This window comes from Cajanus cajan, chromosome 10 (genome assembly GCF_000230855.2).
Source record: "Cajanus cajan strain Asha chromosome 10, NIPB_CcT2T_4, whole genome shotgun sequence".
In the NCBI taxonomy this organism is placed as follows: Eukaryota; Viridiplantae; Streptophyta; class Magnoliopsida; order Fabales; family Fabaceae; genus Cajanus; species Cajanus cajan.
The window spans coordinates 35,109,519-35,253,697 of NC_138526.1; the positions used below are offsets into that span (position 1 = coordinate 35,109,519).

The 144,179-nt window shown below is 31.3% G+C and overlaps 6 protein-coding genes, 1 long non-coding RNA gene and 4 pseudogenes across 19 annotated transcripts; 3 read left to right on the forward strand and 8 right to left on the reverse strand.

Moving 5' to 3' along the window:
* Positions 1-23,883: 23,883 nt before the first annotated feature.
* On the forward strand, positions 23,884-28,619 carry LOC109807872 (mitogen-activated protein kinase 19). Its single transcript, XM_020370562.3, has 10 exons — positions 23,884-24,230; positions 24,909-25,317; positions 25,428-25,555; positions 25,687-25,746; positions 26,513-26,662; positions 26,788-26,943; positions 27,088-27,299; positions 27,417-27,518; positions 27,651-27,814; positions 28,012-28,619. The coding sequence occupies exons 1-10, from the start codon at positions 24,207-24,209 to the stop codon at positions 28,425-28,427; spliced, it is 1,821 nt and encodes a 606-aa protein (XP_020226151.1). The 5' UTR covers positions 23,884-24,206; the 3' UTR covers positions 28,428-28,619.
* A 3,390-nt stretch (positions 28,620-32,009) lies between these two features.
* Positions 32,010-34,926, reverse strand: LOC109808726 (protein SRG1-like; annotated as a pseudogene). Its single transcript, XR_014430265.1, has 4 exons — positions 34,598-34,926; positions 34,142-34,389; positions 33,508-33,840; positions 32,010-32,473 (listed from the first exon to the last, which is right to left on the reverse strand). The product of XR_014430265.1 is annotated as a protein SRG1-like (transcript).
* Positions 34,927-42,692: 7,766 nt separating this feature from the next.
* Positions 42,693-48,201, reverse strand: LOC109808961 (protein SRG1-like; annotated as a pseudogene). The gene is made up of 4 exons (XR_014430314.1): positions 46,827-48,201; positions 46,253-46,500; positions 45,698-46,022; positions 42,693-43,423 (listed from the first exon to the last, which is right to left on the reverse strand). The product of XR_014430314.1 is annotated as a protein SRG1-like (transcript).
* A 4,106-nt stretch (positions 48,202-52,307) lies between these two features.
* Positions 52,308-56,865, forward strand: LOC145952459 (uncharacterized). The gene is made up of 7 exons (XM_083064822.1): positions 52,308-52,332; positions 54,092-54,182; positions 54,282-54,415; positions 54,563-54,664; positions 54,834-55,175; positions 55,248-55,922; positions 56,015-56,865. The coding sequence occupies exons 1-7, from the start codon at positions 52,308-52,310 to the stop codon at positions 56,863-56,865; spliced, it is 2,220 nt and encodes a 739-aa protein (XP_082920948.1).
* Positions 56,866-63,730: 6,865 nt separating this feature from the next.
* Positions 63,731-67,259, reverse strand: LOC109809800 (protein SRG1). The gene is made up of 5 exons (XM_083064591.1): positions 67,002-67,259; positions 66,472-66,662; positions 66,002-66,058; positions 65,029-65,353; positions 63,731-64,269 (listed from the first exon to the last, which is right to left on the reverse strand). The coding sequence occupies exons 1-5, from the start codon at positions 67,257-67,259 to the stop codon at positions 64,027-64,029; spliced, it is 1,074 nt and encodes a 357-aa protein (XP_082920717.1). The 3' UTR covers positions 63,731-64,026.
* Positions 67,260-67,806: 547 nt separating this feature from the next.
* LOC109808278 (uncharacterized) lies at positions 67,807-74,149 on the forward strand. 6 transcript variants are annotated; one of them, XR_014429950.1, is made up of 9 exons: positions 67,807-68,122; positions 68,209-68,292; positions 68,891-68,974; positions 69,063-69,154; positions 69,368-69,547; positions 70,162-70,352; positions 70,654-70,704; positions 71,639-73,619; positions 73,714-74,149. It is a non-coding gene; the product is annotated as an uncharacterized LOC109808278 (long non-coding RNA). The 6 variants fall into 6 exon arrangements; XR_003805112.2 differs by lacking the exon at positions 71,639-73,619 and having other exon boundaries at positions 67,925-68,122; positions 73,714-74,016; XR_014429949.1 differs by lacking the exons at positions 70,654-70,704; positions 71,639-73,619; positions 73,714-74,149 and having other exon boundaries at positions 67,846-67,861; positions 68,017-68,122; positions 70,162-70,581.
* Positions 74,150-78,368: 4,219 nt separating this feature from the next.
* LOC109808277 (protein SRG1) lies at positions 78,369-81,131 on the reverse strand. 2 transcript variants are annotated; one of them, XM_020371194.3, is made up of 5 exons: positions 80,975-81,131; positions 80,404-80,739; positions 79,816-80,063; positions 79,170-79,494; positions 78,369-78,759 (listed from the first exon to the last, which is right to left on the reverse strand). In XM_020371194.3, the coding sequence occupies exons 2-5, from the start codon at positions 80,656-80,658 to the stop codon at positions 78,517-78,519; spliced, it is 1,071 nt and encodes a 356-aa protein (XP_020226783.1). In that variant the 5' UTR covers positions 80,659-80,739; positions 80,975-81,131; the 3' UTR covers positions 78,369-78,516. The 2 variants fall into 2 exon arrangements, with proteins under 2 accessions (XP_020226783.1, XP_029129021.1); XM_029273188.2 differs by lacking the exon at positions 80,975-81,131 and having other exon boundaries at positions 80,404-80,804.
* A 5,486-nt stretch (positions 81,132-86,617) lies between these two features.
* On the reverse strand, positions 86,618-91,213 carry LOC109808155 (protein NEOXANTHIN-DEFICIENT 1). 5 transcript variants are annotated; one of them, XM_020371026.3, is made up of 10 exons: positions 90,929-91,211; positions 90,752-90,835; positions 90,103-90,166; positions 89,905-89,951; positions 88,966-89,020; positions 88,629-88,667; positions 88,065-88,239; positions 87,199-87,265; positions 87,048-87,104; positions 86,618-86,969 (listed from the first exon to the last, which is right to left on the reverse strand). In XM_020371026.3, exons 1-10 carry the CDS (start codon positions 90,991-90,993, stop codon positions 86,705-86,707), a joined length of 918 nt encoding a protein of 305 aa, XP_020226615.1. In that variant the 5' UTR covers positions 90,994-91,211; the 3' UTR covers positions 86,618-86,704. The 5 variants fall into 5 exon arrangements, with proteins under 5 accessions (XP_020226615.1, XP_020226616.1, XP_029129457.1 ...); XM_020371027.3 differs by having other exon boundaries at positions 87,199-87,262; positions 90,929-91,210; XM_020371025.3 differs by having other exon boundaries at positions 86,763-86,969; positions 87,048-87,058; positions 87,199-87,262; positions 90,929-91,213.
* A 1,505-nt stretch (positions 91,214-92,718) lies between these two features.
* On the reverse strand, positions 92,719-102,724 carry LOC109807662 (kunitz type trypsin inhibitor 106-like; annotated as a pseudogene).
* Positions 102,725-114,278: 11,554 nt separating this feature from the next.
* On the reverse strand, positions 114,279-115,215 carry LOC109809094 (kunitz type trypsin inhibitor 106). Its single transcript, XM_020372318.3, has one exon. The coding sequence runs from the start codon at positions 115,108-115,110 to the stop codon at positions 114,514-114,516; it is 597 nt and encodes a 198-aa protein (XP_020227907.1). The 5' UTR covers positions 115,111-115,215; the 3' UTR covers positions 114,279-114,513.
* Positions 115,216-140,583: 25,368 nt separating this feature from the next.
* On the reverse strand, positions 140,584-141,520 carry LOC145952812 (kunitz type trypsin inhibitor 106 pseudogene; annotated as a pseudogene).
* Positions 141,521-144,179: the final 2,659 nt, after the last annotated feature.

Here is a 144,179-nt window from a genome sequence, read left to right on the forward strand (position 1 = left end):
TTCTTTGTGCTTACAAGCTTGGAGAGTAGATCGGCCCGCGAATTTTGCTCTCGTGGTACATGGTTGAGTGTGAACTCTCGAAAATTTTCTGATAGGAGTTTTACCTTTTCCAAGTACTTGGCTAATTGAGGATCTTTCGCTTGGAAGGTTCCAGCCACTTGTCCGGTGATCAACTAGGAATCGCTTCTAGCCGACAAGCTCGTCGCCCCCATCTCCTTTGCCAAAGCCATTCCTGCCAACAGTGCTTCATACTCTGCCTGATTATTGCTCGCTCGGAACTCGAAGCGTAGTGACTGTTCCAACAGTATGCCCCCCGGACCTTCCAAGACAATTCTGGCTCCGCTTCCTCCTAGGTTCAAAGCGCCATCCACTGATAGAATCCATTGTGTTTCTCTGACTCCCCTCTCCTCAACAGGAGGGGTCAGTTCCATCAGAAAGTTAGCTAATGCTTGAGCCTTGATTGCTCCTCTCGCCTCATACTTGATGGAGAACTCTGATAGCTCGACCGACCACTTCATCATTCGGCCTGCCAGGTCGGGTTTCTGCAAGACTTGCCGAATCGGATGATCAGTGCGAATTACCACCTCGTAACTTTGGAAATAGTGTCTCAACTTCCTCGCGGTGACCAGTATCGCAAGCGCCAGCTTTTCGATCTTCTGGTACCTCGTCTCGGCTCCTTGTAAGACCCTAATCACAAAGTAGATAGGAACTTGAGAAGCTTCTTGCTCTTGCACAAGGACCGAGCTGACTGCTCGGTCGGATGCCAATATGTATACCAGCAAGGGGAGGTTCATCCGTGGCTTTGTCAGAATCGGCGGCGATGACAGAGACCTCTTGAGTTCCAAGAAAGCTTCTTCACACTCGGTGGTCCAAGTGAAGCGGTCGTTCTTCTTCAGACATTGGAAGAGTGGTAACGCCTTATCAGCTGCCCTTGATAGAAAACGAGACAGGGATGCCATCTTTCCCGCTAGTTGTTGAACTTCCTTCACCGTAGATGGGCTCCTCATATTGATGATGGGTTTGCCTCGATGCCTCGATGAGTTAGCAGAAAACCCAGGAATTTTTCTGCTTGGACCCCGGACGAACACTTTTCGGGATTTAACTTTAGTTGGAACTTTCCGATAGTGTCAAACAATTTCTGCAAGTCGTCGAAATACCGATCAATGCTCGCCGACTTCACCACCATGTCGTCTACATAAGCTTCCACATTTCGACCCAGCTGATCCACTAAGACCTTATCCATTAACCGTTGATAAGTCACCCTCGCGTTCTTTAGGCCGAACGGCATAACCCTGTAACAAAAATTGGCCTGATCTGCTATGAAAGCTGTCTTGTCTTCATCTGCCGGGTGCATGCGGATCTGGTTGTACCCCGAGTAGGCATCCATGAAACTCAACAGCTCGTACCCCGACGCTCCATCGACCAAACAGTCTATGTTGGGCAGCGGGTACGAATCCTTCGGGCAAGCCTTATTAAGATCGATGAAATTCGTACACGTCCTCCACTTCCCATTACTCTTACGGACCATCACCACATTCGCCAACCATGTCGGATACTGGATCTCTCGGACGTGTCCTGCCAGTACTAACTTCTTCGTCTCTTCTGCGATGGCCCTTCGTTTCTCCTCTCCAAACTTCCTCCTCTTTTGGATTACTGCCTTGGAATTAGGGTCTATAGCTAGTCTGTGACACATGAAGTCGGGGTCGATGCCCGGCATATCGCTGGAGTGCCATGCAAACGCCGACGCATTTTTCTGTAGAACCTTGATCAACCTTTCCTCATTTTCAGGGGTTAACGAGGTATCAATCTTCACCGTTCTTCCTTCCATCACTACTACTTCCTTGACGTCTTCCGTAGGGGCCGGTCTGTGATCAAACTGTCCCATCCTAGGGTCCAGTTCGATGGAATGAACGTGTCTTTCAGCAGGTGCGGTGTATAAACGCCTTCTTGCTTTCAAACTATCCGCATAACACCTCCGGGCGACCTCCTGGTCCACCTTAAGGACTCCGACCTCTCCACTCGGCAACAGATACTTCACTTTCAGATGCGCAGTTGACACGACGGCCCCCAGTTTGTTCAACGTCGGCCTACCGATGAGTATATTGTAGGACGACTGAGCATTCACTACTAAATACCGAATGGTCATAGTCTTCATGTGTGAGCCCTGACCAAAGGTCATTTCTAGATCGGCGTATCCCTTAGCTATAACTTGATCTCCTGCAAAACCCACTAGGGTTCCCGCGTAAGGCACCAGTCGGTCGTTAGGGATCTTCATTCCCACGAAAGCTTCCCAAAAGAGGATGTCGGTCGAACTTCCCTGGTCGACCAGAACGCGCTTCACATTATAGCCCATCACTATCGTCAAAATGACGATAGGATCATCCTCGTGAGGAGCTACCCCTTCATAGTCGGCGTCCGAGAAAGAGATTGTGGGTTGGGGTGGTCTTCGGATTTCCGACACGGATAGGATAGAGCGTGTGTACCTTTTTCGAGCAGCCGAGGTGACTCCTCCTCCTGCAAATCCTCCTGCCACTGTGTTGAAATCCCCATGAATTGTTTGCTGGTGGACCTCCGAAGACCTTGTTGGGGTGTCCTTGGGGGGAGTTCTCTCCCTATGCCTATCCCTTCTGGTGTCGTCCTGTGCACGCCTGTGTCGCCTATCCGGCGAACCTTCTCCCTGTTTCCTTGCCACAAACTTTTTTAGACGTCCCTCCTTGATCAAACGCTCAATTTGTCTTCCAAGGACGAAACAATTTTCTGTGGAATGCCCATGAGTCCTATGAAACTCGCACCAGTCGGTCTTGAATGGACCTAACTGGCGCTCCGTCGCCGCCGAGAATTCGAATAGTGACGCACTGTTGACATCGTGGAGTATCTGTCTCCTGGGGACGTTGAGTGGAGTAAACTTCTCTTCGTCATTGTTGCGTGTCCACTCGCCCCTTGGCCGACCAACATGATCGGCCTGCCGGTAGTTGCCCTCCTTCATGTTATAACGATCGCGTCGCTTACTCCAATCCGATCGCGGTCGGAGATGCTTGTTGCCCTCCTTATTGTTGCCCCCTGCTTCTCGGCTCTCCGCTGCTCTCTTGCTGATCTGCCCTTCCTCCGTCTTAATGTGACTCAGCGTGAAGGCTCTCACCTCCGACATCGTCTGGCAATTTGCTCTTTCCAGCGCGATGTCGAAAGCTCCAGACCTCAGGCCCTTCTGGAATGCGATGACAGCCATCCTTTCATCCAAAGATCATATCCTCAAGGCGACCTCATTGAATCTTGCAGAAAGTCCTTCAACGACTCTTCCCGCTGCTGCTTGAGATCGAACAAATCCGACATGATCGGCGGCTTCTTCTTGTTAGCGGCAAACTGTGCCATGAAGAGCCGGCTGAAGACGTCGAAGTCAGTGATGGATCGGTCAGGGAGACCGCTAAACCAATCAAGGGCGGCTTTTTTTAGCGTTCCCATGAACAGCTTACAGCGGACTTCCATGCTCCCGCCGCAAATCAGCATTTGTGCCCGGAAATCCGTCAAGTGTTGACTAGGGTCCTGGGTTCCATCAAAAGGCTCGACTTGGGGTATCCGATGATCCCTGGGGATGATCTCGGCCTCTATGGCTTCCGAGAAAGGTCGAAAATCCCTAGGGACTTCCATCATGACATCTTCCTCCACCGTCCTGGTACTAGCTGCTATTCTAGCCTGCATCTCATCCGCTCGCCTCCTGATCTCCTCGTTTTCTCGTTGGATGGCCTCCTCTCTCTCCCTAGATCGCGCATTCTCCTCCCTTAAGCCATTGATCATGGCCATCATCTCCTCCATGGTAGGGGGTTGTGAGTTGTTGTTGTTATTGCCGCCTCTCGCCATGGTAAAGTGCTAGTTCTTCTATGTGACTTGGGGCGTAGGAAGAGTTTTACCATAGCCCCACGGTGGGCGCCAAAATGTTCCGGCCAAAGGGTAGACTAGGATTTTTTTTTCTAGGTCAAGCCTCAGAGCCAGAGCATTCAAAAGTGTAATCTGCCGTCTCAACTTTAGGGTTTTAGGTTTTATACTTTCTTATTCCTGGGCCTCTTAGGCCCGTGAACGTAGGGATTTCCTTAACCGTTTTTTATGTGGAAGATATTTGATAATCGTGGGGATGCTAGATCGGCCCCCGGCCGACCGGATTCATGCCGAGGAAAACAAATCAGAATTTGGCCGAGTGGGATCCTATAAGCTAGGGGATCGGTATAAGGCCGATCTAACTTACTTAGAAATGCCGGCTCGGATATAGACCGAGTGTAGCCCCTGGAGAGGGGATCGATTGGAGTCCTGGCTGGCCTATCGTAGGTGTACAATCAAGGTCGGATTCCGACCAGGATGGTACAAAAATGTTTGTCTAGCATTTTCTTTTCTAGATTTTAGTTATAAAAAAAAAAAAAAAAAAAAAAACACGAAGAAAGTCCAGCAGGCCCAACCATCTGCGCATCACATGAATAAAAGCAGATGTAGCCCGACACCCATCCACAAAGCCACCTTCTGAATGCGGCGTTCCTGTATTTGTTGGGAGTTTTTAAAAAATATGTATATATATATTTTTATTTTATTTTTATTGATATTCAGGAAAAAAAAGTTATCAATTTTTATTTTTACTTTTAACTACGAAGTTTAATTTCCTTTTACCGATCGTTAGTTATAAGATAAAGTATTATCTTCAATGATAATTTGATGTCTGAGACAAAAATGGAATTCTATCTTTAATTAAAGAATAGGTTAGATTTTATATATGGCTCTATATAATATTTATTCGTAATTTTTATTCTTTAATTTTTAATTATGTAATTTTAATCTTTTAATTTTGTAAGGAGATTGAATGTATAATTTAACCTAAAAAATACAAGTATATGTTGAATGACTTATACTAACAACACTTTTAATTTTGATTTATTATTATTTTCATGGTAGGAGTCGGATATACCATTGTTGTCGCGTGATCATATATTACTTCCCTTAGAAATAAAAAATGAAAAGTTATCATATTGACTTAATAACTTCCAACAACTTTCATTCCCACCCTTATTTCTTTTTATTATATAAATTTTAAAAATATTCCCTTGGATACTTAATTCTTATCAAACACAATTTTAATTTTCCTCCAAGTACGTGGAGTAACATTATTGGTGATAATATTTTTGTAAGTGAATTTCATACTTTCAATTTAAATTCCCCCATCTGGGCTATACGGTCCAATTTCTTCCATTAAGCATTTAGACATGGGCTTGGGCTTTCTAGAAGTAAACATTTTCGAGAATAATCATTTTATTTTAAGTTTAACTACTAAATGTGATAAGTTTTTAACTATAAGTATTATGAAATCATAATTACAAAAATGGTAATTAATACAATGTGATATATTCTGCAGTAGGGTACCTGCATACCTAACTCCAATGTGTGAAATGATACGTTGTTATGTTGTTATCTGAACAAATATAAAGGTTGTGATGTGAACAGCGAAGCATGTTGTGCACCACATAATAGAACAAAACCAAGTGGTCCATAGAATCACCATAATCATATATATAATGCTTTGCATAAATAGAAAATAGAGATATATATAATAATAATATATCCATAGAACCCAAGTCGTGAGGTAGTGAGAGATGGCAAATGAGTTGTGATGAGAAGCACAAGTGCACAAAGGAAATGACTACGAAAGCCCTAATATGATATCAATTGATTGGGAAATTGAAAGGTTCATGAAAGGGACAGTTGGTTGCCCTTTCATTTCCAACCATAGAGAATAATTTTATTCTCAACACCTTCATATTTTATGTCTTGATGATCATATTCTATTCAAATAAATTCCCAAGTAGAGAGAGAAATGAGCTCTTGTGGAATCACATCCTAAACTTAGTTCCATGGAAATAATATTCCCAAACTTCGTTTCCTTTCTTTAGTTTTTTTTCTTTTAATCATTTTTCATAAATGTTATGAATTATGTTATCATGATGAATCTTTAAAATTTGGTATAATTCATATATAAATAAATAATTAAATATTCAAATTCTTTATGTTAACTACTAGAGAAGAGCTACTTCATATATATTTCTATTAAAAAAAATAAAATAAAAGGTAAAATAAATAGGTAGTTACATTTTTTTAAGGACATTATATTCTTTATTGTTTAAGGATATAATTGTCTCCAACAAAGTGAAAACAAAAAAATCAAAAGAAGTAGATATATGTGTGTCCCTTTTATAATAGTTATAAATTAAAATGATAAAATATAAATATGTTGACAATGATTGAATTTTTGACTGAATGAATAGAAAATATATATATTTTCATTATATATATATATATATATATATATAAACACTTTTATAGCTTAAAGAAATTATTCTTAACTATAAATATTCAAAAATATATATATATTTTTTTTTGAAAAAGATAAAATTCACAAAACACTTTCTTAGTATTTATTTGATGCAAGATTTTTCTCACATTGAGATAAAAATATTTTTTCATGTATAGGCAACAAAATTTAAACTTGGATTGACCTTTTGGAAACTGTCCAAACTTTCATCATTAGACTAGTTTTAATAGGGAGAGAAAATAACATTTTATATGTTACGATATAATTGATACATAATTATGTCTCTTAAGTATGTGGTCAAAATTTTGATTATCAAGTTTGTATATATATATATAAAAAAATTGATGAAAGATGTTAACTTTTTAATGAATCTCAATACTTCGAAAAATTAGTTTCTAGTTCTCGATTAGGAGATGTATCAAATTAAAAAAAAAAAAAATTATCAAAATTCAAGAAAGAACCATTTCCTCCGAATAGTTAAGACACTGGGTCATGGGCATAGAAATAAAATTTCATTCACCACTAGATTGGGAGATTTTGTAACTCACCATTTAGAATATTAGTCCATCTAGCTCATTGCACCTTACCTAATAGCACACAATAAAGCATTTTGACAAATTTTCCTTGGCACATGATTTTCTTGTAGGTCTTGATTGTGATTAAAATAAAAAAAAAATAAAAAAAAACAAAAAAAAACTAGCCATTTACAATGAGGCAATAAATGACCTTAAATGGAGGGAAGCGATGCAAATCAGGATAATGTAAGCATTTGAGAAGAGTGGAACATGGACCATTACTCATTCACCTCCAAGAAAGAAACACTTGGACGTAAATGTGTTTACAAAATTAATAATAGTGATTTAAGCCCCCTTAATCATTATTGACAATCACCTAATTGAAAGAATAAATTAGAACGAGATATTTACTCTTATTACTAAAATGGTGATTATGCGAATTTGTATTGGAAGTAGTTGCAACAAAAAGTTAGGAGTTATGTCAAATGGATTTTTTTAATAGGTGTCTTCAAGAAGTTTTTATGAAATCATTTATTTCTTAGTTTCTATGCCACACAACCTCCAACGATATGAAGACTCCATAAATCTATGTTTTGTCTTAAACAAGTCCCACAATGTTGGTTTGTAAAGTTGCCTATTGCACTCAAAGCATTTGGATCCAATCAGACATTTTATGATTATTCTTTATTTGAGTTGCAACAACTAGATCTTTTTCTAGTGGTATTAATTAATGTTTATGATCTTATTATTTTTTTAGAATGATCATACTGTTATTTCACTATTAAAAACAAACTTGTACATTTGTTTATTGCGTTGAGGCAATCTTTTACAATTTATGGATGGTGCGACATAGTCTAGGCCTGAGCATCGGTCGGCAACGGTCGCTTTCAGACCAAAATTCTTAAAATCATCTAAAACTGATTAAGAAAAATCAGGGGCTATCTTCGACCGACGAAGAACTCGGGTTTTAACGGGTTCAATCAGTGCGGATTACGGGTTTATCGGATGAGTTCATCGGTTTGAGAAGCTTCCTCTAGCGTCTCGTGCTGCCATCCATCGTCATCCTTTGTCGGTCTCCGTCACTGGTTCATTTGGGAAAAATCGCGGAGTTTCAGATCTCCGCATCACCACCTTCGTCAACCAGAGCAGGGAACAGGGAGCTTCTCAGCGGCGGTGGCCATGGCAGGGAAAGGTTGAAGAGAAGAGGATGTTTACGGAGTGAAGAAAAAGAAGAAAGAATATGGAGTGAAGAATAAGAAGAAAGAAGCAAAAGAAAGAAGAAGAAGAAAGAAGACAGAGTGAAGAAGAAGAAGAAAGAAGACGAAGTAAAAGACGATAAACGGTAAAGAGGGAGAAGATAAACAGTGAAGACAAAGAAGATAAACGGTCGGATTCGGGTACATTGGATGAGAAAATTCTAACATTGAATCCGACCGTTCAAACCTGTTTGAACCCGAATTTTGCTTCCGAAAAAATTTGAAATACTTGAGAATCAATTCGCTTCACCCAATCTGACCGTCGATCTGGTCGGTTTCGGATCGGCCGAAAATTTTTGCCCGGGCCTAACATAGCCTAGACTAATTGTACTTTGACTCGATGATCACTTTATAAAGTGGTTTATTATTCTTGATCATTCATCCGTCTTGTTCTTACATTGAAGTTGAGTAACAATTTATAATTACCACCACTTTATGAGCTAAAATGGCTTAGAGGTCTTCTCTCTAATCAAACACATTCAAGTCACTTTCAAACACATTCAAGTCACTTGGTTCTATATGACATGTTTAGAGGGCACATTTATCCTTAATATTTACCTACTTGTATATAATTGACGACATTTTTTCCAAGAAATTTGGCCTTCCTTAATTTCTCTCATTATTAAGCAAGTTGAACATTCATAATCTTCATCCACCAACTTAAGGGAAAGGAGGAGTAATGAGAAAATCATAGAAGAAACAGATTAATTTTTAGTTTCAATATTTTAAATCTCTAATTTTATAAAACTTATAATTTTGGTGTTGTTAATTGTCTATCCACTGATTATTAAAGTTGTAATGTTAATCATAACCTAATATTAAATAAAATACATGATAATTAATATTTAATAATATTAAGTCAAATTAAACTTTTAACTCCTATTTTATCTCATAAAAATAACAAAATGAGATGCAAATGAGATAAAAATGATATAACTAAAAATATAATTTAATTTAAATTTTATTAGATATTAATTATCATATCACATATTTAATGTAAAGTTATGTGAAATTTTAATAGTAAATGGATAAGTATTTTGTGATGACAACAAAATTATATATTTTATAAAATAGAAGGACTAAAATTACAAAATTAACTATATTTAAGAAATTAAAATTATAGATTAAATATTATAGTGAGCAAATTGTGATTTGAAAAAAAAATATAGAACTATAATTAGTAAAATATAGTTTCCTCTAACTTATTTTTACCCTAATTAAGATATTTTAAAGGCAGGATGACTTTAAAGAGAAGTACTACCATTTTTAGTGCGTGTTTGGTTTGGATTATTAAACTTAAGTTTTCCTTCTCTTTTCACGTCCAATTCTAAATTTACATAGAAGTAACTATTTTCTACTTCAGCCTAAACGTGAAAAATCACGTCTCACAGCTGATACAAACACGCTATTATACTTTTCCAACCACGTTTATATGATGGAAATATTGTTTTCTTCACTTCCTTAATGCGAATGGTTTCGGCGGGAGATTCTTATAGAAGAAGACAAATTAATATATATATAAAGATAAAGTGAGTTTTAAACTATATGCTTTTAGTAGCTTTATTTGGAGTGATACTATAATATTTGATATAAAGGAAAAATGGATTTATATCTTTCCATAATGGGTCTAATAAATAAATATATGGAATAGCATTGTCATACAACCTAAAAAGTAAAGGAGTTATAACTTTAAAATGAAAGAAAGTAAAAGTTACTTAAATTACCAAATTTAAAATAGTAAAGTATAAATACACACAAACATATCGTTTTAATTCCTTGAAAAATATCATGTAAAAAATTATTTTTTATCGGTAAAAAATTGAATCTAAACTTTTATATATTCATTCATAATTAAAGGTAAATTTTTTAAGTAAATAAATTATTTTTTATAATTGATGATATAAAATATTTTCAATATAATGATGAAATATAATATCCACTATATTTTTTTTCCCTAAAATTAGAAGGCAACTAATATTTTAATTTATACAACGTATATGTTTATTTCATATAATAAAAATTTATAATAGATATATTTTGTAATATATAAATTATTATAATTAAAATTTATAATAAATATATATTTTTGAATATATAAATTATATTTTTAATATTTTTTAGCTATAAATAATTTCTCTTAAAAAGTTGAAATTAAATTTTAAAAATATGAAAATAGTAAATTGAAAGAAATTAGAAATTAAAAACATATCATAAAAGACGTTAAAAAAAATCTTAAAACACTATTGTTAAATAATAAATCCTAAAACCATCCTCATTCAAAATTACATTTTTATTTTATATTTAAATGGTAGAAGATATAAATTAACATTAGTGCAAGACAATTTAGTGTTTTATAAAATATACTCTCAGAGTGTAAAAAGATTATATAAGTCATGTTATACCTAATAAGACTTTCTTAGTTTGAGAGGCAAAATTCAATAAATTATTTTATGTTGTGGATTAATATTTAATTTTGATATTGATATAGTCAGCCAAAAAGATCGTGTTGTTATTGATTTTGTAGGGTCAAATCACTTAGACTACTCACTAGTGTCATAAAAGATCTCTTAGTTGAAAAGTCAGCCAAAAAGATCGTGTTGTTATTGATTTTGTAGGGTCAAATCACTTAGACTGCTCACTAGTGTCATAAAAAATCTCTTAGTTGAAATACATGAAAATGCATAGTTTTGTTGTATTGTTAAGTTGTTGTGTTGCTAAGTTGTTATGTTGTTAATATGTTGTGTTGATAAGTTGTGTTATTCATATACTAAGTTGATATGATTATGTTGTAAGTTGAAAAGTTATCAAGTTGTAAAGTTGTGTTGATATGTGTTGCTATGTTGATCTGTGTTGCTAAATTAGACCTTGGGTTATTGTTGTATTGGGTTGACAATGTTGTTTGAATAGATAGTTTATTTCTCCTATACTATATTATTTTCTTGATTACGAGCTTACACTTGTTTTTTCTTGTTTTTAGACCGTGATGATCATATTATTATGAGAGCGGGAAAAAATTAGATTAGAGGACAAGCGTGTTGTGGTGCCATACTAAATATGACATTGTTTTGGATGGTGTTGTTCTGAGGTAATATATGTATAATTGTTGCATGACTGAAAACCTATAACTTTAATGTTTTGCAATCTAATATTTGTATGTATATATACATGTGTGTGTGCAATATTTATTTATAAGAGAGGGATTTTATATATGTTTTTCACACAAAGAGAGAGAGAGATGAGGGATCTACTTACTTCACTCAATAATTCATATTTTACATCAAATTTCAATAATTCAATCATTTAATCAAAAGTTCTTAATGCATAAATCAAGTTTACAAATTTTCAAAAATTTTAAAATTATTTAATATTTTGCTTCATTATCTCAAATTAACAAATAATTATAAAAATATTTTATACGTTAATTTAAATTAATAAAACAAAATATTAAATAATTTTTATTTTTATTTTTAAATTTTACAAACTTGTTTTATAGATTAAGAATTTCTAATTTAATGATTAGATCGTTAAAATTTGATGTAAAACATAAGTTATTATAAGGTAAATCTAGATAAATTTATTATTAAAATAAGTGAATATATATATATATATATATATATATATATATATATATATATATAACTTCTTCTACTAATAAAATATAATAACATAGTAGAAGTTACTTAAAACTTGCAATTGGAAATTGTTTAAACGTCCTCTCAAAATAAATAAATAAATAAATTGTTTAAACGGCTGATTTCATCCGAATGGAACGGATTTGCCTATCTAACTGTACAGTCTGTACTAGATTGCAACATTAATGGAAAGACCAATTATATTCTGAAATGAAAGGAAACTTTATGTAAATAGATTATACATTATCTTCTCTGTTTTTTTCTTTTTTCATTTTTAGTGCCTATAAGAAAATTTTAAAAATGATTGAAAATTAACTTTTTTCCTTCTTAATGATTGAAAATTTTGAAAATGAGAATTCAACGGTTGAGGAAGCTTGGTTGAAGCTGGTTCGTGATTTTTTTTATTTAAAATTACAAAAGGTTTATACGCCGTTCCTTCGCAACTCCAACTCCAAGGTTCATTTTGTCTTCTTCCACCCTTTCAATCTAAAAAGACAAAACCCTAGCTTAGATATGATACTAATAAAATTACAATATCTAATCATAATATATAACATGTTTAATACATTAATAGATCTATGAGTTTTAAAAAGAATAATTAGATTTTTAACTTTAAAAAATTATAATTAGATACTTAGTCCTTTATAATTTGTGTTTTCGGGCTTCAAAGGTACTAAAGTCACCACAAATTAATATTATTTTTATATAAATTTTAAGCAGTTGTAGTCAACTTAGTGAACTCAATTATAGGACTCTTGTAAAATTAAAGAGAGAATTAAAAAAATTTAAATTTAGAAATCTAATTAAGAATTCTAAGAGAGTCCAAAAACCTATATAAAATAATTATCTTCCCTTTAAAATATTGTTTGAGGTTTTAGATTGTACTAATCCATATTCGTTGTAGAATTTAGTTTTTTTTAACTAATGTATAATTTAGTTTAAATACACTAATAGTGTAAATTTTTGTATTATTATTTAATTATATTTTAATGCATAGTAAGAATATTTTTATTTTATAATAATTAAGATATATATTTGATTTACAATATAAAAATATATTAACAAAGTATCAAAATTATTCTTCTTAATATATACTCAATGTGATTTTAAAACTAAATCACACTAAACTAGCGTGCAATTTAACTATTTTTTGGCAGAAAATTTTGTTATCTTTAATAATTTTGTGCTTAATTAATCGTTTCTAAATATTTTACCGCCAAAAATGCATGAAAATTTGAATAGAGAATAAAAGAATAAAATCACAAAGCATAGAGAATGTAAACTTTACGTGTTGTTTTCTCTACTTGGCTGTTTATGTTTGGAATTTAGTATAAGTGTATATTGATTGATGGCAAGACTTAAATTTATTTTCTTAACTTATAATAATAATAAATAAAAAAAAAGATTGTATCACATCCTTAATCATATTATTCATTGTAACAAATATCATGCAAAAGTAGTGAAAGCATATGGTGCTGTTGATATTGAAAGTTAGGTGCTGTACATGCATTAATATTAACATTATAATAATGGTAATGGATCATGAGTAAAGAGTCATGGCAACCACATTTTACTATATTATAGTACTAATTCTTTGACACCCCATCTTCCACTAATGTCTAATGTCTAATATATGTAGCCTTAGTGGCTTAGGATGTCACCTATGACTTCGGAACTTCCCAAATTGATATCGTCATCAACACGTATACGTCATCAGCATATGGAAATTCGATTTTTTTTCCTAGACTAATAATATATAAATACTCTTATTTATCAAATACAATGATTTTATTAATCTAGTTCTGTCAATTTAATTTTTTGTTTTTCTCTTTTTATCGCATTATAATATTCTCTATACATACTTTCTCTCTCTTTTTATTTTCTTTCCAAGTGTTAATTAACATCTAAGAATCTACAAATTATTTTCTTCCTATACTATAAATATGCTTCAATATCCTTTCTCTTTAAGTCAAAACTTTATATATATATATATATATATATATATATATATATATATATATATATATATATATATATAAGAGTTATAATAACATCGGTGTAATTTTTGTTAAATATTACACTGCTCAATAACTTTATATTAAATATGAATTTTTTAAAATTTATCATTAGACTGAAAGTTCCTTATTTCTAAATTATATACACAAAATTTTAAATTAATTCAAGATGATTTGATTACTTTAAAAATTTGTGTATATAATTTAAGAGTAAAGAACTTTCAATTTAACGATCAATTTTAAAAAAGTTCACATTTAATATAAAATTATTGAATAATGTAATAGTTGATAAAGTTATACCAGTGTCGTTTAAACCATCCTCTCCTTCCCTCTCTCTCTATATATATATATGTACATTGAACATGTGATAATAACATGACATAATGATTTGTAACATGTGAAAATTAGAGAATGTACAAAATTAGATCTCTTAACCATTTAAACTAGTGAGTTTCTTTTAATATATAAATAACGTTATACTTAATGGTGTCGGTCAGATTGCATAAGACAACAACATCAACAACCTCATTCAGTGGTTGCATGCGACAAAGTGTTGCAACATCATTGATTCATTAGTTTCTTCACAAATGACTACGTGAGTAAGAAAAGATGATGTTCAAAGATGGTGTTTGAAGTTGCAACAATAGAAATTGTGATGGTATGCATATGGAGTTGGAGAGGGGAAGAATTGCATGGGACAAAAGGAAATATTGTTTGAGAAGTGTATTGAATAGGTCCCAAATTCTCATGCCGAGCATTTACCAGTTCTCGACCTTACATCAAGGATACATCTGCACATGACAAATTTGATAGTGTTTGTTAAGACCAAACATAATATTTCCATAGGTTGAGGAGTGATTGGCTTGTTGGTCACATTCCTCTATGATCAAGCCTTGTAGAAAGTAACGTTTGAACGTTAAATGACAATAAAATATCTTGAATACACTTAAATGGCTGAATTTTTAACAATAGCATTTTTTCATCTATATATACCTGTATTTCACTCTCAGAAGGTATGTGTTTACTTTGAAAGATACAAGAATACTTGGAACACCTGCTAACTTAGGCATTAAAGTGTTTTTTACAAGTACAATCACCATTTGCAATCTTAAGGACTAAGGACTGGAGACTTTGGATTGAAGATTTTGGATGAATACTTCTCAACAAGTACAAGAAGAAAAGAAGTCACATGACGAATGAAATTTGATGTAAAGTTTTTAGAGTTATAAAGTGTGATGTAATTAGTAGACTGGAACGGGTCGTTCCTAATCTAGAACGGGTCGTTCCAAACTACTAAATGAGCTTATAAATCCTAGTTGAGAACGGGGCGTTCCCAAACTGGAATAGGGTGTTCCCAATCTAGAACGGGTCGTTCTAAAAGTGGTCGTTGTGAGTAAAACTCAACTCCAAAATGGGTCGTTCTGGTTTAACAACGGGCCGTTCTAGATGTGAAGTTTTACACATGATGAGTGAGTGCAGAACGGGCCATTCCGGATCCAAAACGGGCCATTCTGGCCACTCTTGAACTTCTATAAATAGGCTTGTGTGCAGCTGAGGAGAAAGAGAGGTTTTATAGAGAAGTTCTAGAGAGAAGGACTTTGGGTCTGTGAGCTCTTTTTTCTCTCAAATTTTTCTATATGATTCTTCTTCTCCTCTAGATCACTAATGTCTTCTTTCTTCTCTTGAATTTCAGACTAGAAAGCTTGTTTTTGGAGGATTGAAGTTCAAGAGTCAAGCTTTGGAGGATATTTCTTCTTCTTCTTCTTCTTCTTCTTCTTCTTCTTCTCAGATTCTTGGCTTTTTAGAGCCAATCTTCAGGTGAGGGAAACTACAATGTAGGTTGTTTAATTTCAGGGGACTTTAGGAACTCCATTGATGTATGAATTTTGAGAAGTGGTTGAATTAAAGAAATTCCTCATTTTTTGGGTTTTTGGGAAAAATGGGGTTTTTGATGATTATGATGTGTTGATTCGTTGCTTGTTGAATCTGAGTTCATTTTTTGAGTTCTATGAAGCTTATATGTTGCGTAATTGATGGAATTAAGTTGTTTACATGTTGTTAAAGTTATTAAAGTTGTATAGTTGTATAGTTGAATAGAAAGTTGTCAAGCTGGTATGTAATGTCTATTGTTGAAAGTTGTTTTTAAGTTGTAAGTTGCCTATTGTTGTAAGATGCCAATTGTTGTATTGTTGTAAGTTGCCTATTGTTGTAAGATGCCTATTGTTGCATTATTGTAAAGTTAAAAAGTTGGGAACATATGGTGAAGATATATGTCCTATATTGAGATACATAGTACTAAGGTGATAAGTTGAAAGTTATTTTAAAGTTGAACCCCTTAGTACTGTGTGGACGATGTGGAAGTAGTCAATCCATGTCATGGTTGAATGACCAAATTGAGTAAGGTATCTAGTTAGAGATGTAGTCTTTGACTAGGTACTGGAGGGTGTGTGGTACTTGGAGGGCAGTGGGTGGACTAACCCCATATGTGGATTGGTTATGCAGACCAAGGTCGTGGTAGGTTCATACCCAAACCCTTCTGCCCTGACAGTAGTACTGGACCTCCGAGTCTAAGTGACATACTTGAGCAATCTCCTATTGTTGTCTATACCTGGTTCTCTTCGGAGTTCCTATCGATGTCTTATACCTAACCTGGTTAAGATAGGTCAAATGTTGGATTCGATAGGGTTTATGCCACCTAGACTGCTTAACCTCAGTTGTTGGAGATCTCCTAGTTGTATATGTGTCGCATTAAATTTTAAGTTGTATATTGTTGTTGTTATTGTATTAAAGTTGCTTCTAAGTTGTATGAATGAGTTGAGTTTTTATGTTGAACTGTGTGGTTGTATTGTGATGATGATTGGATGAATGAGTAGTATAATATTTTTCTGTACTTGTATGGTTGTTTATTGAACTCTAGCTTACCCTTCTATTTCCATGTGGATGGACTGCTACGATCATACTGTGTATGGGAGCAGATCAGGGATAGGTTGGAGCTGTTGGATGTATCTGCTGCTAGAAGTGGAATTTTTGGTTCCTAGTGTCAGAGTTACCACCTTGGGTAACAGTTGTTGTGCTTGATCGACACTAGGAGATATTAGTTTTGGATAACTGTATAAATACCTTATATTTAAAAACTCAATTATTCTTATATATTTTCCATGTTTTTATATTTATGAGTTATCCAATTTTATTATTTATCTTAGTTTACTATTAGTAATGCGATTTCACTAGGTGTAGGGACCACAACGGGTCGTTACATAAAGTTAAATCCATTGATGCCATTAAGTTCTAAAATTAAATTATGGTAAAAAAGAAAATAATAATTAAAAAAATTCACATGTGTGACTACCAACTTATAAGTTTTTTTTTTACCTAAGGTATTTTATCTCAGGTTTGATATTGTAGATATGTGATTACAATCATGCAACAAAGGGTAGTGGGGACAAGGACGTGCAAATGAGGAGGAAGATGTAATAATGATTATGAATGATGTGGAAGGAGTTTTCTATCATATGAGTTTATCGTTCCAAAATTTTGACAATTACCTTACAACAAAGGGCAATGGAAGATGATATTGTGTTGATGATGTGCAAGACACAAAAGCTTCTAAACAATCAAAAAATGTTTTATTGTGAGTTTGACATTCCAAATCTTCAACCACAATCGTGCAACAAAGGGCACTAGAGGACAACAATATGCCTATGAGAAGAAAGAGAGGAATTATCAAGAAATAAAAAATAAAAAGAAAAGTGTTTGGAGGAGAGGATTTAAGTAGATTTAAGAAAATATTGTGGTGGAGCCCACATGTGCAACACCCTCTACCCCAACATTAATACACAATAAATGTAAACTATAATTTTCTGAGTAAATAAAATCTTTCGTAGTTGATAACATCTTTCATGGATAAAACAAGTGTCTCAAATATCATAAGGTAGAAGATTCACACTCATAACTCATAAATCATAACTCCAATGTAGAAATTACAAAAGAAAATAAACTAAGGTTTTCAAAAAAGTTTAATGGAAACAACATCCTAGGCTAGTCCTAATTACACCCCGATGTCACATGTTCTATTAGAGCACGCCTAAAAGAAGCCTAAACTTTATCACCAACATCCTCGTGCTGATGGTCACCTACAACACAATAAAATACATACATAGAGCAACTAGAGGTGTGAGAAACATCTCACTCAGGTTGAGGTGTAGAAATAAATATTAGACAACACACACAACAAACATAATACAAGTCACAAGCACAAATCACATATAAATAATACACATACGCAAATAGTATCACATGCACATTCATTATCATGCAATGATGTCATGGACTCGACTCATAAATGCATGCATGTGGCGCTAATCACGTGTCTTATAATTACATATAACGTGGTATGCTACCCGAGCAACATACCTGGAGTAGTCTAGGAGTACATGCTGACTCAACCGCGCACTTACAACTAGAAGGATGTACTGCTAGGGTCTCTTTGGGATAACGAAGCCACATAAGACACATCCCATGCACACAAATGGGCAGAACTGGATCTTCCAAACCACGCTATTCTCTAGGACTCCTCCGAGATGTTTCACACGAAGGGTCTTCCCTAATGGTATACTTCATATCGTACCCCGTCATATAGATGCATATGATGCATGTCGCACATTCACATGTTCATGGACTCAACATTTCACTTGGCATATCTCATCATGTCACTTATTCTCACATCACATTATCATATTCATAGTCACAAGGTCACATATAAGAGATTCTCATCCTCATCATGCTCATAGAAACACATCACTTGCATTAACACAATAATAAAGCAGTTCTCACACCATTAGCACCTTCAAATATGGCTTAAAACTTTTTTGTTTTCGAAATTAAACACATTCACACTCAGCAAACATCAAGGAACACAATAGAAAATTTAAACATCAAAACAGAAAATATTTATATTTTACATGTTTTTTATAGAGTTTCCTGTAGGAACCCATAGAGCACTCTAATCCCTATGAAAACATATCCAAACTCAAAATTAAACATACATTCATGCTCAATAATCATTAGGGAACACAATAGAAAACTCAGAAGTCAAAATAGAAAATATTCAAAATTTGCCTATTTCTCATACGTTCCCGTAGGAACCCATAAAGTACTCTAATCCATATCAAAACATATCCAAACTCCAAACTAAACATACATTCATGCTTTGTAATCATTAGACAACACAACAGAAAATTTAGAAGCCAAAACAGAAAACATACAAAATTTGTCTGTTTCTCACAAGGTTTCCTGCAAGAACCCATAGAGCACTCTAATCCATATCAAAACTTATCTATTCTTGAAATTGAACACATATTCACACTTAGAATTACACAAAGAACACAACAGAACAATCAGAAAGAAAATAGAAAACTTTTACAAAGTATCTGTTCCTATAAGCATATATCAGACAAAGGATTAAGGGTCAATCCTGCTACCTAATAGTTATTTTCACACCCCCGAGTAAGGTTTCTCACTCTCCCCTTACCTTGTTGAGTAGAAAAAGATGAACGATCAACTCCAGGTGGTTTCCTCCTCTTTAACCCTTTAGTAAAAATACTTCAACCATGATTATCTATTTTTTACCCCTCAAATATTAAAATTTATAATTAAATAACATATCAAATAAACATATTTCTTCTAATCCAAATAATTATAATAAAATATAATATTTAATAATTAACAAATATATAGTATATAAAATATATTTATTTCTTCCAACACAATTATAATTAAAATAAAATATATAAATAATTACAATAAAACACATAATTTTTTTCCAAATACTTATTACAACAAACTATCATAAGAATACATAGTTCTCTAATAAATATTATACAAAATAAATTTTTATTATTTAATTAAAATACTCATAATTATCTCTAAAATATTTTATAAAACCCATTTAATTAATTAAAATAATTATAAAAAATAATCTCAATAAATATAAAAATAAATAATAATTAAACTATTATATTAATAGAAAATTCGGGATGTTATAACATGAATTTAATTTCATTCTCTTATAGGTGAACTAGTGTGTTTTTTTTTAAATGTTTGGAGAAAACTACCCCTACCTCATTGTTTAAATATATATTTGAAAATAATTAGTAAAAGATAAAAATGTAGTTGTTTAAATAATTTATTTTTATATAAAAATCTAACTATATAAAATATAATTTTAAAATAACAAATTTTCTCTATTTCTTACATAATTTCACTCGTAACTACAAATTTCACATGATTTTCTATCAAATGTATTCTCTCACCTATATTCTTCCATTCCATTCAATTCTTCTCTCTCTCCAAAATAAAGTATAAAATCTCCCTCCTCCTTTGAACCAAACGAATACTCAAGGAACTTAATATTTTTTTATAAAATAAAATTTTATTTAGTAAACTTACTGTGTTCACTACTCAAATAATTAATTATAAAAATAAAATAATAATGTATATAACTAAACTTACTTCACATTCACATAGTTTGTATTATATATAACTCGTTTTTTTAGGGTAGATAATAGATATACATAACTGTCAAAAAGAATTGAATTCTGAATGATTATTTAATATCACACTTTTATGAAAGGAAAATTTATTCAACACAAAATTACATAATAAAAATGTTTATCTTTTAAAAAATTTGAGATGTATTTTTAAAATGAGTATATGTTAAAATAAAAAAAAACTGCACATAATATTAAATAATGAAACCATATTTTAATAAATTACACACTTAAAAAATTTAACTAATATTGTTTTAATGAATTTTTTTCAAGATAAAATAGTTATTCTCGTTTTCTTTTTTCTTCTTCTGAATTATGTCTCCAAAGAAAATTATATTACAAAAAAAATTATTATATAATAACACATATTTTATAGTGATATAATATTTATTATTAAAAAATATTTTTATCTACATTATAAATATAATATATATTAATATATTATTAAGTTTTATTCAAAATTAACATATTAAAATTATATATAATTATATATTAAATAAATTTATATCTTTTTTTATATTATTATTTTTATTATATTGATGAATATAAGTATATAGAGTTGGACCCGCAACTTATAGGAAGTAGTGGCTACTAAGGTCTAACAATTTATTGGAATAGCATTTTAAATAAGGGCAAGCTAGGTGAGGTAGCTGACCTACACGTGTTTACAAACTCAGAAGATAACCACAAATTGTCACGAGAGTGGATTTAGCTAATGTCAACATTATTATTAGTTACGTTATCAAAAAATAAAAATAAAAAAAGTTATTACTAGCTACTAGCTACTTCTAATTTCAATTATTTGGATGGTGACTAGGTGAGTTACCTTGCATTTAGGTAACTTGCACGAGTATCTTAGTATATTCTTAACACACACAAAAGTGAAATTCATTGCACCATATAATACATTCATTAAATGTAATATATACTCCACGTAGTCTATATTATTCAATACTATATATTTATTTGTGTCAAAAAATATATTATATATTTGTTATATCTATTATAATAAATGTTAACCTAACAATGAGTTTGATGTAAAATAAAATTTAAGATTTTTTTAAAAATTTTAAATGAAAGAGTTATATGTTTAGCCTTTTTATAAATATGTGTGATTTTTTTAACTTTATAAAAATTAGTAGTAATTTTTTTTTATTAAGTAGGTTTAATGTTTGAGAATTAATAGTCTTATCTTTAGGTTGACTCTAATTTTCACCAATATATAGAAGGAAAATCTTACTCGATTAAGTAATAAAAAATAAAGTAAATTGTTATGTGAACAAGTCTTTAATTTATTTTTAGTTTTTGTGTGTAAAAGCTCTGATAATATCGTTTGGATATTTGTGTTTTAATTGTATTAATACATTTTGATTTTATAAAGTTTTTTTATATGCATTTAAATTTTATATTCTCACCATTCGAGTTATTCTTTTTATAAGGATATTTGAGAAAATATGAAAAAATGCAGTATTAAAAAAATACTTGAATTTTCTAGTCTCAAGTTGAGATTACTTGTTATATAACCTAATTAAATTTAAAACATACTCAATGTTAGTTTTCATTATATTAAAAATCTTTTAGAGATTAAAACAACTAGACATGAGTTTAAGTTAAAGTAAACTGATATAAATATGTATGTGTTATCTCTCATTCTTATACTTCATGTTTTTCATCTTGAACGATATTTTTCTATGATTAAATGTTTGAAAAAATCTTGATTTATTTTCAAAGATCACTAACACACAATTTAACCAATTTATTGTGTGTATTTTTCTTTTTGTTTATCTAGCTCACTATTTATTACTTATGGTTCAATTACCACATAATCAAATCAATATTTAGATGTTTTATTAAAGTGTCCTAAATGAAAGTTGTTTAACAATAAAATACCATTTTAATATGTCATATCTGTTTTTTTGATTGTTTTAAATTTTGAAAAATTTATATAAACAATAATATTTGTGGATTACATAACATTTGTATGTGCATGTAGGATAAATAATATAAGATGTTTATGAGAGAAAAAAGATATTGTGAGTTAAATAAATTTTTGATAGAAACTCCTATTAGAATAAAAATTAAGTAAATTATTTAAAATTAAGGTAGTAAATATAAATTTACTTCAAAAAATAAAGTGAGTTTCTTATTTGAAGAGCATTAAGAGTGTTCTTAAGTCGTTTTTTTATTTTTTATTTTTTAAATATAATTATATATTTACTTTATTTTTCTATTAAATTAAAAATAACATAATTAAAATTAATTATTTATTGAATTTTATCTCAATATTTAAATTGTGAATTAAAAAATAATATTATTTTAACACAACTTACTATTCATAACGAACTCCATTAAAATTATTTAGATCTTATTTATTTATTTATTTTTTTTCTGATGCTTGGATGTATAATTTATGATTGAAATTATAAAAATTATTACCTATTATTTATGTAAAAAATATTTTAATTATTGATAAAAACATTTCTCAAAGTAAAAATATTGTGATATTTCAAATATTTTTCGAGAGTGTATACTTTACGATTTGAAAAGCAAATAAAATAATAAATATGACAAATAATTTGACAAAAATTTGAGTATAAAATGAATGTAAACTTTAAATCTTGATAAAAAAAATATAAAATAAAATTATTATATAAAATTCTTTTACACTTTTAATAATTAAACTATTTTTTTCCTGTAAAAAAAAAAAATTTAAACTATTTTCTCAATAATTTATAGAGAATTTCTACGGTACCCTCTGTAAAAGAAAGGTACCGGTACAGTCGATGACGTGTCGATGATTTGTCACTTACGTGTAAATTTAAATTATTTATAATTTTTTTAATTATTTAAAATCTACATCGACGTCAGTTATATGAAATTTTATTGTTAATGTTAAACGTATGCATTGATTTCCTTACGAGATTTTCTCTCAGTAGTTCCTTTCTTCCGTAACAATTTTCCCTCAGAATGAAGAAGAAGAAGAAACCTTCACCGTCCCACCAATGACACCAACCTTCACTCTCCTCTTCTCCCTCTCTGCCATTCTCCTCATAACCGCCGTCACTGCCCTCGGCTCCGCCTCCACCATCGCCGTCACCTACGCCACCGCCACCGTCTGCGGCATAGGAAGAAGGTAATATTATATGAAATTTATGTTTTTTAATTTTTTTTTTGGAATGTTTGATTCATGTTTCTTCCTCATTTTTTTTATTTAAAAGGCTGACATGACATTTAAATGATATGTACATATACATTATCGACACGTCATCGACAGTACCAGTACCCCTCATTTATCAGGGTACAGTAGCGAGCCCCTAATTTATATACGCGTGAGACCTTTAAAGTTTAAATACGCGTGAGGTTGTTATGAATATACGCGGTTTACTATACAGTTACTAAAAGTATAATAATAATAATAATATTATTATTATTATTATTATATTATACATTTATACTTCCATTTTTTATTTTAATTTTGATAAACTATACTACAGTTCCATTTATTTAGACAGATAAAGACGAATAAATAAATATGTAATTAAATTAAATATATATATAGAATTAGAGCATTTATTTGACCCACCTTCATCTCAATTGTCTTTCTCTGCGTCTTTGGATCTCTCTCTGCCTCTCCTCTGAGCTCAGATCCTCTGCAGTGAAGCCATTCTGCTTCCGCTGCACCCTCAGCATCTCCTTCTTCTCGCTTAGGGTTTTCATTTCCATTTTTGAACCGCTTCAATTTTTGAGTTTTCCTGCTGAATTTTGATGCTGGAGCTTGATCTTCATCTCGGAGTTTCCCTTTTGGTTGGTGAGTGAAGTGACCGACACGGTAGGTAGCCGGTGACGTTGGATCTGTTTCCAGAAAGAAAAAAAAAAGAAGAAGGAACAAAAAAGAAGATGCAGCAAGATCAGCTCAAGAAGGTTGTTTCTTTCTCCATGGTTGCCCCTTTTGCGTGCAGGGTTTGTTATGGTGCTTGAGCTGACGTGGCAGTAAAAAAATTGAAAATTGGAAACTGGGGTGGCTGGAAATGGAAAAATAAGACAAAAATTCTGTTAAAAAATGGATTTTTGTACATAATAACGGTCCAAAACCGAGTGTGCTGAGGCGTTTGTTGTAAAAATTTTCCTTTTTGTTCTTATTGTGGTTTCTAGATGTGAAGAAGAGGTTTTTCTTGTAGGGGTTGGTGGATCTTGTCTGGGTTTAGTTTGGAGGCTTCAATTTTGAATGGGCATCACTGTTGGATTGATCTTGATTCGGCCGAATTTTTTTGATTAATGGTGGATGTTGTGACTGAATGTTGTTCAGTATTTATAAGAGATTTTACATGTTTTGGAGTCCATTTTTATTCAATAAGCATTTTATTCAATGGTGTGGTGTCTTTGCTTGGAGTGATGATTTGTGGAATAGTAATTGTCAAATTGCGTTGTGTCTTGGTTTGTAAATCTAAATGATTTTGTTAACCCAGAATATTTTTATGTGGTTTGATTTGGTTCCTTTGTAAATGTTCTCAATTTGATTCTGCTGATTTTCAATTAGTGCCTTAGTGGTAATGATTTGTATTGAGTATAAGATTTTTTTTGGAATTTATTAATGTGCAGGATATTAAGGAGTTGGAGTTTTTCACTGAGTATGGGGATGCCAACAGATACAAGATTCTTGAAGTTGTTGGGAAGGGTAGCTATGGAGTTGTTTGTTCAGCAATTGATACACACACTGGGGGGAAGGTTGCAATAAAAAAGATTCATGATGTTTTTGAACATATCTCTGATGCCATTAGAATCCTCAGGGAAGTAAAGTTACTAAGACTTTTAAGACACCCTGATATTGTTGAGATTAAGCGGATCATGTTACCGCCTTCCAAGAGGGAGTTTAAAGATATTTATGTGGTCTTTGAGCTCATGGAGTCTGATCTCCATCAGGTCATCAAAGCTAATGACGACTTGACCCGTGAACACCATCAGTTTTTTCTTTATCAGATGCTACGTGCATTGAAGTATATGCACACAGGTATTTTTCCCTTTCATTTTTTGGCCTTGATATGATTTCCTGTTATGCTGTTATAATTTCCTAAATTATTGCACCAAATTGCTTCTAAATGATCTTATGTATGGTTTCAGCTAGTGTATATCACAGAGACCTTAAGCCCAAGAATATACTGGCAAATGCAAACTGCAAACTCAAAGTTTGTGATTTTGGATTGGCAAGAGTTGCATTCAATGATACCCCCACAACAACTTTTTGGACGGTACTGTACTTTTTTAATTTCATTTTTTTAAATTTGAATTGCAAATAAAGCATATGGAAGTTATGACTGATTCTGTTCATCCAATCAGTAGCACTGATGTTTTTATTTCTTTCGTTTGGTGCGTATTGCAGGATTATGTTGCTACAAGATGGTACAGAGCCCCAGAACTGTGTGGCTCCTTCTTTTCAAAGGTATAGTTTGGCTAAAATTTATGTATTTAGGCCATCTATCTGCTATGGGGGTATCTATGCTTATTTTTTCTACAAGATACTTTATTGTTAATATGTGTGTGGATAAAATTTTCTGGACATCATCGTCGCATATAATAATCTTACTTTGTGTGATTTTGATTCAACTGTGACTCCCCTGTAAATTTTTAATCTGAAGGAGAAAATCTCATTGCATGTTGCCGTTTGAGAGTAAGGTAGAGCTAGAGCTAGAGCTATGGAGTTGAGTAATCATGTCCATGTTGGATGTCTAGCATGGAATATTAAAGTTAAGTTATTGTTGATGATGGGAAATTTAGTAGAGTTTTCCAAGAAAACCTTTTTAGGACTCGAGTTCTAAGTCCTGACTCCTAGGCAGGCATGTGGAGGAAATTGCACTTATCCTGCCAGGCATAGAATGGTTTGAAAGTTCATATCATTTTATGTTAGTAATATTTACTTTTTATCATTTTTTCTCCAAGATAGGAGAAATTGGAAATGTAGTTTGTTTGCCTGACTTGATGTTGCCATTATTTCTGTATGAAATGCTTTGTGTGTTTTATAGTAAACAGTAATGCCTAGATTATAATAATTCTTGTTCAGGGAGGACTATTGATCTCTCCTGGAAGTTGATTTTATCTGTCCTTCAGGTAACTGTGTTAGTTTGTCTGTTTCTCTGAAGTGGTTTGGTTGGGATGTGTAGTTGCCCTTCTCTTTTAGTATTCTGATTTTGTTGGAATCTTTTTTGCAGTATACACCAGCAATTGATATATGGAGCATTGGATGCATTTTTGCAGAGGTGTTGACAGGAAAGCCACTGTTTCCTGGTAAAAGTGTAGTGCATCAATTAGATTTGATTACTGATCTTCTTGGGACACCATCACCTGAAACTGTTGCAGGAGTAAGGACCACTCTTTTTCTTTTTCTTTCACTTATTCATATACTTGCGTGCTTGTTATTATTGTTTCTTTCATAAAAAGCTATTTTTAAAGTATTTGGGAATTGACTTTATTTAAATATATGCAGGTTCGAAATGACAAGGCAAGAAAGTACTTGATGGAAATGCGGAGGAAATCTCCTGTTCCATTTGAGCAGAAATTTCCTAATGCTGATCCATCGGCACTTCGTCTATTGCAAAGGCTTTTAGCATTTGATCCAAAGGATCGACCGACGGCTCAAGAGGTATGTGTTATTTCATGATTTTATATGTTATGCCCCATTTAAGGAGTGTCTAGTAGAATGTGTATCTGAGGATATCTGTATGGGAAGTTGTCTTTTTTTATTAAATGCAAACCTGATATAAACCATTTGCATGTTTGGTTGCAGGCACTAGCTGATCCCTTCTTTAAGGGTTTGGCCAAAGTTGAAAGAGAACCTTCTTGTCAGCCAATTTCAAAATTGGAATTCGAGTTTGAGAGGAGACGAGTAACGAAGGAAGATGTTAGAGAACTAATATATAGGGAAATACTAGAATATCATCCTCAGTTGCTTAAAGATTACATGAATGGAACTGAAGGCACTCACTTCCTTTACCCTAGGTCAAACTGTAATACCTGTTCACTTCCTTTTTTTTTTTACTGATGTAAACATAAGTACACATATAATGTATACATTATATGCAATGCTCATTATTTGTAGAAATATGTTCCTTGCAGTGCAATAGATCAATTCAGAAAGCAATTTGCTTATCTCGAGGAAAATCATGGTAAAAATGGCCCAGTGATTCCTCCGGAAAGGAAGCATGTCTCCCTTCCAAGGTAAGACTAACCATGGAGTGCTTTGTAATTACTGTATTTAATTTGCTCCTAGTGGTTCACTTGTTGAGTTTAGTTGTCATCAATATTTTCTGATAGATATGCTATATAATCATTCCAATTTAATTTTTGAAGGTCCACTGTTCACTCTAGCACAATTCCTCCTACTACACAGCCACCTTTTGCTTCATATGATAACAAGCAAATGGCGCAAGAGGCATCAAAGATTTCGAGATCAGTAGACCCAAATTCTGGAAGTCAATTAAGGAGTTCGCGACCTCCACCTAGAGTACCAGCAGGTAAAAACTAAATAAATAGTGTGGTGCTAACCTTAACTTTTGTATTGAAGTTATTAGTACTCAGAATTAAGAATATAGGAGGACAACAGAAAAGAAACAAAATTGAATAACACTAGTTCAGGAAAGCTAAAAAATCCATATGACTAATGTGAAGCTGAATATGAACTTGGACTAATGATTTTCTTTCCTTGCCACAGCGAAACCAGGTCGAATTGTAGGGCCAGTTCTGCACTATGACAATGGTAGAACCATAAAAGATGCTTATGACCAAAGGATCTTCTTCCGAAACACTCTTCCTCAAGCCATCTCTCCACACTGTTTCCATAGGGTGCAACCCTCTAACCAAAAAACTACATCAGAAACATACAAGGATGCTTCACAAGGCAAACATCAACTCCCATCACAGCAGTGTAACATGCCAGCCAGACCAGCTATTGATCTTAATACCAACCCATACTACCAACAAAGGAAGAGTGACCACTTAAATGATCCTGTTGCTTCTATTGATGCAAAACTGCTGCAGGCACAATCTCAATTTGGTGCAGTTGGTGCTGCAGCAGTGGCTGTTGCTGCTCATAGGCATTCAGGTAGCTTTCAGTACGGGTTGTCATAGGTTGGGAGGTTTTAAGAGAGATACATACTATAAGTAGTATGCTCTATGCCTGGGGTTGGAAGAAAGGAAGTTGATCAAATTTTAGATGGTTTAGGTCTGGTAAGGTTTCCCACTTTTTCTTTCAGATTACCATCCTTGTAATTATGTGTACATCATTTAATTGATTAATAAAAAAATTTGATTGTTTCTTTCCTTCGTGAAGCAAATGTTCTTAGAATAAAAAAAGATCTTGAAATCGTAAATGATTTCTATAATGATAATGTTTGGTCTACAAATTTTGCAAGGGAGTGTTAAAAAGTTATAGCCACGCACACAATCTTGTGCTGTAAACGAGATAACTTGGCAATTGGTAGCAGAATTGTAAAAATCTAACAAGTTAGCTAATTACAAAGCAGCAAAATTTTGGCATGCCTCTTGTTTCATAATGGGTACACCAGAGAATCCTGTTACAGCATCTGATCTCAAATAGCATTAAGCCATGGATAAACAATATGTTCCAGTGAGACAGAACAAACCATGTAGAGTCAAGTGAGACAGAACAAACCATGTAGAGTCAAGGGCATGTTGATTTCTTTATACTAATCCAATCAGATGTAAGAATTTACAAATAATCTAATCATGCCTTTTAAGTTGCATGGTGTATGTAAGAATTTACAACTAATCCAATAATGTCTTTTAAATTTCATGTTGCTTTTATCACATTGTTTCAAATGGTGTTTTATCGTAACATTTCTTTTGAATCTAGTATGTAATTAATTCAATTATATAATCATGAATAATCATTGATTCAAATTTCAATCGATGCATGATGATCAATTCTTTTGGGTTTGGGTTTTTCTTCTATTTATAAAGAGAAAAGTATTTTTAAAGTATTCAACACATGCTGAAAGAACCTGCTTTCTTTACCTGCTTCCTTCTCCCAAGTCACAAAATAAGAAGAGGTGTCGTTGTGTGAGCAACTACTGTTGAAACATCAACTTTCAAGTACCATGACCCATATAAACTTCCCCTCATGATTTCTCTTACCTTTTCATACACTTTGGTATATTTGTGTAAGTTGAAGTCATATCCATACACCCTTTCTCAAAGCAAGGGTATTCAGGTGACTATAGGAATGACTTTGCTTTGAAGCCATTTTGTGGATACACTGCAGCTAAGGTGTCCATGTTGCCACTTGGCCTTGGAGTATCTATATCTAAAACCTCACATTTTTACACTAGACCTTGGTCTTAATGAACAAAGAAATATACTAATAATTATTGGCTGCTAAATTGTTCAGAAATCGAATTGATTCCCTGTCTAAAATTAATCGAGTTTAAACAATTTTAGCTGGAAGCTTTTGTGGTAGATCAATAATTTTATATTAAATTTTATTACTAACTTGCTTTTATAGTAAAAACTCAAACATAAATCACATCATAATGTAGATGCTTTCATAGGCTTTCTTCGAGTCTCTAGAGTTTGTGGCTTCCAAAACTCTCTACAGAACTTCTTCTCGTAGCTGTTAAAACGAAAATAATGGTAAAAAGTTGCATAGAAGTATCGTAAAACTCTATATTATAATAGCCTTTAAATAATGTATAGCTCGCCACTCAAAACGTGACGCAATGTCTTCAACATCCACACTACAGAAGAATAACCATCAAAGTATTATATATGTTCTAAATAACCATACAAATACCATATTACTCATAAACTTATTTAGTCTACATTCCAGAAGTAATTTTAGAATAATGGTGCAGTATACACATTGATAACTAGAATTGCATGTCATTTTTTTTATTATCATTCTTGCAAGCCATAAATTTAACGTCGCTTAAATCATCCGTAAGACCCTATCAAAAAATTACGCCATTGATAACTTTAGCATATTATTAATATTTACGTAGATCATAAATTTCACTTTTTTTGTTGTATTTTTTTAACTCACTTTTAAATTCCTTCAAAAACTCCTCCATATTAGGATCTTTTAATGTACATTCACTTGTTTTATAGTTGAAGAATGTTCGCAAGCTATGCAATTAATGTATTTTATGATAATCTTAGTTGTAACATACTTCAACTATAACATAAGCGTGATTAAAAAAATTATAAAATAAGTGAGTGTATATATGTTAAAAAACTCTACAAACACTTATTAATGTACACTTAATTATTTTTAGAAAAATATGTTAACAAGCTACATCATGTATTTTATTTAAGATAATCTTTATTTAAAATTTGTTCACAGTTTTATTAAAAATCATGTGCATGTGAACAAATATCACTCTCTCTCTCATATATATATATATATATATATATATATATATAGGGAGCATATCAAGTGAGAGAAAATTTATTATGAGAGATGAGAGAGTTAAAATATAATCCTTAGATTAATTTTCTCTCACTTGATTTATTTAAGGGTTATATTTTAACCCTCTCATCTCTCATAATAAATTTTCTCTCACTTGATATGCTTTCTCTCTCTTTATATATATAGATAGATAGATAGATAGATAAATAGAAAGATAGATAGATAGAGAGAGAGGAGATTCATATTTATTCTAAGAGTAAGTTTAAAAGTAAGTTTTGGTAGACTTATTTCATTCAATAATTCATGTTCTACATCAAATTTTAACAATCTAATCGTTAAATTAAAAGTTCATAATGTATAAATCAAATCTATTTTAAAAAATTAGAAAATTATTCGATATTTTGTTTTATTAACTCAAATAAATAGATTATCATAAAAATATTTTATACATTGATTTAAATTTATATAACAAACTATTCTATCGTTTTCAAAATTTTAAAAAAAAATTGACTTAATTTATACATTAAGAACTTTTGGTTAGATAATTAAAATTTGATGTAAAACATAAATTATTAATTAAAATAAGTCTATTAATATTTACCCTTAGGATAAGTGAACCTCCCTTCATATATATGTGCGTGACACCATCTTCCCTACACATAACAATAAGTATAATAATAAAATATTTTAACAAAAATTGAGTTCATGCATAAATAACTAATTAAATGAACAACAAAAATTCTATAATAACCATTTTTATAGATTTAATACACTCTATGGATAATAGAAGAATACATTGAGTTGAACACAATAAAATAAACAATTAAAATATTTCATTTTCGTTAAAATTGTTCCTTTAAAAATCTCTAGAGAAGTTAATCTTAGGCTCTTCTTTCCATGAAATTAACAATGAAACCGTTATACTCATTACTAAACTTATTAAACAGATAAAATAAAACAAAAACAAATTTGATCAGAAGTTGAATCAATCATCTTAACAACTGCACATGTAAAAGATACCAATGATATGTACCAAAACTCAATTTCTTTTTACCAAATATCATGAAACTCTAGAACAAATACCTTTTAATATCACCATATTTTTCGACCTCAATTTTTGCCGCATCTTTTATGAATACTTTCAATGTGACATTATTTAGTATTATTACCAGGATGTGCTTCTTCAAGTCAATTTAAATGCCACAAAAAAATACCATCATCTAAAATTACAAAAATATTTTATCCTTTCTCCACACAGTAAGTTCACATTTTAGTAGTAGCAATACTAGCTTCTTAAGGTCTCTATAGATCAACTAACAAAATAAACTTCAACAAAAGAGTAGTTTTCCCTTTACAGTCATACAGTGATATAATGAACTACACACATAACTCGCATAAACTTATTTTAGGTCATCAACATATATAACTTTCTATTGTTCACATGATCAACCCAACTAGTGCAAATATTTTTTTTTTCTTCTACTTATTTTTAACTTTAATCATGATGCTCTATTCTCAAGGCATCTCTGTAAGCCTTTCCTTCAAGTTTACGTGCGAAAAAATTCTTGAAGTACTCCATTGTTTGAATTCTTTTGAATTGTGGTGGTGTTTGTTTAGTGATCAAACTTGGCCAAGGACCTATCACAGCATCATGTCTTGGGCTATAGAATGTTGCAATCGAAACTCTTTCCTTCTCAGAGTTCACTGTTGCTCGATGTTCAATACTTCGGTATATACCATTAGTAATAATCTGTCATGTAAAACATAAAATAAATGTCAGTAAATGAAATTAAGATAGAGCACACAGACAAAGAAAAAGAAAATCATTTCAGCAATCTATATAAATAAAAATAATATTTTGTCCTTGGACTTTAAATTTAGTGACCAAAGTTTATTAGTTCTCAAATTATTTTTTGGTTCAACCACGGGTATACTCCATTCTGTTGAACCAAGATTAATCATTACAATGGTATTTTAATTGTTTCTAGCATATCGAGTTTTATATCCGACAAGAATCAAATAATAATTAATAGTGTGTTTAAATGAAAAATTTAAATAAAGTAATTTATTTTTTAAAAAATTTAAATATTTTTAAATAAAATATTTTATTTAAATAGAGAATTTATAAAGAATTTTAAATCTAAGCATGTGTAAAATTCTTTAAAATAGTAAAATTTTAATTTTTCTAAAAAAATATAAATTTAATATTTTTAATTTTTTCTTAATATATATTTTTTTATTAGTCTTTTCTATCTCTTAATTATTAAATATTCAAAAATATTTTTTAGATTATCAAATATTAATTTAAAACTATTAAATATATAAAAAATGAATAAAATTTATTGTTTTAAAATTTAATCTTAAAATCTCTCTCTCTCTATATATATATATATTTAAAATCAAATTTATCCATGATAAAAATTAAATTATCATATCTAAAATAAGAATTTAAAATTAAAAAATTGAATTAACTTATCTAAATAAAATATTTTAAAAAAATAATAAAAATTAAAATCAAAGTAATTCAAATTTTAAAAATTTTAATTTCTTTAAATTATTAAAATTCTTTATTCAAACACATTATAAAAGTTTTTTTTTATTATATATATCATCCGCATGAAGTTTGAGTTCATGATGCTTAACTACTAAAATCCAACAGGTTATGTCTCCCATTGTTTGTTTATAATTAAATGTATTTATAAAAATTATCTTAATTGTACGATTTTTTTAAAAGTCTATTGTCCAAAAAATAAATTATTAAACAACATGAATGACATTATTTACCTCCAAGATGTCCCCAACATTAACAACAAAAGCGTTAGGCAAGGGAATAACAGGGACCCACATGCCATCCTTCTTTATCTGGAGCCCTTCTACTTCATTAATTTGTAATAGTATAGTTATAACTGATGCATCTGAATGATTTGTGAGGCCAATGACCTTTTCTGGTTGAGGAGATGGAGGGTACGTAATAGTTCATCCTCATAGTTTGTAGCCCATCTTCACATAATTCTCTTATTTCAGTTTCTTCTATATATCTTCAATGCTTTTGCAATATGGGCAATAATATCCATGGCTAGATTTTTCATCTTTTGTGAATAAAGCTCTAGAGTGTCTCTGCATGCCAGAGAGCAATTAAGGAATAATCATGCAAGATCTTTGAGACATGGATATGTAGATATATAAATATTAACAATACATACTCTTAATATTTTTCTAATACTTTCTTTATTTTTAATTAAAAATCACAGATTTTAAGAGATCTTATATCAATAACATTCAGAACTAACAAAATTTATAATTTTTAATAAATTTTAACCAATAATAAAAAAAAGTATAAATGTTAAAAAGAGTGTTGCTATCTCTACATACATATAAGCATACACATGTAAGCCGTTTTTAAGTATAGAAATATAACCTAAATGGAAGAGGGAATTGTGGAAATAAGTGGGGCATTCTTGAGTGCTGTGGAAGGGTGGTCATAAAGAACATATCACTCCAATCTAGGTTTTGTTCTTCACTCATAACAAATGCTTGTCCAAATCCCTCCATATGTTGTGGGGTTTGCCAAAATTTTTTCTTCTCTGACATTGGAAGGTTGAAGAAGTCTTCAATCTCCAACTTTAATTTGTCTAGAAAGGATGAACTTACTCCATGGTTTATCAACTGCAAAAGAATATTAAAATTCCAATCAATTATTTAAATATTTAACATTCCAATTGAGAATACATCATGTAATTAACTGATCTGCTTCTTTATAACCAAATTTTAGATTACAGATTGTGGAGGAAAAAACATATCTTATCAAGGTTTAATGAGGTTTTTGTGAGACATTCCAAACACTCTGAGTATAACAAGAAGAAATTAGAAAGACCTGGAAGAATCCCCATTCTTTGCAAGCAAGGTGAAACTTATCCAATTCTGAACTTCCAAATTCTTGAGAAAGCAATTTGTGCATGTCAATAACTGGAATCTCGAGATCACCATTAACTTCTTTAGAGATGACCACAATTTCTTCATGTTGTTGAGGTTGGATGTATCTTTGTGGAACCTTAGACAAGTTGTGTTTAGCCAACTCTTGAACCGATGGTACCAAAAGAGAAGTTCCTGAAGGGTTGAAGAACTCTTCCATGACTTCACACTTCAAGCCAATAATTGTCTGAATTCCAAACTGTACACTTCTATGATATCTCTCCTACGCTTGTGGTCTAAAATAATTCAACTGGCTGAGATAAATATTTGTGACATTTTGAATTAATTTTGATAATAAAGTAAATCTTGATGGAAGAATTTGGTGTAATTTATAAAGAAACTGCTGAAACTCCGATCCTTAATATGTTAATGATGGATTTAATTTTTTTTAATATAAATAAATTAGTATATTTTGTTCTAAATTATCAAAATAGCTTTTTTTAATAAATTATACACATTATGTAAGTCGACTTTATATGTCATCTTTATTTTTCATTTAAAATTTAATAAACATCATAAAAAAATTTTAATTACCAGAAACTAACTCTACAAAACTAATGTCAAATTTTATCAAAAGAATATAACTCAGTTATTAGAATAAAGTGCATAAGTTGTTATTTACTCAATACTATTGAGTTAGATTCCAGAAAATAAAGGATAGAGATAAAATAAATAAAAAAGGATTTTGATCCTTATTATTTATTAGTGAAATCCCATGAGTCTTGTCCATTCAATTTATTTTATTACATAATAAATTAATACTAGTAATTTAAGTTGGAGAATGTATACCATAATTATTTATTTTACATAACTAAATTAATTTATAATAAATAATTATTTTTAATATATAAATTATAATTAAATTCAAGTTAAATAAATATTTTGTACATATAAATTTTATTTTAAATTTATGATAAATAATTAGATAGAAGTTATTTTAAATTTATTTTTAGTTCCTCTGAAAAAATTAATAAATCTTTAGTCTACTAATTTTTTTTTTATTAAACTAGTCGTTATAAAAATAAAACACGATGAGGTATGTTCTTATTTACTAAAAAATATGTGCAAGACCAATTCCTCTAAGAGTGTGTTTGAATGAAGAATTTAAATGGAGTAATTCATTTATTTGAAGAATTTTAAATTACTTGAGATGAAATATTTTGTTTGAATGAAGAATTTACAAAGAATTTGAAATTCAAGCATTCGTGAAATTTCTTGAAATAGTAAAACTTCAAATTCTCCCAAAAAGTAAGAATTTGAAATTTCTCATATTTTTTTTCTTATTTCACTTATATATTTTATCTTATCTCTTATCTCTTTATTTTTTTAATTATTAAATATTTAAAAATATTTTAAAATTATTGAATATTATCTAATATTAATTTTTAAAATTATTAAATATTTAAAAATTGACTAATATTTATTTTTATAAAATTTAATTTAAAAATCTCAACATACAATTATATTTTTAAAATCAATTTTATCATGGTAGGATCAAATTACCATATCCAAACTAACAATTTAAAATTCAAGAAATTTGAATTGACTTATTTAAACAAAACATTTTAATAATAATAGAAATTGAAATCAAAATAATTCAAATACCAAGAATTTTAAATTCTTTAAATTTTTAAAATTTCTCATCCAAACACACCATAAAAGTACAAGTAAGGATTATTGTCAACATATTTTATTTTTCAAAAGATTAATTTAATAAAAAAAATTAGAGAACTAAATTAATTTGAAAGATTTAATAGGTATTAAAAGTAACTTTTACTCTAAACAATATACAAAATTATATTTGTCTATTGATATGTTAGAAAATTACACCCAAGGAGCATGCCCAAGGCTCATGAAGCATGACCATGTTGGTGCTCACAGGAAGCACACCTATGCTGTTGACTAATTCACAAATTCCATTCCACAACCTCACCTCCCCCAACTGAGCTATATTAACAAAATCACCAATCAGAATTATAGTACCCTAAGGAACCAAATTTATAATGGCAGCATCAAACCATCGTGTCAATTATGCTACAAATTCAAGTAGAACAATTGAAATCACAATTGAGTCTTTGCTTCAGATTTTCAACATGATAGATCACATTAGAATGAAAGTTATCAATTATAATTTTAATATTTTGAACATAATTTTTGTTCTGGATAACATTTTGGAGATAATACATACGAAAATATAGAAGAAGAAAAAAATAACTTGTAAAGGCAAAAATATTTTCCACTAACAAAAAGAAATGGAGAAAGTTGAACAACAGATGTATGTTCTGAGGCTCACATTGTACACGTGTCTTAAATTGGCACAACAGTGCGGTTGCAGAACTTACAGTGTTTAAATTGCATCACATGTTATGTAAAAGTCCATGCGTGAAAAAAGAACAAGAAACAAAGCCAAAATTATACTTGAATAGCTTTCTCCCACATTTTAAACTATAAAAAATATACTTAAAAAAATTAACATTAAACACTTAAAAAATAGAAAAAACTATAAATATGTAAATTAATTTTTTAAACTTAATTAAAAAAATAATAAAAATTAAAAATATCCATCTTATACTATACCAACTAAAATAAAGTTATTAAAACTACATTGACTATAAAAATATTTAATAAAAATGAACACAGCAAGTTTAAGTCTTGAAATATCTTGCACGCGTCTGATGCAACTGCAAGCTGTCTTGCACCACCAAATGTGCAGTGCAGACAACGAATATATAAATATAAAAAAAGAAAAGTTAATTATTTATATACTGTTAATATAAATTTTTTTTATATTGATAATTAATTATATATTTTAATTGTGTTATGTTATTATTAAATGTGTTTATAGTAATATATTATAATTAAAAAATATAGTTAATTATTAGTATAATTTTTTTTATATTAATAATATATAAGTGATTAATTTTAAAAAAAATACAAAAATATTTTTATAGAATGCATAAGTTTACTAAACTAATTAATAAATAAGTTATTAAATAATTTTATAGCATTGTGATTTTTGCTGCAAGAACAGTCGCAGCAGACGTGATCTTGATTTCTTTAAAGTTGATTTGGTTGCTATAGTTTTGTTAATGTTTAATAAGAATTTTTTTTTCCAAGTGAATTTGGGGTACATAACTAACATACTCAAACCAAAAGGAGAGTATGTTACCAACTCCTTTAATAAAATGTCCACAGGAAAGAAAAATCAGAATTTCAAAAATAACATCCTCTCAAAATGACTTTTCACTTCAATAACCTCTTCTCTAGAAAATCTTGTGTTGGTTATGAAAATGTATTATTTTTTGGCCTATTTATTAAAATAAAAAAGGAAAACACTAATAGTTCTAAGTTGCATTTAAATTTTGTTAAAATTTCAAATAATAAAAGTAAGGAATTTTTTTATTATTATTTTTTTAAAATTAATAACTTATTGATTTTTTTTATTTTTATCCTTAATAATAATTGTATGTTTACTGAACAATGTGTCTATTTATTTATAATATACTACTTATTTCTTCTTCAATCACTTATGTGAAGTTAATTTTGCATTTATGAGAGTAATATATTTCCAACAATATTATTCATTCATGGATTTTTTTTTTTCTTTCTCCAATATTCATTCAGGAATTAGGATACCCAAAAGACATAATTTATTTAAATGTGTGATTAAATGGAACAGATTACAGTTTACGTGTGTATTATAATAATCAATGCATTAATTCTTGGACTTCTCAAAAAGCGCATAACAACAATAAGTGTTCATAAATTAATAATCTCAAGACTTGAATGTAAAAAGAAAAAATAAAAAGAAAAAAATAAAAAATATAACAGAAAAATAAGTAATAAATATTTTTTAAAACTAAAATATCAATCATTTCATTAAGTCTTGTGAAAAACTTTAAAATAGAGGAAGTAATTTTAGGATGGGTTTTGAGTTAAAAAGAAAGAAAAATGGATGATTGAAAAATTATATTGGATTTAAAATATTAATACATTGTTGTATTTAAATTTAATGTTATTTATTCACAAAAGATGAAAAATCTGGCCATGGTTATTATTGCTCATATGGGAAAAGTATTAAAGATAGAATAATCTGAAATAAGAGAATTATTTGAAGATGGGATACAACAGATGAGGATGAACTATTACTTTCCATCTCCTCAACCAGAAAAGGTCATGGGTCTCAAATCACTCAGATGCAGTAGCTCTAACTATTACTTTTCGTCACAAAATCCGTCACAAACTCTAAAAATAAGTAGTCCGTCACAAAAATAAAATTTTCGTCACAAAAGTCGTCACTATTAGTGACGACATTTTATCCGTCACAAATTTTTATCACAAATTTTAATTTTTTTAGTAGTGCAAATTAATGAAGTAGAAGGGCTCCAGATAGGGAAAGATGGCATGTGGGTCCCTGTGACGCCCTTGCCTCATGCTTTTGTTGTTAATGTTGGAGACATCTTGGAGGTAAATATTATTCATGGTGGTTTTTTTTTTTTTGGAGATAAATAGATTTTAAAAATTGTACAACTAAGATCATTAATTTATATAAATACATTTAATTATAAGTAAACAATGTGAGAACTAACTTGATGGATTGGCACGAATTACACACCTGAAATTTACACCATATCATAATTCAAAGATTTCAGTTGATATACTTATCTATTATTCAACATGTTTTTGTTAAATTTTATCTTAAAATTAATTGGTATTGAAGTTTTTTAATACATAATAAATTATATTTAAAAAATTGAGATGGACGATGTGTAACTTCTCAACACCTCCGTTCACAGATGCTGCTAAACCAAGTGATACTTCTTATATTAGAATAGGCAAATCAAGAATATAAATTCTAGACTTTTATATTATGTTAAGTTTCAATTAAAATCAATTGACATTTAGTGAATGTCTAACAGATATATATCCGGCACCTAAATGTGAGACTTCTCAACATATTTAACTTTATCCTATTCATAGTTTAACTCCATCAATCATGCCAACAATAACAATACCACGATAATGATTTGTGCTTGGTCCAATAGAGTGGAGTATACACGTGGTAGAACAAAAAAAAATATTATTTGAAATAAACTTTGGTCACTAAGTTTAATATATCATGTAAAAGATATTATAAGTAAATTTAAAGTCATAAGGATAAAATAGTTTTTTATTTATATATTCTCAAAAATATTTTTCTTTTTCTATGTGCTCTATCTTAATGACATTTACTTTTTTTTTTTGGTATGTTTTACATGACAGATTATTAGCAATGGTATATACCGAAGTATTGAACATTGAGCAACAGTGAACTCTGAGAAGGAAAGAGTTTCGATCGATTGCAACATTCTATAGCCCAAGACATGATGGTGTGATAGGTCCTTGGCCAAGCTTGATCACTAAACAAACACCACCAAATTCAAAAGAATTCAAACAAAGGACTACTTCAAGAATTTTATCGCACGTAAACTTGAAGGAAAGTCTTACAGAGATGCCTTGAGAATAGAGCATCATAATTGAAGTTAAAAATTAGTAGAAGAGAAAGATATTGATGACCTAAAATCAGTCTATGTTAATGATGTGTCTAGTTCAATATATGACTGCAAAGGTGAAACTACTCTTTGTTGAAGTTTATTTTGTTAGTTGATCTATTGAGACCTTAAGAAGCTAGTTGCTACTTCTAAAATGTGAACGTATTATGTGGAGAAAGGACAAAATATTTTTTTATGTAATTTTAGATGGTGTTTGTTTTTTTTTTTTTTTTTTTGGCATTTAAATTGACTTGAAGAAGCACATCCTTGTGATAATACTAAATAATGTCAGATTGAAAATATTCATAAAAAATGCGGCAAAATTTGAGGTTGAAAAATGAAAAGTATAGTGATATTAAAAGGTATTTGTTCTAGAATTTCATGGTAATATTTGGTAAAAAAAAATTAAAAAATTTGAGTTTTGGTACACATCATCAGTATCTTTTACATGTGGCAGTTGTTAAGATGATTGATTCAAGTTTTGATAAAAAAAATAATAATAAAAAAAAACTGTTTTTATTTTATTTTATCTCTTCAATGAAAATAGGGTTCTATTGTTTTCATGGAAAGAAGAACCTATGATTAATTTTTCTAGAGATTAATTTTCATACGAACAATTTTAATGAAAACGAAATCTTTCAATTGTTTATTTTATTATATTGAACTGAATTAGTAGAGTATATTGAATCTATTAAAATGGTTATAATAGAGTTTCACGCTCAATAATAAAGGATTATAGTTCCTAAAGAATCTCTTAAATACTAAAATTAATTATATATGCATTGGATTAGGAATTTTGTAACCATAATGCAAAACATGCTTATGATCTCTAACGAGGATCATTTAACAAAATAGGCTAGTCTCTTCGAACATAGTAAATTAAGGTTTTGAATTCTATTAAAAAAATTGCATATTAATTAGCACCATCCAAATATGAATAATCTATACTTATAAAAATGATATATTTTGATAATTATTTTTTTAATTTTTATTTTTTAATAGATCATTGTATCTTTTAAATGTAAAAAAATAATAATAATTTATATCATTTTCAAATAATTATCCATAATTTCTAATATTTATTTATATCTAATTAGTAGAGACACGAAGTGTTTCAACCCCTCTAATAATAATAATACCAATATAAATAATAATACTCACAGATGTAATATACAACTATATAATAAAGGTATTAATTAAAACAATAAATAATTAAAAAAATACATGTGTTAAAGGATAAAATAAGTGTTTTTATTAAATTTTTAATATAGTATTATTATTTTTTCATTTATACTCCTATTTAGTGTTATAAAAACTAGATCAGATTGTCTGATTTTTCAACCAAGAACTTGACCAAAACAATTAGGTTTTTGGATTGAAGATGTATTCGAACCGAATTAAACCGGTTCAAACCGTCCAGTTTGTTAATTAATATCAGCTGGTAGAAACTTAATTAATTTTTAAAATAATAAAAAAAATTAAAACATGCATTTTGTTACATGGTATAGGACTCAAAACATGTCCTCCCAAATTAAGGTACATCACATTTATCATCAAGGGATTCGAACCTTATCCTCCCAAAGTACAGTACAACACACTTATCACCAAGTCAAGCAGTTACAACATGTTAAATATACAATTTTAACATAATAGAAATTAATAACAAAAACTTTGTTTCCGGTGGAATTTGAGTCTTACACCTTCAAGTTAACATGTGTGTTGATTTACCACTAAGCTTAGCACATATTGAATGTTACATATTACAAATATATAATACACATACAGTTTATTCCTATTTTTATATTAAATTATATATTATTTTTAATATAAATCGAGTCTCTGATTTAATTATTAAACCATTAAATCGCTGTTGAGATTGATTTGATGGTTTGTTTAACTTTTACATTGTTTTTAGTAAAAAAAAAATTAATCATAAATTTAATTTTGTAAAATTATATTTCTCTTTCATATATTTATTAGCTTTTCTTGTAATTTTTTAAAAAAATAAATATCGAGTCCTTATGAAAATATAGTTCTTTTGAAATGTGAGGAATTTACTTTCTATAGGTTATTTAATATAGCTAAACATGTTATTTTTTTAACTTCAAAGCAAAAATATCCCAAATTGTAATGTTGTTAACTAGGTGCGATGATCTTCTATTTGGTTGGTAACATTATGATCAATTTGGCTTGTAATGAAGCAATTTTCTCTCTAAAAAATTATAGATTTTGAGGATATGGTGGATTTAATTAAGCTGAGATCTTGAAACTGATTAAGGGCTAAAGATTTAGCTTTTCAATACCCATTTGCTCTTTGGTCTAATAACCTATTTTTTTTTCTTAAATTTCTACTGATATGAGTCCTTCCTGTCATACTTTATAAGTGCTGATTATTGTTTCTTATAATTGTCATTGAAGAGTTGATGCTATTTTATTCTCGTTGTTACTATCATAATTTATTATATAAAATGCTACTGTCATTGATTTCGCTATTTGGTATTTAGTTTTGAGAGTTATCAATGTCCTACAAAAACTATCCAAACATGTAATGCATTTATTGGATATATGGTATTAATTGCTAGTTTCATAATTCTATTTGTAAAATTTTGAAGCTAATTTTTGTATTATGAATTAGAGTACCCTTGTACTTTTTATATATATATATATATATATAAAGACAGTAGAATACCATTATTTTTAGAGAAGGATATATGATGTAATTTCCACTGATAAAACAAAATCAGCAAAGAAAAAGTGACTACTTTGGCTCGACCTTTATTTCCTTGTGGATGACAACAAGTCTTCAATCTATTCATAAATGCACGCATCAAATTTGGCTACAATCTAGCAATGACATATGGTGACAATGCTGTAAAGATAGTAGCTAATTTTATCACTTCAATTGCGATGCTATATATTAGAGAATATAATTACTAATTATATTCTCTAATACTATTATATTCTTATGGTATCTAAGTAAGACTTTCCATCAAGTTTACGAGAAAATAGGCCCCTAAGTATTCCTCAATTCTAATTCTTTTGAACTTTGCTGGTGTTTGTTCTGTGATTAAGCTAGCCGCGGGACCTACTTCAACGTCTTGTTTAGGGCTATGGAATGTTGCAATTGAAAGCCTTTCTATTTCTGAGTTCACTGTTGCCCTGTGCTCAATACTTTGGTATATCCCATTCGTTATCATCTGCCATATAAAAACATGCATGCAAACAAAATCGAAGGTGTCACGTGAATGTTAATTGGCATAAAGAAAATAGCAATTGTTTACGGTGGATTTCGTTTTATGGATCCTTTTTATTCGAACTAGCACGATTTCACGTTTCAATTTATGCGTGTTCGTGACATGACAGAATTGAAGACTTTCAGTGAAAAAATAAAATCGTACAAGTAAGAAATAGAGTTTTCATTAAATGGTAATAGAATTACAATTCGTAAGGGTAACGAAACGTGTTTAGAATGACTACACTACACTAGACTAGATTATGCTATGCTACGCTATGTTATGCTACTCCTAAAAAAGGAAAAAGAAAGGTGGTCGAGAAATCGTACCCAAAGCTGTCTCGTACGCACAGTATGCCTTATGCACAGGCTGCGGAGTGCATGTGAGGTATTGTGGGAATTAGATTTTCGACCCCCTGCTACGAGCATGGCTCGTTTAATTTATAGACAAAGATTTGGTAAAGGTAACTGTTTCTGACGTGCCCCGGAAGTGCATAACCGTTCTAAACTTCCACCTCGACCTCGTGGCTTATTCCCGGGCACGTCTTTGGATAACTCTTGGAACTGCTCATTAACTTCCCCAAACCGTTCTGTAGCCTTTGACACTTATCCCATGATTTACTTCAACCGCTATTACATCGTGTCTCCTTTAAGTTCTTCATTCTGAGAGGTTGCGAAGTGTGTTCGTGTATGTCCGGATTCTTGGGATTTCGAGTAACCAACGAAAAATATACTACTCGAGTGTTTCCTGATTTTTCTTGTACTTTGAGAGGTTGCGAGGCTGTGAGCCTTTCTCTTGAGCAGCGTCCTTCCTAGTTCAATAATTTCGAGAGTTTCTCGAAAAGTGTCTTCGTGTCCTTCCTGGTACAATGATTTCGAGAGTTTCTCAAAAAGTGTCTTCGTGTCCTTCCTGGTACAATGATTTCGAGAGTTTCTCAAAAAGTGTCTTCGTGTCCTTCCTGGTACAATGATTTCGAGAGTTTCACGAAAAGTGTCTTCGTGTCCTTCCTCAGAAACTTCTTTACCATTTTCTGATCACCTAGGATTTAAAGCACCTCTGTATTTCGAGTGCCTCCGAATTCATTTTCCGGTACCAACAGCAATATAATAAATAAATAAAAAACAATCTCAACGATACAATTTCTAATACACTTTTTAATATCGATTTAAACTTGTACATAACTCGTGAAATAAGAAGACACAACTTTGTTGTCTTCCAAAATAGTAAAATAGCTCATTAATTAATAATAATTAAAAATGTATCCAGAGTTTTAAATTACTGTCGATAATCACAATGCGACTGCAACATAAAGAATTTTAAATTCACTGCAATTGCATCGTATCACTTACGATTTCTCTAATTTTCTACAACATTAAAGATTATAGTACTACATCTACAATTATTACTGCAACCATAATTTAAAATTATATGAAAAAGGATTTCACTTATAAAAAAAATGATATCAATATCAAATACACTACAACAAAAAAAGTTTTTTTAAGTAATATTTAAAAATAATCTAATTATTTATAAATATTATTAATTTACTTTTACGAGATATTATTAAATGTTATCAAAATGATATTTTTGTAATATTTTAATAATGTCAAGTTTTAATTAATTTTATAAAATAATAATTAATTTTAATATAATATTTTTATCAATTATACTTTATAATTGTCAATTTCCTGCAGTATATTAAAAATTAAAGTTTATTTATCTTAAATATAATTCTATATAAATATATATTTTTATCTGTCATTTATTTATTTGATATAAAATTTTAATTTTAAAAAATAATTAAAGATTGAAGATGTGTATTTTTTATGTGATTTTTTTTCTCGATATGAGATTTTAATTTTGAAAATAATTATTAAAAAATAATATTAAAATAAAAAATATTATTTTATTTATAGTAACATTTTTTAAAAAATGTTACAAAATAATATATTTATTTAATTTATAGTAACATTTTAATAAATGTAAGTAAATGTTTCTTAAAAAAAAAGTAAAAAATGTAGTAGTCATATACATATAAAAATATATATATACTTTTTCCCTCATCCTTTGAATTTACTAGTCGCATACTATTCAACTATTTAACCAAGAGTTTGGCTCTCACATTTAATGTCATGCCAAAACTCAGTTGGAGTTATTTTATTCAACTTCAACAATGCAAGTGGAATTCAAAGAGTTGGTATTATAGTAAGATGAATGGTGGTTATATAATTATATTACCTCTAGAATTTCTCCAATGTTGATAATGAAGGCATTAGGTAGGGGCTTGATAGGAACCCACATGCCATTTTTCTTTATTTGGAGTCCTTCTACTTCATTGACTTGTAGGAGGATAGTGAGACCAACTCCATCTGAATGGGGTGTGAGGCCAATAACCTTCTCTGGTTCAGGACATGGAGGGTAATAGTTCATCCTCACTGCCTGTCTCAAGTTTTTAAACAACTTTATCATTTCCATTTCTTCCACTTCAAGAGCTTTTTCCATATGTGCAATAATAACCATGGCTAGATTTTTTATTTCTTGTGAGTAAAGCTCTAAAGAGTCTCTGCATCACAAAATGTAGTGATTAAACATGTAAAGTCATCCACAAATTTAAAATATATTTTGAAAGAATTTTCTTTCTTTAAATGAAAAAAGTGCATAGTAGTTATTTTTTGAGTATATAAAGTTTTTTTTTTGTTAATAAATACATACAAATTTCTAATTTATAAAACCTAATAACAACAAATATATTTTTGTTAGCCAACTTAAAACTTAAATATGGAAATAGAGAACCTGAATGGAAGAGGTAGTTGTGGAAATAAATGAGGCATTCTTGAGTGTGTTGGAAGGGTAGTCATATAAAACATATCAGCCCAATCAAGCTTTTGATCATCACTCACAACAAATGCTTGTCCAAAACCCTCCATATATTGTGGACTCTGCCAAAAAAATTTCTTCTCCGACATTGGAAGTTTGAAAAACTCCTGAATCTCTAACTTCACTTTCTCCACCAAGGAAGAGCTAACACCATGGTTTATCAGCTACAAGAAGATTAACAACTAAGTGCTTGTTTGGATTATTATTTAAAATGATGTAAACAGAAATTTTCTCATTCCAAAACAGAAAAATGAGAAGTAAAATTTGTTACTTTCACGTTCAACAGCCGTTTAAGAATTTTTCATGATAAACCAAACACATTATAAATCAATTTGTAATCAATTCAGATTAAATTTAGATTTAATAAATACAGTTTTGTCTTTTTAAGTGATTTTTTTTTATATATATCTAGAATGTCTCAAGCCTAGAATCAAACAGAAAGATGTGTTGATGTTAAAAAGAAATTAAAGGATAAAGAGAGAAAAGAGACCTGAAAGAATCCCCATTCCTTGCATGCAAGGTGAAGCTTGGTCAATTCGGAACTACCAGATTCCACAGAGAGCAAGCATTGCATATCAATAATTGGGATCTCAAGGATACTATTAGCTTCAGAGAAGATCACAACGTTATCATGTTGAGGTTGAATGTATCTTTGTGGAACGCTAGATGTATTTTCTTTAGCTAATTCTTGAACCGATGGTACCAAAAGAGAAGTCCCAAATGGTTTCGTGATCTCTGCCATAGCCTTTGGTACCTCTGATGTTCTTCTCGAATCTCGATATAAGCTAATCACATGAATGGTTGACTACATTCCCAATATCTTTTGCAGTTTGTTTCACATTGATTAAACAAACTTATCAATTATATATTCATGGATCCAGTTCATCTATCATGTTTTTTTGTCTGCTTTCATGTTTCTCTCACAAAAAACTATACATAACTAAAAAACCAATTTATTTATAAATAGCAATAATTTCTTCTTAATTATTAACTTCTAATCGATATATATCATATACTCTGTTTGTTCTTTATTATAAAAAAAATACATTTCTTATTTTTTTAATATAAACAAATTTAATTACGTACTTTTCTGTTGTAATAACCCAGCTAGTCACTATACGCTGCACAGTACACTAGAAACACCACACAGAAAGGAACAAGTGTATACATATAGGATTTAGAATATATACATATACATGGTCCAAGTCTGGATAGAGTTAAAGTGTACAAAAATACATCAAATGCTACTACACCAAGTAGCTAAAACAACAAAATATCCTAAAAGATCAGCTCTGCCTGCTAGCTGAAGACTCATCATCAGCCACCAACCTATCCCTGCTCTGCTCCCATACATAGTATGATCATCGCAGTCCAAACCACATGGAAACAACAAACGGTAAGCTAGTGAAAAGAAACAACATACATATATAAATATATGAATAGTAAACAGCTACAGTTATCAGCACATCAATCAGCACAACAATCAGCTTAACAACATCAGCTTAATATGTAGATAACTGCACACATCTGACATCATTAAGCAATAACAACACCGACTTAGCGGCTATAACAGCACCGACTTAGCGGCTATAACAACACTACAATAGTGGCTATAACAGTACCAACATAGCAGCTATAACAACACCACAATAGTGGCTATAACAGCACCGATATAGCGGCTATAACAGCAACACAATAGTGGCTATAACAGCACCGACATAGCGGCTATAACAACACCACAATAGTGGCTATAACAGCATACAGCTCAGCATAGCACAACAATATCAGCATCTAGCACAGCTAAACAACTTACAGCACAATAATATCAGCATACAACAATAATGACTTACAGCTCAGCTAAACAACTTACAGCACAACAATATCAGCATACAGTAATTAGCGACTTACAGCTCAGCTAAACAACTTACAGCACAGCAATATCAGCATACAACAATTAGCAGCTTACAGCTCAGCTAAACAACTTACAGCACAACGATATACATCAACTACAGCTTAAATCAGCATACAAAGATCAGTTTAACATCTAAACACAGCTCACAGCACAGCCTGAACATCCTTAATCAGAAATAACATCTAACAACACGGCATATTCATCAATTACAGCTCAACATCATAATTCAGCATTATCAATTAGTAATTACAACAATATTTAACAACTACAGCTCAGCTCAGCATATCTATCAGAAAATTTCTATACATAACAACTTAACATCAAATATCATGTCTGCGCCCGGCACGCTCATAGTCGCGCCCGGCGTGGCACATCTAGAGAGCACCAGGACTCAACGCGCCCGCCGCAATTCCCATTACGCCCGGCACGCTAGGAGGTAGAGACCTCAGAAGGTCTCACACACCCGGCGTGCAAACCCTCGCTCGGTGCAGGGTAAGCAGAGACTTCCCCAAAGTCTCACGCCCAGCGCAATATAAATTGCGCCCGGTGCCACCTCTGGCAGAGACTCCCAAGGAGTCTCCATGACCAGCGAGACAAGGTCACGCCCAGCGCCACACCAGAAATCCCCAAGCAATGTCACTTACTGATATCGCGCCTAGCGCGGTCCAACCACGCCCGGCAGGGGCCATCTAGAGGCTCACACCCTCAAGCTCGCCCGACGCATACACCACTGTGCCCGACGGCTTGCCCAATGGAGCCCTCTAATGGTGACGCGCCCGACGCGAAGAACTGCGCCCGGCGTGATACTCAGCAGCAACCCTCAAACTTCGAAAATCTCTTCCAAACTTGCACCAAATCAACTTTCCAAACACATGCAATCGGCCCAAAACATCACATTTTCATCAAACAACCCAAAAATTCCAACTTTACCCACATGCAACCAAAATCAAGAAAACCTCAAGATTTTCATCAAAACCCCGGAAACCCCGAAAACTCATTTTCATCAAAACAACTCATCAATCATCAGAAAATCAGCCAAAGAACTAGCTTCCCTTACCTGAAGATTGGATCAGGATAGCCAAGAAGCGGAATTCCCTTTCCGAAGCTCAACCTGGAACGTCAATCGTTCAGAAGTAAGCTTTCTAGTCCAGAGCCCTTCTCTCTGACTACAAGAAAAATGCTGATTTCCGACAGAAACAGGTAAATTTTCGACGGATTTTTTGTTTTCCAACGGATTTTCGACGGATTTCAATCCGTCAAAAAAAGTGCATCGAAAAAAAAATCCGTCAGAAATAATTTTTCCGACAGAATTTTCCGACAGAAAATTCCGTCAAAAAATTCCGACGGAAATATCCTCGAAAAACTGTCGAAAATTTCCGATAGAAATATTAGGTTACACTCAACAATATTTGTTTAATATTTGTTTACATGAACAGGACTAGGTACACTCAACAATATTTGTTTAATAAGAATGGAAATTCACCTTTAAAAGAAATATTCAGCAAACAACTAGTATTAATAATAGGTAAAAACTAACAATTGCAATAAGAGTTTAACAAGAGAAATTAGAATATAACAAGAAAGGTAGCAACAAAGTTTAAATTAATGAGTAAAAATTAAAAACAAAGCTACCAAAATCTAATTCTTACCATAAAATAAATTAGTTTGTGATATTTGTCTTAATTATTCAATTATATTTTGCATCTCCTTGAAATTGGTTTTCATCATCTACATCATCCCTTGCCAAGGTTATTGTATCTGTTTCATTTGTAAATAAATTGCTTAAGTCCTGCTCATGATACGACTCACTTTCAAATATAATATCTTCCCCAACTTCTCACATATCACACAAATCTCTTGGCATCATGTGGACAACAACACTCCACCCTTTATTTACCTCATCATCAACATAATACACCATTTGTGCTTGTGAAGCTTCAATATAGGGGTCATGTTCTTCACGTTCACCTATGTGAATACAATGAGAAAAGTTCACTTAAGTAAATTGCCCCTAGCTAAATACTTTATTTCATCTGGCACTACATCCGTAATGTCTGGATATGTAACCTAATTAGAGATTGTGTTAGTCACATAAGTGCATTATAATTTTCACATGAAATTAGTTTTGAACATACTCGATGAAGAAACCAATTAGCAAATTCTTTACTAACTATCTTTTCCAACTCTATAATTGAAAGCCTTCGATTTCTTGTCTTCCTCTTAGTGAATGTCTTGAAATCACTACCATAAAAGAATATCATGTTAAATCACTACCATAAAAGAATATCACATACAATATATTTATTTAAGAATTTCAAAAGCAAAATCTAAGAATTTATTTAATCCATCTAGATATTCTATTGTATTCCTTGGCATATCAATCCATGATTTATCCATTACTACATCCATCTGACTAGAAGAAGAAAAAACTAGATAAGTAAATTAATTTAAAAAGTGGCATATATAAAAATGAAAACTAGATAAGTAAATTAATTTAAAAAGTGGCATATATAAAAATGAACATAAAATACTTAATAACTCTACGACTATAATTATAGTCATGAATCAGCATTACCTATATAATCACATGTTTAGTCTGGGGAAAGAAAAATTGAGAAGAACATACTTATTTAACCCAAATAATTAAAAAATAAAGACTTGAAGATTCATACACCTTTTTTCTTATACTTCTGTCTACAAGTTCACCCATATTTTAACTCCAAATTCCGATGACTATAGTCTATAGTTAGGTAAAATCAATTTTGATGAACAAATCAGTAGTCCATCACATGTTTAGCAATCTGAGAACTTTGCCTTGAGACAGAGGAAACAGAACTCTCCTAACTATGAAGCTAAATCTGATACAAGATATCGAGAACCATTGCTCAACTAGAACAAACTTGAGCAAACACACAAGTGATGCCAACTACCAGAAAACATAGTTAATAAAGGATCAAGAGGCAAAGAAGAAGAAAGGATGTTGCATATTCAAACTAAATTAGACAAGCTCAAGTGTCACAATCCACATATACATAAATGAGAAAGAAAAGACCAGAACATATGACAAAGAATTTTGTTAAACATGTCCCAACTGAGAAAGGAATGTTATGTTTTCTTATCAAATCTACCATTGCTCAACAAATTTTAACTTTATATTTCCAAGGGCATTAAATTTTTTACCATATATATATTCATAACCAAAAAGAAAAATCTTAGTACACCAAGCATTGCATAAACTTAACAATTGAAACAAAACAAGATCAAATTGAAGAGACGGTGAGAAAATCCTGATACAGGCAGTGGCTTATGCAAAGTTCCAAAACAAATGAATTACATGTTCCAAATATTTGGACTATTTCCATAATCCTTAGCTATAAACCAACACAACGACTCCATTTTTTTGTCTATTTTGTTTTACCCTGCCAACCTTCACCAAATCCTACATGACATAACTAATCAGCAAAACTACAAGCACATGATAATCAATTACAGCAAGTCCCCTTATGGTACGAATCGAACTTCAAAGACAAACAGAAAAAAATTTCCATAATTTTCTTTTTATTTCCTTTCCATACCCGAAGCTGCCAAAGCTAGCATTAGCAACCATCTTCCATAGTATCCACAACCATGTTTTATTTAATAAAACAACAAAAACACAAACATGCCACTTAGTTATGGCATTCAAACTCCACAATATTCAATAATAACAATTCAATAGAAAGATCAATAAAATAGGGAAAAGTGTAAATGCAGAAGTAAAATATCAAAGCACCTGCAATTGTTCACGGATAGTAGGAACATATGAATAGAAATGTAATCTTTGTCCCAGCATGCAGGCAAATAGATTTTGTCACCTGGTTATGAAGCAGAGGAAATTGTTTATAAGTGAAGTGAGATTAAAAGAAAAAAAGAAAAGAAATAGTTTGTAGAATAAAGGAGCAAGAAGAGAAAGGGGGAAAATGGTAAATGAGAAAAAATAGGGAAAAGCATGAAAAGCGGGTACACCCCCATTCCCATTCCCATTCTGTTTTATTTATTCATCAAGCACCGCCAGAGAGGATGAAACTTCCGGCGAGCGGTGAAGGTGAGGGTGAGATGAAGAAGGCGAAGAGAGGATGAACAAACCTTGTGTTCGAGGTGCTGAAGCACATGGACACGCGGACGCTGGGGATGGCGGGTTCGTGAGGCTTTTCGTGAACTAGAAATTGTTTCTTTTATTTCTTTTAAATTGATTTTATAAGTTTTTTTTTATTTCATAAAAGAACTAAGACACATATAATTAATTAAATAAAAAATTATTGAATATTCTGGCAGTTTAAAACCGCTAGTAAGTGCCAATACTGTAACGATTGCCATTCTTGCGGTTTAAAACCGTCAGAAACTGTCAATAATTGGCTTTTTGACCAAAGTGGGGTCGTTGACCAAGTTATTTACGTAAATGGGGCTGTTCTGAATTTATTTACGCCTTTGGGGCTGTTTACAACGGTGTCGCTATGGCCCATAGCGACACCAATGCCACGTGGCTTTTTTTTTTTGGCGGAGGGATGGCTGGAATGAGCCACAACAGTGTCGCTATGGGCTGGACCAACACAGTTTGTGAGCCAACAAAGATGGTGTAGCCCATAGCGACACCATTTAAGAAAAAAAACAAAAAAAACTGAAATAATTTAAATGTAACCTTAAAATAATCAACTGAGTATACTTATTATATATTTATAAAAAAAAATTATTTCAAAATGTAATTTTAAAAAATAGATTTAATTATTTATATAAGTGGCACTGTGGCCTATAGCGACACAGAGTCGCTGTGGCCCACAACGCCACTAATTAATTTTTTTTTTTTAGTTATTAACTTATTTTGTTTGGAAATTTGTTTAATTTATATTTAGCACTTAAATATTAATTTGTAATTAAAAATTTTATTTTTCTGTAATTTATATTGTTTTTGTATATATATTTTTGTCCTTTTAAATAATTTTAAATAGGCGCTGTGGCCTACAGCGACTCTTAGTGTCGCTGTGGCCCACAGCGCCAGTAATTTTTTTTTTTTTTTAGTTATTAACTTATTTTGTTTGGAAATTTGTTTAATTTATATTTAGCACTTAAATATTAATTTGTAATTATAAAGTTTATTTTTCTGTAATTTATATTGTTTTTGTATATATATTTTTGTCCTTTAAATAATTTTAAATAGGCGTTGTGGCCTACAGCGACACTTAGTGTCGTTGTGGCCCACAGCGGCGTAATTTTTTTTTTTTTAGTTATTAACTTATTTTGTTTGGAAATTGGTTTAATTTATATTTAGCACTTAAATATTAATTTGTAATTATAAAGTTTATTTTTCTGTAATTTATATTGTTTTTGTATATATATTTTTGTCCTTTAAATAATTTTAAATAGGCGTTGTGGCCTACAGCGACGCTTAGTGTCGCTGTGGCCCACAGCGCCAGTAATTTTTTTTTTTTTAGTTATTAACTTATTTTGTTTGGAAATTGGTTTAATTTATATTTAGCATTTAAATATTAATTTGTAATTATAAAGTTTATTTTTCTGTAATTTATATTGTTTTTGTATATATATTTTTGTCCTTTAAATAATTTTAAATAGGCGCTATGGCCTACAGCGACTCTTAGTGTCGCTGTGGCCCACAGCGACAATATCACTATATATACCCCCCTAACTCCGTTTTTTTCACAGTTGAAATCATATACTTATTAGTTACGTTTTGGTTGATTTAAATCTCTGAGCTAGTTACGTTTGTTTCTGATTCGGTGAGTATAATTTTGTTTTTTTTAAGATATAAATTGTAGGTATTTGCACTAATTAATTTTTTGTTGTTGCAGATATTATGGATCAAATGATTGCTTATATTTACACTGGAAAAATGTATGAAGGTGCTGAAGGTGTAACATTTGATGGACCAAAAAAAGGAATGTATATTAAACGAGGTATCACTTTGGATATATTAAAGAGAAGGATTCACAACAAATTTAATCTTAACTCAAATCAAGTGATATTATCTGTAAGTTACAGATTTTTAGTATCACAAGGTGATAACAACATATATTCTTCATTGGAATTGAGTGACGATGATGATGTACAATGCATGATAGAAGCATTTCAGAGCCAGAATGTGATGCCAATAATGGAATTATATGTTGAAATAGGTATGCAAGAATCTTCTACTTTTTCATTAGAAAATTTGTCAATTCAACGATCACCTTTGACCACAAGAGATGAAGATGAAGATGACGATGAAGATGAAGACTATCATGTTTCATCATCATATGAAAGCATTGATGAATCGAATGAAGATGAAATTGATAATTGTGAACCATTTGATTATGAGGTGCAGCCGGATGTTCTTGTTAATAGTCCAATGGTTGAACCAATTTCAATGTATCCACCTACTGAAGGTAACATCGGAAAATTAAATTTGTCAATAATTTGTTATTTGTTTAAAATAAATTGTTGAAATTGATTTTATGGAAATTAATAAATTCATTATTATTAAAATAGGTGGAAGTCAATTTTGGGGTAATTTACCCCACTACACTAACATCAATTGGAATCATCCCGATGAAGAAGATATCCCAGGGATGGATGTCGGTAGTACTTGGTCAATTGGGCAAGATTTATATGTGGGGTTGGAGTTTGAGAATAAAGATGCAGTTAAAAATGCAGTCAAGCAAAATGCAATGAGAATGCATCAAAGTTTTTATGTGGTTGAGTCGAAAAAGACTAAGTGGGTTGTTAGATGTCCAAATGCACATGATGGATGTGGATGGTACATGAGAGCTATTGAGTCAAAGAGATCTGATAAGTGGACAGTGACTCAGTGGGGTGGACGTCATACGTGTTTGAACATGTCTTTGTCCCAAGATCATGCTAAGTTAGATTCTGAGTTAATTGCAACATTCATACAAGGTAAGTTCTGCAAAGTTTATCGTTTATATTAATAATAATTTCTGTTAGTGTTTACTAATATTTAATATGTAGGAATGGTTAACCAAGATCCATCAATCAAGATTAGCCTTATCCAAGAGAGAATAACATCTCAAACTGGGTTTAAAATATCTTATAGAAAGGCTTGGATGGCGAAACAAAAAGCAATTGTTAACGTTTTTGGAGATTGGGAAGAATCGTATGCCTATTTACCTCGATGGATGGAATACATGAAAGAAATTGCTCCAGGGTCATTTTATGATCTGTGTCATGATGAGTTTTTTGTTGGTAATCGTTGTCATCGTGGTTACCGTCAATTTCACAGATTATTCTGGACATTCAAGCCGTGTTGTGATGCCTTTAATTTTTGTAAACCGTTGATACAAGTTGATGACACTCATCTATATGGCAAGTATCGAGGTACGTTGCTCATTGCTACAACTCAAGATGGTAATAACAACGTTCTTCCTCTTGCATTTGCTGTTGTTGAAGGAGAAACATTACTTGCGTGGTCGTGGTTCTTGTCTCATTTGCGGTTACATGTTACAAACAAAGAAGGGATATGTTTAATATCTGATCGACATCGTAGTATTAAATCAGCCATTGACAATGAGGCAATTGGTTGGAGACCGCCAAATGCATATCACAAGTACTGCATTAGGCACATTGCAAGTAATTTTAATACTCGATTCAAGGATGTGAAACTTAAACAAAAGCTTGTGAAGTTAGGTACGTATTGTTATTTTAAAATTTTTAATCATTTGTAAATATTTTATTGTGCATTATTTATAATTTGTGCATTATTTATAATTTGTATGCAGGGTATACACCGTGTAAGCACATTTTTGATCGCAATTTGCAAAAGTTTTGTGAATCTAACCCTGATGTTCAAAGGTGGATAGGAGCTATATCAAAAGACAAATGGAGTATGGCATATGATGCAGATGGTCGAAGATATGGTCACATGACAACAAATTTGTCTGAATGTGTTAACAAGGTGTTAAAGGATTGTAGAAATCTCCCTATCACTGCATTAGTTCGGTCGACGTATACCAGGTGCGCTGAGTATTTTAGTAATCGTGGTAGTCGTGTTTTAGCCGATGTTTCATCTGGGAAGGTCTTCGTTTCAAAGTTGGTTGAAGCTTTGCAAAAAAATCAAGAAGAGGCTTGTTCCCACCAAGTTTGTAGATACGACATTGAATCTTCAAAATTTGAGGTTCAAGAGGCATTTGATCCAATAATACAAACAGGAGGGAAGAAATGGGTAGTGAATTTAAAGGAACGATACTGTCAATGCAGAAAGTTTACAACATTTCATTATCCTTGTTCTCATGTTATAGCTGCATGTGGTGTTGTTAGCATTGATTACTACCAGTTTATAGATCCTGTTTATACCAGTGATTATGTTTTAAAAGCCTACTCTGGTCCGTGGGAACCAATCGGAAATGAAGACTTAATCCCTCTGAGTAATGAGGATTGGATACTTGTCCCAGATCCAACATCAGTGCGCGGGAAAGGGAGACCGAAATCCACAAGAATTAGAAACGAAATGGATTGGGTTGAGAGCTCACAACGACGACCAAAATGTAGCATATGCAAACAAGAGGGTCACAACAGGCGCAATTGTCCATCTAAGTCTAATAATCAGTCGATAAGTTTTGAAGATGTTTAGAATTTGTTAAACATATTGTAATTAGTAATGTGTATTCATGATGGTCATTGTATAACATAATGTAATTACTATTGTCTATTGATAATTATACAAAATCTACTCATCATCGTCTTCCTCATCTTCCTGATGATGATGCCCTCTATCAGTAGCAGGAGTTAGAATACACCGTCGTCGTCTTTCCCTTGCAGCCCTTTGAAGATTTCTTCGAACACGTCTTTGTTCTGGCGGTGATGGGTGATGACTAGCCTCCGCAGAAAATTGTGGACGCAAATCAACACCTGCAACGTCATATTTGACACAAATTATTAATATTGATATAATTATAAGAAGAAAAGAATAACAAAATAATAAAATATGAGTAGACCTGATGTATAAGTACGACTGATATAATCATGATCATACGGAATATGAAAAGGTGCATCCTGACTCGATTGTGTGGCATCCTGTGGCATACTTGGCTGTGGAGTCATTAAAGGGGAATGTCCAAAAATATGATCCATCATTTCTGATGACATAGTTGGTTCCGGTGATGAGTCTAAACCAAGTGACTCACATATATGTGTAGTAGTCATCGGAACTGATGTCTCAAAACCTGGAGGGCGAGGTGGAGTGTACCAATATGTGTATTGGGACTGCGATGGATAAGTGGGCTCCTGAGAAGGAATATAATATAACCCTACTGCTCTGTCTGGCATTGTAGGGTACATCTGATCCATCGCCTCAACTGTCGTTCTTCGTCTAGGTAACCCTCCAGCCTCCCTTGACTGTGCAGGAACATTGAAAGTCCCCACGTCATATGAACCAGGGGGAAGGGGTGCTTCCTCAGCTGGCTCAACGAATCTAGCCCTATAGTCATCAGATATCGATAATAATCGATTAGTCTGCTTTGTGACTGCTTCCATAGAAAACTCTGGGCTGCCATGAGGAGATGTCAAGTATTCCAAGCATTCAGTTACGTGTCCCTACATATACAAAACATAAAAAAATTAGTTTACCACTTTATAATTTAACAAAATATTATATTAAAATATGAGTTGTAATATGTACATACCACAATCGAGTCTTTAACTTCATCAGGATCAATGTACAATTTCCCCTTTCTGCGATACCACCTCATGTATTCAGAATTTGGACCTAATAGTCCAATCTGTGGAGAAGTAGGTGCAAAGTGGTATGCATATCGATTGACCCAGTGCTCAAGTGCTGGACTTAATATTGTAGTCCAATCGTCATTAGTCTTTCCCCGCAGGGTCAACGCATGCACATGAGCAGGAGTCATTGGAGGATTTGGAACTGGTTGTTGGTAACCAAATTGCCTCATGACCCTATCAGGCTGATGCCATTCACAAATACACAGAGAAAGTAACGGGATTACAAAACCCCAAATACGAATCCCCTGTGTACAGTCCTCGGGCATCTGTTCCAAAGGTGGATATGGTTGCCAAATAATCTGTAAATAAAAAATTGTAATTAGTTTATATTAAAATACTAATAACTTACATAATGAAAATCGTTAACCCTTCAATTTTATTTACTTACAGATTTTCTGGTCAATCGATCAAAGAATTTGCGATAAAATTTAATATCATCGCTCATGCTTATTTTAGTGGCTGTGTTGGACCACCTGAAATCAAAATGTAAATAATTAATTTCTGTAACATTTATTCAATAATTTTAACAATGTTAATAGTTTGAATTTCATCATACCTTAAACCAACAGGACAAGCTGGAGGAATAGGTGGAAATGGAGAAGACAAAATGGTTGGGAATCGTTCCCATGCCCATAACTGCAATAAAAGTGTAAATCCACCACAACTTGGCGTTTTGTAATCTGTAGAGGTGCATAAATTGCGATACAAATATCCAAGCACAGCAGCACCCCATGCATACGTCTTAATGGTCTGAAAGTCACCTAAGAACGCCAACCACCTCAATGAGACATAGCTGGAAGATTTATCAGGAAACAGAAGCCCTCCTATAAAGCATAGTATCTAGGCTCGAGCATAAGGAAGCAACTGATGTACCTCCTGTAGATCATCTGCAATGTCATTAAAATATGTTGCCAACCAAGATAATTTCACCCGATGTCCTTTAATTTGTGACTCAGGTGGAACAACACCTAAAAGATCATGAGCTGCAAAAAATAAAACAAATTATTTACCGATTTTTAATATTATAAAACACAATTACTTAAACAAAAAAATACAACTTAAAGTATAATTATTTTAGTACCTAATTCGAATATATTACCACTGCCTCGACTTAACAGTGCTTCACCGTCAACTGGAAGACCAACAATCATACCAACATCTTGGAGAGTAATTGTGCATTCTCCAAATGGCATATGAAATGTGTGTGTTTCTGGTCTCCATCGTTCTACTAGAGCAGTTAATAAACTAGGACTCATTTTGATATAACTCAACCGAGCAATCCATCCAAATCCAGCCTGGTCTATTAACGGAACTATTTGATGTGGAATTCCGTCAATTCCATTACGTGTTGGAGCAGCACGTCGTGCTAATAATCTCCTATCTTCTTCTCTATTCCAAACATGTTGTGAAACATGTATGGATTGCAATGACAATAAATCATCCTCAACGGGTCCACAACTCACACGCATAGATGTAGAAGATGATGCCATCTATAACAAAATTTAACACCACATTATTTCATCCATTATATAAATAAATTCAAAAATTATATATCTATTTTTAAAATAAATATAAATTACATAAAAAAACATTTAATTCAATTTAAAATTTAAATAATTTTTAATTAAATTATATTTTAATAACACGAAATTAAAATAAATGAATTCAAATTTTAAATATCAATTTAAATTTTAAATAATTTTTAATTAAATTAATTTTAAATTAGACGTTATTAAATTATATGAATTTATAATTTAAATTAATTTATTTTCTAAATAAATATAATTTAAACAGAATTAAAATAAATGAATTGAAATTTTAAATAACATTATTTTTTAAATAAATATAACTTACACAGAAATAATTTAATTCAATTTAAAATTTAAATTTTTTTTTATTAAATACAATTTAAATATATAACTTACACAGAAATAATTTAATTCAATTTTAAATAACATTATTTTTTAAATAAATATAACTTACACAGAAATAATTTAATTTATTTTCATAATAAATATAATTTAAACACAATTAGAATAAATAAATTCAAATTTTAAATATCATTTTTTTTAATAAATATAAGTTACACACAAATAAATCAATTCAAAATTTAAATATCTTTATTTTTAAAATAAATATAACTTACACAGAAATAATTTTATTTAATTTACAATTTAAATAAATATTTTTTATTTAAATTTAAATAACACGTTTTTAACTTAAATTAATTTTTATTTTAAATTAAATTCTTTTCTGCAAAAATATAAATTAAACAGAATTCAAATAAATCAATTCAAAATTTAAATATATTTATATTTAAAATAAATATAATTTACACAGAAATAATTTAATTCAATTTAAAATTTAATTAATTTTTTTAATTAAAATTTAATAACACGTTATTAAATTTAATTAATTTTTATTTTAAATTAAATTCTTTTCTACAAAAATATAAATTAAACGGAATTCAAATAAATCAATTCAAAATTAAAATATCTTTATTTTTAAAATAAATATAACTTACACAGAAATAATTTAATTCTATTTAATATTCAAATAAATTTTTTTAATTAAATTTAAATAACACGTTATTAAACAGAAAATAATTACACAAAATAAATATAAAAAATTCTAACTAAATTACAGTAACTATGTCAAATGACGTAGCCTACAGCGACTTTCAAATAATTACACAAAAAAAATATAAATAATTCTAACTAAATTACAGTAACTATAAAAATTAATTAATTTAAATAAATTCTAAATTAAAGAAAATAATAAACATTAAAATACCTGAAAGCTTCAATAAATCTGGAACTCTAGAGAAATTCACAAAACAAAAATTACCCTGAAATAAAAATAAAAATATCTAAACGTTAAACAAAATTTAAAAGTAAGTAAATAATTTTTAAATAAATTAAACAGATAAATAAAAAAAAATTTACCTGATGGAGACTCGTCTGGAAACCAAATTGAGAGGGGGGACCATCTGAGGGTAAAAACCCTTATATAGACATTTTTTTACTGTATAAAGCCACGTGTCCAATTACTACTGGTTAAATCAGCGGTAATTTGACACGTGGCCACTGTAATAAATTTCTCAACCACCACCTGTGTCGCTGTGGCCTACAGTGCCGCAGTGTTGCTGTAGGCCACAGCGCCACATTTTTTTTTATTTAAATTATTCAAAAAGTAGTTTTTTATCAACTTTTATTTTATTTACGCATATCATAAAAATATATATTTATATATTTAGCTATTTCTAATTTTTCTTTATTTTATACATTTTTAATTTTTTATTTACGTTTTTTAATTTTTAAAATATGTGTCGCTGTAGGCCACAACGCCATATTTTTTTTTTATAAAATTATTTAAAAAGTAGTTTTTTATCAACTTTTATTTTATTTACGCATATCATAAAAATATATATTTATATATTTAGCTATTTCTGATTTTTCTTTATTTTATACATTTTTAATTTTCTATTTACGTTTTTTAATTTTTAAAATATGTGACGCTGTGGCCTACAGCGTCACTATATTTCTGTTTTTTTTTTTAAATTATTAAATAAATTCTTTTTTTATCACATTTTAATTATTATAAATATTTTTTTTAAAACTGGCGCTGTACATTCTGTTTCTTTTTTTTTTTTTTTTTAAATTATAACTTCTTTTTTTTATCACATTTTAATTATTAAAATTAATTTTTTATAAACTGGCGCTGTGGCCTACAGCGTCACTAGATTTCTATTTTTTTTAAAAAAAAATATTAAATAATTTGTTTTTTATGACATTTTAATTATTAAAAATAATTGTTTTTTTATATATGTGGCGCTTTAGGCTGTAGGTTCTGTTTCCTTTTTTTTTTTTTTAATTATAACTTGTTTTTTTATCACATTTTAATTATTAAAATTAATTTTTTATTAACTGGCACTGTGGCCTACAGCGCCACTATATTTCTATTTTTTTTTATAAAAATTATTAAATAATTTGTTTTTTTTATCGCATTTTAATTATTAAAAATAATTGTTTTTTTATATATGTGGCGCTTTAGGCTACAGCGACTTTATTGAAGCTGTTTTGTGGCGCTATAGGCTGTAGCGACACTATTAATATGGCTTTCATGGCTTTCCTGAAGTGTAAAAAAAGCCACGTGGCATTGGTGTCGCTATGGGCCATAGCGACACCGTTGTAAACAGCTCCAAAGGCGTAAATAAATTCAAAACAGCCCCATTTAGGTAAATAACTTGGTCAACGACCCCACTTTGGTCAAAAAGCCGTCAATAATTTGTAACATTTACCATTCTTTCCACAAATGTAACATTTTTTTTGGAGGTTTATGGAAACCGCAAAAAAAAAAGGGCCAATAATTACCTATTTTTTTTTAGTGTGTTAACCTTTTTCGTCACATAATTCCAACAATCATATATATAGTACTGACAAACAGAGTCTTACCTTATATTGTGTCCCAAGAGAGGGAAAGGCACATAGAAAAAGAAGAACGATGAGGGAGTTATATCACTTTTGAGCTTAACTTGCTTCTAATATATGTATGAAACATGTGTGGTTCAAAATTTATACCGTACACAAAATTTATGCTGTGACTGAGTGACAGATTCTAAAGCATGATCTATAAACAGTATATACATTTTTTAGAAAAAGTTATTCAAGTGCAATCATAGATTCATAATCGACAAAGAAAATATGATCCGTTTGGATAGGGATAAAAAAAGAAATTGAAACCATAAATATTTGCAGATATAATCTGCAATGGATAGTAAATAAGTATTTAAATGAGAATTTACAAATGATTTAAATAGTATCCATTAATAAATAGGGACCAAGTAGATATTAAAGTATCCACCGTTTGGAGACCCGCTAAATACATGTTATGATAAAGTTAATTAAATTTTTTTTGTTAAAATATATATTATGTGTTAAATTGAAAATATGATATTATTTAAATTTCTTTTGTTTATGTTTGTGAAATTCAAATAATATAATATTTTAATTTTATTTTAAATTTGTAAAATTGAATTATTTTAATTTATTAATTTTGTTTAAATTTATAGAATAAAATATTTTAACAATTAAATTTAGTTTCTGAATCCATGAATCTTGATTAATAAAATCGTGTATAATATTTAAATAATTTATAATTTTTAGAAAAATTATTAAAACTAGCATAAAGAGGCATTTTGTGCCCCGTAAAAAAGAATAAATTTACTAAAAAAGAAAGTAGGTAGTTATTATTTTTAAAAAGGTATTATATATATATTATCCTTAAATATAAATTATGAGAAAAATAAAATAAAATATAAGGGTATAATTGTCTTTAGAAAAATAGACACTAGAAAGAAGCATTTTCTTTATATATTGTTAAGATATATGAATAAAAGTTATTATTAAAAAATAAATCCTTTTAAAATTATTTATATTTTTTTTAAAAAAATAAATATCTACATATATATAGCTACAAATACTTACAAATATTGAAAAAATAAGTAAATACTAACTTAATAGATATCCACATATCAAGATCAATATTTATTTGACAGAACGAGTAATGAAGGACTACTTGTACTCGTTCCACCTCATTGGCATCTCTAAGTTTGGTTATGTCCTATGGTTTATGACTTTATTTTTTGACCTTATAATAATTTAAATAATAATAAAAAAAAGCAATCCAATTGAATACTTTTTTTACACCATCGATTGAATAATTATTCAATATGTATAGTTTTATTATATGAAATTTTATATTATAATTTTAATCATAAATTATTGAAATTTATTTTTAATTAGTTACACAAACTTCCTAAAATAAGCTTAGAAGAGTAAATGAAAGTCCTAAATCATTTTTACGAAATAGACTCTACATATAAACTCTTCTACACACTCGATCAATGACCTAATAACATGGACAATAACAAGTAGCAACCAAACAATGGCACACGATGATACAATAAAGTAAATCAACACTAGTACTTTTTGCGCCTTCAACAGTGGAGCTATATTCTCATGACATCTACGTAGGATTTTCCATCAAGTTTACGAGAAAATAGGCCCTTAAAGTAGTCCTTTACTCCAATGCTTTTGAATCGTGCTGGTGTTTGTTCAGTGATCAAGCTTGATGCAGGACCTACCACACCATCTTGAGTTGGACTATAGAATGTTGCTATTGAAAGTCTTTCTTTTTCAGAGCTTACTGTTGCTCGATGCTCAATGCTTCTGTATATGCCGTTTGTTATAATCTATCATGCAAGACGTGTGAGATAATACAAAAGTAATAAAGGTACTTGTGATGAATTGAATTTGGTGTAGTTTATATATCAGAGTATATTGTTTTGTATTCTCTTCTTCCCAGTCATGACTCAAATAATATACTAGAGCAACACAATATTTTGACAATAATACATGAATATGAAGAAACACGTGAATTTTTAAATTGCAAGTAAAAAACATTGTGTCAACGTATCTTGAAGTACCTAACTAATCACACCAAACCATTGTTTATAGTGTTGTTTTAACCCTATTTTGACTTAGGTATGTAAGTTAGGCAATCCTATATAGTTATAAGAGTTTAATTTATATGTGTCACTAATGTAAATTGTATTTAAATTAAAAATATTCTTTAAATTTAATAGTTATACACTATTAATATAAAAGAAATTTTATATTATCAATTAATTAAAAATTAATATTAATATAACTTTTAAGATAATTGTTGTCAACAAATTTAACACGTATAAATATAGTTTGTAGTTTAATAATATAAAAGTTTGTTACGTATGGTGGTTGTATAACTTATTTTATCATATTTTTTATATAATAAAATATTAATAACTTTGAATCAATCTGGTGTATCGTAAAACCATCCATAAAAGGAATCCGAAATTGTGGACTCTACCATATGTTCCAAGTGAAAAAACAAAATTATTCTTAAAGCAATTGATAAAATATAAAGTTAGATGATATATAAATTGATGGGCACATTAATTAATTAACATTACCTCTAATATGTCACCAACATTGATGATGAAAGCATTAGGCAAAGGTTTAACCGGGACCCACATGCCATCTTTTCTTATCTGAAGTCCATCTACTTCATTGACTTGTAGGAGAACAGTGAGACCGATTCCATCTGAATGAGGAGTGAGTCCAATAACCTTCTCTGGTTCAGGACATGGTGGGTAATAATTCATCCTCATCAGTTGTATCCCTTCTTCAAATAATTCTCTTATTTCCCTTTCTTTTATCTTCAAAACTTTTCCCATATGGCCAATGATAACCATCGCAAGGTCTTTCATTTCCTGTGAGTAAAGTTCTAGAGTGTCTCTACATGACAAAGGGACATGTAAACTCTTTTAAAAGTTATGGAGTCTTAGTCTTTCATATATATATATATATATATGATGTGGGATAAAATGACTAAAAATAATTTTTGTTTAAATTATTCTATTTCATTATGTATATTAAATTTTAATAATCTAATTATTAAATTAAAATTTTTTAATGTATAGATTAAGTTTATAAATTTTAAGAAATTTTAAAAATAATAATACTTTGTTTTGTTATTTCAAATCGACAAGAATTTTATATATTGATTTAAATTTATATAATGAAGTATCATATAAATTTTAAATTTTTAAAATTTTATAAACTTGATTTATACATTAAGAATTTTTAACTTAATAATTAGATTGTTAAAATTTAACATACATAATGAATTATTAAGTAGAGTAACTTAAGCAAGGTTACTGCTAAACTTATTTGTTATTTTTTTTTGCTACTTTATATACAAATTTAAAAGAACATTTAAGAATTTTTGTGCTATTTTTTTTAAAATAAAAAATTAGTAAAGAGACTTTCGAAAAAAAATCTTTAAATTTAAATTTAAAAGGACTCGTACCACATGTGAATGGGGTAACAACTAACATAAACATCCTATAAGATGGATAAGGTAGAGTGAGAAAGAGAGAAAACCTTAAAGGGAGAGGGAGCTGTGGAAATAAATGGGGCATTCTAGAGTGTTTTGGAAGGGTGGTGTAACGAGCATAAGGCTAAGGAGGGGAACCATCCCTCAAAAGCCGGCCCAAGAGGTTGGAGAACCTCCCGCCTTATAAGGACTCCTTGGTGAGGAGACCTCCCCGATGTGGGACTTGTTACATTACCACCCCCTTCGAAAGCCAGCGTCCTCGATGGCTGCACTCCACGGTACTTCACTCACCGGCACTTCACTCGGCCTTCTTGCCGGTCAGAACCCTCCGATGGTCAGAACCCTCCGTGGGTAGCCCTTCTCGATTTGGCTGGCTCTCAATGAAAGCACCATTGTAACGAGCATAAGGCTAAGGAGGGGAACCATCCCTCAAAAGCCGGCCCAAGAGGTTGGAGAACCTCCCGCCTTATAAGGACTCCTTGGTGAGGAGACCTCCCCGATGTGGGACTTGTTACAGGTGGTCATGTAGAAAAGGTCTGCCCAATCAAGCTTTTGATCTTCACTCACAACAAAAGCTTGACCAAAACCCTCCATGTGTTGCGGACTCTGCCAAAACTTTTTCCTCTCTAACATTGGAAGGTTGAAGAAATCTTGAATCTCCAACTTTACTTTCTCCACCAAGGAAGAGCTAACACCATGGTTTATCAGCTACAAGGAGATTAATTAACAACATAATCAATCCATCATAATTCTAAAATTTAAATCTAGCATGTACATACATATAGTTTTAACTTTTAAGGATTTCATTTATGAGCAAAACTTACATGCACGCAATATCATAAATATCATAAATATTGTTAACATTATTGTCTGATTAGAATCAAAATTTTATTATATATTAAAAAATCCATAGAATATAACATATATTACCGAGAAAAGAACAACACATGCTAAGTTTGATTACTTTTTCATGTATCTACGTACAATTTCTCGATACATAATCAAACATACAGATGCATAAAATTGAAGGATGGAGAGAAAATAGACCTGGAAGAATCCCCATTCCTTACAAGCATGGTGAAGCTTATCCAATTCTGCACTTCCAAACTCTAGAGAAAGCAAGTTGTGCATGTCAATAACTGGAATCTCAAGGATTCTGTTGTCTTCTTCTGAGATGACAAGCATGTGTTCATGTTGAGGCTGAATGTATCTTTCTGGAACAGTAGACAACTTTTGTTTAGCCAACTCTTGAACTGATGGTACCAAAAGTGAAGTTCCAGATTGGTTCTTGATGGTCTCTTCCATGCCTATTATCTTTCTGTTCTTTGCTCAATATGCCAATAACTCTTTTCTTTCCCAATAGATCTCTTCCTTTTTTATATATATTAATTATAAATGAGAGATGCGTTGACTTCATGAATAATTTTACTTAGAATTTATTTTATTCAATAATTTATGTTATATATTAAATTTTAATACTTTAATCGTTAAATTTAAAATTTTAATATAAAAAAATCATTAAAAAACGTGTGGAATCATGTGACCTAACAATTTTTGGTAAAAAAGTTAAATATTTTAAATTCATTTTTTTAAAAAGATAATTTTGAAAGGATTAACATCCAAAAAAAAATGTATATATATATATAAGAAAGACTAAAGACATCCATAAATTTATATTAAAAATAAATAAATAAATATAAAAATAATCACATATAGTATAATTTTTAAGGAATATATAGGACGGACTACATGTTTTGCGTTAACAAGTGCATATATAAAATATGATACCGTCAGAGTGAGGTGCATATATATATAGAGTACGGATAAGAGTTTTTATTTATTTTTAGAACTTCTCCATGAGATAGGAACATTTTGAAGAAAATACCGATTTAAAGAAATTGACTTAGGTGTGACATTTTTTATAATTCTAAATTTAGAGTTTATATGTTGTGGCAGTTCAAACAATCTAAAATTTCTTTTTTGCAAAAATAAAATTAACTAATGCATAATCACTATTACAAAAAAAAACTATTTAACATTGTTATATTTACATTAATTTTAGTTGAACTAATATAAATCGTTATATCGCTTCGCCCTCTGCCGCGAGCAACGACAACGATCGAACCTGGTTGACAAAGTGCTGAGCCCTCTTCGACGAACAACATTAGGTAATCTTTTCTAGTTTTGTTGTTTATCTTAGGTTTTTCTTTTTGTGGTTTCGTTTCTCATTCGTGTTAGTGCTTCAAATTGATAGACGCTCTCAGATGAGGTCTCTGAAACGTGGTGGTCATCTTGGTGAAGTTCGTCGTCCACGACAGCATTTGCAGACGTGTTTGAGGTAACCCTAGAAACTCAATGATGCATATGTATTTGTTGATAATTTCTTTGGATTTGATTAGATTAAATCAAAACAATTTTATATTAATTGATTCATCTGTATTTGGTGATAATTTCTTTGGAAGTATTCACATTTCTTGCTTTTGGGGGATTTCTGTTTGTGTATATGTTTCCCGTCTGAGTTTAATACCAACAACATGGTGTAGTTTAATACAAAATTAAGTATGGGTGCGCACCTATTTAGAAAAGATGGTTGAAGCTTGCTTTATGTAGTTTTATTTAAAAGACCTGTAGAAGCTCCCACTAAGAATAGTAGATCAGTTGGAGGGTAGTCTAATTTATAGACACGAGGGAGAGTAAGAAAAACTGCAGGTGAAACCATTAAGGATTTAGAGGTTAATAGTTTGTCTTTGACCCATGTAGTTGACCTCAATTGGTGAGAAAATGCTTGGTTGTTGTCCTTGTAACTAACTAATTTGAACATGGAAGTTAATCACAATGTTAATCTTGCTTCATGATAGCATTTTTATGCTTCATGTAATCCTGTTTTGGCAGTGGCAATTTAGATTCAACATCATGAAGCTGTTTTGGATCTACAGGTGATAATTCTTGCTAGGGAATCTGGATTAAAGCTAGAATTGTCTAATATTCCAGTTGAAAGCCTTGTGCCAGAACCACTGCGAGTAAGAACCAATTTATATTGATTGTTAAGTTTTTGGTTTTAGCATGTAGCATGTTAATTGACACAGATGTTATGATGATTCTATGCAGGGTTGTGCATCAGCTCAAGAGTTTATGCAAGAGCTACCAAAATTTGATCAGGAGTTCACAAAGAAACAAGAAGATGCTGAAATGTTGGGGAAGTAAGTAAAATCAAAAGTATTCTTTGTTAAAGTATTTAAAAGAATAATTTTATTCCATATAGACCTTGATTCAAGTAAACAGAACAGTATAAGAATTGATTTATATTGGGTTTATGGCTTCCTGTTTGTGTCCTTCAAAATATATATGTATATTTTCATTATGACACCTCTCTCATATATCGCAACTCAAATTTTTATATTTGAACTCTGAAGGTCTTGAGATACGTGGGAGTTGTGGACGTGACTAATAAAAAAGGAGTGGTAGAACTGCGAAGATACAAGAAGGATCATCCGTTTGCACAATTGTTTGGGTTAGATAATATTATTGCATTTACAACAAGAAGGTATCAGGATCAGCCTCTAATAGTTCATGGGCCAGGAGATGGTGCTCAGGTCACAGCTGGTGGAATATTTTGTGATATTTTACGACTTGCTTTATATCTTGGTGCTCCATCATAAACATACTGTTGAATTGTTCCACAAAAGATGAAAAGCTACAGGAATCAATTTTAGTTTTGCATTTTGTGTTGTGTTTTTTTAAAGATCAAAGACTAAAGTGTGCATGAGCCTGAGTTAAAGGGGGAAACGAGATTTTACTCTTAATTTTATTTTGAAATAGGAACAATGTTACACTGTTACTATTATACTGTCTAGTGTCAAGTTTTTCTTTCAAGACCTCTTCATAACTTTCACTTTTAATTATTATGTACGAATTTTAGATAGTATTGATTGCTACTCGATGCCATGTATATCTATCTAGCTTGGTTGATCAAATACCTAACTTGGAAATATATGTGAAAAGAAAGAGGAAATGATAAAAGCAAGGCAATGATAAAGTAGCACCAAAAAAAAGTTCATATATTTTTTCTCCAAGTAGTAGGTATTGGTTCAAGTTCAGTGCTAGACATTTATTGTTGTACTCGTTTTGTTTTACTATGAAATCACTATATAAAATGACTAGTTGATGTTGTTATATTTTCTAAATATTTCTCCTGCTCTTGTTTCAGTTTTGAAAACAAAAGGTTTAGTGGTCCCGAGCTAAAAGGACTTGTTCCATATGATTTTGGGTGCTGAAGAAAGCTAGAAATAGCATATATATCATCTAAGAAGACTGCAATGAAGAGGCTTAGTTAATTTACATAGGGAAAGGGTGGTGTTATTTGCAAATCAATATTTCTTGACCATCTTCATTGGGATAGTAAGTTGGAATCTATTTGCTGTGTTTTAAAATTTAAGTGAAAGGGTCTACTATGTTGTTGAATATGTAGTAAAGTTTCACACTTTAAGTGTGCATGGTCTATCATGAATTTTTGGGAATTGTATACTACAACTGTTAAATTTGTGTTAGTCAGTTAGGCTGCTATTTATCATATTACTGGTTATGTAGCAAATATCATAATTGTTTATCATATTAATTTTTTTTACAACCCTGCTTATTGTTGAAGCTGCTCTGGGGGCTAGTTAATAAGTAGCATTATTTCATTTCCTTTTTCAAATAGATGGTACATTGAGAGCAGATACAGAAGGATAAAAACAAAAGGTTTAGAGAGGTGATGTTCTCTAACTTATCCATCATACCTTACCAGTAGAGAAGCAAAAAATGTATTCACTTTGTAAGGAATTTAGTCTGTTTATTTGGATTCAAATGATAGTTAGTTGAAACTTTGGCCAGCCAGAATCCAAACTATAGACTGTGATATAAACCTATTTCTGTCTCCCCAATCTCAAATGTCTTTTTTTTGTTCACGGATGTGTTGCTATAGCACCTAACTGTTGAATTTATTGTTATTGTTAGCATTAATTATGAGATGGTTAATAAATGCCAGAATATGCATGGACCATATAGTGTCTATATCTTCTGTTTATTGAATGCATGAACCATATAGTGTCTATAGACTTGATCTAAGTTTCTGCCATTTAGTAAAAATCATTTATGCTGATAGAAAAATGAGATGGTTAGAAAGGCTAGATATAATAGCAAACAATTTTGTTGCACTACCTAGGCTGAAGGAGCTTTCCAAATTGTATTATTTAAACTTACAACATTCTAAGAAAGGAATTAGGATTAGAAGAGAGTTGGATTGAAATTCACTATGCTACCAACTTGATTCTGATACTAGAAAGTAAAGAGAGTATATGGGAATTGTATATATAATAACACAGACCACGCAAGGTATATTACATTAGTTAACTAGGGAGCGAGTTTAGGATTTAATTACAATTGTAACAATGATTGTAAGCACTCATTGACTGCATTCTCACAGAAAAATATACATGATATTTTATGATGACAACTTTGCATTATAGGAACAAACAGAGTAAAACAGTAGCAACAACTAGCATAAAAATTGAGACATGGATGGAATGAACTACAAGGCTTTTTGATTTGTTCCCATCATTCAATTCTAAGGCTTTTTGGTTGAATTAGTCCTATTAGTGTCATGTATAAGTCACCGGAAATAAATAGCTTCTTTTGTGTGTTAGGGGTAGAGAATGTGTAGAAAAGAATAAAAAGAAGTTGAAGAAGAAACTTCGAGTCTGACGATGTCATGTCAAGTGTTACATTAGTTTCCATATGTGTGATATTGTTGCAAGTATGTCCCATGAAGAGTGTGACCTGCAGTTTCTAGATTGATGCATTAGTCACCATGATGATGTAATTTGATAAAATTGGCTTTGAAAATTGCATATTTAGCTTATGCTTGGTAGGAATTAAATTCTGCTGGTAAAAAATGATTCTGTATTAATATAAATAGTTATTTTTTTTTTTATTGAAATATAAGTAGTTATTTTTTTTTATTGAAATATAAATAGTTGCTATAGTATTAAAGAATTAAGAATTTTGTATAATTAACTTTTGAACCAACAATAATTAAATTAGTTAAAAATGATCAATTTTTCTGAATTCTAGTTGATAGTCTACTGTTCAAACCTAAATAAATTGTCAAAGTTAGAAGCAGAGCAAGTATATTTCCTCCAAAATAAAATGTCTTGATCTCCCCAAATAATAGTATCCTATGTATATTCTAAATTCTAGGCAGAAACAAGATTTTTTTTTTTTTTTTTACCTTTATCGATTACTAGTTTACTACCTTATGATGTGTTGTTGGATTGGGTTTTTATGTTTTTTATTTGATTTAATCAATGTTATTTTAGTTGCATCATGTTGAGTTTGACTGATCTTCTAGCCATTAAGGTTTTTGTATGTTACTGTTTGGTGCTAGAAAATCATGTGTCTAATTGGAACGTGTCAAAATTTTTTTTGTGTAATTTGTAAACAAATTTCTAAAGCTATATATATGTTCATTATAGGTAATCAGAAAGAATCCAAAAATAAGCATGATTTTTTTTTTAAGAATCCAAAAAATATGCTTAAATCTACATCGATTTCAGAACCGAGGTAAAAATGTATACATTTTCTAAGTCGCTCTATTCTACATAGGTTTTAGAACCGATGTAGATGACTTTAGAGAACCGATGTAGAATATGCATCTTGTAGTAGTGAATATTTCAAAACAATTACACTTTATTGAGGTATAAAGTTGGAAGAAAGAATGTTTAAGGATTATGAAGGTGTTGATGTTCAAGATGATAGTGTCACATCTTTATTGAGGGATGATTATGGACATTGTAAAGTGTAGAAAATAATTGCAACTTGTATGCTTGATCTTTAGTTTTTCCTTATAGAAGAATTGCTCCCATTTTCAAGCTTTTTACCTCAAAATGCCAAGGAAAAAATTCAATAGCTATTGAGTTAGTCTTGCATAATTGAGAAACTGAAATTAATTAGATTTTAGATGTCAGAGAGAACATGTAAGATTTTGGAAAGATGAAGAGGCTAGGGATGATAGGGTGAGTTGGTTAGTTGAGCCATGACGTGTGATGGAAAAACCCTTATCATTGGTATTGTGGAGTTGATCTGGGTAAGTGTAATCATTGGAGATGGAGAGATGACTAATGTCATTGGTCACATGGTGAGATGTTCCAGAGTCAAGAAATCAAGAGTTGTCAAAATGGACCTCGTGTTGACTATGGTTGGCTTGATGGTGAGGATGATTAACTAGAAAACCATGTAGTCGATAATATATATGTTTTGGCAATACAGTGTTTATAGCCTTGACTATTATCTCTAGAAGAAGAGCTACTACGATTTGATGAAGAATACTGCTTGTTATGGTTTGACCTTGAGGGTGATTTGTACAATTGGAAGTGGCATGAAAAGATTGTTGTTGACATTTATCATGTTGCATGAAAATTTCAAAATCTACTAACTTGTCAAAAAAGTTCATCAAACAAAAAAAAAAAAGTGTCTCTAGCGTGAATTGAGGCTGTGAATTCACAAAACGATGGTTCGAGACCATTCAGAGCAACAATGACAAGACAAATGTCATCAACAAGATGATTAATAAGAGCAATTTCATCCTCTATTAGTCAAATTGAACACAAATAATCACTGACATTAGAGGTACTTTTGGTGACAAATGAAAGATGTTTTTTTAGAGACATTACATGAGTGTGAGACCTATTCACATAGTGTTTGTTTAACCTCATCCATGCAGCAACAAAAGAAGTAGTTGAGGTCATGACAAGTTGTGCATCAGGGCAACGAGGACCAAGAAGAGCGAGGAACACATAATGATCTTAATGTTTCTAATAGGTGTAAGAAGGGTTGACAATGATCGCATCTCCTTCACCGCTAGTTGTAGAGGGACAAGGTGTATTGTCAAAAATGTACCCGTAAAAATCATGGGCCTATAAAAGATAAGTTATTTGAGTATGTCAAAGTATGATGATTGTTAGAATTGACTTTAATGAGAAGAGTGTATGCAGTGACAAGTTCTACAAGTGCAATGTTAGTTGAGAAAACTATAGGTAAATCAAGAAACAAGTATAAAACTATAGGCTAATCTAATGCCATATAAATAATAAAAAAATCAAAATTCCTTTTTTTAATATTTGCAGTACAACGAATATATATACATGAATAAAGAATAAATATCTAAAAAAATACAAATAAATATCTAAAAGATATGATAAAATATTAATTACAATCATTTGAATAATACAACTATAATATCTTAACTATAATTACACGAACAGTAAAAATAAGTTTAATTTTTATTGCAATTATTTTTATGATTTTTTTATCTAAAAAAATTAAGCATTTACAAATTTTCAAGTTTATAAAATAATTTTCTTAAACAATTCTACAGTTGAGTGACACAAAGTAGGGATGAATCCACCTTTGTGGAAGTGGGGACAAATGTCTCCACTAAATATTTTATGTCAATTATTTTATATATATATATATATATATATATATATATATTATAATAAAATAATTATTTACCATGTTAAAAACTAAGTATTCCATTACCTTTTAAGTTTTATGTTGTAAAAAATGTTAAAATCAAAATATTATTTTTGAAGTGTTTTTTTCAAAAAAAATACATCTGAGCATAGTTTATTAACTTCATTTTTCTTAAAAATAAATGGATGTGAGTTATCAAATGTATGTGAGATTTGTTATATATATCTTCTTTTTTTAAAAGGAGTATACTAGGAAACTATAACCGTAATATTTTTAAAAATGTACTTAGATATAACTTGTTAACTTACTTTTTTTTAAGAAAAAAATAAGTAATTATAAATTAACAAACTCATGTGTATGTGCACGTGTGTCATGTTATACTTTTTTTTATAAAATAGACAAAGTTTTAATGTGAGAAATAAATAGTTAAATGATTATTTTGTTACTTATAAAAAGAAAAATAATTTTAAAAATATTAAAAATGAGTAAATCATTAAGTATTTTTAAAATATAAAATATCATTAAAAAATAATTTAAAAATATTTTTTATTTTAAAAATATAATTATTTATTTATTACTATAAATATGTATATAAAAATTATCTTACTACTTAAAATTTGTAGATCTGTGACCGACACAAAATCTCGAAAACATAATTTTGGGAAGGAATATGGATTGGCATAGTGAACGGTATTTCACTTAACTCCCAAAACCTAAAAGTCAAATCGCACTTATCGACTGTGTCATGTTCACTTCCACTTTCAAATTTCTTCTTGTCTTTGCACATATGTTGTTGACTATGCATCCTTTTATTACAGATTTCTACGATCAAATTTCTTAATCCTTAGCCCGATACAACTTCAAATAATATATGTTTTTTTTTTTAAAATGATAGTACATGCTCGTATTTAGAAATCGTGAACTTTGTTGAGGGTTAAGTAATTTAAAAATAATAAAAATGCGGATATTATACATCGATTTAATTTTTTCATTATTAGTTAATTTTATGATATATTTCGGCCTAATAATTAACACAATTTTTTGACAATTAGTTTTACTTTTCAACAAATGGAGGAAAAAAGTTATGGATGGATGACGAACACCGAGTGAGATGCATGAACCACAACTTCAATAGAGAGACGTGTTTGGTTTTAATTTTATTTTGATGCTTTAATGTGACCATTAGTGGGAATTAATAGCCATAGGGACGATGATTGTTTCCATCAAATTAACAAGTCAAATTACGTTACATGTCTACGTCATGTCGTCATGGGCATTAATACACGCCTTTAATATTCATTCTACGGTTTATTTATTGCTTAGAGAAGTTGAGATACTTTATTTTCTTAATACTTACATAAATGAAATATTAAAAGTTGTCGATGATTATTTAGAAAGAATTTGAGATATTATATTTTTTGAATACTTAAAGGACATAATAAGTTACTAAAAAGTGAAAATAAAAAATAGTTACGTATTTTGATTTTTTTTATAATAGGTATATATTATTTTTCTCGTATATAAAATGTACTAAATTGTTATGTATACTACATTTATTCTTTTTGAATTGTCAGTACTTTTTAGCAAAAATTTATTTTTATTTAATTATAGTTTTCAAAATTTAAGATTATTGATATAATTTGATCTCTTCTTATATATAGAGGAAGAAAAAAAAAACACTTACTCTAATAATAAGTTTTGATAGGCTTGCCTTACTTGATAACTTATGTCTATATTAAATTTTAGTGATTTAATTGTTAAATTAAAAGTTTTTAATGTAAAAATCAAGTCTATAAATTTTTTAAATATTTGAGAACCATATGATATTTTGTTATATAGATTCAAACCAATTTATATATATAGTAATTTTATGACCATTCATATCAATTTGAATTAATAAAAGGAAGTATCAAATAGTTTTAAATTTTGTAAAAATTTGCGAGTTTGATAAATGTATTAAGAAATTTTAATTTAATGGTTGAACCATTGAAATTTGATGTAAAATATGAGCTATTGAATATGTGTGTGTGTGTGTGTTGAGAGATCAAATGACAATAATGTAACTTTTTACAAACTATTATGGTTCAATAATTTTCAATTTAATGATTATTTTTCATATCTCATCGTTAAATTAAAAGTTTCTTAATTTTAGATCATATATACAAAATTTTATATTAATCCAAAATGATTTGATACCTAATTCATATAAATTAAAATTATAATTTATATATGATTCAAAATGATTTTATATGTCATCCATATATACAAAATTGACGTAATATACACATTTTAAAATATACTAAAATATGAATAATTTGATCACCAACAAATTATTGTGCAACTTTAATAAAATTTTTAAATTTGATTTATACATTAAGAACTTTAAATTCAACGGTTAGATCGTTAAAATTTGATGTAGAACATTAATTATTGAACGGAATAAATATACTTACTCCTGAAGTAAATATATCATCTTTGTGTGTGTGTGTGTGTGTGTGTATATATATATATATATATATATATATATATATATATGAGGAGAGATCCTTTTATTCTAGGAATAAGTCTACTTAGACTTACCCTGATCAAAGTTGCCAAAAATTCAGGCACTCCAAGTTAGAAGAACTTTCTCAAAGCTACCAAAAATTCGCTTTGAGCAAGTCAAGTTACAAAGCATTACTAGAGAAGATCATGCATGCTCGCTCAAAGCGAGTTTAGAGGACCTCTGAGCGAGTAGACATCACAAGCCCAATTGAAAAAAAAACCATTTAGAATCTTATAAAATTAGGGTTTGAGATAATAAAAAGACACTCCATATATTGTATAGTTTAATTTTTTAGAGAATAAAGGGAGTTGTTGTTGGGGATTAGCGTAACTGACTTTACTCCATGTAATTCTTCTTATTCTTATTCAATAAAGTATTTATGTAGTTAATCCTTTTACTCTTGTGCTTAATGCTTGTTGTAACTTGATCAACCTCTTTATGATTTTATAATTTTTAATTGAGATTGTGAAACCTTTTTTAAAATTACGACCTAGATAAAATGTTGATAACATTTATTATCAAGGAATTGGAATAAATCTTATTAGTTGACTTTTGAACCTTTGATCTTAATGCAAGTTGATTAACAAACTTCACCAAGGAATTGAGATTTTCCTTAAGCAACCTAGAATTTATTACATAAGGAATTAGGATTAAAATATTTTCGTTGATTGTTAAATTAACTTAATAATAATTAAAATTGAATAATAATATTGAAAAAGGATATGTATGAAAAAGGTTAGTGAAATCAATCCCTGATATCTTTTATTTTAAATTTTAAATTATATTTTCAATCTTTTTATATGTTCTTTATCTTTATTGCATTATTCAAATAATTCTATTTTTTTCTTTTCCCTAATTAGTATTAAATTAGATTAATTAATCGTAGCACAAGTTTATGTGGGTTCAATGTTTTGACTTTTGCCTTCTTTACTATTATATTAATTGGTATACTTATTAAATGTGTATCAACTTTCTTTAATTTTTTAAAATAATGCAACAAAATTAAAAATAAAATATTAATTTTTTTAAGATCTTGACATAGATAAGAATGATTAACTTTTTAAATTTTGATTTATTTGATTATAAAATATTCATAGGTTCCTATTAAAACTTTCTTTTAAAAAATTATTAAATTATTAAATTATTTAATTATTAAGAACACAATCATATTTTATAAATTTGACACCATTTTAGTAACTTTGATAGCTTTTTTAATTTTTTTTTTAATTTTCGCACTAGTATTCTAAAACTTCGTCTTAAACTAATCTAAATCCTAAACCCTAAACCTTAAAAATTGACTAAGGATTGTTTCCACCAAAGATCCATTGTTTGAACAATTCAATTTTGAGTTCGATATCTAGTTTAAATAATTTGAATGATATTCAATTCAATTACAAGGATAATAATAGCAAACTATATCAAGCATGATGCCCTTGGTCAACAATTAATCCAGCAATGGCATGTAATAGTAACACGCCAGTGATCTTAATCACTTCAAAAGTTATACTATATTCTCATGGTGTCTATGTATGATTTTCCTTCAAGTTTACGACCAAATAGGTTCTCCAAATACTCCCTTAATTCAATTCTTTTGAACCGTGCTGGTCTTTCTTCAGTGACCAAGCTTGCAGCAGGACCTATCAGCCCATCATGTTTTGACAAGTGGAATGTTGCAATTGAAATCCTTTCTTTTTCAGAGTTCACCATTGCACGATGCTCCACACTTCGATATATCCCATTAGTTATAATCTTCCATGTAAAAATGCAAACAAAACCAAAAACAACCAAGGAAGAGTTAAGTTAGATCAGATTTATATCAGTATGTTTAGATGCAAGTTAAAAGCATTTTTAAGAATTTTGATATAAAAAATGAAGAGTTATTTCCAATATAAATTTTTTTAAAAATACTTCTAAACTTGTATATAAACAGACTATTAATTTTGGTCATTGGATGATCATATCATATAAATGAATAATTTAAGACACCAGAAGTACGAACCAATCTAAATTATATAGAAAAAGATTTGATTTTAGAAGGCTTATGTTATAAAAGTAGACTTCTATATTTTCAGACACAATTACATTATTGAAATTTCAGGAATCTTGTTAAACCATATTATAAACCATAGATATAAATGGAATATGGGTACATATATTACCTCTAGCATGTCTCCAATGTTTACAATGAAGGTGTTAGGAAGGGGTTTGACAGGAACCCAAGTGCCATCTTTCCTTACCTGAAGACCTTCTACTTCACTAACTTGTAGGAGTATAGTGAGACCAACTCCATCTGAATGGGGTGTGAGGCCAATAACCTTCTCTGGTTCAGGACATGGAGGGTAATAGTTCATTCTCATAGACTGTATCCCATCTTCAAATATCTCTCCCATTTCTGTTTCTCCCATCTTCAGAGCTTTTCCCATTTGTTCAACAACAGCCATGGCTAGATTTTTAACTTCCTGTGAGTAAAGTTCTAAAGTGTCCCTGCATGACAGAGCAGGGATTTACCTTAGCATGCAAGCTCATTGAAATATGAGTGTATATGTAATCACAGAAGAAAGAAAGAGAGTTTAACCAAGTTGGAGTGTATATGTAGTTGGCATAAGTAATAGTAACTAATGTTCTTAAATCAAATTGTTCATAATTCAATTCTTAATCATAAATATAAAATAAATTATATTGAGAGGATAATACATTAATAATTATATTGTGTGTGTCATGTGAAAATTAGTCATTACTTTTAGTTGTAGATACTTAATATTAATATTATGTTAAAAAAGAGAGGGAGAAAAGAGGGAAGCAAACCTAAAAGGAAGAGGGAGTTGTGGAAATAAGTGAGGCATCCTCAATTGCTTTGGAAGAGTGGTCATAAAGAAAAGGTCAGCCCAATCAAGTTTTTGGTCTTCACTCACAACAAATGCTTGTCCAAATCCCTCTACATGTTGTGGACTCTGCCAAAGCTTTCTCTTCTCTGACATTGGAAGGTTGAAAAAATCTTGAATCTCCAACTTCACTTTCTCCACCAAGGAAGAGCTAACACCATGGTTTATCAGCTATAACAAGATTAACAACTAAATCAATCAAAGATTAAATTTTTATTCATTGTCACTATCAATAAATAAACAATAATGTTAATTATGATTTTTAAAGTAGTTAATACAAAAATCAATAAACTTATTAGTTATTATTCATAGAAATTTTTTATTGATGGATAGTGTTAAATCAATTTACTATGTTCCTGCATTTACTATTTTCTCTTTAGCAAATATGTATAGTTTTATCTATAACTGATTTGTTTTATTGAACTTTAATTTTTTACAGTCCAGAATCAAACAGATCAAAAGAGGTGTTTGCAGTTACAAAAGAAATTGAAGGATAGAGAAAGAAAGTGACCTGAAAGAATCCCCATTCTTTGCAAGCAAGGTGAAGCTTATCCAATTCTGAACTCCCAGATTCATGAGAAAGCAAGTTCTGCATGTCAATAACTGGAATCTCAAGTGTACTGTTAGGTTCTTCAGAGATGAGCACCATGTCTTCATGTTGAGGCTGAATATATCTTTGTGGAACACTAGACAAATTCTGTTTAGCCAATTCTTGAACTGATGGTACCAAGAGTGAAGTCCCTGATGGGTTCTTGATTTCTGCCATGGCTTTACTATGTCCTATGTTGTTCTCAAATAACAAGCAACTCAAGTTTTGATCTTTTCCCCTACACCTACTTTACCAATCCTGTGAATAATTAAATACAAACTCAAATTCATTTCAATTAAGTGCGTGTTTGCTTTAGATTTAGAAATGTGATTTTTTATTCTCTCTCCACGTTTACAAGACGTAGAAGCTACAATTTTTTGCTTCTCATAAACGTGAATTTTCACGTCTAAAAACTAAAGCAAACACGCACTAAAAATGTGAAAAATGTGTAACATTAATGGTTTGTGAGGACTTTTGGGGAAGAGTGACTTACAATATTTGACCATAATTATGCCAAGGAAAGGATGGACATGATCTTGAGTAAAAGTAAGGCCTTAAATTCGACACTAGTTTGCTTTTATTAATTGCAAGCCATCGAAAATTCATATTTGTTGCATCATATCCACGTTCACCAGCACTACGCACATTTTCCTTTTCTTAAGAGATGTTAAATTCAAATTTGTTGCATCATATCCACGTTCACTAGCGCTACGCACATTTTCCTTTGAGAAATTTTATGGTACCTGTAATATCCCAAAATTTTATTCAAATGAAAAGAGTTATTTATTATGTGAATAAGTATTTTATTCCCGTATTTTACTATTCATGTATATGTATTTTACTATTTACATATACGTGTTTTACTATTTATGTATACGTATTTATGAATAGTATTTTACTATTCTATGAATAGTAATTTTGCAAAAATCGTAAGCCCTTACGTCAGAACCTCAAATTATTTGGATGAATAGTATTTTACTATTCATGAATAGTAATTATATTATTATTTTAATGAATAGTGCATAGTGCATAGTAACTTCAAAATTTCTATAAATAGGGGCCTAAGGTTTTGAAAATTCAGAATTCTAGAGAGAAGGAAATTCTAGAGAAATAGAGAGAGAAAGTAAGAGAGAGAAGGAGAAAGAAAAGGAGGTTCTGCTCCAGTGCCTTGTTTAAGGAGAAAGAGGAAGAGATTTTGCCCTAATTCCGATTCCTTTTTAAGGAAAGAGAAGAGGAGATTCTACCCAAGTTTTAGAGAGATATTGCGCTAGTTCCAACTCCTACTTATCCAGGTAAGGGGGGAGTGGGAAACCTTGCTTGGGGGTGTAGAAATAATTGTTAAATAGTCTGTTTGTTGGATTGGCTCCCGATCCCTTGTCTGTTGTTTGATTATTTGAATATACATTATTACTGTGTTTTGTTTGTACTACTTGATTTTCTTGTTGCGGTAATTAATAATTATAATTAATGGATAACTTCACTTTTACTATTCTAAAATATTCATTGAATGGAAGACTAAGTCTCCTATTAACTTATAAATTTAGACTTTATTATCTAAATGGAAGGCCGAGCCTCCTTATTTTCATTAAGCTTCCTATTTTACTTAAGGATTTAATTATACAAGGAGATATAAATTATATGATCCCTAAAGACCTTTGAACTATTGGACCCTTGACTTAATGACCTTTGGACTGTTGAACTGTTGGACTGTTGGACAATGGACTATTGGACTATTGAACCTTTGGACTATGGGACTATTGAATTATTGGACTTTTGGACTATTGGACTAATAAAATATAATATAAGTATGAATTATGCTTATGATATAGTGTATTATAGGAAATACTGTAACATGTTAAATGTTAAGTTTATGATTGTATGACATGCATCATATGCATATATACTCCAGGTGTGCCGCTGAGGCCGCATACCCACGACTAACAAGGTGTACCTTTGGGTCACCCATGATATGCTAACAAGGTGTGCCTTTGGGTCACCAATGATGTAACCAGGTGTTCCTTTGGGTCACCCACGATATGCTAACTAGGTGTGCCTTAGGGTCACCAATGATGATATGTGAACTTCCGTATGGCGCCACATGCATATATTTATGTGAACTTCCGTATGGCGCCACATGCAATGATGTCATAGACTCAACTCATAAATATATGCATGTAGCGCCATACGGAAGTTCACATATCATCATTGGTGACCCTAAGGCACACCTAGTTAGCATATCGTGGGTGACCCAAAGGAACACCTGGTTACATCATTGGTGACACAAAGGCACACCTTGTTAGCATATCATGGGTGACCCAAAGGTACACCTTGTTAGTCGTGGGTATGCGGCCTCAGCGGCACACCTGGAGTATATATGCATATGATGCATGTCATACAATCATAAACTTAACATTTAACATGTTACAGTATTTCCTATAATACACTATATCATAAGCATAATTCATACTTATATTATATTTTATTAGTCCAATAGTCCAAAAGTCCAATAATTCAATAGTCCCATAGTCCAAAGGTTCAATAGTCCAATAGTCCATTGTCCAACAGTCCAACAGTTCAACAGTCCAAAGGTCATTAAGTCAAGGGTCCAATAGTTCAAAGGTCTTTAGGGATCATATAATTTATATCTCCTTGTATAATTAAATCCTTAAGTAAAATAGGAAGCTTAATGAAAATAAGGAGGCTCGGCCTTCCATTTAGATAATAAAGTCTAAATTTATAAGTTAATAGGAGACTTAGTCTTCCATTCAATGAATATTTTAGAATAGTAAAAGTGAAGTTATCCATTAATTATAATTATTAATTACCGCAATAAGAAAATCAAGTAGTACAAACAAAACACAGTAATAATGTATATTCAAATAATCAAACAACAGACAAGGGATCGGGAGCCAATCCAACAAACAGACTATTTAACAATTATTTCTACACCCCCAAGCAAGGTTTCCCACTCCCCCCTTACCTGGATAAGTAGGAGTTGGAACTAGCGCAATATCTCTCTAAAACTTGGGTAGAATCTCCTCTTCTCTTTCCTTAAAAAGGAATCGGAATTAGGGCAGAATCTCTTCCTCTTTCTCCTTAAACAAGGCACTGGAGCAGAACCTCCTTTTCTTTCTCCTTCTCTCTCTTACTTTCTCTCTCTATTTCTCTAGAATTTCCTTCTCTCTAGAATTCTGAATTTTCAAAACCTTAGGCTCTATTTATAGAAATTTTGAAGTTACTATGCACTATGCACTATTCATTAAAATAATAATATAATTACTATTCATGAATAGTAAAATACTATTCATCCAAATAATTTGAGGTTCTGACGTAAGGGCTTACGATTTTTGCAAAATTACTATTCATATGAATAGTAAAATACTATTCATAAATACATATACATAAATAGTAAAATACGTATATGTAAATAGTAAAATACATATACATGAATAGTAAAATACGGGAATAAAATACTTATTCACATAATAAATAACTCTTTTCATTTGAATAAAATTTTGGGATATTACATTTTTTCTACACCCCCAAGCAAGGTTTCCCACTCCCCCCTTACCTGGATAAGTAGGAGTTGGAACTAGCGCAATATCTCTCTAAAACTTGGGCAGAATCTCCTCTTCTCTTTCCTTAAAAAGGAATCGGAATTAGGGCAGAATTTCTTCCTCTTTCTCCTTAAACAAGGCACTGGAGCAGAACCTCCTTTTCTTTCTCCTTCTCTCTCTTACTTTCTCTCTCTATTTCTCTAGAATTTCCTTCTCTCTAGAATTCTGAATTTTCAAAACCTTAGGCCCCTATTTATAGAAATTTTGAAGTTACTATGCACTATGCACTATTCATTAAAATAATAATATAATTACTATTCATGAATAGTAAAATACTATTCATCCAAATAATTTGAGGTTCTGATGTAAGGGCTTACGTTTTTTGCAAAATTACTATTCATATGAATAGTAAAATACTATTCATAAATACGTATACATAAATAGTAAAATACGTATATGTAAATAGTAAAATACATATACATGAATAGTAAAATACGGGAATAAAATACTTATTCACATAATAAATAACTCTTTTCATTTGAATAAAATTTTGGGATATTACAGTACCCATCTTATTTGAGAGGGTACCGGTACAGTCTTTTATATTTTATATTTTTAATAATTTATTTAAATAATATTTATGATATTTTATTCTTTTAATTTTTAAATTATTTAGTCATTTTATTTTTATTTTATATATTCTAATTTATTTGTAATAATATTATTATATATTTAAATAGTTTAATTTTAATAATTTTTAAGTATATTTTTATCTTTTCACTTAAAATTTTTAAATTTTTATATTTTAATTTTAATAATTTTTTAAGTATATATTTTATTTTTTTGTCTTAAATTTTTGAATTTCTATATTGTAATTTTAATAACTTTTTATTTCTACTATTTATTAATTTTTCCTTTTTTAATATTTTATAATATTATTAAAATTTTATAATTTTAATCTCTATAATTTTATCTTACTTTTTATTTTATAAGTATAATTTAAATTATTCATTTTATAATTAAATTAATTTTTTAAATTTTTTATAAGTTTATATAAAAAAATGTATTAAAACCCCTCAATTTTAGAGGGTAACGTAGCAACTCCCTTTTCCTTTTCTTAAGAGATGTTAGTTTGTAAATCTTTGTCAAGTGGCATTGAATGCCTAGAGTATATAATAAAAAAGAAAAAAAATTCTTAATTTAAGATTGTCACATTGAACAAACATTTAATATGCAAAATATTTTTTTAGGAGCTTGAAATCTTGATTTTTTATGTTTGATAACTATTTAAAAAAGATTTAAAAATTATTTTTTGGAAACTATTTTTATTTTTCCTTTTTACAAAAATATTCACTTTCTCAAGTTAAGGGAGAAAGTTGAAAGTTAATATATATCACAATATCTTTTTTTAAATCAAAAAACCTCTCCCTCTCCCTCTCTCTCCTTCTCCTTCTCTTTTTCTAGGCATGACAATCTAACATGTCCATGTAGGTACCTGCTTGAACCCGCCCCAATTTGGCAGGAAAAACTCGTATTTATCAAGTTCGAGTTCGGATTCAGGTTTTCCCCAATTGATAAAATTGGAGGTGGGGAAGGGGAGGGAACGTAAAACCTTCCTCGTCCCGTTGTCATGCCTATCTCTCTCTACTACTCTTTTCCCTCTCTCTTTATCACTCTCACTTTCATTTCTCCTCTCTTCTCTCTCTCATATCTTCATTTCTCTCTATTTTTTGTATCTTATTATTTTTTGATCTCGTCAATTTTAATAATATTATTAAAATTTATTTTATTTTTATAATTTAATAATATTTGTTAATATTAATTTTAGACTAAACATCAACAGTCATTCAGTTGAGTCTTAAAAGTGGTAGCCTTATCATCAAAATCTTCCATGATCTCATCATGTTAGAATGCTAAATGGCCTCCCCTAGTAAGAGATACACGTGGTAGAAGAACTCGTGGGTCTTACTCGTACATTCTCGAATAATATGTTGCTTTACGATATGATCCATCAATGATTCATCTCCTATTTTTGTTTCGACATCCACATATGGCAAAGAGGAAGCAATTCAACACAAGTAAGAAACAGACATTCGAGTTTATAATAACAGTTTTTTGTTTGGATTCATAATCTTATTAATATTCCTAAATCATATTTATCTTTCAAAATAATATATATATATATATATATATATATATATATATATATATATATATATATATATATATATATATATATATATCAATTAGTTCTTATAGAACTGTCATGTCTTAGAGTTTGATACTGTTTTGGAGTGGATACACATAAATACGACATAGATTAAATATGTCATGTTATATATTATATCTATTATAATGATTTTTATTAAATTTTTTATTGTAAACCATGATGCCTCTCAGCAATTTATTTTTGAAATTTAGTAAGTTAATGTCATATCCATATATAATTTTCTATTTTCATCTTATTCATATTATATATTATAATTTTGCCGTATCCCATCTCCATGTCCTGGCCGAATCTGTGTCAGATAGATTAGTTCTGAAAATTTGAAGCTACAATCCTGGTAAGCAAGCAGAAATAGGCAAGGGAATTACACTCATATATAAGTGTGAAAGCATAAAAAATCAAAACAAATAATGATTTCTGTATTGTAATACGTTGCAGCCTATGGAGAAGAAGTGACAGTAGTTTCCAAAGAATTTGAACATTGGGAAAGTACAACGGGTGCTTCAACTTGCATCTTCATTTCACTAAACTTTATTGCTAATATGGGTTTTGATAACATCACACAAGTGCTGAAATTCTGTGCATTGTTTTGATGATCTATAGCCACATGGCTACTGCCTCCATAATCTTCTAAAGATTGCTCAGTGTCCTCATTTGTTGAGGGGAATGGTCCTGAAACCTTCAACGGCTTCAGTGCTTGCACCCTATTCAATATTTCCATGTGTCAAAAAGCATAATAATGTTGACTATTTTCTTAGTGCTTTTGAAGTTGAAAAGAGAACCTGCATTCAATCTTGCAAGAGTATTTGAGGAGGTTAGGATTATACTCTGTACCACCACTGCAATTTTGGAACAATTTGGTGATCATTTGTTTTGGAAAACTGAAAACTATGGTACCATAATGTGACATAATGGTTTGATGCACTTGTTTACCTAAAACTTGGAAGAGACATTCTGATTGTTGGGCCCATCCAATGGCCCAAGCCCAAAGCAGGGACTGCTATCAACATGCTTCTCATTAGCAAAGCCTTATAGTGTCAATTATAATTAGAGGACAAACTACATAAATAAAACTATGAAAAACTCTTGTATGGAGCATAGCAATTTCTTCTCTCGCATGCTTTTGTTAGCACTACGGCAAGTGTTTTGAATAGGGATAGAATTTAGGTACAATAACTATGGATTGTTGGTGTTGATTTTTAATCAAAATTAAAATTTCACTTCCATAATATACTTAAATAAATATTATTGAGATTTTATATTAAATATAATTATATATTATTGAAGTAAAACTTTAATTATGATCGAAGAATAACACTAATAATATCTATGATTGTACATAAATTATTTTTATAAGAACTCTAAAATGATTAATAGTGAAAAAAATAATAAGAATTCATAAGAAAGTCAACCATTGATATTTCAATACATACATGATTGGTTATGTATGTGTACTTGATATCAAATTTTGATATTCTCATCAATGATTTAAGTTACTTACTTTCTAAAGTGAATTGTTGACTTTAAAGAAGTCAAATCCGCATATATTTTGACTTCTCTAAAATAAAAACAACAATAATAATTTAAAATGTTAATAAAAAATCAACTATTAATATCCCAACACATAAGAAATTATGATATGTAACATAAAGAGAGATATATCTATCAAATAATATAAAAATTTTGTTAGATATAAATTTAGAAGTGTTTCTATAAAAAAAATTTAAAATATTTTTAACTTGTATCTAAATAAAAAAACTCATTAAGGGTTGGGGAATTGAATCCCAAATTTCACTCACCAGGACTGGTGAGACTGATGTTAATATTACAAGTGTCTTCTGCATCAAGACATCTGATTTTGGTTACTTGAACATTCATGGGATCCTTAGGAGTAGAGAACACGGCACCAATTCCAATCCTATTAAGAAATTCACTCTTTTTGTCCCTCTGTTCTCTTGAGATTGCTGTATTTGCCTTTTTGAAGAATGAACAAATCAATATAACCATGCCCAAAATGGCCTAGACTTGGAAAATTCCTAGGTTTTATCAGTAATTTTTCAAGCAACATAATTTTTTTATCAATTAAAAAAATTATAATAACCATAACATAATATATTACTTTAGTCCTCTATCACTAACCTAACCATATTAGTTCTATCAAGATCAAATATTGTATCTACCATGTAGTCTAAAGTCAAAATTTCTAAAATTCTAAAAAAAAATTGTTAAATTCTCATAACTGAGATACAAAATCATAAGGTTAGTTTCCATAATTCAGAATTCAAGAAGAAAAAAAAAGTTTCGATAATTCACAGCAATAATATCAACCTAAATGATATGATGCACTAGGTCAAAACAATTACCTTGGAAAACCTAGCCATTTGACTGGGTAGCCCCACCTCCTGCAAAAAAAGTGGGAGTTAACTTATAAGTTACACCAATGACAAAATAATACCATAATAAAATGCTACATTGTGAGGGTGAAATATCAAGGAGAACACGACATTACAATTCGTTCAATTCACATGTGACATGCAAAACACAATCTAAATGTTAGCAAAAGTTACAGATGTAGAAGCATCCACAAATTATTTTCCACAACACATAAAACATGATTCTCTTCCTTTAGGATGAAGTAACATAAATTAAGCAATTTTATAAACGTTATTTAGTTTGCATCTAGGAATTTTCTTCTCCTACCTTTCTGCCATGATAACAGGCCTCATCGTTGTTCACGTACACCCTCGTTGCCCATCTTTTGAAAGAAAAAAAAAACCTTTATGAGAACATCTATATAAACAACAAAGGAAAAATAAATAAATAAAAAATATTCTGCATAATGGTGGTTTAGAATTATTCATGGGATCATGGAGTAGTATTTGAAGGACATTGAATAAGAAATTAATAAATAATCATTCTTTACTGAAAATCTGAGTCAAAGTACATAGATAACATTAATTATTATATTTTATAAAATGAAAATATTTATTAAAAGAAAAGTTATTAAAATATTATATTTTCTCGAGACTTCTAGTAACATTATTGGATGTCTCCCTAACTATTCAATCAATTTTATTAATATATATGTTTCTATTATAAAATGAAAATATTTATTAAAAGAAAAGTTAAGGGTGAGATCATCTCACCTCACCATCTCAAGTTTTTCCCCAGTTTTTAACTTAAAAATGTAATAACGAAATACTATAGTACTTTTGTATGATTGTATCTTTTACATAATTAATATTTTTTAATAAAAAAATTTATAGGGTCTCATTAGGAAACCTGATGCAAAAATAGAATTCCTTCTTCTCAAGGGATGAACATCAGATATCTAAGTTTTGATTGGCAGCAAATATTCATATATAAACAATATAAGTTGATAAGATTGGTGAATTACTACTATATAGGCTTGTTTGGAGGTTATCCAACACAATCCAAACCAATTTTGATTGGACAACAAGTAGGTTGCAGCAGCAACTCACATGCAAAACCACAAGTTTCTTATGCCCTTGGAACTAGAACCATGTTCCATTTCAGTGCTATGATTACCACTATTCTTCTCCATATTTTTTTAAAAAATGGAAGACTGATGAAGTTTGAATAATATAAATAATCATGGGATTAAAAGTAGGGACATACGCGCAGGATGTTGGGCGGTTCCATACAAGTCCTGCAATCACAACAAGCTGCTATCACAAAGTTCTAATGTCAGCAACAAATTGCATCAATCAAAACACAGAATGTCTTCGAATTTCCATGGACCCGAAATTTAGGAAAATTTGTTTCAAATAACATCTGAAGAAAATAAAAAAAGGATGAGTAAAATTATAGCAGAACCTCATCAAATACACCAACTGGACTGTCCTCATAACTGGCTAGAAAGAACCCACCAAGAGTGTATCTGTATGTAAGGAGTAAACTCAGAAATCACAGTGTTTCAAAATGATAAACATACGCAAAAATTAAATGCAATTTCTTAAGTATTATTCAAGCACTATTTTCTAATTAAAATGGGAATTTTTTCCTCAACAACTTATGCTAACCTTTGATATAAATCTTTATCACGCAAATTTATCTACATAAAATTCTAATTCTAAGAGTATTAAAATATTTATAAAACTCCCAAACTACTTTCCAACCTCATGTGGAATTCTTTCATTTTAGAATTGGAAGGCTTTTCTGTGTAAAATAAATGAAATAGTTTACGAATCGTATCGAAGAGTTGGAACTTACAATTCATCAAATAATACACACAAAATGAGTTTTTGAAAAATTGAATTCTTGAAATATTCCAACCAAACAATTTTCACACATTAACTATACATGAAGTGAATTGTTTCTTCTTGAAAGAAAATAAACAAGCAAAAGTGACTAGCCCTTTTAAGTACTGCACAAACTAATCTTAGGAGTAACTAGAGAACTGATCAATGATGAAATTCACTCTCCATTTTCTAGTAACCCTTCTAAAGCAAGTACAAGTACTTACCCAAAAGCTTCAACCAATTTGAATTCCTTTGGAATGCATGCTCGAGCTTTATCTGCCTTCACAAGATGGAGTTGATACCAAGCACTGATAAACCACCCCAGAAATAGAACTAGTTATTAGTTAAATCACAGACCAAAAAATAGTAATTAGTAACTACACAAGAATTGTTACACTTGCCTGCCTTTAAATACCCATGGAGGCTTTCCATACCCAGATGAAGATTTTTCCTCTACAACTTCCATAAACTCTGAACAACAATTTGACAGCACAAATTGATCATAGAGACTCAAAGTTGTCAGAATCAGATTAGCAATTGTGCTAATTACATTAACGGAATCAGTAACATTTTGTACTATATATATCAGAGAAAGCACTGAGTGAATGAAGATGGAAATAAGGTGAGAGAAGAAGAAGAGGGTAAGGTATGGAACAGATGTGAAATTAATATGCGAAAATGAATGGATAAACCAACACTTCATCCACCGTGTCCTTTTGTATGGACATAAACTAAACATTTGACAACGTTTGGCGCCAACATAGGTTAAAAAAAACACACACACCTTGACATGTCTTGCAACAATTTGCACACGGTAAGAAAATGATTTTTCACTTTTTCTTTTTATACTATATGATTTTTTAAAAAAGAAAAGTTATTTTTAATATATACGCTAAGAACTTCTCAAAAACTAAAATTAATACACTAAGAAATTTTTTTTTTTTTTTTTTACTTAACGATGGTTAAAGTAAATCATTGGAGTCAGCGGGTGGTTGTACTATATTCTAATCTCATTATGATTATTTAAAGAAATAGTAGAAGTGGGTTTTATTGTTGTATAGCAAAAATTAATATAACTATGATTAAAATTAATAATTGAAGTTAATTTATTAATGGTATACATTTTATAGAATTATTCATTTTACCACAGTAATGTAGTTTATTTTTTGAAAATGTAAGAGAAATAAATTATATAGTTTATTATATATATAGAGAACATATTTAGTGAAGTTATATTTTTAAGTAGGAAGTAAATTCGAGTTATATAATACAAAAATGATTAAAACTTAATATTATATAATACAGTGTCTAAATATGTTGCTTGTATATTGATTTGATTGGAGAACTGAAAGTGCCTCATTTATTATTGAAGCAACTTGCCAAAATATCTGACTACCATTTTTATCGCTATTTCTTTTTCTTTTTTCTTTTGGGTTTTTTTTTTTGTTTTTTCATTACTAGTGAGGCAATGACATAAATCGATGATTGGATCCATAAAAAGAAATATATCCATCTAGAATTCGTTTTAGGTTATTTATTATCATATTCGTAGCAACATTTCTGCGCGTTTAATTAGTTTCCACCAGAATATAAGGAAGATCCTATTTCGGGCATTGATGTATGACGTAATCATCAACTAGTTATGATCTTTCACTTACCACTTAAGAAAGAAGAACTAACGGATTTTCAACTTTACCATCATTTTTCATATGAATTCTTTTGGTGAACACAGTATACAACAGGGCCCATTTTGAGTTTTTTTTTTTTATCTTAGATGAAGTAAAAAATAATTTCTTATAATTATTTAAATTCTATTTATAACCTCAGTTTCTAAATCTGAAATTGTAAAACTCACAAATAATTAAACACATAATTATTAAAAATATATATAATAAATTTATACTAGACTACGAGTTATTCATAGAAATTATTATACATTAAAAGAATAAATTAATAATAGTGACACATCATAAAAGAATTTATATTAAAGAAATAGAGATTCATGATTTAATTTTAAAATTTCAATAAAATAAAATAAGTCATAATTTAAAAAAAATAGAAGAAGAATTAAAAAAATTATAGAAAAAAGAAAAAAGAAAAAGTTAAAGACAACCTTTAGTTATAATTTTTCATTAATACTTATAAAAATTTACACTAAAAATAGATAAATCAACAATATTTCACTCTTTTTCTTTAAATTTAATATTATTAATTTATTTTATATTTAATATTATTAATTTATTTTCTTAAAATTATAGATAAATTTTTGTTGAATAACAAAAGGAAATAATTATTAATTATTTATTTACAAAATAATTTATTCCCTCTAATATATTTTATGTATAATTTAATTATGTAATTTTTTATTTTTTATATTATATAGAATATATAACAATTTTTTCCTTTTAATAGTGCTCAGGGAACCGCTGTATACAAACAATTAAAAATGTAAAAATATTAAAATAATGATAAAAGTAATAAAAAAATTAGTAAATTTTAATATTATATTAAAATATTGATGTAGAAAATTATAATAAGTTTTAAATCAATTATATTTATAGACACTGTACTTTTACGTATTCATTTTACCTTATTTTAAATAAAATAATGACAAAATCTTTTGCAGTCTTAAATGTATTCATGGTTTAAAAATTAAAAATAATTGATTAATTATACATTTTGATTTTATAAAATCATTTGAGAAAATACTTCTGCAAAAGTTGCCACGAACCCCAATAGAAATTAAAGACTACTTTTATAATTTCATAAACAAATATAATAACGAATTCAAAGAAATAAAACGGGTTCAACTATCTTTGTTTCCTCTTATGATATCTATGAGTCCTATCGATTCATGTTACAAAAGTACAAAATAAACACAAATTAATCTTCAATGGAATATACCAAAGAAGAATATTACATCCTCTCAAAACCAAATTCAACACTAATAAATTTTGATTATCTATTATAAGCAGATAATAGTGTTTAATATGAGAATTTTTAATACATATTATTGGATTTGAGAATTTTCAACACTATAAAATTTTGATTATCTATTAAGCAGATAATAGTGTTTTGATATGAGAATTTTTAATACATATTATTGAATTTGAGAATTTTTAACACATATTATTGGCTATCTAATTAGTAATATTAAGAATGTTATTTTCAATCTATATCATTTTCATTTTATTGATAAAAAACATAAAATATTATGCTCTCTCAAACACAACAGGGAGCACATTACCATCCAAGGCCAACAAAATCTTCCCATTCTCAGGCAAGGCACCAACACTAGCTGCCACACTTAAACTTGCAATAAGGGAACACATCAGTAGGACACCAACGAACATTAATATAAGTACACCTTTAAACTGTGTCTCCAAAATCCTAAAGTAATAACTACCATTTCCCCAAGCAACAATGATCCTTCTTCCACTCTTTGCATCCTTCTCACCCACCTTCCACTCTGTGCCTTGCAAACACAACGTAGCAGCTGAGAATGCCACCTTGAAGTCCCTATTCACCCTCACAACCTCATCTCCTTCAGCAAAAAGGGTGAAGAAAACTGTGACACCCTTACTACCCCAACACATATATTGTAATAATGAAAACTTAACAAAAACAATTTTCAATTTCGGTAAAAGGGTTCACATGAGAATCTTCAAAATTGTTCTCATGTACGGTTCTGTAATAGAGGTGGTAACAGTAATGTTATCACCGACTAAATGAAACGTGAGAATTTACAAATGATTTTCAAAAATAATATTTACAATTCTAATTTCATATAACAATCTATGTCCTAAAGAAAATCCTCTGCTCCGATGTCACAATATCAGAGCATAACCACAACTCAACCGTTAGCATTCTAGATGTCACTCGTAGCCGGATCTTCCTCACCTAAAATATCCACAAATCGCACGGTGAGAAAAGAAAACATATATATATATAGCACATAAGAAAACACAACATATTATCTCATTATAACTAAATATTCATAAATATTTCAACATATCGTATTTCAATCAATCATACATCGTCATCACGTCATAATTCTCAATCACACCAATCATCACAAATCTTGCACTTCACACTATGCCAAGGTCACGCTACCCATTTAACAATCTCAGGCCGTGCTCACCCCTGATATAACACTGTGCCAAGGTCACGTTATCCCTATCCCAGGGCCGTGCTCACCCTTGACATGTTAACCAAGATCACGATACCCACGTAACAATCCAGAGCCGTGCTCACCCCTGATATAACACTGTGCCAAGGTCACGTTATCCCTATTCCAGGGCCGTGCTCACCCCTGATATAACACTATGCCAAGGTCACGTTATCCCTAACCTAGGGCCGTGCTCACCCCTGACATGTTAACCAAGGTCACGATACTCATGTAACAATCTCGGGCTGTGCTCACCCCTGGTCATAGGTGTGAAGAACCACAATCACATCTCATTCACATCCACATCCACATCCACATCCACATCCACATCCACATCCACATCTCAATTCCACAATATATACACAATCCACACAAAATGGTGATTCACACACCCCTCAAGTAATTCATCATCTAGATCATCAAATAATATAACAATAACATTCATAAACTAATATAACAAACAACAGAATTATCAATTTAATATAATTTTAACGTAAACAGTAAAATCCCCAATTGTTCCAAAACCTAACTCACAGGCACTTTTCTACAATTTCGTTCTCCCTCTCAGATCTCCATTCTTACAAATTATTAGCATATCTATAATCCTCAACACATACAGAATCTAATGGGATCCTCAATTTCTCAAACAGAAATCATCCAATTTTTCACAACCTAACTTACAGGCACTTTTCTATAATTTCGTTCTCTCTCCCAGAGCATCATTTTTACAAGTTAAACATATATTCGTAATCCTAAATATATATAGAATCACATAAGATAATTAATTCTCCAAACATAAATAATTATAAAATTATTCATAACCCTAAGGGCTCTTCCTCTACCCAATTTTCTCATGTAACTCTACATATAAATAATCTCCTTTTCCCCCGTACCTGGATAAATAGGAACTCGGGCAGAACCTCCTCCTCTTTTTCCTTAAACAAGGATCGCAACTAAATCTGGGACAAAACCTCATCCTCTGAGTTCCTCTTGGTCTTCAGAGAGAAGAAGAGGAACGAAAGAGAGAAAAGAAGAGAAGAGAGAGTGAGAATGAGAGGTGTGTAGAAATGAGAGGATTTGAGGCCTATTTATAGGATTTTTCGCCCACCTACCACTACGGCCCGTTCCAAAATCGGAACGGCCCGTTCTGGGCCATTCAAACCTACGCAAATTTTTGAACTGGAACGGCCCGTTCCAAAACCAGAACGGCCCGTTCCCAATCCCAGCAGAACGGCCCGTTCTCCCTCCGGAACGACCCGTTCTCCAAACCAGAACGGCCCATTCTCCCTCTGGAACGGCCCGTTCTCCAAACTGGAACGGCCCGTTCTCCCTCCGGAACGGCCCGTTCTCCCTCCAGAACGGCCCGTTCTGATTCTCAAATTTTGGGCCTTTAACTTATTCTAGAACGGCGCGTTTCACTTTTGAAACGGCCCGTTCTGGGCAACGAATTGGGCCTACGGCCCATTGAAAATTGGGCTGTTACAATACTTCCCTCTTTTATGAAATTTCGTCCTCGAAATTTTTGTAATGGTAGACTCCTCGCTTCTTACTTTCTAATTATTATGCGACCTCACTACCTTAATGAGATACAACTTTATCAAAAGATATCTAAGGGCAAAACAAGTAAACTTGGCAAGCCTATCCACTAAAACACAAATAGAATTAACTTCTTAAGCATCTTAGACAAACCTACAATTAAGGCCTATCCACCCATCATCTCACTTCCACAATGGGACGTCTGAGTGCTACAAAATTCCTAAAGACTTCTAGCATACTAAACACAAGTATACAATTTCTCTACTCCTTTCTTCACCTTAGGTCACTTCACTTCCGCTGCGCTATTAAGATACATCCTCCTAAGGTCCCGATACATCTCATTAGCTCCTAAATATATATATTAAGAGTATTGTTATGTCCTTCCTCTAAAATCATCTTCCTTAATTCAAGGTTACTATGCACCCAAGTTTGTTCTTGCACCTCAAAATAATGTCGATTTCTACTCATAAATGGTTATCTATACTTCTACCAATCTTCTCCACTTGGTACTCTAAGAAAGGATCTGACTTCTAGGCTTCTCTAATCTCATCCATTAATTCACTAGTCACTTTTAACACAATCAATTCAATGCTCCTAAGGATAATCTCACACACAAAGCATAAGTCTCTAAATTCTTCAATCAAATCCAACCCTTAAATCATCATAAATGATATACTAGAGGTCATCATAATCAAGGCATCTGCCACAATATTGGTTTTACTTCTGTGATCATCTTTAAAGATTAAGCAGCTAAGCGTAAGTTCACTAGGTATACATATCAGATCTCTAATTTCACCAGTCCATCTACACCCAAGTCAAACTCTTATTCATCACCTTATCCTATAGTCTCATATCTTGTCACCAAAATTAATCAATTAATTATACGTCTCCAATTTCCTTCAACAATTCACTCGTTACTCAAGTTATACCTAGTTTCATACTACTCGGAGTAATCTCATAAGTCAAACTTAAATCTTTAATTTCAGCCAAAAAGATCCATCTCTCTAATCATAAGAAAAAAAATAATGTAGAGGGTTCCTACTCAAAGCATCAACCATCACATTGACTTTATGCAAATAACAACTAAGATTGAAATCCTAGTCCACAAAAATTCCAACTATCTCTTTTGTCCCATATTCAAAGTCCTTCGGGTCAAACAAAATTTGAGGCTCTAATGATCACTAAATACCTCCAACTTAGAATCATATAGATAGTGTCTCCAAATCTTAGTGTAAATATCACGATTGCTTACTCAATGTCATGGGTAAGGTAATTCCTCTCATAAATTTTCAATTGCTTAGAAACATAAGTTATTACCCTTACTCCTTGCATCTACACTACCTCCAAATTCATCTTAGAAGCATCACGGTATACCACATAAGACTTACTAAAATCCGGTAACATTATCCAATCTTTCCTTAAGAGTTTGAAACATACTCTCACATTTATTATCCCATACAAAGGCAAGTCTTTCCTAGTCAATCTAGTCAAATAGTAAGCAACCTAGAGAAGTAAGTGACGAAATGCTTTGGGGAGTTGAAAATAAGCATAGGTCCGGGGATCCTCGATATAGGTTAACCTTTTGAACTACTGTTGAATTCATGGGTAGGCAAAAGACAACTTAGTGAACTGAAACATCTTAGTAGCTAGAAGAAAAGAAAGCAAAAGCAATTCCTATAGTAGCGACGAGATAAACGAGAGCAGCCTAAACCGTGAACGGCTATCTTAAAAATTTACTCAATAAATTTCCTATAAACTATCTCAATAAAACTTCTAACCTCACAAATTGACTTTTGATATCTCCCACTTAAGCAAAACTTCTACCATAGGTAGATCTATGTTATATCCGCGCAAGAAATTACAAGGCTTAAATCTATCTTGGATATATCTTCAAAATTAACTCTAATATGATGATATCACATCTTAAGGTCAATCTCACTAAACACACAACCATTCACTAATTAATCCATAAGGTCATCTATCCTCATATCCACATACACGGATATCATATTATAATACCTATTTAAACCTTCATATATACATCCTTCCCAATCATATATATAAATCTATCACTATTTCACACCATATAACATGTGCATGAAATTAACTTTACCACATAGCATCATAAAACCTTGAATAACCTTACAATCCACATGACAACACCTCAGAACATCATAACAAAATCATTTTTATCCTTGCATTGCCTAGTAACTCAAAAACATCATGATAGCATACATATCCCACCAATAACTGTCAAGGAAAATGATACCTAGAGAGTTACACTTGTCCAACGATCTCAATCCTATCTCAAAAGAAAGATAAAAGAATAAGTTATAACTCTTATGAAGACATGAGATTCTGAATAGATCCTCTTCTCAGCTAACAATTCAAAATCACAACAGATATATTTAACGCTTATAACTAGCCTCTAATTACCAAAACAACTATAACTGGAGTTCTAAACCTTCATTTTACCTCATTCCAGTGCCATTGAAAAGATCACATCCAAGACTACAACTTCCATGAAGACCACAAAATCCAAATCTATCAATACGGTACTCCTACTAGCATAACAAAACTACAGTGAAAACATCTCCTACACTAGACAACAATAGTGCACTAACATCCCACAGAATACCTCAACCCTTCCAAACTTACTTCTTTCTACCTTAAACTCATATCCAAGCTTCCAACTACAATCCCTAAACGAAAATAATTCACCTATTCCACAAAAGACTTAGAGCTGAAATCAAATCCTCATGCAACCTAACCCCTAACAAGATTAATATGCAAGCATCAAAACTTAAGGAAATCACCAACACTTTGACCTTTCATCAAGAACACTCAAAGTTCTAATGCTCGACACATAACCTCTTGGATTCAATCATTACCACTATAACTTTCAGAAACGCCACCAATCGTAAACTCTTAATACATTCAATAAGTCAATTTCTTACCCACATCCAAGCTTCCACTAGTTCTAGTTGGTTAGCAAGATACTTCGTCTACTACCACTACTTGCACCTATGCTCGCAACACGAGCGATGCCACCCAACCACTACTTCTTACATAAGCAAGAAGTATCAAAATAATTAAGCAATCATGAGATTAAGAAAGAGCAATCAAAAATAGCATCATCAAGTTATATCATGTCTAACAGACAAATCCTGAGAACACAATGCACATAAATAAATAACAACAACATAATCAATCATCACATTAGCACATCAATAAGCTTCACACTCAATGCATTCCATCATTCATCTATCGAACAAGCCTAGTAGACTCACAACTCACGGCCGATTGGATCGACCTGCTCTGATACCACTAAATGTGACACCCTTACTACCCCAACACATATATTGTAATAATGAAAACTTAACAAAAACAATTTTCAATTTCGGTAAAAGGGTTCACATGAGAATCTTCAAAATTGTTCTTCAATAACCACAACGATAAAAATGAAACGTGAGAGTTTACAAATGATTTTCAAAAATAATATTTACAATTCTAATTTCATATAACAATCTATGTCCTAAAGAAAATCCTCTGCCCAGATGTCACAATATCAGAGCATAACCACAACTCAACCGTTAGCATTCTAGATGTCACTCGTAGCCGGATCTTCCTCACCTAAAATATCCACAAATCGCACGGTGAGAAAAGAAAACATATATATATATATATAGCACATAAGAAAACACAACATATTATCTCATTATAACTAAATATTCATAAATATTTCAACATATCGTATTTCAATCAATCATACATCGTCATCACGTCATAATTCTCAATCGCACCAATCATCACAAATCTTGCACTTCACATTATGCCAAGGTCACGCTACCCATTTAACAATCTCAGGCCGTGCTCACCCCTGATATAACACTGTGCCAAGGTCACGTTATCCCTATCCTAGGGCCGTGCTCACCCTTGACATGTTAACCAAGGTCACGATACCCACGTAACAATCCAGAGTCGTGCTCACCCCTGATATAACACTGTGCCAAGGTCACGTTATCCCTATTCCAGGGCCGTGCTCACCCCTGACATGTTAACCAAGGTCACGATACTCATGTAACAATCCAGAGCCGTGCTCACCCCTGATATAACACTATGCCAAGGTCACGTTATCCCTAACCTAGGGCCGTGCTCACCCCTGACATGTTAACCAAGGTCACGATACTCATGTAACAATCTCGGGCTGTGCTCACCCCTGGTCATAGGTGTGAAGAACCACAATCACATCTCATTCACATCCACATTCACATTCACATCCACATCCACATCCACATCCATATCCACATCCACATCCACATCCACATCTCAATTCCACAATATATACACAATCCACACAAAATGGTGATTCACATACCCCTCAAGTAATTCATCATCTAGATCATCAAATAATATAACAATAACATTCATAAACTAATATAACAAACAACAAAATTATCAATTTAATATAATTTTAACGTAAATAGTAAAATCCCCAATTGTTCCAAAACCTAACTCACAGGCACTTTTCTACAATTTCGTTCTCCCTCTCAGATCACCATTCTTACAAATTATTAGCATATCTATAATCCTCAACACATATAGAATCTAATGGGATCCTCAATTTCTCAAACAGAAATCATCCAATTTTTCACAACCTAACTTACAGGCACTTTTCTTTAATTTCGTTCTCTCTCCCAGAGCATCATTTTTACAAGTTAAACATATATTCGTAATCCTAAATGTATATAGAATCACATAAGATAATTAATTCTCCAAACATAAATAATTATAAAATTATTCATAACCCTAAGGGCTCTTCCTCTACCCAATTTCCTCATGTAACTCTACATATAAATAATCTCCTTTTCCCCCGTACCTGGATAAATAGGAACTCGGGCAGAACCTCCTCCTCTTTTTCCTTAAACAAGGATCGGAACTAAATCTGGGACAGAACCTCATCCTCTGAGTTCCTCTTGGTCTTCAGAGAGAAGAAGAGGAACGAAAGAGAGAACAGAAGAGAAGAGAGAGTGAGAATGAGAGGTGTGTAGAAATGAGAGGATTTGAGACCTATTTATAGGATTTTTCGCCCACCTACCACTACGGCCCGTTCCAAAATCGGAACGGCCCGTTCTGGGCCCTTCAAACCTACGCAAATTTTTGAACTGGAACGGCCCGTTCCAAAACCAGAACGGCCCGTTCCCAATCCCAGCAGAACGGCCCGTTCTCCCTCCGGAACGACCCGTTCTCCAAACCAGAACGGCCCGTTCTCCCTCTGGAACGACCCGTTCTCCAAACCGGAACGGCCCATTCTCCCTCCAGAACGACCCGTTCTGATTCTCAAATTTTGGGCCTTTAACTTATTCCAGAACGGCCTGTTTCACTTTTGAAACGGCCCGTTCTGGGCAACGAATTGGGCCTACGGCCCATTGAAAATTGGGCTGTTACAAAAACGAGTAAACCCTTTTCTGCATCAGAATTCTCTTGGCCAATATATAAAGGGCATGACTTGTTTTTGTGTACCAAAGTGAAACGGCCTCCACTATCTGTTGTGGCAGGTTTGATGTAGTAACCTTTGCCACGCTTAAGAGGGTGGTTTTTTGTGTCTAGGACTGGGGGGAGTTTGGAATATTGAGCCAATGTTGGTATAGCAATTATTACAAGGCATAATAACATAAGGCTAAGGCTTGTACTAATCGATCTCATTGACATGGTTGTGTGTGTGTGTAGCTAACTTTGATAGAAATAAATGATGGCTTTAAGGGAGAATTTTGGAAATGTGTGATGTTGTGTGTTGAGTTATTTATAGGATATTGTATAGAGTACGTGGCATGGGTTTGAGTTGGAGATAACATGTGTTGGGTTGGTGAATAAAAGTCTAGCATGACATATCCACAAGTTATTGCTTGTATACCGCCAAAGTTTCTATGTAGTGTTAATTTTGATAAAGGTGAAGTGATAAATTTATTTTTCTAATAAAAGTATTAAGAGGTGTGTTTTAAAAGCCGGACCGAACCGGCGGGTCGGACAGGTTGGATCGGGAACCGGTGGTCCAGCCAGTCTAAATCTTAAGTTGGATCGGTTATGCAGTCGACCCGTTTCAAACTGAATTGGACCGATCAATTGCAAGCATATTATATATGTACATATTATTTATATTTTTAATTTGTATTAATATACAGTTTAACATGTAATTTTTTAATGTATTTTTTTACAAAATAAAAATAAAAATAATTTTAAATAAGATAGAAAAATTCAAATTTAAAATAAGATATGAATTTATTAAAATTTATAAGTATATAATATATTTAATATAAATATTTTTTAAAAAAAATAATAAAAATCGAGTCATGCGATTCAATCTGTGACCCAACGGTTCAACGTTTAACCCATTGACTCGGTACCTTAACTGGTTTAATAATCTGTCCAGTTTTTAAAACTATGATTAAGAGTGTCATTTAATTATTAAATGATATCATTTGATCGATGTTATTTGTGGTATAATGAATTGTCATATTATTCTTTTATATATATATATATATATATATATATATATATATATATTCTAATATTTTTTAAATAAATTGTGTTTAAAATAATTTAGTAAGTTAATATTTTTTGTTGTAATATTATTATATTTAATTATTTATTTTAGTTGAGGATCAATTTATTAGTCAGTTATTTTATACATTTTTATTTTATTTTTTTAAAAAAAATTATATGTCAGCCCAACTCAATTAACTAACCTAACTTAATATTAGTTACTGTTTGAGTTGAGATTTTTAACTTATCCACAAAAATATATTCAACCAACTTTTATCGAGTTGAGTTATTAGGTGGGTGGGTGAACGGGATTGGTTAATTTTTAAAAATTTTTTAAAATTATATTAATGTAATTTGATCTCTCTAATATTTTATAATTTCTTTTTATATTTTAAAAAGCCTTTTCTAAATTATTTTTATTTAATATAAATATTTTATATTAATGTTATATAATAATAAAAATTATCATTATTTAAAAAATTTATTTAAATTTAAAAATATCCTTATAGCACTACAAGAAAATTGCGAATTAGAGAGGGAAAGATCCATCACAAATCCCTCGCTAAACAGAATGGCGAGGGACTAGCGAGGGATTTGCGAGGGATCATTCCCTCGCTAAATTCAAGTTGCTAATTAGCGACGGATGCATATCCCTCGCAATTCCCTCGCTACATTCCTTCGTTTTTCCCTCGCAACCAGCTTCGCTAGTCCGTCGCAAATTTGTGCTGCTAATTCTTCGCTACCGCCTCACAAATGTATAACCTAAATTCCCTCGCTAATTGTATTTAATATTTCCTCGCTAAAACGTCGCAAAACCTTCGCAAGATATCCTTCGCTACTTTGTCGCTATTCCATCGCAAAATGTTGTTTAATTATTTCCTCGCTAATCGTTCGCCACTCCGTCGCAATTATCCCTCGCTAATTCCTCGCAACGGTGTAGCAATATATCAATTGAGGTCCTTCGCAAATCCCTCGCTAAACCCTCGCAAATCCCTCGCTAATCCCACACAAATCCATCAGAGCATATGGATTGAGTTCCCTCGCAAATACCACGCTAATCCCTCGCGAAACCTTCACAACATATCTTTTGAGTTTCCTCGCGAATCCCTCGCTAATATCTCGCGAAACCTTCCTAATTTATCTATATATACATTATTCTCTCATGAATCCCTGTAAATATGTCACTTAATTTGATATTTTAAATAAATCTAAATCAACTACATAATTTTTTTTCAACTCGACATGATTTAAAATAAAAGTTGCATGTAACAATATCTCTTACAAAACCAAATTGTTAAATGTCTTACAAAATCCAACTTGTGCATACTATCTTAAAGAAACCCAAACTAATTAATGTCTTACAAAAAGAAAAGAGCAATTTCCTAGCATATTCCTAGAAAACAAGAAGATAAGAGCTACGTTTGATTTGATGATGTAAAAATAGTTGAGTTTCCTGTAAAATGTATCTCTTTCCAAGGTGTTAGTATCTACAGAGTTTCCTAGTTCATTCTTCTTTGTAGAGAGAAATGATAAGAATACACTCTCTACACATTTTTTAGAACACACTCTCTCCTATTGGTTGAAATTTATTAGAAATCACAAAATTGTGTGGGTCTCAAATTATATTTAATAAATATCTCTCATGATTTGGTAGTTTTCAACAAATATTATCGGAGATAGTTTGTTAGGAGGAATGTGTTAAAGAGTATATTGCTTGCATTCTTCTTTGTATAAATATGAATCCAAAAGAAATGGTTAGCAATGTTAAGATATGTCAAATATTCTATTAGCAAATATTATGCAATCAAATATTATGTTAGCTGTAATTTAGGCATTATTACAACTGTGAGGTAATTTGTGCAGCTGTCATTCCTTTGATAGATGAGGAATTATAGGACCCTTGTATGTATATATATGGTACACTATTCTTTGAAATAAATATCAGAATTATTCTTTAAACCTTTTATATGGTATCAAGAGCTAAACACCGACATCCTCTACAATATAGGAATCGGTGCTTCTTTTGAATATTTCTGATGGCTCCTTCCGATAAAAATAAATCGGAAAAACATGATTCTAGGACTTTCGCTGCTACCCATATGCACGAAGCGCTCACCCCTGAACGGCTTGACGGCACCAACTATGTTGAGTGGTCGTTGAACGCAGAAAACAAGATCAGAGGCAGAAAACGTTGGGGTTACATCTCTAGAACAAAGGCTGCACCAGAAGACAAGAAATCTGATGAATATGAAGCATGGGAAGATGAAAACTGCCTTGTCAAGTCTTGGCTTCTGGACTCCATGACGAAAGAAATCATATCCCTCTTTATTCGCTTAGCTACGAAAAAGGACATTTGGGACACTGTGCAGCAAACATACTCAGTCAACCAGGATGCGTCCCGATCATATCAGTTATATCGTGAGGTAATCTCTACTAAGCAAAATGGAGGATCTGTTATTACATATTTTGGAAAATTGCAAAAATTATGGCTGGAGTATGATACTATCATGAATTGTAACATGGAATGTCCTAAAGATATTGAGAAGTATAACAACATGATTAATTCTCAACGAGTTTATGTTTTTTTGGCTGGCCTGGATACACATTTGGATGCAGTTCGTGGTCGTATCCTTGCTACCACTCCCCTTCCAAATGTTCAATCAGTTTATGCAACTGTTTGTGCTGAGGCAAACCGCCAAGAGGCTATGCTTGATAGTGAGTCTACTATGGGGACTGCCTTTGTTGTTAAGAAGTTTCCTAAGAAAGGAATCTGCAAGTGTACCCACTGCAATGGGGATAATCATGTCATGGAGACATGTTTTAAACTCCATGGCTATCCGGATTGGCATCCAAAAGGCAAAACTACTCCCAATACCAAGGTAGAAGCTACTTCCAAGAGCCATAGTTCTACTATTGTCGGATTTGTGACCAAGTCAGGTATATCTAACTCTGCTCTTAATTTTTCTGTTGTTACTAGGGGTAGTGATTGGATAATTGATTCAGGTGCTACTGATCATATGACTTGTGATCCTCATAAATTTACTAATTTTTCCCCTAATTGTTCTAAAACCGCTATTATTAATGCCAATGGGGTCTCATCTCCTATTGAAGGTGTAGGTACTATATCCCTCTCACCCTTCTTATCGATTCCTGATGTTTTATTTGTTCCTACATTGAACTGTAATCTTCTCTCTGTCAGCAAATTAACCAAATCACATTCTTGTGTTGCCTTGTTTTATCCAACTCATTGTCTTTTTCAGAACATCCATTCCAAGGAGAAGATTGGCAGTGGTAGAGAGAGTGAAGGACTGTATTATCTTGAAAATGTCTCACAACAAACTCATAAAGGAGCGTTGGCTTGTCTTGCGAATGAACACATACAAGATAAAAACAAAAAGGAAATTTGGTTATGGCATAGACGACTAGGACATCCCTCTTTTGGTTATCTAAAAAAACTATTTCCATCACTATTTCATAAATGCAATATTTCTGATTTTCTTTGTGAAACTTGTGTAATGGCAAAAAGTCATCGTGCTGTGTTTCCTTTAAGCAATAAAAAAACAGTTTTTCCTTTTTCATTAATTCACACAGATGTCTGGGGCCCTGCCCCACAATCTACACATAATGGAAAAAAATGGTTTATCAGTTTTGTTGATGATTGTACTCGGGTAACCTGGGTGTATTTGCTTAAACATAAAAGTGATGTGTGTGATGTGTTTCGTTCCTTCCATCATATGATAGTTACACAATTTAACACATATATTAAGGTCATTCGATCAGACAATGGACGGGAATATTTTAAGACTGAATTAATAGAGTTCATGAACTCTAAAGGCATCTTGCATCAAACTACATGTCCTTATTCACCACAACAAAATGGAGTGGCTGAGAGGAAAAATAGACATATATTAGAGGTGACAAGATCACTTTTGATAGATGGTAATGTCCCATCTCATTTATGGGCTGAAGCTGTAAGCTCTGCAGTTTATTTGATTAATCGAACCCCTTCTAGTGTGCTTAACTTTCGAAGGCCTTTAGATGTGTTGTCTGATCATTGTATCCTTCCTTCCATGGTTTATTTACCACCTCATGTTTTTGGATGTGTTATATATGTTCACTTACACCCATATCAACGTACAAAGCTTGAAGAACGAGCTATTAAATGTGTTTTTGTTGGGTATGGATCAACTCAAAAAGGTTACCGTGCTTACCATCCACCATCAAAGAAATTTTATATCTCTATGGATGTGACATTTAATGAGCATAAATTTTTTTATGATGATTCTACACTTCAGGGAGGCAATGAAAGTGAACTGCATAATCATGATGTTAGTATGTTTGATATCTCAAATATATAATTATATTGTGAAGATAAATTATCGTGTGAGGATCATTCTGCAGGAATTGAGCCAATCCTAAATATGGACACTTCTTTTTTGGATAATACAGTGTCTTCTGATCATAACCAATTAGCTCAATCTTCTCCACAGGTTCCGTTTGACTCTTCAGAGGTACCTTCTGATCCTATCTCTGATAATGCTAATGAAACTAATCATGAAATTGTTTCTCTTGATCCTACCCTTGATAATACTAATTTAGATGAAACCGATCATGAAATTGATCCTTGTCTACGTGAGACCACCAACACACCAAACACTGAGTCTACTACTGTCCAATATAATCTTCCACCCCGTTCTAACCGTGGTCAACCTCCAGCAGCTAAATATGAACCAGACCTCCAAGCCAAAGTTAAATATCCCATTAGTAAATATGTGTCATCTCACAAGTTATCCCAGTCATATGCATCATTTGTATCTCAATTATCTTCAATTTCTATTCCTAGTAATATACAGGAAGCTTTGGCAGATCCTAGATGGACCAAAGCAATGGTTGATGAGATGGCAGCTTTAGAAAAAAACAACACTTGGGATCTTGTGTCTTTACCAAGAGGAAATAAAATTGTGGGCTGAAAATGGATATTTACAATTAAGCATAAAGCTGATGGAACTATTGAGAGGTATAAAGCACGACTTGTGGCTAAAGGTTACACTCAGTCTTATGGTGTAGATTACCAAGAGACGTTCGCACCGGTAGCCAAGCTCAACATTGTGAGAATACTTCTGTCGCTAGCCGCAAACCAAGACTGGCTTCTTCTACAATTTGATGTGAAAAATGCTTTCCTACATGGAGAAATTTTAGAAGAAATTTATATGGATTCTCCACCAGGCATGACAAATTCAATTGGAATGAAGGTTTGCAAATTAAAGAAGGCTCTATATGGATTAAAACAATCCCCAAGAGCATGGTTTGGAAGATTTACCAAGTCTATGAAGGCTTTTGGCTATAGAGCAAGTAACTCTTATCACACCTTATTTTTGAAGAGAGGAAAAGGAAAAGTTACAGCCTTAATTATATATGTAGATGACATGATTGTTACAGGAAATGACCAAGATGAAATTTCTAGTTTACAACAATACCTTGCATCTGAATTTGAGATGAAACAACTTGGAAACCTCAAATATTTTTTGGGTATTGAAGTAGCTAGATCAAAACATGGTATTTTTCGATGCCAAAGAAAATATACTATTGACTTACTATCGGAAACTGGACTGCTTGGGAGTAAACCAATTGATACACCAATTGAACAAAATCATAAACTCTTTCAATGCTCAAATTCAGCAAGCATAGACAGAGGGAGATACCAAAGGCTGGTAGGAAAATTAATTTATTTGTCCCATACACGTCTAGATATTACCTATGCAGTGAATGTTGTTAGTCAATTTATGCATGACCCACGAAAGCTTCATATGGATGGTGTTGAGAGGATTTTGAGATATTTGAAGTCCACTCCTGGAAAAGGAATTTTGTTCTCAAATCATGGAAACTTAAAGGTAGAAGGGTACACTGATGCAGATTGGGCAGGTTCAAAAGATGATAGAAGATCTACCTCTAGATACTTTACTTTTGTAGGAGGGAATCTTGTAACTTGGAGGAGTAAAAAACAGCCTGTAGTAGCAAGATCTAGTGCTGAAGCAGAATTCAGAGGCATGGCACTAGGTGTATGTGAACTTTTGTGGATTAAAAATGTGCTATCAGATTTGGGCTTTAAACCAAATGAAACTATGAGTTTGTACTGTGACAATACGTCGGCTATAGCAATTGCTCACAACCCTGTGCAACATGATAGAACAAAGCATGTGGAGATTGATAGACATTTCATCAAAGAGAAGCTTGAAGTTGGAATAATTTCCTTTCCCTTTGTAAGATCAGAATTGCAGCTGGCTGATGTTCTCACCAAAGGAGTGTCAAGTAGAGTGTTTAATGAGTCTCTATTCAAGTTGGGAATGTGTGATATCCATGCACCAACTTGAGTGGGGGTGTTAAGATATGTCAAATATTCTATTAGCAAATATTATGCAATCAAATATTATGTTAGCTGTAATTTAGGCATTATTACAACTGTGAGGTAATTTGTGCAGCTGTCATTCCTTTGATAGATGAGGAATTATAGGACCCTTGTATGTATATATATGGTACACTATTCTTTGATATTTTTGAAATAAATATCAGAATTATTCTTTAAACCTTTTATAAGCAAGTTATTAATCCAACTGACTTTATTTGAGGAAATGATTTGATGAAGGTTGGTAAAGGTGCTATATTTTATCATTAACAAATAATTAGACAAAAATTACAGAGCTCGGGTAAAGAGTTAATAATAATGGAAAAATGCAACAAGAACTTCATCTGAATTTGGTGGTGTCAAATATCAACAATTAAAAGTAGAAACATTTTGTGATTTTTGAAAGGAAAGAACTGGCAACATAATGTCCATGTAAGCAAGATTTAACAAGAAAGTGCAATAACAGATAAGAATTGAAATTTACTTCAACTGGATCTGATGAGATATATCCAACATCGAATATGAGTAGTTCATTACTTTTTATAGATGCACAAACAACCTGAAATGAAAAAGTAAAACAAATAGCAGGGCAAATAGAATATTGAATTGTTTATAACACGAAACATATCAAAAAAATCACTGGTCTCACATAAAATGCGCAAGCACTTGTTAAATATGATAATTTCATTTGAAAAAGTGCCAAATCATCAGAAGATTATCTTTGACATACAACAGACAAGCTATAACATAAAAAACTACAAAAGATAAAACCAAATTTACGTAGTACATGTCATTGATATTATTTAGAAATAATCAACGATTTATAAACTCCATATTAAAATGTTGAGTAAGAAGGTAATTTAATCAAGCTGAAACCTCATCCTGATTAAGAGGATTCCATCTGACAGCATCAAGTTGTCGATTTAGTGAGAGGTGCATTAAGTGCTTGCTTTCATCTTCCCTCAAGCCTATCATCAAATTAATATAAAACCAATTTTAAATGATAAATAACACTTCATTTGAAATTCCTCCCGGTCCAAGGAAAAAATAAATATAATGCTACTTAGTTTTAAAAATAATTAAGTTGTTGTTTTAGTTTTAAAAATAATAAAATACTCGTATTTGAAAAAAATTTAAAATAAATTAAAAATAAAGTGAAATATTTACTCTATGCAATTAGTTTTGTTTTAAATTTCATGTATTTATTACTTTTACCTCTTATAATATTAATATTGCTTTTATTTTGAATAATTTTAAATAAAAAATTAAATTAAGTTGATTAAATTTTTACAATTCAAACTACTGAAACGAATATTACTTAATATTATACGTGTTTTATATTTTATTTTATTTTTTAGAAAAAGTAAGTGTATTTTTTTCTCTACACAATCATGCAATATTTATTAATTATAGAAAATACATTAGTAGTAAAATACATACTTTAAAAAGTAGTATTTCTTTTCACAACATTATAATAAAATTTTCATTTAAGATTTATTTATATATGATATAAATGTACTAAAATTACAATTGTATAAAAATAAAATAATATTTGGAACAAAAACTTATAAAAACGAAAAATATTATAGCATATTAATGTGGCGAGAGAAAAGAAAGTAGAGTTATATTTATTGAAAAGAAAACACACACACACACATATATATATATATATATATATATATATATATATATTAATTTAATTTTCCTTCTTTCCATAACTCTCTCTCTCACACACACTCTCTATCTCTTTCTCTCTCTCTCTCTATATATATATAGAGAGAGAGAGAGAGAGAGTTATGGAGAGAAGGTAAATTAAATTAAATTTATTAAAAAAGATGGAGTAAAAAAAACATGTTGAACAAAAAAGTTTTTGAAAAAATCGTGATACATGTTTAGAAAAAAAAAACTTCCTTTATATATAATATGATAATTAACAAATATCTTGATAAAATTGACTAATATATATATATATATATATATATATATATATATATATAATTTATGCTTACTTTAATTTTTCAAATATTATAAATGAAATATAAGCTAAATATTAATTTAGAGTTTTTTAATGTTGATCCTTCCAATTTTATAAAATTATTTTTAATCCTTATAGGATTATCCTTTCTCAATTTCAGTTTCAATATTTATACTATTTTTTTCAAAGTTTAGTCAGTATAATTTTATATTTTTTTCTTTCTAATTTTTAGTTGTTAGTACAAAGTTACATGAACTAAAGTGAAAGAAAATTATAATATATATTTAAAGAACTAAAATTTGAAAAATACATATTTATAAAGATAAAAATAAATTAAAATTTATAAGAACTAAAATTGAGAAAACATGAACTTATAGAGACTAAATTCATATCTAAATCAAAATAAACAAAAATATTTTAAATTATCAAAATTAAGAAAACAAAACATACATGGACTAAATTCATATTGTAAACATATAAATTATATTTAACATTTATGATATATATATATGTGTGTGTGTGTGTGTGTGTGTGTGTGGGTTTTAAAAAATATATGAGTGAAAATTCAGTTACTTCAAAAGTAACTCTTAAAAGAGTTATTTAATGAATGTAATTACGTTATATATTGAATTTCTTATTCAATAAATTAAGTCTAAAAATTTGTATACTTTATCTTTTAATCAATAGTTTTATTTAATAGATAATGTTAGATAATATTTAATAATTTTTAAAATTAATATTAGATAATATTTAATAATTTTTAAAATATTTTTAAATATTCAATAATTAAAAAAATGAAGAGATAACAAATAAGATAAAAATATATATAAGTAAAATAAAAAGAAAAAAATATGAGAAATTTCAAATTCTTACTTTTTTGGGAGAATTTGAAATTCTACTATTTCAAGAAATTTTACAAATACTTGAATTTCAAATTCTACTAGCAACGAAATCTCTTATTTGTGAGGGATTAGCGAAGAACTTTTTCCCTCACTAATTTGCGAGGCATTTGCGAGGGTTATACTTATAACTCATTAGCGAGGGATTTGCGACAAGAAAACTCCCTCGCTAGATGAAAAATTCATTTTTATATTTTGGCTCATAATTTGGCGAGGGATTTGGGAGGCATTTGCGAGGGCCTAAGTTCCTCGCTAAATAAGCACTAGCTTTAGCGACGGATTTGCGAGGAGATGAAGGTTGGTCGCAAAATGATCCTATTTAGTGAGGAAATTTAGCGAGGGATATAAATCCAAGTTATTCCCTCGCTAATCCGCGAAATTCTTGTAGTGTAGTGCACAAAAACTGCTTGTTTTAAAAAAATATTACAGGTTTTCATATGTTCATGTTTAAAGCTAGTCGATCATCATTCTTTGGATGAGTGAAAAATTTAATTCACACTCGACTATTACTTCTATGCATGTTTTGATTAATATATTTTGGTGTCTCTTATGTGTTGCACTAATAGAATGAGACAATCTATTTATCTCTGTCAAATCAATTATAAAAAAAAATTTAAAATATACTCAACTCTATGTGTAAATTTTAATATATATTTTTAAAATTTTATATTATTACATAAGGATAAAAAAATTACTCTAGTTTATTTACTTACAAGTTAGGACATGATTTTTTTCACATGTTATTAGATCATTTATTTTTCATGAGTCTTCAACCCTTCTCTTCTAATGGAGAAACCTTTCTTGAAAAAATTGGAATAGGGTTGAGTAATTAACCTTGAGCAATGTGGTGTGCTTATTCTAGAACTCTTTTACTATCTATACCAATTTGAAAAGGCCAAAAGTTCATTATGATGCACACATTCACTCCCGTCTTCACTAATTGTGAAAGTTCTAAAAATAGGTGAATTCATTCTTCTTATCCTATACCCCCATTTTGAAACAACCCCCCTATCTTGATTTACTCTAGTTATTTTTCCTTCTCATTTTCATACTAAATTATCAATTTCCATGTTTGTGAAGTTTAAATCGAAGAAATATGTGACTTTGGGAATCTTTTGTGTCTATTATCATTGCAAATAGAGCCAAAGAGGATTCTAAACCATATTCTTGCATCAATGTTGTCACTTCAATTTGATTTACTCTAGTTCTAAACCATGTATTTTGATACTTTAATTTGTATTAGAATAAATCAAATTAAAGTAACAATTGATGTAAGAACATGATTTAGAATTCCATTAATTTGTCTCCATTTGTAATGGTAACAAACAAATACAAAAGAATCTCAAAGTCACATGTTTCTTTGAGTTAAACATTACAAACATGGAAGTCGAGAATTTAGTATGATCATAAGAAGGAAAATAACTAGGATGAATCAATATGGGTTCAAAATAGGGCACAGAGAAAAAATGAACTCATCTATTTTTAGAGTTTTTACAATTAGTGAAGATATGAATAAATTAAACATGTACGTTGTACTATTGTAAACCTTTATCTTTTTCAAATTAGTGAAGATAATGAAAGAGTTCTAACAAATGCATCGTTGCTCAAGATTATTAGATCTTGTTATAGTTTCAAGAAGGGTTTTTATGTTAAAGGAGAGGTGTTGAAGATGATCCATAAAAAAATAACCAAATAATTTGTAAAAAAATCATAACTCGACTTGTAAGTAAATAATTTGTGATAATTTTATTTTTTTAATCTTTTTTATCTTTATGTGATAATAATATAAATATATATATATATATATATATATATATTAAAATTTACACATAAATTAGTTAGAGTTCCAAGTAATATTTAAAAAATTATCCTTTATAATTGATATGACAGTAGTTAGTAGGTGGTGACATCCTATTAGTCCAACTCATAGTGGTCATCAAAACATATTAATTAAAACATGCATGAAAATAGTCTTCATACACGGGAGTTGTGCAAATAAATTTACACACGTGTGCATTGAGTAGTCAAAGTATAAAATTTCTTGAGAAACATTAAAATTAAGTAACACTTTTTAACACTCACTTAATAATGCTTTCTTTATTATTAAAATTTATTGAAAATTATAATTTTTTTAAAATCTCACATCTCATTTATTGATTAAAATATCTCTTTGATTTAATTATATGGCCACTAAAATTTGTAATTTTCAACCGATAACCGAGAAAAGTATTAACATGAGTGTAACCAGCATTTTTCAATTTGTAAATTAATACATACAATAACTTTATTCTATAAATTACACAAATAATAACAATTTAGAGCTTTATTCTACAAATGAAGAAAAGGAAAAGAGACGTGTATTTCTTTTCCTTCCTATATCAGTAGCTCCAACTATTTGCCAACTGGTTACAAACAAATTTCAAGTTCATACACAACACAAGCACAAATGACACATTAATATATTATGCCCTCTCAAAGACAACAGGTAGCGTATTACCATCCAAGGCCAACAAAATCTTCCCATTCTCACGCAAGTTACCAACAGTGCCACAGTCAAACTTACAATAAGGGCACACATCCGTAGGACACCAACGAATATTATAAATACCTTCACTTTGTGCCTCCACAATTCTGAAGTAACTATCATTCCCTGATGCAACAATGAGTCTTCTTCCACTCTTTGCATCCCTCTCACTGAGCCTCCACCCTGTGCCTTGAATGCATGTTGTGGAAGCATTGAATGCCACCTTGAAGTCCCTATTCACCCTCACAATGTTTTCTGCTTCATCAAAAGGGTTGAAGAAAACGGGTAAACCCTCTTCTGCATCAGAATTCTCTTGACCAACGTATAAAGGGCATGGCGAGTTTCTGCTTAGCAAAGTGGCACGACCTCCATTATCTGTTATGGCGGGTTTGATGTAGTAATCCTTGCCACGCTCAAGAGGGTGCCCTTTGGTGTCAAGAACTGGGGTGTTGGTGGATTGAGCCAATGCTGTTGTGGCAATTATTGCAAGGCATAACATTAGGGTTAGGGTTGTTTCAATTGATCTCGTTGACATGGTTGTGTTGTGTGTCTTGGTGTTACTAACTTTGCTCAATAAAGAAAGGTTTGGTTTTAACACAAGGGTTGGTTGTTGTGGCTTTTGTAGATGTGTGATTCATCTTTTGCAATGGTGAGGTATTTATAGGATGTGGTGTGGAGTGTGTGGCATGGCTTGGAGATAATATTTGTTGGAATATTGATGAACAAAAGTCTAACATGAGTTATCCAATAATAGCTTTGCTTGTGCCGCCAAAATTTCTCTTGAGGATTGGTGAGATGACTAGGGTGTTTGAAGTGTTAAAATGAGACATGATTTCGTTTGTATAAGTCAAATGTCGTGCTTGGGAGGTTAAAATATAAGAATTTCTTTTTTTTTAATTTTAATGCATTTCATGATTTTATCTAGTGGAAAGGATTTGGTGGAAATTGATTAGGAACGGCAATAGTGAGTTTTAGCTAGTGTCGTCATAAAATGATCTCATTCGGAAATAGTTAAAACTTTGATTTATGATTATAAAATTAGATTTTCTATTATTTAATGTATAGGCTAGTTTTTAATTGTGCAAATTTTAATTGTAATTATTTATTTATTTTTATATCTCGGAGTCTTGCAAAACTAATTGCTAAAATAAGTTCGTATTTGCCTTTTCAAAAAAGTAAAATAATCATATTTGAAATTTACTAATAAATTAAAATTTTAAAATATATAACATTACAAAATTTTGATTCGTAATTCATATTATTTGAACTAATTAATTGAAGTTGATAATCGCAATCTTAAACTAAGTTAACTTAGAACTGAAAAAAAAATCATATAATATAAATTTTGAGTTGAAGCAAATATTATTGATTATTTACACACGCATATTATTATTTATTATATTTGTATATATTGAAAATGTCATCTTATTAAGTTTGACAAATGATATCTTTGGACGTTTTCCCTAAGTATATATTTATAATGCATTGTCATTTTGAAGCATTTTGATAATGTCGTTTGAATCCTGTTCCTGTCCAAATCCAAAACCAAACGTGCAGTGAGAGCTTTGAATTAAATGTAAAGCCAAAATAAAAACTAAAGGAGACAAAGAAAATGTCAACACATAGCCGTGTACACAATGCCAATTTTGAATTTTGTCAAGTTACGGTAATTAATGAGTGCATAAATAGTTTGTTAGTAAATTCATCTGTGTGTGACATCTTAAAATTTTTCTTATAAACTCTAAAAATAAATATTATTTATTTATCTTACAATCATTATTAGGGACAGAGATCATAAATTTACATTTTAGTGAGATAAAAATTAAAAAAATATATTTTACAAAGATTAAAGAGAAAATTTACTTATTTTACAAAGATAAAAAAAATATCTTACAGCTTACAAGCACCAAAAATAATTTTTACAAATTTTAAAAATAAAGGTTAAAACTCTTATTTAGTCCCTTATAATATTTTTTTTGTTTCAATTTAGTCCCACTTTAATTTTTGTTTCAATTTAGTCTCCAATAATTTAAATTATTACAATTTGGGACTTTCGTCTAAATGATTTAAACGGAATTAACTGTTGGCCACGTGGATATCACGTGGATGCGTAGGTGGATGCCAAATTTCTTTAATACACCTAGAACCATAACGGTCCGTTCTGGTTACACTATTGGTGTGTTAATTTTGTACCTGGAACCCCGTTCCAGGTACAAAATTAACACACCAATAATATAACTAGAACGAGTCGTTCTGATTTCAGAACGGGTCGTTCTGGTCCAGAATGGTCGATGATTACAATTCACGGTAAAAAAATATCTTACAACTTACAAGCACCAAAAATAATTTTTACAAATTTTAAAAATAAAAAACACAAAGATCAAAATCAAAACTCAATGATGTTAAAAAAAACTATAAAAATAAATATTTAAACGTATATAAATACACATCATCGTATATTTGAATAGTCTTTTTTTTCAATATTGTCGGCCTTTACGACTTGTAGGCTGAATATTCTAATGCTCAATAACTATATCAAATATCAATACATATTAAGTGTGGTCGTAAATGAGCCATGCATTTTCATATGAAAGAAAAATTATAAAGAAGATAAAAATTTAATAAAGATGCATGATATATAGCGTGAATTTTTTTATATATTATTACTCAATAAAATATATAATTGAAATGATTTTTTAAGAATTATTATATATAATAATAAAAATAAATAAATAAATTACATCACCAAAATATATAAAATAAATAATTTTTTAATAGAATACTTATTGAAAAACCTCGTAATGCAAAATATTTGAAAAAAGGACAGAAGATTGTTAAATTTTCTTGCACTTTCAAACCTAAAAGTTTACTTCAATATTATAAATTAAGTTTAAATATTTTTTAATCTCTTAAAAATATAAGATAAAATTATTTTTACCATCTCAAATTTAAACTAATATTTTTAATCCATATAATTTGAAAAAAATTATTTCAATTATCTTGCTTATCAAAATGTCCCTAGTGAATTTGAGGAACAAAATTTATATATTATTGAATTTGTTTTACAATATTCATCTATTAGTATTTTTATTAATAAAAATTATCATATTAAATTCAATTGATATTATACAACTGAATTAATTTGTCTTTGTTAGTGATTCTATATGTGGTCATAAAAGATTAAAACAAACTATTTTGAAATTAAAATATTAAAACATGATTTTAAATTTGAAGAGAAAAAAAATTATTTCAAATTGAAGGAATTAAAAACATATTTAAATTTATAAATTAAAATACATATTTTAAAGAATAAAACTCTCACTTTCCTTGCTCTCAATTAAATATTTTCTTTTCTCTTCTTTAGGTGTGTATTTTTCTCATTATCTCTACATTTAGTAAAAAAAAAAAATATCTCAACATGCATTGTTTTTTGTCAGTATATTTGATCTTTTTAATTTATCATTTCTATCAATGTACCATCCTTAATCTATATTTCGAATTTGAATTAAAATAATTTTTATAAAAGAATTTGTCAAAAGTTAAAAATAATTTTATATCAAAATTATTAAATTTGTTTATTAAAAATCTGAACTATAATCTATATATTAAGAAATATTTATTTATTATAATAAATACTATAATATGATTTATATTAAGAGGAGGGTTCAAACGACACCGGTGTAACTTTTACTAAGTGTTACACCGCTCAATAACTTTACATTAAATGCGAATTTTGTAAATTCAACCGTTAAATTGAAAATTCATATCACTTTATATGTGTATATCAAATTTTGTTAAAAAGGAACAACAACTTGAGAGTAATCAAAGTGTTCATATTTTAGTATATTTTGAAATAAATATATTACGTCAATTTTGTTTTATAAGAATGAAGTATCAAATCATCTTAGATTAATATAAAATTTTGTATATATGATCTAAGAGTAAAGAACTTTCAATCTAACTGTTAGATATACAAAATTCACATTTAATATAAAGTTATTGAGCGATATATAACACTTAGTAAAAGTTACACCGGTGTCGTATTATAAATTTTAACTATATAAATAGAAACATTTATCTTATACAATTTACTCACTAAAACATTTAAGATGATGAAAGGATAATAATACATTTTTTTGGACACTATTTGTATTGTTAGTATAATGTATCGACTTATATTTTCTCAAATTATACGTGTGTCCTAAAAAATTCTAATTTATCGATTTTATTTATAATGAGTGTCTCCCCCCTAATTCTTAGAATCTTGTCATGGTTCTCTAATCAAAGAGTCATACATTCATGTTTCTTTAAAATTTCGCAGTACATATTTGATATTAGAAAATACTTACATTTTGACATTTTATTAAAATAATATATTCAAATGCTTTAGTAAAATGTATTTTTTTAAGTTGACAATAATCTCGTACATACAACCTGAAGTTGGGGCAAAGAAGTGAGTTTTTCGGTTATTTGTATATACTAAAATCAACACATTACTAAAATAAATGTATAATACCCAGGAAGTATCAATTTATTAATTAATTCAATTTCAAAAAGTTTAGGTCTCAAAATGACGAACAATCAACGTTAATTATAGTGATATTAAATTCAATTTCTTGTTTGAATTTAAATTAAGTAAAAATAAACATAATTAGAAGTAATGAAAGATTTAATTATAAGTTTTAAGTATAGGGAATAATATTTATATATAAATTTATAATATTAAATATATAATTATATATTTTTTTGAAATATAAATATAAATCAAATTGTTCCATATAAGATTTCATATTTTAAAAATATTGAATGATTTTCTCACTTCTAACATTTAAAAATATATTTTTCTATATAAATAACTAAGAAATCATTTAATAATTTATATTTTATATCAAAATTTTAACCTTTTTTTAAAAATACCATAATATGAGTTTGAGTCAATTATTACTTTTTAATCTCTTTACTGACTTAATTATAATTAATACTCTCTTTATCTCATAATAAGTATCTTCCTAGATTATTTTACATAGACTAGAAATAAAAAAATCTTGTGATTAGTCTTTTTTATTATAAATAATTTAATAAAATATCTACTTTTTCTAAATAATGTTATGAAAAAATAAAAAATGTAATTAATACAATATTAAAAAAGTAATATGACACTAATTATTTTGAGACTTATTTTTTCTTCAAACACGACACTTATTATAGAATAAAAAGAGTATTATATACTATAAAATTATACTTAAAAATTAATATATTAACTTTGATTTTGTTTAAAAAATAAAAATATAAAAAAGAGTAAAATTATTTAATTTTTAATATGACAAGACATTATTATAAATTTATAATATATATATATATATATATATATATATATATATATTATAAAAATGTCAGTGGGATCATATCCTCATTGTAATCCATGTGATTCATCCTAAATAGAAGATGAGATTTTATTAAAAATAATCAATTAAATTGTCAAACAAAGATTAATTATTGAGAAAACTCGTAAGTCAATTGTAACAATAACTTAAAAATAATAATAATAAAGTATGACCTATTTATTGTCAGGGTCTATAAGAAAAATTTAAAGATGTCACACACTAAAATGGATTCACTAATAGATGTAGATAACAATCGAGATGATCAATTAATTATTTTAATAAACACATATTTAAGTAATTAAAAATAATTACAAAATAACAAATTTTAAAAAAAAAAATAATTCTACATTTTAAAGATGAAAACAAAGAAAAAAAAATTCAAAGACCAAAATCAAAATTTTCTTATGTTGTAAGAACTAAAAATATATTTAAGCTAATTATAAATTACCAATAAGTCACTTATACGAATAGAATTGAAATTTCTTTATACAAAATATTGGGTTCAACTCTTGTACAAAAAATGTGGTTGGGAGAAAAACTCCACCAAAGGTGATTATTAAAGTTTTTAGCAAAGAATAATTGTCGACAAAGTTGGTGAAATAATATGGTTACTGTACTATCCGTACTGCGTAACCGAGCTCCGAGCTCGGTACCATAACGCAAGCCGACCTCGGACACGCACCGCGTGATATCAGTTCGGTACTTAAGCGAATCATAACTGATCCCCGAGGATCTCGCCTCGGACGAGGTCCGTTATCTAATCATATTACACCTCATCTCAGGCCCAAGGCCCAAAGCAACCCTAATTCACATCTAGGTACGTGCATTACTTATACGAGACTAATACTCACACAAACACTAACTTTAGCATCAGAGTCTCTTTTGCAGGTACCACCCCCATCTTGGAACACCAGCGTACCCGTGAAGGGGGCTCACCGATCTTACCTGGCGAATCACCTCTATGGTAGATTTCCGGTAAGAACATTTGGCGCCCACCGTGGGGCCGATCAAGACAGCTCTTATCGGCCACCTGTATGGTTTTCACCAGAAGCCATAGTAGACGCACAACAGACGATGCAAACCACGCAACCACCATGGATAACGAAGCAGCGTTGAGGAGACTAATCGATCAGGTCGAACAGATGCGGCAACAGCACGATGCTGAGCTGCGCAATATGCGTGCTCAGCACGAAACCGACCTAGCGGCGATGAGAACCGCCAATGAAGCGGACCTAGCGGCATTACGCGCCGAGAACGAGCGCATTCGCGCCCAACTCCCTCGGCGCCCCTCTGATCACTCTCCTCACGAGAGCAACATCCATGAAGACGAGGCACACTCGGCCTCTCAATCCCGGACCGCGACTAGGGCACCGACTTCACGACCCGCCACGCACCGATCTCATGTATCGACGCATAAGTCGGGCCCAGACGCCAGCAGAGCATCCACTCATGCCACAGAAGGCCAAGAAACCTTCCGCCGACATCCTTTTGTGGACGGCATCATGGAGACCCCACTCCCTCGTGGATGGAAACCTCTCCACCTCAACGGCTATGACGGCACGACGGACCCCGATGGGCACATTGACCTGTACACCACCCAGGTAAACCTCTACACTAACAGTGACGCTATCCTATGTAGGGTTTTTCCGACCTCGCTCAAAGGAGCTGCACTCCACTGGTACACCCAGCTACCCGCCGGATCCATCGACAGTTTCAGCACCCTGGTCCGGCGATTCATGGCGCAATACGCCACGAGCCGACCTCATCACACAACCTCGACCGCCTTGGCCAACCTCAGGCAGAATCTACGAACCTTCATGGAACGCTTCTCCAGCATCTCGGTGCGGATCCGAAACTTGAACCTTGAGGTCGCCCTGCACTCCATGCTCATGGCTCTAAAAGCCGGCCCCTTCGTCGACAGCCTATGCCGAAACCCCCCCCACCCCCCCGTGATATGGACGAGCTCCGCGCTCGCGCGACCGGGTACATCCAGATGGAGGAACACTCCGCTTTCCGTGACCAGGTTCGCGGAAAAGGTCAAGCAAAGTCAGAACAAGGGCATAGGGACAAAATAAAAGTCAACAACGACAGCCAGTTCAAGAAGTCAACTAGGGCAAACAGAGGAGGGAGATACGACTTCTACACTCCCCTAAACGCACCTAGAGTCCACATCCTGGAGGATGCCAGCAACAACAACCTGCTCGCCCTTCCACCACCAGGCCACACTCCCAACAGCGCCGACAAGTCCAAGCACTGCCGGTACTACAAGAACCATGGTCACACCACGGAGGAGTGTCGCACACTCAGGGATCGTATCGAAGAACTCATTTAGGCAGGCCACCTCGGCCAGTACGTCCAGCGACAGCAGGGTAACCGAGGCGGCTACAGCGGTCGGGGACGAGGCAGAGGCCGTGGTTCGGGAGCTCGCACTGACCCACACCCGGGTCCCCAACAAAATACTAGCGGCGCAGTGCAAGCCGAGATAAGCCAAGAGACAGAGTCGGCTCCCTTACGGGGAGTAATCAACACAATTACAGGTGGCTTTGCGGGGGGAGGCGCCAGCAGCTCGGCTCGAAGAAGACACCTGCGAAGCATCAACTGCGTCCACTCTACCACCTCGGCCCCACATCAAAGCTCACCGCCGATCTCTTTTTCTGACGAGGACTACGCTAGCGTCAGCCCTAACCAAGATGACCCCATGGTCATCATCGTAGAAATAGCCAACTAGGAGGTGCAGAAAGCACTCATCAACCAAGGGGAGCTCGGCCGACGTCCTGTACTGGCCAACGTTCCTAAAACTAGACGTCCCCCACTCTCTCATACAACCTCACACTGAGCCCCTAGCCGGCTTCGCAGGAGAGCGAGTTCACACTCGAGGGTACGTAGACTTACTGACAACTTTCGGAACACCACCAGATACAAGGCGGGTCATGGTCCGATACCTCCTCGTGGAAGCCAACACTTCCTACAACATCATCATCGGAAGGCCCACCTTAAACCAACTCAGAGCGGTAATGTCAACCCCACACCTCAGCATGAAGTTCCCGGGCAAGGACGGTAAAATCATCTCCGTCAAGGCTAATTAGAAAACGGCTCGGCAATGCTATGCCGAGAGTCTGAAGGTCTCCTCGTCCAGCAAGCAAAGCAAGGGGGATCCCCCCACCGCAGCTTCTTAAGTTTCATTTCTTTTTTCAGTATTGAACAAAGTTTTGCACTCTTTTCCCGCCCTAGTCTTTGACTGTGAGGGTTTTTAACGAGGCACACAGGCATAATAAATAAAATTACTCATTTTGCTCAATCCATACTCTTATCTTTCTGCTTATATAAAGGGCGAAAACAAACCTTAAACGCGCAAATGCAAATCCCGAGGTCGAATACGAACTCTCGCTAAAGGTCGAGTTCGACCCTTAATTAAATAGTCCATCTAAATTCTAAGGTCGAATTCGAACCTCGGCTTATTAAGGTCAAGTCTGAACCTTCGCGAAAATCTAAGGTCGAATTCGAACCTCGGTTTATTAAGGTCAAGTCTGAACCCTCATTAAAATCTAAGGTCAAATTCGAACCTCGGTTATTAAGGTCAAGTCTGAACCTTCACGAAAATCTAAGGTCGAATTCTAACCTCGGTTTATTAAGGTCAAATTTAAAATCTAAGGTCGAATTCGAACCTCGGTTCATTAAGGTCAAACTTGAACCTCCACGAAAACCTAAAGTCGAGTCCGAACCTCGCGCTATCAAGGTCAAATTTGCACCCTCATGAAAGTTTCAGAAAACAGACATCAAAATGCATACACAACGGAAATCGAGCACAAGCGCAACTCAATCGTTTTCCCTCAAAGTTGAGGTCGAGTTCGAACCCCAACACCCTCACCTATGATCGGATACAAAACCTAACATATTAATCTAACGACGAGTGCGAACTCTCAATGGGTCAAACATATGTCTCAAAGCACACAAGTGTCGAAAATCAAACGAAGTCGCAGATGAAGAAAAACACATATATCCATAGAAGCAAAGTTTCCAAGGTTCAATACATCAAGTCAAGAAAAGGAAAACATAAAGCAAAAAAGAGAACACGAACGGCCTAGGCTGAGGCATTTCCACTCGAACTGTCATCGACATCATCCTCCCTGACCAGCCTCCCAAAGCGGACGACCTTTTCCACATGCAAGGAGGAGAAGTCGAACTCGGGAGCCAGGAGACGTGCCTGACGAGCAGCCTTTTGAAAGCCCCTCTTGTGTTCCATCACAATGGAGCGTTCGACCTCCGCGAGCCTCTTCTCCGTGGCCGCTTTCCCCCGCCGCCAGCTCCGCGAGCTCCGCCTTCAAGGTGGCAATCTCGTCCTCACGGCCACCAAGAATGACCTCGCTATGGAGGCGCTCCTCAGCCGCCGCCGCCAACTCTCCCTTAAGAGAGGTCACAACGTCCTCCAGAGCCCGCACTTGGCTGCGAGAAGACGTTACCTCATCCTCCAAAGAGCGAGCGCGACCCCGAGAGAAGGCGACGAGCTCTTGCAACTCCCCCACCTGGGAAGCATAAGCCTCGTTGGATCGTAAAGCGATCTCAAGAGACTTTTGCACCCTTGCAAGATCGCCCCGCGCAGACCGAAGCTCCACCTCTTGCCGCCTCGCCTCACCAACAGCAACACTAAGAGCTTTGTTCTCCTTCCTCAGGATCTTATTTGCATCCTTCCAAGGTTGAAGTCGGCCCCTCAGCTTAGCCAGCTCCTCTTGCTGCTTGGCCAGGTCCTCCTGCTGCTTAGCCCACCTAGGCTTCCAGTGGCCCAGGATGCCCATAGCCCTCTACAGAAGGACCTGGGCAGCGTCGAAACTATCCTCGGGGCCGGCCTCGTCTATCAACCCCTGGTCCTCGGAGCTCAACGAGCCCTGAGGAAAGAACTTCTCAGCGGTCACCCCCGCGCTCCACAGCGAGCCCATGTCGGCCGAAGCGCTCACGTGGTCCAGCCGCACTTTTGAAAGGCCCTTCCCGAAGCGATGGGTTAGGTATCGGCTCCGAGAAACCCCCTGTGACGAACCAGGCGGCAGCGCCGAAGCTACAGCGGTGGGTGGGGGAACCTCACGGCTCGGACCCCCTTCACGAGCCTCAACAGAGGCGGAAGCCGGCGTCCCCTGCTCGATATCTGGAAGGTACTCAATAGCAACCTCCGACCTCGCCTGCGAAAACCAGCCCCATGTCAAAAGATAAAATAAGGTGGCACACGGAAAACCAATAACGTCAGGGAACACTACTTACCTCAGCAGTAGGAACAACCTGCTCGGTGGCCGGAACCGCCACCTCGGCAGCCTGGACGACCCGCCCGGCAGCTTGTGTCGCCGCCTCGGCAGCATCTCCTGCCTACGAAAGACAGCCCTAGGTCAGAACACAGAAAAACACAATAAACGACTCTAAAAAAGCAACAGTAACAGGGTTCTCACCACCTTGGCAGCCCGAACCACCTCCTCAAAAGCCACCCGAGGGGCCTCCTTCGGCGGTGGACTCTCAGTAAGGTCCACTGCACTCGCATCAGCGGCCGTGGAGGTCACCTCCTCGGCGTCCGCAGGGGCAGAGGTCCCCCCGACCTCCTTCGCTCCCTTCTACTACCACTACTTGCACCTATGCTCGCAACACGAGCGATGCCACCCAACCACTACTTCTTACATAAGCAAGAAGTATCAAAATAATTAAGCAATCATGAGATTAAGAAAGAGCAATCAAAAATAGCATCATCAAGTTATATCATGTCTAACAGACAAATCCTGAGAACACAATGCACATAAATAAATAACAACAACATAATCAATCATCACATTAGCACATCAATAAGCTTCACACTCAATGCATTCCATCATTCATCTATCGAACAAGCCTAGTAGACTCACAACTCACGGCCGATTGGATCGACCTGCTCTGATACCACTAAATGTGACACCCTTACTACCCCAACACATATATTGTAATAATGAAAACTTAACAAAAACAATTTTCAATTTCGGTAAAAGGGTTCACATGAGAATCTTCAAAATTGTTCTTCAATAACCACAACGATAAAAATGAAACGTGAGAGTTTACAAATGATTTTCAAAAATAATATTTACAATTCTAATTTCATATAACAATCTATGTCCTAAAGAAAATCCTCTGCCCAGATGTCACAATATCAGAGCATAACCACAACTCAACCGTTAGCATTCTAGATGTCACTCGTAGCCGGATCTTCCTCACCTAAAATATCCACAAATCGCACGGTGAGAAAAGAAAACATATATATATATATAGCACATAAGAAAACACAACATATTATCTCATTATAACTAAATATTCATAAATATTTCAACATATCGTATTTCAATCAATCATACATCGTCATCACGTCATAATTCTCAATCGCACCAATCATCACAAATCTTGCACTTCACATTATGCCAAGGTCACGCTACCCATTTAACAATCTCAGGCCGTGCTCACCCCTGATATAACACTGTGCCAAGGTCACGTTATCCCTATCCTAGGGCCGTGCTCACCCTTGACATGTTAACCAAGGTCACGATACCCACGTAACAATCCAGAGTCGTGCTCACCCCTGATATAACACTGTGCCAAGGTCACGTTATCCCTATTCCAGGGCCGTGCTCACCCCTGACATGTTAACCAAGGTCACGATACTCATGTAACAATCCAGAGCCGTGCTCACCCCTGATATAACACTATGCCAAGGTCACGTTATCCCTAACCTAGGGCCGTGCTCACCCCTGACATGTTAACCAAGGTCACGATACTCATGTAACAATCTCGGGCTGTGCTCACCCCTGGTCATAGGTGTGAAGAACCACAATCACATCTCATTCACATCCACATTCACATTCACATCCACATCCACATCCACATCCATATCCACATCCACATCCACATCCACATCTCAATTCCACAATATATACACAATCCACACAAAATGGTGATTCACATACCCCTCAAGTAATTCATCATCTAGATCATCAAATAATATAACAATAACATTCATAAACTAATATAACAAACAACAAAATTATCAATTTAATATAATTTTAACGTAAATAGTAAAATCCCCAATTGTTCCAAAACCTAACTCACAGGCACTTTTCTACAATTTCGTTCTCCCTCTCAGATCACCATTCTTACAAATTATTAGCATATCTATAATCCTCAACACATATAGAATCTAATGGGATCCTCAATTTCTCAAACAGAAATCATCCAATTTTTCACAACCTAACTTACAGGCACTTTTCTTTAATTTCGTTCTCTCTCCCAGAGCATCATTTTTACAAGTTAAACATATATTCGTAATCCTAAATGTATATAGAATCACATAAGATAATTAATTCTCCAAACATAAATAATTATAAAATTATTCATAACCCTAAGGGCTCTTCCTCTACCCAATTTCCTCATGTAACTCTACATATAAATAATCTCCTTTTCCCCCGTACCTGGATAAATAGGAACTCGGGCAGAACCTCCTCCTCTTTTTCCTTAAACAAGGATCGGAACTAAATCTGGGACAGAACCTCATCCTCTGAGTTCCTCTTGGTCTTCAGAGAGAAGAAGAGGAACGAAAGAGAGAACAGAAGAGAAGAGAGAGTGAGAATGAGAGGTGTGTAGAAATGAGAGGATTTGAGACCTATTTATAGGATTTTTCGCCCACCTACCACTACGGCCCGTTCCAAAATCGGAACGGCCCGTTCTGGGCCCTTCAAACCTACGCAAATTTTTGAACTGGAACGGCCCGTTCCAAAACCAGAACGGCCCGTTCCCAATCCCAGCAGAACGGCCCGTTCTCCCTCCGGAACGACCCGTTCTCCAAACCAGAACGGCCCGTTCTCCCTCTGGAACGACCCGTTCTCCAAACCGGAACGGCCCATTCTCCCTCCAGAACGACCCGTTCTGATTCTCAAATTTTGGGCCTTTAACTTATTCCAGAACGGCCTGTTTCACTTTTGAAACGGCCCGTTCTGGGCAACGAATTGGGCCTACGGCCCATTGAAAATTGGGCTGTTACAAAAACGAGTAAACCCTTTTCTGCATCAGAATTCTCTTGGCCAATATATAAAGGGCATGACTTGTTTTTGTGTACCAAAGTGAAACGGCCTCCACTATCTGTTGTGGCAGGTTTGATGTAGTAACCTTTGCCACGCTTAAGAGGGTGGTTTTTTGTGTCTAGGACTGGGGGGAGTTTGGAATATTGAGCCAATGTTGGTATAGCAATTATTACAAGGCATAATAACATAAGGCTAAGGCTTGTACTAATCGATCTCATTGACATGGTTGTGTGTGTGTGTAGCTAACTTTGATAGAAATAAATGATGGCTTTAAGGGAGAATTTTGGAAATGTGTGATGTTGTGTGTTGAGTTATTTATAGGATATTGTATAGAGTACGTGGCATGGGTTTGAGTTGGAGATAACATGTGTTGGGTTGGTGAATAAAAGTCTAGCATGACATATCCACAAGTTATTGCTTGTATACCGCCAAAGTTTCTATGTAGTGTTAATTTTGATAAAGGTGAAGTGATAAATTTATTTTTCTAATAAAAGTATTAAGAGGTGTGTTTTAAAAGCCGGACCGAACCGGCGGGTCGGACAGGTTGGATCGGGAACCGGTGGTCCAGCCAGTCTAAATCTTAAGTTGGATCGGTTATGCAGTCGACCCGTTTCAAACTGAATTGGACCGATCAATTGCAAGCATATTATATATGTACATATTATTTATATTTTTAATTTGTATTAATATACAGTTTAACATGTAATTTTTTAATGTATTTTTTTACAAAATAAAAATAAAAATAATTTTAAATAAGATAGAAAAATTCAAATTTAAAATAAGATATGAATTTATTAAAATTTATAAGTATATAATATATTTAATATAAATATTTTTTAAAAAAAATAATAAAAATCGAGTCATGCGATTCAATCTGTGACCCAACGGTTCAACGTTTAACCCATTGACTCGGTACCTTAACTGGTTTAATAATCTGTCCAGTTTTTAAAACTATGATTAAGAGTGTCATTTAATTATTAAATGATATCATTTGATCGATGTTATTTGTGGTATAATGAATTGTCATATTATTCTTTTATATATATATATATATATATATATATATATTCTAATATTTTTTAAATAAATTGTGTTTAAAATAATTTAGTAAGTTAATATTTTTTGTTGTAATATTATTATATTTAATTATTTATTTTAGTTGAGGATCAATTTATTAGTCAGTTATTTTATACATTTTTATTTTATTTTTTTAAAAAAAATTATATGTCAGCCCAACTCAATTAACTAACCTAACTTAATATTAGTTACTGTTTGAGTTGAGATTTTTAACTTATCCACAAAAATATATTCAACCAACTTTTATCGAGTTGAGTTATTAGGTGGGTGGGTGAACGGGATTGGTTAATTTTTAAAAATTTTTTAAAATTATATTAATGTAATTTGATCTCTCTAATATTTTATAATTTCTTTTTATATTTTAAAAAGCCTTTTCTAAATTATTTTTATTTAATATAAATATTTTATATTAATGTTATATAATAATAAAAATTATCATTATTTAAAAAATTTATTTAAATTTAAAAATATCCTTATAGCACTACAAGAAAATTGCGAATTAGAGAGGGAAAGATCCATCACAAATCCCTCGCTAAACAGAATGGCGAGGGACTAGCGAGGGATTTGCGAGGGATCATTCCCTCGCTAAATTCAAGTTGCTAATTAGCGACGGATGCATATCCCTCGCAATTCCCTCGCTACATTCCTTCGTTTTTCCCTCGCAACCAGCTTCGCTAGTCCGTCGCAAATTTGTGCTGCTAATTCTTCGCTACCGCCTCACAAATGTATAACCTAAATTCCCTCGCTAATTGTATTTAATATTTCCTCGCTAAAACGTCGCAAAACCTTCGCAAGATATCCTTCGCTACTTTGTCGCTATTCCATCGCAAAATGTTGTTTAATTATTTCCTCGCTAATCGTTCGCCACTCCGTCGCAATTATCCCTCGCTAATTCCTCGCAACGGTGTAGCAATATATCAATTGAGGTCCTTCGCAAATCCCTCGCTAAACCCTCGCAAATCCCTCGCTAATCCCACACAAATCCATCAGAGCATATGGATTGAGTTCCCTCGCAAATACCACGCTAATCCCTCGCGAAACCTTCACAACATATCTTTTGAGTTTCCTCGCGAATCCCTCGCTAATATCTCGCGAAACCTTCCTAATTTATCTATATATACATTATTCTCTCATGAATCCCTGTAAATATGTCACTTAATTTGATATTTTAAATAAATCTAAATCAACTACATAATTTTTTTTCAACTCGACATGATTTAAAATAAAAGTTGCATGTAACAATATCTCTTACAAAACCAAATTGTTAAATGTCTTACAAAATCCAACTTGTGCATACTATCTTAAAGAAACCCAAACTAATTAATGTCTTACAAAAAGAAAAGAGCAATTTCCTAGCATATTCCTAGAAAACAAGAAGATAAGAGCTACGTTTGATTTGATGATGTAAAAATAGTTGAGTTTCCTGTAAAATGTATCTCTTTCCAAGGTGTTAGTATCTACAGAGTTTCCTAGTTCATTCTTCTTTGTAGAGAGAAATGATAAGAATACACTCTCTACACATTTTTTAGAACACACTCTCTCCTATTGGTTGAAATTTATTAGAAATCACAAAATTGTGTGGGTCTCAAATTATATTTAATAAATATCTCTCATGATTTGGTAGTTTTCAACAAATATTATCGGAGATAGTTTGTTAGGAGGAATGTGTTAAAGAGTATATTGCTTGCATTCTTCTTTGTATAAATATGAATCCAAAAGAAATGGTTAGCAATGTTAAGATATGTCAAATATTCTATTAGCAAATATTATGCAATCAAATATTATGTTAGCTGTAATTTAGGCATTATTACAACTGTGAGGTAATTTGTGCAGCTGTCATTCCTTTGATAGATGAGGAATTATAGGACCCTTGTATGTATATATATGGTACACTATTCTTTGAAATAAATATCAGAATTATTCTTTAAACCTTTTATATGGTATCAAGAGCTAAACACCGACATCCTCTACAATATAGGAATCGGTGCTTCTTTTGAATATTTCTGATGGCTCCTTCCGATAAAAATAAATCGGAAAAACATGATTCTAGGACTTTCGCTGCTACCCATATGCACGAAGCGCTCACCCCTGAACGGCTTGACGGCACCAACTATGTTGAGTGGTCGTTGAACGCAGAAAACAAGATCAGAGGCAGAAAACGTTGGGGTTACATCTCTAGAACAAAGGCTGCACCAGAAGACAAGAAATCTGATGAATATGAAGCATGGGAAGATGAAAACTGCCTTGTCAAGTCTTGGCTTCTGGACTCCATGACGAAAGAAATCATATCCCTCTTTATTCGCTTAGCTACGAAAAAGGACATTTGGGACACTGTGCAGCAAACATACTCAGTCAACCAGGATGCGTCCCGATCATATCAGTTATATCGTGAGGTAATCTCTACTAAGCAAAATGGAGGATCTGTTATTACATATTTTGGAAAATTGCAAAAATTATGGCTGGAGTATGATACTATCATGAATTGTAACATGGAATGTCCTAAAGATATTGAGAAGTATAACAACATGATTAATTCTCAACGAGTTTATGTTTTTTTGGCTGGCCTGGATACACATTTGGATGCAGTTCGTGGTCGTATCCTTGCTACCACTCCCCTTCCAAATGTTCAATCAGTTTATGCAACTGTTTGTGCTGAGGCAAACCGCCAAGAGGCTATGCTTGATAGTGAGTCTACTATGGGGACTGCCTTTGTTGTTAAGAAGTTTCCTAAGAAAGGAATCTGCAAGTGTACCCACTGCAATGGGGATAATCATGTCATGGAGACATGTTTTAAACTCCATGGCTATCCGGATTGGCATCCAAAAGGCAAAACTACTCCCAATACCAAGGTAGAAGCTACTTCCAAGAGCCATAGTTCTACTATTGTCGGATTTGTGACCAAGTCAGGTATATCTAACTCTGCTCTTAATTTTTCTGTTGTTACTAGGGGTAGTGATTGGATAATTGATTCAGGTGCTACTGATCATATGACTTGTGATCCTCATAAATTTACTAATTTTTCCCCTAATTGTTCTAAAACCGCTATTATTAATGCCAATGGGGTCTCATCTCCTATTGAAGGTGTAGGTACTATATCCCTCTCACCCTTCTTATCGATTCCTGATGTTTTATTTGTTCCTACATTGAACTGTAATCTTCTCTCTGTCAGCAAATTAACCAAATCACATTCTTGTGTTGCCTTGTTTTATCCAACTCATTGTCTTTTTCAGAACATCCATTCCAAGGAGAAGATTGGCAGTGGTAGAGAGAGTGAAGGACTGTATTATCTTGAAAATGTCTCACAACAAACTCATAAAGGAGCGTTGGCTTGTCTTGCGAATGAACACATACAAGATAAAAACAAAAAGGAAATTTGGTTATGGCATAGACGACTAGGACATCCCTCTTTTGGTTATCTAAAAAAACTATTTCCATCACTATTTCATAAATGCAATATTTCTGATTTTCTTTGTGAAACTTGTGTAATGGCAAAAAGTCATCGTGCTGTGTTTCCTTTAAGCAATAAAAAAACAGTTTTTCCTTTTTCATTAATTCACACAGATGTCTGGGGCCCTGCCCCACAATCTACACATAATGGAAAAAAATGGTTTATCAGTTTTGTTGATGATTGTACTCGGGTAACCTGGGTGTATTTGCTTAAACATAAAAGTGATGTGTGTGATGTGTTTCGTTCCTTCCATCATATGATAGTTACACAATTTAACACATATATTAAGGTCATTCGATCAGACAATGGACGGGAATATTTTAAGACTGAATTAATAGAGTTCATGAACTCTAAAGGCATCTTGCATCAAACTACATGTCCTTATTCACCACAACAAAATGGAGTGGCTGAGAGGAAAAATAGACATATATTAGAGGTGACAAGATCACTTTTGATAGATGGTAATGTCCCATCTCATTTATGGGCTGAAGCTGTAAGCTCTGCAGTTTATTTGATTAATCGAACCCCTTCTAGTGTGCTTAACTTTCGAAGGCCTTTAGATGTGTTGTCTGATCATTGTATCCTTCCTTCCATGGTTTATTTACCACCTCATGTTTTTGGATGTGTTATATATGTTCACTTACACCCATATCAACGTACAAAGCTTGAAGAACGAGCTATTAAATGTGTTTTTGTTGGGTATGGATCAACTCAAAAAGGTTACCGTGCTTACCATCCACCATCAAAGAAATTTTATATCTCTATGGATGTGACATTTAATGAGCATAAATTTTTTTATGATGATTCTACACTTCAGGGAGGCAATGAAAGTGAACTGCATAATCATGATGTTAGTATGTTTGATATCTCAAATATATAATTATATTGTGAAGATAAATTATCGTGTGAGGATCATTCTGCAGGAATTGAGCCAATCCTAAATATGGACACTTCTTTTTTGGATAATACAGTGTCTTCTGATCATAACCAATTAGCTCAATCTTCTCCACAGGTTCCGTTTGACTCTTCAGAGGTACCTTCTGATCCTATCTCTGATAATGCTAATGAAACTAATCATGAAATTGTTTCTCTTGATCCTACCCTTGATAATACTAATTTAGATGAAACCGATCATGAAATTGATCCTTGTCTACGTGAGACCACCAACACACCAAACACTGAGTCTACTACTGTCCAATATAATCTTCCACCCCGTTCTAACCGTGGTCAACCTCCAGCAGCTAAATATGAACCAGACCTCCAAGCCAAAGTTAAATATCCCATTAGTAAATATGTGTCATCTCACAAGTTATCCCAGTCATATGCATCATTTGTATCTCAATTATCTTCAATTTCTATTCCTAGTAATATACAGGAAGCTTTGGCAGATCCTAGATGGACCAAAGCAATGGTTGATGAGATGGCAGCTTTAGAAAAAAACAACACTTGGGATCTTGTGTCTTTACCAAGAGGAAATAAAATTGTGGGCTGAAAATGGATATTTACAATTAAGCATAAAGCTGATGGAACTATTGAGAGGTATAAAGCACGACTTGTGGCTAAAGGTTACACTCAGTCTTATGGTGTAGATTACCAAGAGACGTTCGCACCGGTAGCCAAGCTCAACATTGTGAGAATACTTCTGTCGCTAGCCGCAAACCAAGACTGGCTTCTTCTACAATTTGATGTGAAAAATGCTTTCCTACATGGAGAAATTTTAGAAGAAATTTATATGGATTCTCCACCAGGCATGACAAATTCAATTGGAATGAAGGTTTGCAAATTAAAGAAGGCTCTATATGGATTAAAACAATCCCCAAGAGCATGGTTTGGAAGATTTACCAAGTCTATGAAGGCTTTTGGCTATAGAGCAAGTAACTCTTATCACACCTTATTTTTGAAGAGAGGAAAAGGAAAAGTTACAGCCTTAATTATATATGTAGATGACATGATTGTTACAGGAAATGACCAAGATGAAATTTCTAGTTTACAACAATACCTTGCATCTGAATTTGAGATGAAACAACTTGGAAACCTCAAATATTTTTTGGGTATTGAAGTAGCTAGATCAAAACATGGTATTTTTCGATGCCAAAGAAAATATACTATTGACTTACTATCGGAAACTGGACTGCTTGGGAGTAAACCAATTGATACACCAATTGAACAAAATCATAAACTCTTTCAATGCTCAAATTCAGCAAGCATAGACAGAGGGAGATACCAAAGGCTGGTAGGAAAATTAATTTATTTGTCCCATACACGTCTAGATATTACCTATGCAGTGAATGTTGTTAGTCAATTTATGCATGACCCACGAAAGCTTCATATGGATGGTGTTGAGAGGATTTTGAGATATTTGAAGTCCACTCCTGGAAAAGGAATTTTGTTCTCAAATCATGGAAACTTAAAGGTAGAAGGGTACACTGATGCAGATTGGGCAGGTTCAAAAGATGATAGAAGATCTACCTCTAGATACTTTACTTTTGTAGGAGGGAATCTTGTAACTTGGAGGAGTAAAAAACAGCCTGTAGTAGCAAGATCTAGTGCTGAAGCAGAATTCAGAGGCATGGCACTAGGTGTATGTGAACTTTTGTGGATTAAAAATGTGCTATCAGATTTGGGCTTTAAACCAAATGAAACTATGAGTTTGTACTGTGACAATACGTCGGCTATAGCAATTGCTCACAACCCTGTGCAACATGATAGAACAAAGCATGTGGAGATTGATAGACATTTCATCAAAGAGAAGCTTGAAGTTGGAATAATTTCCTTTCCCTTTGTAAGATCAGAATTGCAGCTGGCTGATGTTCTCACCAAAGGAGTGTCAAGTAGAGTGTTTAATGAGTCTCTATTCAAGTTGGGAATGTGTGATATCCATGCACCAACTTGAGTGGGGGTGTTAAGATATGTCAAATATTCTATTAGCAAATATTATGCAATCAAATATTATGTTAGCTGTAATTTAGGCATTATTACAACTGTGAGGTAATTTGTGCAGCTGTCATTCCTTTGATAGATGAGGAATTATAGGACCCTTGTATGTATATATATGGTACACTATTCTTTGATATTTTTGAAATAAATATCAGAATTATTCTTTAAACCTTTTATAAGCAAGTTATTAATCCAACTGACTTTATTTGAGGAAATGATTTGATGAAGGTTGGTAAAGGTGCTATATTTTATCATTAACAAATAATTAGACAAAAATTACAGAGCTCGGGTAAAGAGTTAATAATAATGGAAAAATGCAACAAGAACTTCATCTGAATTTGGTGGTGTCAAATATCAACAATTAAAAGTAGAAACATTTTGTGATTTTTGAAAGGAAAGAACTGGCAACATAATGTCCATGTAAGCAAGATTTAACAAGAAAGTGCAATAACAGATAAGAATTGAAATTTACTTCAACTGGATCTGATGAGATATATCCAACATCGAATATGAGTAGTTCATTACTTTTTATAGATGCACAAACAACCTGAAATGAAAAAGTAAAACAAATAGCAGGGCAAATAGAATATTGAATTGTTTATAACACGAAACATATCAAAAAAATCACTGGTCTCACATAAAATGCGCAAGCACTTGTTAAATATGATAATTTCATTTGAAAAAGTGCCAAATCATCAGAAGATTATCTTTGACATACAACAGACAAGCTATAACATAAAAAACTACAAAAGATAAAACCAAATTTACGTAGTACATGTCATTGATATTATTTAGAAATAATCAACGATTTATAAACTCCATATTAAAATGTTGAGTAAGAAGGTAATTTAATCAAGCTGAAACCTCATCCTGATTAAGAGGATTCCATCTGACAGCATCAAGTTGTCGATTTAGTGAGAGGTGCATTAAGTGCTTGCTTTCATCTTCCCTCAAGCCTATCATCAAATTAATATAAAACCAATTTTAAATGATAAATAACACTTCATTTGAAATTCCTCCCGGTCCAAGGAAAAAATAAATATAATGCTACTTAGTTTTAAAAATAATTAAGTTGTTGTTTTAGTTTTAAAAATAATAAAATACTCGTATTTGAAAAAAATTTAAAATAAATTAAAAATAAAGTGAAATATTTACTCTATGCAATTAGTTTTGTTTTAAATTTCATGTATTTATTACTTTTACCTCTTATAATATTAATATTGCTTTTATTTTGAATAATTTTAAATAAAAAATTAAATTAAGTTGATTAAATTTTTACAATTCAAACTACTGAAACGAATATTACTTAATATTATACGTGTTTTATATTTTATTTTATTTTTTAGAAAAAGTAAGTGTATTTTTTTCTCTACACAATCATGCAATATTTATTAATTATAGAAAATACATTAGTAGTAAAATACATACTTTAAAAAGTAGTATTTCTTTTCACAACATTATAATAAAATTTTCATTTAAGATTTATTTATATATGATATAAATGTACTAAAATTACAATTGTATAAAAATAAAATAATATTTGGAACAAAAACTTATAAAAACGAAAAATATTATAGCATATTAATGTGGCGAGAGAAAAGAAAGTAGAGTTATATTTATTGAAAAGAAAACACACACACACACATATATATATATATATATATATATATATATATATATTTAATTTAATTTTCCTTCTTTCCATAACTCTCTCTCTCACACACACTCTCTATCTCTTTCTCTCTCTCTCTCTATATATATATAGAGAGAGAGAGAGAGAGAGTTATGGAGAGAAGGTAAATTAAATTAAATTTATTAAAAAAGATGGAGTAAAAAAAACATGTTGAACAAAAAAGTTTTTGAAAAAATCGTGATACATGTTTAGAAAAAAAAAACTTCCTTTATATATAATATGATAATTAACAAATATCTTGATAAAATTGACTAATATATATATATATATATATATATATATATATATATATAATTTATGCTTACTTTAATTTTTCAAATATTATAAATGAAATATAAGCTAAATATTAATTTAGAGTTTTTTAATGTTGATCCTTCCAATTTTATAAAATTATTTTTAATCCTTATAGGATTATCCTTTCTCAATTTCAGTTTCAATATTTATACTATTTTTTTCAAAGTTTAGTCAGTATAATTTTATATTTTTTTCTTTCTAATTTTTAGTTGTTAGTACAAAGTTACATGAACTAAAGTGAAAGAAAATTATAATATATATTTAAAGAACTAAAATTTGAAAAATACATATTTATAAAGATAAAAATAAATTAAAATTTATAAGAACTAAAATTGAGAAAACATGAACTTATAGAGACTAAATTCATATCTAAATCAAAATAAACAAAAATATTTTAAATTATCAAAATTAAGAAAACAAAACATACATGGACTAAATTCATATTGTAAACATATAAATTATATTTAACATTTATGATATATATATATGTGTGTGTGTGTGTGTGTGTGTGTGTGGGTTTTAAAAAATATATGAGTGAAAATTCAGTTACTTCAAAAGTAACTCTTAAAAGAGTTATTTAATGAATGTAATTACGTTATATATTGAATTTCTTATTCAATAAATTAAGTCTAAAAATTTGTATACTTTATCTTTTAATCAATAGTTTTATTTAATAGATAATGTTAGATAATATTTAATAATTTTTAAAATTAATATTAGATAATATTTAATAATTTTTAAAATATTTTTAAATATTCAATAATTAAAAAAATGAAGAGATAACAAATAAGATAAAAATATATATAAGTAAAATAAAAAGAAAAAAATATGAGAAATTTCAAATTCTTACTTTTTTGGGAGAATTTGAAATTCTACTATTTCAAGAAATTTTACAAATACTTGAATTTCAAATTCTACTAGCAACGAAATCTCTTATTTGTGAGGGATTAGCGAAGAACTTTTTCCCTCACTAATTTGCGAGGCATTTGCGAGGGTTATACTTATAACTCATTAGCGAGGGATTTGCGACAAGAAAACTCCCTCGCTAGATGAAAAATTCATTTTTATATTTTGGCTCATAATTTGGCGAGGGATTTGGGAGGCATTTGCGAGGGCCTAAGTTCCTCGCTAAATAAGCACTAGCTTTAGCGACGGATTTGCGAGGAGATGAAGGTTGGTCGCAAAATGATCCTATTTAGTGAGGAAATTTAGCGAGGGATATAAATCCAAGTTATTCCCTCGCTAATCCGCGAAATTCTTGTAGTGTAGTGCACAAAAACTGCTTGTTTTAAAAAAATATTACAGGTTTTCATATGTTCATGTTTAAAGCTAGTCGATCATCATTCTTTGGATGAGTGAAAAATTTAATTCACACTCGACTATTACTTCTATGCATGTTTTGATTAATATATTTTGGTGTCTCTTATGTGTTGCACTAATAGAATGAGACAATCTATTTATCTCTGTCAAATCAATTATAAAAAAAAATTTAAAATATACTCAACTCTATGTGTAAATTTTAATATATATTTTTAAAATTTTATATTATTACATAAGGATAAAAAAATTACTCTAGTTTATTTACTTACAAGTTAGGACATGATTTTTTTCACATGTTATTAGATCATTTATTTTTCATGAGTCTTCAACCCTTCTCTTCTAATGGAGAAACCTTTCTTGAAAAAATTGGAATAGGGTTGAGTAATTAACCTTGAGCAATGTGGTGTGCTTATTCTAGAACTCTTTTACTATCTATACCAATTTGAAAAGGCCAAAAGTTCATTATGATGCACACATTCACTCCCGTCTTCACTAATTGTGAAAGTTCTAAAAATAGGTGAATTCATTCTTCTTATCCTATACCCCCATTTTGAAACAACCCCCCTATCTTGATTTACTCTAGTTATTTTTCCTTCTCATTTTCATACTAAATTATCAATTTCCATGTTTGTGAAGTTTAAATCGAAGAAATATGTGACTTTGGGAATCTTTTGTGTCTATTATCATTGCAAATAGAGCCAAAGAGGATTCTAAACCATATTCTTGCATCAATGTTGTCACTTCAATTTGATTTACTCTAGTTCTAAACCATGTATTTTGATACTTTAATTTGTATTAGAATAAATCAAATTAAAGTAACAATTGATGTAAGAACATGATTTAGAATTCCATTAATTTGTCTCCATTTGTAATGGTAACAAACAAATACAAAAGAATCTCAAAGTCACATGTTTCTTTGAGTTAAACATTACAAACATGGAAGTCGAGAATTTAGTATGATCATAAGAAGGAAAATAACTAGGATGAATCAATATGGGTTCAAAATAGGGCACAGAGAAAAAATGAACTCATCTATTTTTAGAGTTTTTACAATTAGTGAAGATATGAATAAATTAAACATGTACGTTGTACTATTGTAAACCTTTATCTTTTTCAAATTAGTGAAGATAATGAAAGAGTTCTAACAAATGCATCGTTGCTCAAGATTATTAGATCTTGTTATAGTTTCAAGAAGGGTTTTTATGTTAAAGGAGAGGTGTTGAAGATGATCCATAAAAAAATAACCAAATAATTTGTAAAAAAATCATAACTCGACTTGTAAGTAAATAATTTGTGATAATTTTATTTTTTTAATCTTTTTTATCTTTATGTGATAATAATATAAATATATATATATATATATATATATATATTAAAATTTACACATAAATTAGTTAGAGTTCCAAGTAATATTTAAAAAATTATCCTTTATAATTGATATGACAGTAGTTAGTAGGTGGTGACATCCTATTAGTCCAACTCATAGTGGTCATCAAAACATATTAATTAAAACATGCATGAAAATAGTCTTCATACACGGGAGTTGTGCAAATAAATTTACACACGTGTGCATTGAGTAGTCAAAGTATAAAATTTCTTGAGAAACATTAAAATTAAGTAACACTTTTTAACACTCACTTAATAATGCTTTCTTTATTATTAAAATTTATTGAAAATTATAATTTTTTTAAAATCTCACATCTCATTTATTGATTAAAATATCTCTTTGATTTAATTATATGGCCACTAAAATTTGTAATTTTCAACCGATAACCGAGAAAAGTATTAACATGAGTGTAACCAGCATTTTTCAATTTGTAAATTAATACATACAATAACTTTATTCTATAAATTACACAAATAATAACAATTTAGAGCTTTATTCTACAAATGAAGAAAAGGAAAAGAGACGTGTATTTCTTTTCCTTCCTATATCAGTAGCTCCAACTATTTGCCAACTGGTTACAAACAAATTTCAAGTTCATACACAACACAAGCACAAATGACACATTAATATATTATGCCCTCTCAAAGACAACAGGTAGCGTATTACCATCCAAGGCCAACAAAATCTTCCCATTCTCACGCAAGTTACCAACAGTGCCACAGTCAAACTTACAATAAGGGCACACATCCGTAGGACACCAACGAATATTATAAATACCTTCACTTTGTGCCTCCACAATTCTGAAGTAACTATCATTCCCTGATGCAACAATGAGTCTTCTTCCACTCTTTGCATCCCTCTCACTGAGCCTCCACCCTGTGCCTTGAATGCATGTTGTGGAAGCATTGAATGCCACCTTGAAGTCCCTATTCACCCTCACAATGTTTTCTGCTTCATCAAAAGGGTTGAAGAAAACGGGTAAACCCTCTTCTGCATCAGAATTCTCTTGACCAACGTATAAAGGGCATGGCGAGTTTCTGCTTAGCAAAGTGGCACGACCTCCATTATCTGTTATGGCGGGTTTGATGTAGTAATCCTTGCCACGCTCAAGAGGGTGCCCTTTGGTGTCAAGAACTGGGGTGTTGGTGGATTGAGCCAATGCTGTTGTGGCAATTATTGCAAGGCATAACATTAGGGTTAGGGTTGTTTCAATTGATCTCGTTGACATGGTTGTGTTGTGTGTCTTGGTGTTACTAACTTTGCTCAATAAAGAAAGGTTTGGTTTTAACACAAGGGTTGGTTGTTGTGGCTTTTGTAGATGTGTGATTCATCTTTTGCAATGGTGAGGTATTTATAGGATGTGGTGTGGAGTGTGTGGCATGGCTTGGAGATAATATTTGTTGGAATATTGATGAACAAAAGTCTAACATGAGTTATCCAATAATAGCTTTGCTTGTGCCGCCAAAATTTCTCTTGAGGATTGGTGAGATGACTAGGGTGTTTGAAGTGTTAAAATGAGACATGATTTCGTTTGTATAAGTCAAATGTCGTGCTTGGGAGGTTAAAATATAAGAATTTCTTTTTTTTTAATTTTAATGCATTTCATGATTTTATCTAGTGGAAAGGATTTGGTGGAAATTGATTAGGAACGGCAATAGTGAGTTTTAGCTAGTGTCGTCATAAAATGATCTCATTCGGAAATAGTTAAAACTTTGATTTATGATTATAAAATTAGATTTTCTATTATTTAATGTATAGGCTAGTTTTTAATTGTGCAAATTTTAATTGTAATTATTTATTTATTTTTATATCTCGGAGTCTTGCAAAACTAATTGCTAAAATAAGTTCGTATTTGCCTTTTCAAAAAAGTAAAATAATCATATTTGAAATTTACTAATAAATTAAAATTTTAAAATATATAACATTACAAAATTTTGATTCGTAATTCATATTATTTGAACTAATTAATTGAAGTTGATAATCGCAATCTTAAACTAAGTTAACTTAGAACTGAAAAAAAAATCATATAATATAAATTTTGAGTTGAAGCAAATATTATTGATTATTTACACACGCATATTATTATTTATTATATTTGTATATATTGAAAATGTCATCTTATTAAGTTTGACAAATGATATCTTTGGACGTTTTCCCTAAGTATATATTTATAATGCATTGTCATTTTGAAGCATTTTGATAATGTCGTTTGAATCCTGTTCCTGTCCAAATCCAAAACCAAACGTGCAGTGAGAGCTTTGAATTAAATGTAAAGCCAAAATAAAAACTAAAGGAGACAAAGAAAATGTCAACACATAGCCGTGTACACAATGCCAATTTTGAATTTTGTCAAGTTACGGTAATTAATGAGTGCATAAATAGTTTGTTAGTAAATTCATCTGTGTGTGACATCTTAAAATTTTTCTTATAAACTCTAAAAATAAATATTATTTATTTATCTTACAATCATTATTAGGGACAGAGATCATAAATTTACATTTTAGTGAGATAAAAATTAAAAAAATATATTTTACAAAGATTAAAGAGAAAATTTACTTATTTTACAAAGATAAAAAAAATATCTTACAGCTTACAAGCACCAAAAATAATTTTTACAAATTTTAAAAATAAAGGTTAAAACTCTTATTTAGTCCCTTATAATATTTTTTTTGTTTCAATTTAGTCCCACTTTAATTTTTGTTTCAATTTAGTCTCCAATAATTTAAATTATTACAATTTGGGACTTTCGTCTAAATGATTTAAACGGAATTAACTGTTGGCCACGTGGATATCACGTGGATGCGTAGGTGGATGCCAAATTTCTTTAATACACCTAGAACCATAACGGTCCGTTCTGGTTACACTATTGGTGTGTTAATTTTGTACCTGGAACCCCGTTCCAGGTACAAAATTAACACACCAATAATATAACTAGAACGAGTCGTTCTGATTTCAGAACGGGTCGTTCTGGTCCAGAATGGTCGATGATTACAATTCACGGTAAAAAAATATCTTACAACTTACAAGCACCAAAAATAATTTTTACAAATTTTAAAAATAAAAAACACAAAGATCAAAATCAAAACTCAATGATGTTAAAAAAAACTATAAAAATAAATATTTAAACGTATATAAATACACATCATCGTATATTTGAATAGTCTTTTTTTTCAATATTGTCGGCCTTTACGACTTGTAGGCTGAATATTCTAATGCTCAATAACTATATCAAATATCAATACATATTAAGTGTGGTCGTAAATGAGCCATGCATTTTCATATGAAAGAAAAATTATAAAGAAGATAAAAATTTAATAAAGATGCATGATATATAGCGTGAATTTTTTTATATATTATTACTCAATAAAATATATAATTGAAATGATTTTTTAAGAATTATTATATATAATAATAAAAATAAATAAATAAATTACATCACCAAAATATATAAAATAAATAATTTTTTAATAGAATACTTATTGAAAAACCTCGTAATGCAAAATATTTGAAAAAAGGACAGAAGATTGTTAAATTTTCTTGCACTTTCAAACCTAAAAGTTTACTTCAATATTATAAATTAAGTTTAAATATTTTTTAATCTCTTAAAAATATAAGATAAAATTATTTTTACCATCTCAAATTTAAACTAATATTTTTAATCCATATAATTTGAAAAAAATTATTTCAATTATCTTGCTTATCAAAATGTCCCTAGTGAATTTGAGGAACAAAATTTATATATTATTGAATTTGTTTTACAATATTCATCTATTAGTATTTTTATTAATAAAAATTATCATATTAAATTCAATTGATATTATACAACTGAATTAATTTGTCTTTGTTAGTGATTCTATATGTGGTCATAAAAGATTAAAACAAACTATTTTGAAATTAAAATATTAAAACATGATTTTAAATTTGAAGAGAAAAAAAATTATTTCAAATTGAAGGAATTAAAAACATATTTAAATTTATAAATTAAAATACAT

Excerpts from the sequence above, each read along its gene's own strand:
- LOC145952459 (XM_083064822.1), top strand. The coding sequence starts at position 52,308 with ATGAAACTTCCGGCGAGCGGTGAAG. Across the intron at positions 54,665-54,833 it reads AATGTATCCACCTACTGAAG|AAGATATCCCAGGGATGGAT; the intron begins GTAACATCGGAA and ends ATCCCGATGAAG. Across the intron at positions 55,923-56,014 it reads ACAAAAGCTTGTGAAGTTAG|GGTATACACCGTGTAAGCAC; the intron begins GTACGTATTGTT and ends ATTTGTATGCAG.
- LOC109808155 (XM_020371026.3), bottom strand. The coding sequence starts at position 90,993 with ATGGAAGTTGTAGAGGAAAAATCTTCATCTGGGTATGGAAAGCCTCCA. Across the intron at positions 88,240-88,628 it reads AAATGGCTAGGTTTTCCAAG|GCAAATACAGCAATCTCAAG; the intron begins GTAATTGTTTTG and ends TTCTTCAAAAAG. Across the intron at positions 87,266-88,064 it reads CATCAGTCTCACCAGTCCTG|CAGTCCCTGCTTTGGGCTTG; the intron begins GTGAGTGAAATT and ends GCATGTTGATAG.
- LOC109809800 (XM_083064591.1), bottom strand. The coding sequence starts at position 67,259 with ATGGAAGAGACCATCAAGAACCAATCTGGAACTTCACTTTTGGTACCA. Across the intron at positions 66,059-66,471 it reads GACCTTTTCTACATGACCAC|CCTTCCAAAACACTCTAGAA; the intron begins CTGTAACAAGTC and ends TCGTTACACCAC. Across the intron at positions 64,270-65,028 it reads ATGTTGGTGACATATTAGAG|ATTATAACAAACGGCATATA; the intron begins GTAATGTTAATT and ends CTTGCATGATAG.
- LOC109808277 (XM_020371194.3), bottom strand. The coding sequence starts at position 80,658 with ATGGCAGAAATCAAGAACCCATCAGGGACTTCACTCTTGGTACCATCA. Across the intron at positions 80,064-80,403 it reads AAGAATGGGGATTCTTTCAG|CTGATAAACCATGGTGTTAG; the intron begins GTCACTTTCTTT and ends ATCTTGTTATAG. Across the intron at positions 79,495-79,815 it reads CAACTCCCTCTTCCTTTTAG|GGACACTTTAGAACTTTACT; the intron begins GTTTGCTTCCCT and ends TCTGTCATGCAG.
- LOC109807872 (XM_020370562.3), top strand. The coding sequence starts at position 24,207 with ATGCAGCAAGATCAGCTCAAGAAG. Across the intron at positions 25,747-26,512 it reads GTGGCTCCTTCTTTTCAAAG|TATACACCAGCAATTGATAT; the intron begins GTATAGTTTGGC and ends TCTTTTTTGCAG. Across the intron at positions 26,663-26,787 it reads CACCTGAAACTGTTGCAGGA|GTTCGAAATGACAAGGCAAG; the intron begins GTAAGGACCACT and ends AAATATATGCAG.
- LOC109809094 (XM_020372318.3), bottom strand. The coding sequence starts at position 115,110 with ATGTCAACGAGATCAATTGAAACAACCCTAACCCTAATGTTATGCCTT.